Here is a 144,179-nt window from a genome sequence, read left to right on the forward strand (position 1 = left end):
TTGGTACCTCCTGCTGAGAAGTAAGCTACGGCTATGGTAATATTAGGTAACTAGATAGGACTTCACCAAAGTAGAGAAGGCACCTGCAGTGTGTACTCTTGCTGAAACCAATCTTGCTATCCCAAATACTATGCCTGTTTGCAATGCATAAAGCTGCAGAAATGAGGTTGGCAGATATGGTATATATACTGCTGTACAGAAATCTTGATCCAGTTACTGGAATGGGAGAACATTAACTTTGCATTTAATTCTTGGTTCTGCCACAGACTTCTCTGAATGAGTCACATTGTCTACCCTACTGATTAATTCCAACTTATATGAAATAGAACTAATACTTCTATAACTCACTGGAATGTTTTAAGTGTAAGGCAACACTGTGTAGAGATATATCAATTAATTCCAAGAAAACTTTTATGTTGTGTCTATCCATAACAATATAACACTATGTACAGATACTAGATTGAAGCCAAGATGTATAATTAACCCCTGAGGAGCACTCTGGAGCACTATATTGATGTTACAAGTCTTGTTGCAGGCTGACAGCTAGATTAGACTATGCCAGGTTAGGGATCTCTGCATATCATACGTGGTAACTTGCCTTAAGATTTTAACTTTTTATGTAAATAGATACAAATAAAAAAAATTGCCAGTCTCAGCTCTACTGGGATATGTTGACAATATGACTCTCTAAAATAATTCCATATCCTTTACGCATGAAGCTTCAGAAATAACAAAAAATCACCCATGATTCAAAATAAGCTCTACCTATCTGAGGGGCTTAGGAACAGATTCTTTCAGCTAAACATTAGGCACTGATTCAGGCCATAGGTGGACTAGTTGTCTCAGAGGTGCTTCTCTCTTCTACCATCGGTGACTATATAATTATTTTGAATACCAAAATTTAAGAAGAATAAATACATAAATGAATGAATTAATATATAACATACATACTTGGACTCCATTTTGGACCACTTGTCTAGAGCAGAATTAACACTTCTTCACTCCCTTTCTAGCTTAGACTCATTATTCTATTCTCAGAAGTAACTCCACTGAAAGCAATAGACCCATGTAACTAAAAGGCAAATATGGCCAAAATAGGTCACTGGAAATATATCTCCATAAATAAAGCTTTGTTTTGTTTTGTATGCATATTGTGCACCCTTCTGCACAGGAAGCCTCCTACACTTCCTGAAAGAAAATCTAGAAATAGTGAAGAACATTAAAGCAGTTAGCATAAGGCAAGGGTCATAATAGTACCATCAACGGGAAAAGCTACAAAAGCTGATGTGAGCCTGTCTTTAGTATGACTCTGTTTTCAAATCTAGCTCATCAAAAATTCAACTTGCTGTTTTGAGTTAGCAGCTAACTGAACCTATCTCTAGCAAAAATTCCTCTCTCTGACTAATTTGCTCACTATTTATGGCATTTGATGCCTCAACTCCAAGGTTGCTGGAGGGCTTATAGACTTAAAGAGATTTTTCTTTTAAGATAATGGAATACAATAGTGATGATGAGGCTTTTGTATATACATAAAAGGCACTGAGATATGGTTACAAACATCCCATGAAGTGCTAGATGAAGAGATAAAGAAAAGACAGATGAACAGATAACTAGTTTAGATCAGCTATCATCTGTATTTTACCATATGTGTATCAAGCGAGAGGCACAGGGAAATGTCTTTGAGCCATAACCTCAGCAGAAAATGTCTGAATCCATCCCTGCTATTACTTCTCAAAAGCTACAGCTTTCAAAAGAAAACCTCAGTGCCAGAATTACCAGGCAGCACATGCTTCACTGGAAACTGCATACCAGCTACTCATATTAGATTGCCTTGTGACTAAAGGAGACAAGCTGGGAGAATTCATAACAGGTTCATTAAGAACCTTCATTTTGCTCACAAGTCTCTTTTTATCACCTCTCTATCTCTCTGTTGTTTGTCTGCTTTACCATGCTAGTGTTATTCAGTTCTGATAAGACCAAACTCTCTTCAGCCACAGCACATTATAAGTTCATAACAACAATACTGAATACAAGTATGTCATCCAACCTGTATGTCCTTTATGAGGTCTTGAAGCTAGAGAAATTACACAATAGCACAAGGATTTATATTAATCTTGGTGGGAGGCAACTCTGAGGAGGGCACACACATGTGCTTCTTCAACAGCCACCCCTGTCTAATTTTTATGGGCCAAAATACCAGCAGCATTTGCTCATAACAGTCATAGTGACAACAACTAGATTAGACTCAAATCAGTGTGCTGGAATTAAAATGGAAGTTAAGGGCATCATTTATCAGCTATTTTAATTATAGGTCAGTACAGCTAAAGGATGCTGTAATTTTCCACTGTTTTCTACGAGGAAAGGAATTACTTTTTCCTCAATACAGCCCTGCATCACTCTGTGATCCTGTGAGCATAATCCCTTGGCACTAAAGCCTCTTATTGACAATGCAGTAAACCTGTTCCATAAGCATCAGAAAAGTGAAATAAAAGATGTTCCAAATTTATGTTTGGCAGAATGCAGTACTGAAATCAATTAGATGTTTCCAGACCAGTTGGGGTTTCAGTCAATGACCCTCCTGTCAGAACAATGTCTAGCAGACCTGCTGACAGCATTCTAAATCTCCTGATTTTAAATCATTGTTGGGGTTATTATTAAAGCTGTTATTTCATTCCCATCTCTTTGCTGCAACTTGTAGACATCATTTGTAGAGGCAGACAGAAGGTCTTGACTGAAAATTTTGGCTGTTGCATGTGAAACTTAATTACAAGGTCAGAAACAAGAACTTGTTTGTTGGGGATTTGCAGGAGAAAAATTAAAGCTTTTGAGATTTTACTTCAGAACACAGATGATGTTAGGCATGCAATCTCCTCTTGCATTTGGGGGCAGCGTCATTCCTGAAGTTCAGGGCCTGAATTCCATCTTTGTGTAATTAATCCAAACACAAATATTGCTGAAAATATTGGCAGAATTTGGGGAGCTTCTCTGCAGGCTTAGCCAAGTAATTCTAGCAACAGGTCAGCCTGTTGTCTACAGCTTATATCCTGAAGTCTAGATTCAGCGAGCTAAGTAACCAGATATTCCTTCATTTAGTATTGAATTCATGGCTGAATTGAAGTTGAGGAGCTATCTGAAAATCTAATTCCTCAAAGATGGAGGCACAAAATTACACCCACAAATCTTGCTCTGCCAGTGAGTACCAGGACAGATACAGAGAGGTTCACATCCTCCCAGAGAGTTAAATTATCAGATGGGCTGTTGAAGCCTTTGGCCTTCCTAATGGGCAAGAGGGAGAAGCTTTGTTGTGGCTAGTAAATGCTATCAGATGGGACTAACAACTACCCCAGATGAAGAAACCCTTCAAATGATGTGAATCCTCCAGAGAGATGAATTTCCACAGGCCAGCGACTGCTGAAGATGCTTCAAAATGCACAGGCCGACAGGCCTGTACTAGTGATGCATGTGCTCATTCTGTTAGATAAATTGAACCACATTCCTACAGGCTTTAAATTGCGCATGGCCTGATCTCTGTACCAGTGGCATCCTATGGTCACTCATACCTACCTTGCACTGCTAAACCTGTGTGCTACGTCTGCTCTGCCATTGTGCTCCGGTTGCCGGTGGTTCCAATAGAGCCTGTATCTTTCTTAGGTTTCTTGTTAGGTTTTTCACAGAACCTAACAGTTCAGAGCTCTGGCCTTGACCGCAGCATGATGAATACCTGGTGCTACTTCTACATGAAACGCTGTTATTTGACGGTCATGTTTTACAGGACATTTATAACGTTAGGTTACTAATCAGGTCTCTTCTTGCCAGTAATGAGCAGTTCCTAGGTTTTGTGAGTTGGTTAAATTCTGTGAGTACAAAACCATGCACATGCCACTTAGAAATACAATCTAAGAATCTCAGAATGGAGGTACGGGGTCAGACCCCAGATCCATGTACCTCAGTTTGGTGTTTTCAGCCCCAACTACCAGTGGACCCCTAGGGGCAAGAAGAGGTAAGGGTTCAGTGATTTGTCTCTAAAACACTCTCCTGGCCCCCAGGAATTTGTGATTTGGGAATCTCTCAAGTCAGACATGCTGCCTTTGTAGTCAATAGCCCTCAACACTTCTTTTTCCTAATAATTTGTCCAGTCATTCTTGAATCCATTCAAACTTTTGGCATCCAGAAATCTTGTAGCAAGGAGTTCTGTAACTTAAATACTCCTGGTGTGCAAACTCTTTCTTTCTATTTTTTTTTAACTTCCAATCCTTTTTCTTTTAATTCATTTTACTTTCCAAAATAAATAATTTACATGTTCAAGGCTCTTTATTTGTCACAATTTTAAGACTGAGGGAGGAGTGTAGTATAATAGTGAGAAACACTATAGTAATTCTTCGATTCTTCTGTTGTATTTACTTCTTAGCAGCCCACTCCTAACTGTCAGTAGTAGCAGTACTATACAAATTCTTGATGCAAATCCTCAAAATGTCTTGAAAATTTCAAAAGGTGAAATGATGCCTTTCTAGAAGACTGATGCTCTTCTGGAAGGCTGTGCTCTTGGAGTAATGGGATCCATTGGCACTTTTTGCTCACTTGTGCTCTCCCTTTTCAACCGTAAGGTTTTTGCTGCCTTAGAGAAAAGTTTGAAAACACAACCTAAAGGCACTCAGGCTTTTAAAACAAAGCAAGGACTTCCGAGAGCTCCACTTACGACTTTGCAACGCTCCGTGCATTATAAACAATAATAATTCGTCCTTCGGGAGGAATTCCCCTCCTTTCGCCTTAAAAAGCGTTCGCGAAGTGTAGAGCGCGTCGACGGGACGGACGATGAGCGATATCCTGAGAAAGAGGAAGGGCGCTGGCGGGGGGGCCCGCGGCCAGCCCCGCTCCTGCTCCCGCTCCTGCCCCGCAGGCAGCGGCCGCCGAGGGCAGCGGCGGAGCGCGGCGGGGCGCGGCGGGAGCGGAGCCCTGCGGGCGGCGGGCGGGCCGCGCCGTCGGGCCGCGCCGCCGGGCCGCTGCGCGCCTCCTTCCCGGGCGGAAGGCGCTGGGTGCCAGGTCGGAGCGGGGCGCCGGTCCCACCCCGGCGCTATCCGGCCGCCAGGGAAGCCGCGCCGGGCGCCGCGCCGGGGCAGAGCCGCCCCGTCGGCAGCACGCAGGGACGGCAGCCGACTGCCCCCGCCTCGGGGCGTTTTGGCACTGAGCCTCGGCGGGAGTGAAGGACCCCCCCCCCCTCGACCCCCCTTCCCCGTGCAAGGCCACTCGCGCCGCCGTGTCGCGTCCCCTTCTCCGTGGGGAAGAGGTATCCGCTGCCGGCAGGTCAATTAGGGCCGGACCGCCCTCTCGCCCTCCCTTCCCCCTCCCCCCACCGCCGTTGCCGGGTGTGTGTGTATGTGTGTGTGTGTGTGTGTGTGTGTAACAAACTCCCGCTGATTACAGTAATTTTCTGGGCGATGTTGCAATGGGGCAGAGTGTGCGGGGCGGCCCGTGCTGAACTTTATAACGCTCCCGCATGTAAATCGCCCTCGATACTGCGCTCATAAACGGGGCAGCCGGGACGGCAGCTGGACTCTCCTCACTCACCGCCTCCCTCCAGCCTCCGGGCCGGCCAGGAAGGGGAGTTATTCGGGATTATAGCAACGGCCGGGAGCCCAGTCACTGCTTCAGCGCACGGTTCAGTGCTGCCGCGTTTGGGATCTTAGCAGGGAGCGCGATGAGAGGAAAAGAGGAGAAATCTTCGCTGAAAGGTGGGTTCGCCTCCATGACACCGGCGCTGCCGGCGGGACACCCTCCCCGGGCAGGGCAGCGCCTGAGAGGGTTTTTAATCTCTCGCTGCCGATGGGGGAAGGACAGACATCCAGCACCGCTTCCCCTGCCCCTCCGCCGTGAGCTAGCGCTGGGCGAGGAGGGGGCGCAGCGGGGCACGGGGAGGCAGGGGGTGCGCGGCCGCGGGTGGGGGTGGTAGGGCCAGGACAGTGTTTAGCACAGAAACGGGGAGAACGGACCGGGAGATTTGGCAACAGCAGCGGAGCTGTTGCAAAAGGCGGCGGCAGACGCGGTGGTGCAAGCGGCAGGGGAGGGCAGCCCGACGGGCAAGTGGAAGGGGAAGGCGCCGGCGGCGGACGGGGCTGCGGGGCATCTGCAGGCGGCGGGCTCCGGCCCGGAGAGGGGGTCTGAGGCCTGGTGCGGCCTGCGGCAGGTTGCCCCAAGGGCCGGGGGAGGCTGTACCGGAGCTCGTCGGCGGTCTGAGAGACCCTTGCCCCTCCGCACGGTTGGCATGAGGATTTTTAAGCCAGCGCCGCCGGCCCAGGGTTTGCAGAGCGCCACGTTGCTGTTTAGCCAGGAGGGAGATGTCAGGGGAGCAGCGAGCAGGAAAAAGCACTGGAAGGACTGAAACTCTGGGTACACGGAAAACTGTGGGGCTCGAGTATTTGACAGCAGCACCTTGAAAGCGGAGAGGCAGGGAAGGGGGGGAGAGGAGAAAAAACTAGCTGCGCCTATTCCTATCTGCTAGGCTTTTCTTTCTTTTATTTTCATCCGCTGCTATTAATGAGTGATAGTTTTTGCAACAAAGAGAGGGAAGTAACAAGTGGGAGAAGCCAGCTACAGCCAGCCTGGCCGAGCTTCTCCAGGCCTTTTCCTTGGGCGCCCGTTGCTTTGCTCTCGGCCGCCTGGGGCCGAAGGGCAGGTGCCCCTCGGCTCGGGGAAGGACATGGGCATTCCCCGAGAGGAGCGGAGCCCGCAAATTCCCTTTTTACTCTCTCGCTCTGAAGTCTTTTAAGCGGCGCTTTTTAAAAGCTTGCGCCCACCTCGCTGGGGCATCTTTCCACTCGTCGTCATCTCTGTTCGCCGCCGTGCTGAGGGTGAGCTGCAGCCTTTGATGATTGCTATGCTCGGGTGCTTTTCCAGTGTGTGCGTCCCAGAGAAGACGGTGCAGACAGCTGCCAAGCTGTGCCGCCCAGCGGCCGGCTGGGGCTGCGGGGGCAGGCAGCAGCAGCGGTGCGAGGAGAGAGAATAAAAAGAAAGAAAACGGGGGGCTCCAGGCACGCCTGGGGCCACCAGCCCGGCTGCGAGGGCTGGGAGCGGGGACGGGCGCGACGCGGGCAGCGCTGGTGCCCCCCGAGGCCGCCCCATCGCGGCGGCATCGCTGCCTCTGGCGCTGTGCGCGGGCCCCGGCGCGCCCCGCGGGTCCGCGCCCGCAAGGAAGCGGGTTAGTAATTAAGTGCTGGGTACATGGTGTACCCGTGAGCGTGTAAAGTGGAAACAAAAATTGCGGAAAGTTTTTTTTTTTGTTTTTTTCCATTGTGCACTTGTGCAGTCCTGGGTCCGCTTCTCACCTTTTCTAGAAGCAGGACTCTCCTCTTCCCCCGCCCCCCTCCAAGTCAAGAGGACTGCATTTTTTATCTCTTGTTTCCCTTTTCGGCATTAAAAAGTTTTTTTTTATTATTATTATTCCAATTTTTTACTTTTTCCCCTTTTCCCTTTCTGCAATGTCCCAGCCGGAATCAAGGCAGCGCACTGAAGGGACATTTGTTTATGGTCATTATTGAAAACCGGGCAGGAAATCTTGTTCTCCTGAGTCACTGAGGCTCCCTCGAGGCAACGTCAGCGGCCCTTATCGCGGCTCACCGGGACGGCGGCCCCGCCAGCGGACGCGGCCTGGCCGGGCTGCTGGGGCGCTTTAGGAAGAGGTGCTCGTCCAGACCGCAGCAAGAAAGAACTTTATATAACCGCATCTTGAGGCCGGAAAAAAAGAAGCGGGGAGGGCGAAGGGAGAGAGCCGAGGCCGCAGGAGTTTGCTGTGCCAAAGAGGGGGGGCTGATGCTTCTCGCTGTGCTTGGTAAGAAACTCTAGGCAGCTGTTGGTTTTGGTGCTTTGCCCTCCCGCTTGCGCCGCTGCCGGGGGGTGAGGGGCGGTGGAAGGGGCCGGCGACCCCCGCTTGTGCCCCAGGGCGCAGAGGTTCCCTTTGAAGCTGCGGGCTTTGAGCGGCCGAGCGCCGGCATTTGCAAGCAATTAGCGGGGGCCGCGGGCTGGTCATTCCTTTGCCTCCCGCTATTGAAATGCACCGAGCCGCGGGCCAGCGAGCGGCGGCAGAGAGTGGGGGGCACTCTTAGCCCGGGGGGGCGGGAGGGGGGCCGTCGCCGCGGGGACCCGCCGGCGCCGGCAGCCGTCTCCGGGGCCGGCGCAGCCGCGCTGCTCGGTGCAAGCCGGGCTGGCGGGGCCGAGGGCGGGGGCCCCTCCGTCGCCGTCCGGTGGCTGCGCACCGCCGCGGGCGGGCGGCCGAGGGGGCGGGCAGCGCCGGGCGGCCGCCCCCGAGCGCGACGGGGGCGCGGCGCAGCCCCGGCCCGCCCCGTGCCGCCGCCACTTAAGCGGCGCCGGGCGCGGCGCGGGGCACTGCGGCGCCGGCAGCCGAGCAGCACCGAGCACCGCCGCCCTCCGCCCTCCGCGATGACGGTGAAGGCCGCGGCCGCGGGCCCCGCGCTGAGCTACGCGAAGATGAGGGGCATGGTGGCCATACTCATCGGTGAGCGGCGCGCAGCGGCCGGCCGGCCGGCCTCCGCGCACCGGCTTGTCGGGGGATGCTGGGGTTTCCCTCAAGCGGGATTTGGGTTTTTGTGTCTATTCATTTTTATTTTTTAACAGCGCAGCCTGACTCGGGTTGCTCTTAACGCTTACCGGTGGCTTAACGAGTTTTTTCCTCTCATGTCTTTATTTTTAGCTTTTATGAAGCAGAGAAGAATGGGGCTGAACGACTTCATTCAGAAGATAGCCACCAACTCGTATGCATGCAAGCAGTAAGTATCAAAATTTCGGCTGGATTTCACTCACAGTTATCTCTCTATATCGTGAGATCTAGCAACATAATGTTCGTTACTGTAATGGCTCCAGCGTGACTATTGCAGAAGAGATAATTACTCTTCTTAAGGTATTACTCAGTTCATAACAAATCTTCACGGATTGGGTTTGGGACAAATCAGTTGGACTGGACTTCTAGAGCTTGGTCCCTAATCTGAGCTGTACTTACTATACTATATATATATATATTTATATATATATATATATATATATATATATATATAAGCTGTAGAGTGGAATTTACCATATCCGGATTCACTTTACTGCTCAAGTCGAATGGATCGTTTCAGTTGCCTTCTGTAATACTCCAAGCTGAAAGTCATTTTTTTTTTTTTGCAACTGAAATTCACTTTTTGCCAGTGCGATGCTTGCTCGCCCTCTAGTGGAAAGATCTGCGTGTCTGAAGCTTACAGCAGCCGTTCTAATAATGGGTGCTCTTATCCTTGCAGCCCTGAAGTTCAGTCTATCTTGAAAATCTCCCCGCCTCAAGAGCCTGAACTTATGAATGCTAATCCTTCTCCACCGGTAAGTAGCTTTTACTGTAAAAGCATTTTTAGAATGAACCAGTAGTAGAAGCACAGTTAAGTTGGCATCACGAGGGTTACTTCAGTTTACCTCATAGTGCACAAATATTAAAAAAGAAGAGAGGAAAAAAAAAAAAGAAACTAAGTAATCAAGTTAGGAGTAAGTAATTTTCCCCCATTCTGAAAATAATGTTTTAAAAAAGTTTAGTTATAACATTCATTATGGAATGTGACTTAAGAGCTCAACAAGAATTTTAAAATAAATTTTTTTTAAATCGATTGCTGTTACATTCCTCTCAGGTAGTACAGAACAACTTAATGCAACTGACAGAGGTCTAGATTACATTTTTAGTGGTATAGAGAGTTCTCATCCTTACTTTCAAGATCACTTGATTTAATGTTTTAAAAAAAGACCTATGGTCAAGACTCTAGTTACCAAGCTGTTCAGTAAACGTAGTGGTTCTTGTCCGTTTGCTTTTCCAGCCCAGTCCTTCACAGCAGATCAATCTTGGTCCATCATCCAACCCTCATGCCAAACCATCGGACTTTCATTTCTTAAAAGTGATTGGAAAAGGCAGCTTTGGGAAGGTAAACCCATTTAATCTTCCTGTAATTTAATTACTCTTAAGCCCTTGTATGTAATGCTTGAGGGTTGGGTTTGTACTGGCTTTGGTAATTGAAATTTCAAGTATTTAAAACGGAGCTGAAGCATGCTCTACTCCCCAGCACCAGGCTTCCTTTGTAGCAGTGACATGTTTGCCCTGGGGTGGTCAGCAGAGCAGGGTGCCCATTTAAGGAACCTGATCACAAAAGAGCAAGGGAGTGTGAAGGCAGTGGTGCTTAATCAGGTTGGAAGAATATGTTCTCCTTTGGAAGAGAAGGAAACAAGGCAGATAAACCTCCTGCTAGGTCCATATGCAAAGATGGCAAAAGCGTCAAGTATTTCCAGCAAAATGTTTGCACATTCAACCGGAGGGGCCCTGCTGGGGCTCAGCAGTTAACATCAAGGATTGTTTCCAGTTGTGTTTACACAGTGTTGTTCAGTTGTGGGCTTTTAACCTCTTCCAGGTTCTCCTTGCACGGCATAAGGCAGAAGAACAATTCTATGCTGTTAAAGTCCTGCAGAAAAAAGCAATCCTGAAAAAGAAGGAGGTAAGCTGTTTCTGAGTGATGCTGTTGTGATGTCTATGAAGTACTACTTTTTTTTAATTGCTGTTGGTAAGCAAATATTGTCACTAAGCATTAATTTCTTACATCTTCAGGAGAAACACATCATGTCAGAGCGCAATGTCCTGCTGAAGAATGTGAAACACCCCTTTCTGGTTGGGCTTCACTTTTCCTTCCAAACGGCAGACAAGTTATATTTTGTCCTAGACTACATCAATGGTGGAGAGGTAAGCATCAAAAAACTGAGGTAGTACTTCCTATAATATGCACATGATGGTAGTGTAGACTTTTTTTTTTTTTTTTTTTTTCTCCCTGCCTTTTTAAATAAAGAGTTCCAAGGGGAGAAGTCATGGAGGAAAAGTTATTAGAGCTGCTGTCTCCAGCCAGCCAAGTTTTGAACTACCAAAGGATCATTAGGCCACTTCCTGCTATTGTTCTCTTTAGCTATATATGTTGAGTCTAATTAAATGCATTGTTAACAGGCTTTGGCGCCGCTTACAGGACTTTGTTCTTTCTGTCTCCTGTAGTTGTTCTACCATCTCCAGAGGGAACGTTGCTTCCTGGAACCGAGAGCCCGTTTTTATGCTGCTGAAATAGCCAGTGCACTGGGCTACCTGCACTCCCTGAACATAGTTTATCGGTAAGCAATGTCATTCAGTTTGTCAAAATAAAAACTCACATACTGTTTAATGTGCATTACAAAGTTGGTCTTACTTAAAAGCTATTCTGAGCTAAAATTATTCTTTACAACTTAATGAAGTTATGGGAACAATGACACCTAAAATAGCCTCACTGTAGCTCTTCTAATATTTGTGTTCTTTCCTCTGTTGCCACAGTGACTTGAAGCCAGAGAATATCCTGCTTGACTCTCAGGGGCACATTGTCTTGACTGACTTTGGACTCTGCAAGGAGAATATAGAGCACAATGGCACGACCTCCACCTTCTGTGGCACGCCGGAGGTATGCTCAGCTCTCAGCAGTAATGGGCCTTGCCCTCCCTTGCCCTCGTTACCGAAAATTGTCATTTTCAGTGAAGATTTACAGCGGGTTAGACCGGGGGAGGTATTATGGGTCTCTGTCAGACTGTTAGTGAAGAATGTAGGACACATACAGAACAGGCAGAGTGGGAGAGAACAACTTTTAAGCTGTCTTCCTGCTTATGAAGAACGTAAAACTTGCCCGAAGCTTAGATACCACTCTTGTCCAGTTAGTGTTTCCTTTAGTTCAAGAACATATGGGCTTTCCTAGTTGTAAAGATCCTTTTGGCTAACAGGGCTCTCTTCCTCCTCTTACACAGTATCTTGCTCCTGAAGTTCTTCACAAGCAGCCCTATGACAGGACCGTTGACTGGTGGTGCCTTGGAGCAGTCTTATATGAGATGCTTTATGGCCTGGTAAGTAATGAATAGCCCTGGTGGCAGATGCTTACTTGCTTACTGTGCAGTCAGGAAATGTGTGCCCGCATGTCAGCCTTATTAACTTCGGTCTCTCCTCTGCCTTTCCCACAGCCGCCTTTCTACAGCAGGAACACAGCAGAAATGTATGATAACATCTTGAACAAACCATTGCAGTTGAAGCCAAATATTACTAACTCTGCTAGGCATCTCCTGGAAGGCCTTTTGCAAAAGGATAGGACGAAGAGGCTGGGTGCCAAGGAGGACTTTGTAAGTATACTGTCTAGTTCCTGTATGCAGCACAGGAAGATGAAATATTAATTATATATTAATATATATGACATTAAAGTGCTTTGTTCTGAATTAATCTATTTTCTGTCTATAACAGATGGAGATTAAGAATCACATCTTCTTCTCACCAATTAACTGGGATGATCTTATTAATAAGAAGATTACACCCCCTTTTAACCCAAATGTGGTATGTATCACTTCTAATTGTGGAATGTATAAAGAGTAGGATTTTTTTTTGGTTGTTTTTTTTTTTTTTTCCCTCTCATCTTGTCTTTGTGGGATGCCCAGCAGCCGAATGGAACTGGCCGAATTGCTGTGTTTAGGGAATAGTTTCTCCTTTCCTTGTTGCTGACCAGACAGGATTAAAATAAGCAGTAGCTGACTCTTTGTTGATGGATAGTCTAAATTTAGCTGTTCTTTTGGCCTCACACAAATGCTTCATTTGCATGGCTATTTTAAAATAATTCCTGCCACCCCCATTTTATCAAAGAGGGGGAAGATAAGGTGTGGCAACTAAGTAGCTTCCCAAGTGGAGAGTTAGATTTGACAAGCCAAATGTAACATGCAAGAACAGGGATCTGTTACAGAGGTTGCCCTTCTACTTTCTGAGCATTTTTTGAACTACGTACAACAACTTGCCCAGAGATCAAAGTCGTCCCCTGTAAACTGCTGCATGGGAGAGTGGTGTGTTTGCATTTGGCTTTTGTTGCATGAGCTTAGTTGGAAGGTGGAGTATTAAATTGAATCAACTTGTTTTTAGTGAGACAATATGCAGCAAGATTTCCCCCCCCACACACACACACACAAAAGAAAAGTCAAAACTAACTGGCAAAGGCTGTTACCACCTCAGGCTCACTGTTTAACACTGAGTCTTTACACATGGGGTTTTTGTCCCATTTTTGAATTGAACTGTGAAGTCATTCAAGTTTGGCAGATTTGGTCTAAACACTTTCTTTCCTTTTCTGCTCATTCCACAGAGTGGCCCCAGTGACCTGCGACACTTCGATCCTGAGTTTACAGATGAGCCAGTCCCCAACTCCATTGGCCAGTCTCCAGACAGCATCCTCATTACTGCCAGTGTCAAAGAAGCTGCTGAGGCTTTTTTAGGCTTCTCATATGCCCCGCCCATGGACTCTTTCTTGTGAACACTTTGTGTTTTTCTTTTTTAAATAATAATAACTATTATTTTTTATTTTTATTTGACCTTCTGGTTGAACTGCCAGTTGGCCAGTCATCTTGAAACAGAATTTGCACATTTCTACCATGGCAGCTTTGCAGCCTTAATTTCAACAACACTGTTTGCCGGAAGCTTTTTTGAAGAGGACATCACTCTCTAAATGAGCTTCACAGGCTTTTCATTTCCATTTGTTCTTCCCCCAAAGTGGTGCTGTCTCCTTGGGAAAGAAAAACAAACAGAAGTGACTGCTGCCATAGACTGCTATGGCAGACTGTAGGAATAAGAACAAGCTGTTTTGAAATCATGTTCTGAAAAGCCTTGCCTGAAGATCTATCTGAATGTGATAAGGATTTATGAAATGTGCCTTTTTCTGATGAGATCTTGTTAGCTCCAAAGCTTTCCCCGTTGCAGAGTGTTTCTCAGTTCATTTATGTGGGTTTACTATGTGAACAAATGGTATGTGTGTGTGGTTTGCGTACTACAGATGGACGTAGTTTAAAGCATCAATGTGACACTTGCAGGATACCACAATGTGGGGCATTGTTTGTTTCTTCCATATTTGGAAGATAAATTAAGTGTAATTTTGAATTTTTTTTTTGTAAATCTATACAGTCAACTAAAATTATTGAACTGGGCTCACAATTACTTGTATCCAAATGCTTGAAGAAAGCATTGCTGCTATGAAAAAAGACTTCTATTTTTTAGAAAGGGGTTTTTATGGACCAAAATGCCCCAGCTGCAGTTGGTCAAAGCTGTTGGTCTTTCTTCCTTTTTTTTTTTTAATTAAGTTTAAAAAATGTCATCTGTAAAATGAGTATTATTTATGGTTTTGGGGGTTTTCCATTCCTGATTGTATGTATTGTAAAAAATATATATATGTACATTCAGTTGTAACTCTAGATGTATATTTAAACTTACAGACTTACTTGTAATGTATATCATCATTGTAATGTAATATAATTAACATGGTTATATGTATCATATTTTTGTGACCAAACCCATTGGTTTGCAGTAAAATCTTGAAAAATATTTCCATAAACTGTGTCATTCTTAATTTTAAAATTATTTTTTATTTAGCTTTTTTCCACAAAAAGCTTCAGCCAGTCTTTCCAGGAAAAAATGCCTGCGTGACTTTACTTTGGTGATAGTTACTGTATCAAGGGCTGAACCGGATCTACCTTGCCAAAATAATTGGTTTTCCGGATGTGAACTGCTATTCACATCATTTAGTGCGAGTTCATGGTGTTCTATACCTTAGATAGTGTTCCCTCTCCCTTAAAGTGGGTTTATCTATGTCTAACGAAACAATAGTACTGCTCTCTGGTGTAGACAGAACATAATTACAGTTGCAGAATCAAGTCCTTAAGTCAGCTGTCGTATAACAGACTTGAACAATTTTACTGTTTTGCTGCAGGCATATGATAAAAGCAAGTCTTTCATAAAGCTGATGGAAAATGCTTGCTCCTGTCCTTCCTGGAGCACAGGCCACTGCTCTAGCTGTTGCAGCAAGGTAGCATGCTGCATCCTAAATTTCTAGTAACAAAACTTGTATCAGGAAGATAGATTTCACTAATGATAGTATACTTTCTTGGACATGCCTGTCTAAAACTGAGCTGTTAAACCTTAAGTGCTTATTTAAGAATGCTGCTGAGTGGTCTGTAAGAGGGACTGGGGATCAACTTTGCAACGCGTGCCGTTGCAAAGAGTGCAAGTCAAGTTCTCATACGGACTGTCTTTCTGTTCACAGTATTTCTGAGATACGAGCATGTAGTAATTTCTTTTATTACCTGTTGGTGATATGAACAAAAAGAACTGTATGCTTCAGGTATAAACCATGTTTCTGGAAGACTACATTTTTAGCTGAAAATGCTAACCTATAGCAGTTGAGAAACTCCTCTGCATTTGGATTATGTTAGTATATCAAAGAGATGTAGCCACCTCATCCTAAAACTCCAACAGCGCTAAATTCATTCTTTCTTTTACTACTGTACTGACAAACCCTGCAAAGTCTTTCAGTGTTACAATGTGCCTGAAACATCTTTTGTCATGATTTATAGCCCAGAGATGTTAAAATGCATAGTACTCATCTGCACCTACAGAAAATGAAACTGCACTTGCTTAGTAACTAAATTTTGTGCTATGCGTTATCTTTGCCTTACAGCATTTCCCAGGCATTAGCAAGGTGCTGTGTAGATAAGCAGACGACAAATTGCCACACCAACGTAAAAAAAAAAAATTAATACTGTCTAACATTTTTTAAGAAAAAAAGAAACATGGAAGGCATTAATGTTATGGAGGTATGGAACTTCAGTGACTCGGAGATTGACTTTGCTGAATTTTATCTGTGCCAACTAAATGGTGTAATTTTAATGAATTACTTTTAAAAGCAAACACTTCCTTTACAATTTTAACTGTTTTCCCATGCCTTCTTAGCTAATTGTGTGGTTGCTGTTTTGTGCACAAGTCTGCAACCATTATCAGTGAATTTTCAGCACATGACACCACCATGTTTCAGTGTGCTCAAAGGAAGGTGAATAATCGGTCAACATTTTTTGAGTCTAACATAGTACAGTCACATAGGAAGGGAATCATGGAGTTTATGGTAGTCTGCCGTTTGTTGTTGTTGTTGGTGTGTGTGTGTGTGTGTGTGTGTGTGTGTGTGTGTGTGTGTGTGTGTGTGTGTGTGTGTGTGTGTGTGTGGCAGCAGGCCTTATGGAAGGTCTAGATTGCCTTCGGAGAAGAGTCTCTGGACTGAGAAGCAAAGGTCCAGGATTCTTGACACCATAGCTGTCAAAGGCTTTATGTTTTTTTTTGACTAAAAGTGTTGCAGCTGAGGTTGCACCCATTTGGGAGATGGAAGTAATGATTCAGTGGCAGTGTTGTAACAGAGCTTGCGTAGGTTTAGTCAGCAGAACAGCTGACCCAACAAAACTTGAACTAACATTATACTGTGTGTTGTATGGTGAAGGACCTTGGGCCCTCATATACACCTTTGATGAAGTATATTGACGCACACAAACATTTAAATGCACAAATTCAGGCATTTCATGTGGTTTAGTCTGTACTACTTATCTCTATGCACCACAAGTCACATTCATCTCATGATCTTTAGGAAGTTAAGTGAGGCTTTTAAGTGAGGACTACATTTTTCACACATTCCCTCTAAAATCAACAGAGCGGCAGGTATTTCTGGAAGGCAATTTGGATCTTAAGCAGGAGCAAGTGTGAAGGGCCTGTTTCTCTCCCTAAAGGCTTTCAAAATTTAGTCTGTGCCCTTCTTCTGTACACTTCTCATAAGAAGCCTGTTGAAATAATAAAAGCAAGACTCTTGCACAGCTTTGCACCTCCAGTGAAAACTATCTAAAATGAAGGACATTACTCAGAAAAGAGCTTTGAATGATGATCCTAATTAAACATTTTACCTGAAGTAACTAAAATTAGGTGAGCTGAATCTTGGCCCGTGGCCCATCTGCATTCAGCTAAATGGTGAACTGAAATATTCCACTGCATTACTCTCCCATTTTCCTGGAGCACCCGCTCCACAGATATTTATGTGATACCACATGGTTATAGTTATCTCTTGCAGAGCTAGTAGGATGGCTTAAAGATGGTTCCTGACACACCCCATATTTACAGTTTCTAATACCAAGACCAACATATAAAGACTGGGATAAAATTTTCCAGGCTGGCTGGAACTGTCTGTGGAAAGTTTCTGCAAAATGCTTCCAAAATGAGAGTAGACAAAAGGAAAAAAAGTTGCCATTTGAAAAAGAGAACTTTAAACAGTGAGAAGATGCATTGCCTTTATGTTTGGATTCAGAGACAATTCAGCCAGAGGATTGCTTTATTGTCATGTAAGGCACCAGATGACAGCTTTCTGTCATCTGTAACCAAATTTTAATAGTTTGTGGCTTTTCTGTAAAGTTATGGGTACTACAGTAATGTTACATAATCACTGCATATTTCCATTTGGTAATCTGCAGTTTTGTGAAATAACCTTTCCAACTTTTGCTATTTACAAGTCCAGAAGAGACCAGGGGTCTCTTGTTTATTCAGGAGTTTCCTTCTGCTCCCATGCGGCCAAATAAAATAAAATTGGGGGGGGGGAAGCAGACTTCTCTGCTTGCCTGCAGGATAGGTACAGTACACACAGCCTGCATGCAAAGCTTGCCTTTCACTACCTTGCTAGAGGGCCTTTGCTCTGCTCTCAAAGGGCTGCAGCAAGGGATGAAGAAGGTAATCAGCATCCATGTCCTTTCAGTCTCTGGTCTCTAGTCTGTGGTACCATTGCCCAAGAGTTGTGGTGGTGGCATTTTTCTGTGTGATGGTTCGCCTGGAACTGAACAGGAAATCCCTTTGAGCTCTCACTGATAATGACAATATTTTACAGTTACTGATTTTCAAACTATAGCTATCTACAAGTGAAAGACTCCCTTTTGCTCTACTGCCCAATTCAGAGTCCTCTGATCACCAGGGTTTATTCCCATTGGAGGCATCCAGGGATCCAGTGCAAGGAGGTGGGGGGCGAGCTCATGAAATCCAATTTAGACCAAGAGTGACATCATGTGGCCACAGCAGCGTTCAGATTCTTTCTGGAGGAAGAAGACAGAGTGATCGAGTACTTGATGACATGAAAGTCTGGTAGCTCATACATCTGGGAAATGATGCCCTTCTGCATCTGGAATATGGATTACTTTAAGCTGCTATTAATTAAGAGGCAGCAATGATCTCATAACTCCAATTCCTCCACTCAGACTTCACCTCCCAGAGAGTGAGAGTTTTCTTTCTTGAAGCAGTGCAGACCTTCACTAACCTTTCATCAACCCATCAAGAGTTCATCAATCCTTCCTTCCATCAGATGCACTCTCCTCTGTAACATCTCTCACTGGATCCACTGACTTTTCAGATGCACCCAGCTAACAAACAGGACAGTTTCCAGTAATTTATGATAGTATTGTTTATTCACTGCAGAGATTGCTCAGTTACTGCCAAAACACTGTTTACCTGTGGTCTCCCTCTAGCAAGTGGGGATAACCATCTCAGAGATGCACCAGATGAGCACCAATAGGCAAGAACAGCATGTACCCTTCCTCCCATTCATGGCTTCCTTCAATGTTTCCATACCTGGGAAAGTCTATTTAGTAGGCTATAGCCTTGATCATTTTTTTCATTAATGATCTGTTCACTGGGAGGATCTGAGATACTCAGTATGCAACGAATGGTCTCTCACACATTTACAAAGAGAAGATATCCCAACAAACAAACCACTCCTTATGAATGTAATAAACGAAGCACACAATTAAGTGGTTTATAGGGTAAATCCTAAGCCTTCTTAGACTTCATCCTTCCTTTTCAGCACTTGTAAACATCCTTCCTTCTGCTCTTTAGAGTCTATACTTGCGACTGTTTTCCAGTGGTTTGATACTCTGAGATTTTCTATACTGGTCTTCTTTAGGCAAGAAAGCATAATATTCATTGTAATGTATTTAAATAGATACATTATCAGTCATACAGTGTTTAAAAATACATGGCAACTCAGTTACCATTTTTGCTCTTCCTAGGGAAACTAACTCATTAGTTCAGATAAATGTACACACAATTCTGAAGACAGCTCTGCAGCTCTCTCTCTCCCCTGTTAAAATGTATATGCTATATAGAGAGGTCTCCTTCTGAGACTGGTGCTGTATCTGTTTAGCTAAACATGCTAAAATAGCCTTTGTGTAGATTTACACAGAGGTAACTGGAGCTAATGACTGACTGTGCTGAACTACACTGAAATAAGAAATGGAAATGATATGTGGATATAGCTGCTTTTTCTGAAAGGACAGAATAACCCATTTGCTTCTTTTAAGTGATGGCCACCCACAAGCTAAGGGATATTCTTCATTGACTAATGGTAAAAAGAGTCTCAGATGTAACTTGTTTCCAGATATGGCTCTGAAGATTCTTAGTGCTCCAGAACTACTCAGCTTCAGGGGTCTGGCCTGGGTGAGAGGCCATTCTTAAATTCAAGAACTGGAGGTTGGTTCTCTGGGTACCAGCAATTGTATCCATAAAGCACAGCTGATAGGTTGGTTATTTGCAGATGTATTTTTAAAATGAATTTGTAGACTTGGGTTAAACCTTGTAAGAACTATTTCTGCACAATAAATGATTATCCAGCCACTATTATACTCAACTCTGAATATAGGGTGTCATCTCACTGAGACACATCAAGCCACACTTCAGCCAACAGTCTATGGTTAAGTTAATTAAATCATATCGCTTTCTAAATAGGGATCAGACATGGGTTAGTCACCCAGTCTCCCTTTTTAGTTAATAGAAATAAACAGGTACCCCGGAGGGCGCTTGATCTCACCTCCGTTAAACAGAAGCGATGCATCCTCTAAAGGGAATGGTTTCTTCCCGTTGACTATAAAAGGAATTTTAACCAGCTAGTAAATGCTGAAGTTGAAGCAGACCCATCCCTTCTAAGTGATCACTTACCAGTTTGCTCAATATAAATGTATATTTAGCAGGTTACATCACAGGCACATGGAACTGATATCAAAGGATGCAGAACCAATTGAAACTCACACAGCTAACTAGATAGTTGAAGTATTTAACTTTTGCAGATGCTCATAAGCCTTGTAAGAAATTAAAAAAATCAGCAAAGAAAAAAAAACATTTGTTTAAAACATCACTGCAAGTCAGTCAAAGGCTTATCAGATATGACTATTAACGTATTTTCAAAGCATAGATTTTTAAATTATGGTTTACAGATGACTAGTGATATATTGTTCCTTATTTTGTGGTCACTGAAATGAAATATTTCAATAACTGAGAGCAAGGAGAGAAGAAGAACAAGCAGCCTATAGAATGAAAAGTGCTAGAGACAAGATATATAGAAAGCAAAAGAAAAAAAAGGTATTTATAAAGCACCTATCACCTTGGCTGTCTGCCCTGAAATATAGACAATATATTAAAAATGATTATCATGACATTGTATCTTTTGGCATGTTACTATCATGCAAAATACTGTGACAGATAATGTCAGAGTGCTGGAAATAGATAAGATTTTGGAACACTCCATTAGATAATTATTTGCAGAACTTTTAATGGAGGAGTAGTTCTTATGTGAAATAATGCCAAAATCTACAGAGAGTTATATTAAATCATGTAAACCTCTTCCTGGCTCTTTTCATACAACATGAAAGCATAGTCAGTGGAGCTATTCAGCTAACATGAGTCAAGCCAAACATTTGATGAGGGTATGTTGCCATCTGGGTCAAAAATAATCCACCAATTGTTCATACTATAATACATTTGTATTCATTTTAAGCCAGGTTATAGAAATTTCCAGTATGTTTGTGGGCATGCATTCACTCCAGTTCTCCCTTTGCTTTCACCTTGATGAGTTCCTGCCCATGAGCAGAGTAGCACTAACGAACTGGATGCATGCCACGTATCCTTGCAAGGGCTACAAAGTAAAGCTTTCAGCTTTGAGCTACCTCTGTGGAGGTTTGCTCCACAGCTGGACCGGGCCAATAGTGATGATGTATTTTCAGAGGCAGCTGAGCCCACATAGCAGTTCATTTAACCAAAATGGGAGGCTGTACCCCTTCTGCCCCTTTCTATCCTGCCTTGGGATTGGCACCGATCAAGTAGCCAGTAGGGAGCTGAAGAAGGGAAGCTGTGAGGGAGGAAGAACTCCACTGTTTGGGCAAAAATGAGATTTCAATTCAGCTCACTGTATCTTATAGATCTGGCAGAGCCACTGAGGGTCACTCACCTTGACTACTGTAAATTGATCATTTTGAGTCATATGACCATAACTGGAGATTACAGATGGTAACTAGAAGATGCATGTGGGCTGCTAGCTGTGGGCAATGGGACCTTTCTTGTTATTTTGCCTGTACATAACCCTTCACGTCAAGGCCCAGGACTATGGACGATGACAGCAATGTTCCAGCACATGTTTGTGATTTTCATGGACTGTGCAACATTTTTGAAGGGGTTGTGTGTTTGAGCCAGTGTGTTCACACAGAAGTTCTGAAAGAAACAGAGTTTAACCCCCCAAATAAGCCTAAACAGAATACAGGTAATCATACATTTTTTTTCCCCTTCTTCCCATTATATAGTCAGGTCTCACTTAAGTTCTCACTTAAGAAACCTGGGAATTCTCAAATTAAAATGCCTGAATGTCGGTCATGCATTTTAATTTGAAAAATTTTATTTGATAAAATTATTTTGGAAAGATCACTGATTGTGAAGTAAGAAAAGAAAAAACAGAGTGAGCTGATTCTCACCAATTTCTGACAGTTCGGTTTGAGCGCAGCAGGTCTGACTCTACTAAAATTAGTCTGGGCTTCTGCTTTTTAATTAAAAGAAAATTAGGCCCACAATAGTTTTAAAGTTACATACAGGTTGTTATAGTGAAGAATAATTTTTGCTGATATGTATATAATTTTTACTCCTGAGGGACTGTTTTAGAGGACAGGTAACAGTCATAACTAGGACAAATCCTAAATATTTATGAAGTGTGAGGAAGCACAAACAGGCTACATGCATCTATCTCCTAGCATTTTATGAGTGCGTATGAATCAAGCAGTGGATATTTTTCCCATGTGTTGCCTAGTATATAATTTCTACTCAGTGCTTCCATTTCAGTTAAGCTCTTTTGTCTGTTGCAGCAAGTACATGTTTATATTATCATATCATACTGTAAGTTCTCTTCAATTAAAAAAATAGAAAGTCTGCCTAGGTATCAGAGTTGCCTATCTGAAGAGACCATTTAAAAATAGAGATCAATATACTTCCCTGGATGAGAATTCAGGAACTCAATTTGCAGTGCTCTTGTACTCTTGACAAAGTGCTGATGGATGACACTTACATATACCGTGTTAGTCATACATGCACATGGAGTACCCAAGCCCATTAGACATAGAGATAAAATGTACACTGCTTATCATTTAACACCCAGTACTTATCAGTGTAACTGCGTATTAAAAATAGGATTTATTATACTTCTCTATTTATCCATCACTGAGTAGCAAACTGTAATTTTATCTCAGTTCCACAAAGATGACAATTGAAAACCTGTCAACTCAGCTGTCCAGGACTCTCTCTGTTTGTCTGCCCTTTGTCACATCCCTATCTTTGTGCAGATTCAGAACAGGGTATTTTCTCTGTAGGCAGGAAATCTAATGCCTTTTCTTTTCCTTAGTTTCCTATACAAGATACTAAAGCATATGAAGCATAATAAAGCATGCAGCTTTCTTTGTGAATCTTCTGATTCAAGTCCTATACTGATCATGGCATAGCAGGCCCCAACAGCCTGACCTCTCTAATAATATGCTATCAGATGGAAAAAAAAAAAAAAAAAAAAAAAAAAAAGGGACTCATACATCTCCATAGTATGTCATGCCTTTTCTGCATCGATCACCAACTTTTTATTTAACGGAAAGTTTTTAAGCTATCTGAAATCTTGAAATTGCAGAATCATTAATTCATTAGGTTACACATTAGTCCCAGATGCTCTAAACTCTGTCTCTTATTATTCCTATTTGAAAGATCACAAACTTTGTTTCAGCCCTTTTAACTCTGGCCAGTTTTCAAAAAGAGATGGAAAATACAAAAGATCAGGCCAAATCTGCTCTTGCTTATGTCAACAAAAATTACTGTAATGCTAATGAGTCATCAGAGCTCACCTGGGTTTACATAGGTAAAACTGAAAGCAAGATTTGGACATCGTGTTTATCACTAGAAGAGCCCTGCTAAAGAACCAGATAGCCTGACACTAATCTGTTCCTCCAGTGCTATCTGCTTTCATTTTTAGCTCTAAGTACAACGCTTTTCATTATCCTTCCTAAATTTAGAGTGTCTGTCTTTACAGGGTTAGATTCTCCACTTACGTTCTCTATAAATCTGAAGTCTTTTGCAACAGTCCTAAATAAGGTGAGTCAGTAATACTAAATTACTCTGTGGCTAAGGATAAAGAATACACTGATTACATGATCAGGATATAAAAAGGATGCAAAGAATCTTGTGAGTGCCAATCTGGTGTTTCCAGGAAGCTTAATTCTCCATAGAATGCCTTCTTTTTTATTTATTATTGAAATCCACACTCTGAAAAAGCAGCTGGAAAAGCACATTTACTAAAATGAAGATTACTTCAGAAGCTAGTTCTTTACATCAAATGCAAATCTTACTCCCCTCTCTCTCTTTTGAATATAGTACCAGCTTGTCAATATATTTTAGAGCTATGATTATAGATCTTTCATGCTATAAATTCTTCACAAATTTTAATTCCATTTGTTTTAAGTGTTCTGCACTGATTTCTTCAAATTAAGCCAATTAATGATAGCTTCTTAATGACTGGAACGACAAGTTCATTTACACTCTAAGCATAACAGAAATGAATCTATAGACACACAAAGCCAAACAGTGATAGCGGATACATCTTGAAATTTGCAGGCATATATCCTCATATTTTCTCCTTCTTAGTATGTTGCTCCTATCTTCAGCCTCTGCTGCATTCAGAGCTCTATACGATGAGTCTTCCTTACTTTAGGTAACTGAGATAATATATTCTTCCCTTTCAGATTCACCCAAAATTAAATGACTAAACCATCATTTTTCCATTTAGGAGGAGGCGCAGTATTGGGTCTTGGAGGTAATTAGTCCTGTTCCTAAACCATACTCATATCTGACTCTGGGCATGTCTACACCCTGCAATCAGCCTGCGACTGCACAAATGTACAGGTAGCCTCAGACGAGATATAAAGTTTCTGCCAACTGCTCTCACTGACAGACCTCATGTGGACCTCCCACGTCCTATGCTGGGGACTGCTGGCAGGGCAGTTACCTGGTTAAATGCTTATTCTGCTTCTTAGGGGATGGCAGCCTGCGTTAAATTCTGCTGCAGGAGCGCTGCCAGCTTGATCATTGCTTGGCCTAGTTAGCTCTGACAGCGACAGCAAACAAGACGTGGCAGCCCGGCTCTCAGGCCAGCAGGCTCTGCAAACTTGCAGGGAATACAAGGCAGCTACTTCAGCAGCGAGCTAATGCAGAAACCACATGTGCCGTGCTCTTTACTGCTCCAACATTCATGATAGCATTAAGTTTAGTCCAGGTGTATTTCCCTGTCCTGTCATCTCACCTTTTGCCGGCAGCAGGCTTCTCCCCTTCTTTTCTGGTATGTAAGAAAAAATGGTGTCAAGTCATACGTCACAGGTCATGGCTAGCCTGTAAGTTCCTGTCATCGGAGGACAGCAGTGGTGTCTGACTGTGCCAACAACTATTTCTTCTCCCAGATCTCTCATTTCTCTCTCCTCTCCTTAATGTCCTAGCATTATTAATGTATTACAGGGAACAGTGAACTATCAGTCCTCTCCATGCTACTTGTGATTTTTGTACAGGAAGCTAGAGGTAAGCAAAAGCAAATTATCAAACAGGTGAAAATCTGGAATTTCAAGAAAGTTCCTCCTAGCATCTTACTTAAGCCATGCTCATTGTTTTTGTCTCTGAACAGCAAAAGGAGAAAAAGGATGCTGGCAATACCAGAGAGAAGAACTGGAGGACACTGTGCTCTTTGGCAGGTTCTCCCGTAATATATAAACTTACTTGCAAACGACAATGCTGCCGAAAGGTGCTAGCTGCCATGGATCAAAGGTAATTGATTCCTGCCAAGTGCTGTGAAGAATAAAATTATTCACACGTATAGTGGTTCAGCTGTTCCTTTTAAAAACATGGTGCACCTGGAGCCAGCGGAAGAGATCAGCTGTAATTCCTGCTTCAGCCATTCCAGACATTAGTGATCCTGCTAAACAGGTGTGGGATTTCACTGTATCTGACATCACTGCAATGCAATTTGCTTCCAGAAACATTTGAAAGTTTTGTAGCCACCTTCTCTAGCTCTTTGCCAGGCAGGTATCCCTTGCAGCTGACCATTGCAAGGAGTGATATTTGTTACATCTTGGCAAACACTCCATGTACCCATGCAACATATTCAACACACTTGGTGCTTTGTCACACGATCTCTTGTTGCCTGACACATCCTGCACTCTGGCAGGCAGAAGACAAATTGCACCATAGCTGGTAGGGACTGTGGTGGCACCCAGTTTCAGGCAGGAGCAGATGGCCCCTTACCTCCGAATGTGCTTTGGTAGAGCATAGCAATCATGGCACAGATAGAGAGGGTGCTGTTAGGGAGGTGGGTAGACTGAAAAATGAAAAATGGACTGAAGAACCAGATAACTGGGGGAGGGTGCTGTGAGGACCTGGGGACAGAACATGGAAGAGGGAAATATCTGCAAAGATGCATATGAACTCATTAAACAGTTTATGTAAGATACTACTCATGGAGCTGTACAGTGTTTGGCAGCTCCCTTTGCCTTTGATATCAGGTGACTCATGAGCGATGCATGACTTTCTGGGAAAAGGCTCATTTTGTTTCCCATTCACTGGCCCCTGACCTGACCTGGTATTAAAGGTCCGTTCCCTGTCATGTGCGAGGGACTGTGCACCGCCGGCTCTGTGCTATTGTTGTGTGCCCTTATCTCATGGAGCAGCAGGATGTGCGATGGCCCTACTCCCCTCTGGAAAAGCACACCAAAGCCTGAAATTTCATTATTCGTGGAAAAATACAACCTTCTAGCAACTGAACCAACATACATAGCCTGTAGTTCTGCACTACGAGCCAATCCTTTTATAGAACGAGATGTCAAGGCAAGGCCATGGAAAGACCTATGGTTAATGGATTAGAGTTTGACATAGAGCAATAACTGCATGGAGCAGCTCTGAGATGAAAAATGGGCTGCAACATTGCTGCGGGGAAATGTGAAGGGGAGCTGTGAGGAGGCCTCAGATTGCTGCCAGTGAAAGGCAGATGAGGTACTGCCTTTAGGATACTTCCGTCACTAGAGATGGTGGAGAGATTGGGCCAATTTAATCACTGCTGCTGCCACTCCTGTCTCTGAACATCTGTATGTTACAACGTATATTACAGTGAATTTGATATTAGTCAGCTGAGGTACCACTGGCAATGGGGATGTGAAGACAAATAGCTGAGCTTCCAAAAGCCCCTGAAGAAGCAGGTAACAGAGAGCGCAGCACTACAGCAAAAGTGAGGCCCAGCTGTGTTTGTCCCTGATGAGTTGAAGTTGCTGCTGTGATGACAGGCTAGATATCCACACTGCAGTGAGGATGACAGTGGAAGTGCCTGGAGACAGAGGTATCCAGCCAGGGTACTATGAAGTGTTACAGTGAGTCCAATCTTGTTCAACTTACTCATCAATGGCCTGGATGAATGCACCCTCAGCAAGTTTGCTGATGATACAAAGCTGGAAGGAATAGTGGATACACAAGAGGGCTGCACTGCCATTTAGAGGCACCTCGACAGGCTGGAGAGATGGGCAGAGAGGAACCTCATGAGGTTCAATAAAGGGAAGTACAGAGTCCTGCACTGAGAGAGGAATAATCCCATGCAGGCCAGGGGCTGACCTGCTGGAAAGCTGACCATGAGCCAGCAATGTGCCCTTGTGGCCAAGAAGGCCAAGGGTATCTTGGGCTGCATTAGAGAGTGTTGCCAGCAGGCTGAGAGAGGTGATCCTGTCCCTCTGCTCAGCCCTACCGAGGCTGCATCTGAAGGACTGTGTCCTGTTCTGGGCTCTGAAACAGAAGAGATACACAGAGCTTCTGGAGAAAGTCCAGCAAAGGGCTACAAAGATGGTGAAAGGCCTGAAGCATGTTCTCTATGAGAAAAGGTTGTGTGAGCTGGGCCTGTTCAGCCTGGAGAAGACAAGATTGAGGGGGGATCTTATCAATGTGTGTATCTGAAGGGAAGGTGTAAAGAGGACGGGGCCAGACTCTTCTTAGTGTTGCCCAGCAATAGGACAAGAGGGAACTGTCATTAACTGAAAAATAGGAAGTTCTGTCTGAATATGAGGAAAAAATTATTTACTGTGAGGTTAACTGAGCACTGGAGCAGGTTGCTCAGAGGCTGTGGAGCCTCCATTCTTAGAGATATTCAAAAGCTGTCTGGACAGGGTCCTGTGCAACATGCTTTAGGTGATCCTGTTCGGGCAGAGGGATTGGAGTAGATGATCTTCAGAGGTCTCTTCCAACCTCAGTCATTCTTTGATTCTGTGATAACCTTCAAAATAGCCAGGGGGCTTGTTCCACACCCGGGTTAATGCACTCTGTCACAAAACACCCTTTCTGGTCCCTGTTTATTGTGCTAATAGCAGGAAAGAATGAGCACAGAATCTACATCCAAATCCTCATTTTTAACACTCTCTCTTATTAGTGAATATTTCAATTTTTTAATTGTGGCCTAGCTACTCCAAAATAACTGCGCAGTGTACTTATTTTGGCATGATTTATCTTTTCTAAATTATTTCTTATCGTGAGAAAGCTTTATTCTAGAATTAAAGGGATTTTTTTTCTAAAGAATACTCAGCTTCCAAAGCAGAAATCCATGTGAGAAGTTTCTCTGAAATAGCTCTCAATAAAAAGTTGTTCCAGAATGACTCATTTCCAGATTCACCAAAAATAATGTGCTGGTGACATCTAGTGGAATACAAAGACAAATTTTATTCTTTATTCAAGGCACTTGCAAAAATGGGTCAAAAATCCTAATTGAAAGCAATAGAATTTTGTTCCAATTGTGCTAATCAGAACCACCATAAGATGGAAACTTATTCTGCTTCTCTGTTCTTAAGAACCCCGAAACAACAACACGAAACCCGAGTCTCTGAGTTTACAGTTCTGATGTATTTATGTTATCATTAAGATTATCATAGAATCATAGAATCATGGAATCATAGAATCAATAAGGTTGGAAGGGACCTCTGGAGATCATCTAGTCCAACCACCCTGCTCGGGAGGGTCACCTAGAGCATGGTAGACAGGGTTGCATCCAGGCAAGCCTTGAAGATCTCCAGAGAAGGAGACTCCACATCCTCTCTGGGCAACCTGTTCCCGTGCTCTGTCACTCTCACAGTGAAGAAATTCTCCCTCGTGTTCAGGCAGAACTTCCTATGGTTCAGTTTCTGCCCATTGCCTCTTGTCCTGTCACATGGGACAACTGAAAAGAGTTTGTTGGTCCCCATTCCCTTGACACCTAGCTCCAGCCCTCTGATCATCTTTGTAGCTCTACGCTGGACTCTCGCCAGTAGCTCCATGTCTCTCTTGTCCTGGGGAGCCCAGGACTGGACACAGGACTCGAGATGAGGCCTCATCAGGGCTGAGTAGAGAGGCAGGATCACCTCCCTTGACCTGCTGGCAACACTCTTCCTAATGCATCCCAGGAGACCAGTGGCTTTCTTGGCCACAAGGGCACATTGCTGGCTCATGGTCAACTTGTCATCCACCAGCACTCCCAGGTCCTTCTCTGCAGAGCTGCTCTCCAGAAGGTCAGCCCCCAGCTTGTACTGGTGCCTCGGGTTATTTCTCCCTAGGTGCAGGGCTCTGCACTTGCCCTTGTTGAACCTCATGAGGTTCCTCTCTGCCCAGCTCTCCAGCCTGTCCAGGTCTCTCTGAATGGCAGCACAGCCCTCAGGTGTGTCAGCCACTCCTCCCAGCTTGGGATCATCAGCAAACTTGCTGAGGAGGCACTCTGTCCCCTCATCCAGGTCATTGATGAAGAAGTAGAACAGGATGGAACCCAGGACTGAGCCCTAGCCACAGGCCTCCAGCTAGACTCCACGCCACTGATGATGACCCTCTGAGCTCTGCCTTTCAGCCAGTTCTCAATCCACCTCACTGTCCACTCATCTAACCCACACTTCCTGAGCTTCTCTAGGAGGATGTTATAGGAGACAGTGTCAAAAGCCTTGCTGAAGTCAAGGTACATAACGTCCACTGCTTTCCCCTCATCTACCCAGCCAGTCACTCCATCAGAGAAGGCTATCAGATTGGTTAAGCAGGATTTCCCCTTGGTGAATCCATGCTGGCTACTCCTGATCACCTTCTTTTCCTCCCTATGTCTGGAGATGACATCCAGAATGAGCTGTTCCATCACCTTTCCAGGGATGGAGGTGAGGCTGACTGGCCTATAGTCGCCTGGGTCCTCCTTCTTGCCCTTCTTGAAGACTGGAGTGACACTGGCTTTCTTCCAGTCCTCAGACACCTCTCCAGTTCTCCATAACTTTTCAAAGATGATAGAGAGCGGCCTGGCAACAACACCCACCAGCTCCCTCAGTACCCATGGGTGCATCCCATCCGGGCCCATAGATCTGTGGATGTCTAGTCTGCCCACACTATGATATCATTAGTAACATAAAGAAGGTATGTATTATTTATATAATAAATCTAACCATGGACTCTAAGGAAAAGGAAAGAAAAATATGCACAAAGCCTATTTTGAATCCTACTGCTTGCTGCTGTTCTGCAATCTGACCATAGGGTGGAGATCTTAAGGACAGTTTGTCTCTCAAGGAGACACTCTGAATTGGTACACAATAAACAGCAGTACATATTAATAAAGTTGTCCAGTGCTTTATGTTGGGTACCTTATTTCTGACTTCTTGTAGTCTTAGCAAACTTCATTAGTTTCTGTCAAAATGAAAAAAAACAAAAAATGTAAAAACGTCTTGTCCTGAAGTGAATTGTCAATACTTGCTTTGAGGACTCATGCTGCAGCTGGCTACAGGCTTTTGATTACTAAATGCATAATAACCTATTGACTGACTCATATAAATAAGCTTAATGAAGGATTTAGGGATTGACTATTTTTTCCCCATTCATAAGTATATGAGGCAATCCCAAGAGTTGCCCTCAGCTATAACAAATACTATTTAGCTGTAATTGAACTACTACCTTGCTTTAAAGACCCTTTGAGCATTGACTTCTTGCTCCTGCCATCCTTCCCTCTTTCCAACCATCCTATCCTGGACTCTCTGGTTTCCTGTCCTGGCTTTTTAATGTTTTCAGTGTACATCATCAGCCCCATACAACACATGAACACTCCAGTCCCTGACCTCGGTTTGCCCTGGCTTTGAAAACCCTGCTCCAGCCATAGCCACTGGGATCAGCAGGTGCACTACATTTAAGATCTGCTTGCAGCAAATGTCAGTCTGAACAGTGCTCTTTGCACAAACAATGCTGAAAAAATCTATTTTTGCCAATGCTAAAAAATACACTGACTTTCAAAAACATTACGTCTGTGTTCTCCTCCCCCAATCTGCCTCATACCAATTGCTTGAAATTAATCAAGGGTAATCTCTGTGGCAAGAATGTATGTTTTCCTGTTCTTTTAAAAACCTGTCTAGATTTGACTAAATCAGGAGTTAAGGCATGTAGAGGCATGCTAGAGCTTAAAAGCTGAAGCTCCTAATGGTGCTACCCTCAGCAAATGTGGTCCTTCCCTTGCCAGCGCCTGGTGTCGACCTGGCTGCACCTTGCTGTTCTCCCTCCTCAGGGGCAGAGAGCTTCCTCCAGCCAAAGGCCCCTGGAGGCAGTGAACTGAAGGAAGTGACATAAATCATCATGGAGGTGCATGAAAGCCAGGGTACAACCCCAATGCATGACACAGAGCTGCTGCACAATTCTGGGCAAGCTAATTAAGCCAGAGTCTCCACAAGAGCTTGTACATTTGCATGTACCTCATTTCTTAGATGTGTGAAAAATAATTATAGTAGACAATCTACTTAAAGAATTACAATTCGTTGACAAAATGGAAGAAAATATTCTGTCACTTCCACAGTGATCTGTCCCAGGGCTGCTTCTCTTCCACATGTTCAGTTCCATCATGCATTAATGTATATGTGTATCAAATTCATATGGGACATCACAGTAACACCTGGCTGGGAGGGGAACTGCAGGCATGCAGGAGGGCAGAAGTCTAACAATCTTGTGTAGTAACCTGAAAAAAAGCAAGAAATAATTCAACTGGGAAGACCATCAAGGTCGATATTGAAGTAATCAACTACAAAATTGCAAAATGGGGCCTGGCATGCCACATAACAGTTCTGTAGGTAAGGAGCTGGAGTTATAACAGACCCCAAGTTAATTATGAGCAACAACGCTCTGAAAAAAATGTGAGTATCACATCCGGGACAAACAAGCAGAAAAGTAACACATAAGAAACATGAGGAAATTTTCCTTCCTCACTCAGCACCCCTGAGGCTTCAGCTGGAATATTGTGTCCGACTCTGGACACAAGTCCCTAAAGACATGTGCAAGCCAGCCAGGGAGTCCAGGGGAAAGCAGCATATATTCATATGTCTTCAAAACAAGGTCTTTTAGAAAAGACTGAGGGAATTCAGAATACTTCTGTATTAGGGAATATGTCTGTATTAGTGAGAAAGTTTTAGAAAAGAGAAGACTTTGGTAAGACATAAAAGTGGTCATCATATATAGTAACAGTAGGAAAAGGACTATACAATTCACCACATCCACTGTTGACAGAGCAAGAACAGATAGACTAGTTGTAGCACTACTAGTTGTAGTCAAAACTATAAGTTTTGTCTAAACATAAGTTTAACAATGAATATAATGAGGTAGTGGAACAGATTTGACTCAGAGGACAGTGAAATCTCTATTTTTAGAGATTTTAAAAAACAGTTGGTCAGGCATGATTTAGCTGTGGAGATATCCAGAGGAGACTGATAAAACTGACTGTTTTTTAGGGTAGGCAGATGGACTAGGTGGCCTACAGAGGATGCTGTCAGACCTATTTTTTCTCTTTGCATGATCTAAGATCCTAAAGTTTTATTTTCAGGTGTGTTGGAGACAAACAAAAAAACAAAGTCAATGGAAACTGCCTTTGAATTCATTAGGACTGGTATATTGCTAAATGACAAGGATAAATCCTAGGTTTCTGAGGTTGGGCACCTGAAATTAGGGATGTTTTCTGCATATAAAACTACACATATCTCCATTTCCCAACCTCAGTGTGGAGCTAATGCTATCCACTCATCTTACTAGCATGTTGTGCAGATAAATTAATTGAGGTTTGTGAAACTTCTATATACTACAGTACTATCTAGCATTTTATAAGGAAAATGTTAATCATATCTCCAGGGCAGATTATGTCCACTTCCAAACTTAGCACCACATATTCGAACAAAACAAAACCAAAATACTGAGTAAGACTGTGGGTTAAAAGGGCAGCAGTGATTGCTGTAGTTTTGCAATCTGAGCTATAACATTACACAGATCATCAGATGATTATTAACTAAACATTCTCTGTTCTGTGTACTGATCAAGGTGAGAGCGTGCGAGAAAGACCGTATGCAATACTGATATTAAACAATGTATTCTGCATATGCGCAAAAGGGCTGTCTTACAGAGATATGAATAACCTTTATTTCTGGGATTTCCCAACTTCTGCGTAATTGGTTGTATAATAGTCTTTCTAGGCATCTTTGTGCATGAAATAAATCCATGCAGTACTCAAACAGTATCTGTTAAATTTGTTGAGAGAAACCTGTCTTCTCATTAAGACACTCAGCCTAAACAAGAAAAGTTGTTTGCTTCCTTTTCCTGTTCTGTTTAAAGGGGCCAAAGTGGGGGGAGCTATACAAGTTGTTGCTGAGACAACTACGAGGTTGCTCTCCAAGTTTGTCTTTTCCCATGGCTGCAGCCCAGTTGTGTAGCAGTGGCGTAGCCAGGTGGGTGTCACGCGCATGCAGAGGCAGTGGTGGCCCCTGGGACCAACGGGAGTGTGCTGCTCAGCCCGGGAGGCCTGAGACCACCCAGTGATCTCTCCTCTCTGAAACTCACCGCAACCAGAAACTCAGTGATTTGACCCACCAGTCTCTCAGGAATGAAGTCGGAGGGCGCATGAGGTATCTGAAAGCAGCCAGTTCAAATCTAAAACTAAAATACCATCATTTTGCTGTAATTGTACCCTGTGTAGGCATAATATGCTCTAGATTCTTATCTGCAAGCTACGCGCTGCACCTAGCAATCTGCGGAGCTACTGCGCAGTGCAACACAGTGCACTATAGCTCAGCTACTTTTTCTCTGCGTTCCCCTCCATATGCCACCTGCTCCATATCACCCCCTTTCTAGGAGGAAGCAGGATTTGACAAAGGTGCTCAAACCGTCATGAGGAAATTAGCCCCCCCCCTTGCCCTTGGCTCCCCAGGTGTCCCAGCAGCACAAGAGTGCTGGGAACAGGAGACCAGCTCCAAGAGAGGCCAGCATACACCTGGGGCTCACTGCTGCCACTGTGTGCTCCAGCCCTTGCTGCTTGGCTTGCTGCCACTGCAGGTGGAGAGGATTTCAGCTGGGTGAAGTGTTTTCTGGCTATTCTCAGGCTCTCCTTCTCACAGTAAATAGACTGTCAGGGACGCTGCAAAGGCAGCACACACCTGAGCACTGTCCCTAGGGTGCACGCCTAGCTCTGGCCCGTCCATACCAGTGGGTCAGGGGCTGAACTGTCCAAACTATCCTGCTGTTGCCAGCGGCCAGTCTGAAACATGAACTAAATCTCTTTATGAGCTTGCTTCTCCTCAATTTTAAAGTCACATATGTTCAAGCTGAAGGTGAAATGTTAAACATTTAACCTATGTATCTTTCTGAGCAACTACATGGTCAGAATTATGGAGACCTTTACAAAAAGTGACTCTTTTTTTTAATCAATCCACATGCCACCTGCAGCCAGCCTTCCAGGTTCAGAAATCATGAGCCAGGGCCCTCAAAATCAGAAGACTGGCTTAGAAAATGGGACGTTCAAAAATTAAGTAATGCAAAGTTCTTTAGATTCACATATTTGAGTTTTTATGAATGAGGCTCAACTAACTCAAGCTTTCCAGTTTTTACAATTGTCAGAGGGCTGGTAGTATAGATGTAATAATCACAAAGCCCCAGTAGTTTGGGGCTTTAACATGTTGCCTCTGATTTCAGTGGCATGTGTCCAACAGTTCGAGAGCTGGCTGAAGTGTGTTCACACTTAGAATTTGCAAGGGAGCCAGACACTGTAATGTTTACGACAGATATGCACGTCTAAATATGTAGTTAGTCACAGAGAACCCTAAACTATGGGGAAAGCCATTTAAATGTCAGATGTCTTCCAGCCATAAGAGACTTTCTTTAGAAGGAAACAGAAGGTGTGAGTTTCCCTTCTTACTGCTGTAGCTGCTCTGCTCTTACATGAGCTGGAGGAAAATTGTCAGAGAACTAGGAGTAAAAAAGTGTGAGTGAAGTTGGGTGTATGTGTGTGAGGGTGTGTTCAATGCAGCACAATGAAAATAAATTTCAGAGCTGTACATCACGAGAGGACAGAGACCTATTTCAGTAAGATAACGAGGTGCAATCTCAGGAGAGTCACAAACACAAAAAAAGATTTTTTTTTGTTTGAGTGGTGGGATTCATAATGTTCATTATCTAGGAAAGAGTAAGATTTAGAGAAGAAGGTGGAGGATGAGGAAAATGTTTGAAGTTCCCTGTCTAGCAGGGAGAGTTTGAGGGGAGTGCCAAAACTCCCGAGTGACTTCTCAAAAAATCAGTGAGATTGGTATCAGTGAGAAGGAAAATGGGTCTTTCACTTTCCCGGAGAAGGCAGGAAGAGGCTAGCAAGTTCCCTTACACTCATAAAGGCAGCTGCAAGTCAGCAGCTGTTCTAATGCTGCCCTGGAGTTTCTTGTTTATTTTTGTGGTAAGAAAATAACCATCCGTTCAGTTAGACAACTCCTGCCTATAGACTCCACCTGCATTTAAGTTTTCTCATGTGTTACGTCCATGGCAGGAAGGTTTGCAAGGGCTAAGCTTTTTGATCGGTAACTCCAAATCTGTGCTTTGCTCATGTTTCTTTGAAAAGTTTTGCTGAAGCGAGAAGCTATATTGGAAGGCGAAAGCACTGTATGTACCCTTTTCACTCTGAATCTGATCTCAGACCGCACTGCTTGGGGAAAAAGAGCAAGGTATGGCTACTCACAGACCGTATTGTGGCTCTTCAAGGCACCTCGTGTCTCCTGCAGAGCGTGCAGTGTACCGTTGACAGTACATAGGCCTTTGCCAATGCGTATTTCTTCAACAATTACTTAAACAATAAATGCTTCAGTGGTTAACCTGAAATAGGGAGCTTTAAGCCAAGTTTAGCAGCACAGAGTTTGAATTCAAACAAGAAGGGAGGAAGACGGGTGTATTTTGAATGAAGTTGCTCACAGGGCTGGAAGGCCAAGCCAGAGAGAAGCCAAATGAGCACACCAGGACTTTTGTAATGTTAGGAGAGGACCGAGCCCCGATTTCTTGTTCCACAGAAATAACGCAGCCGAGCAGCTGTGCTCAGCAAGCAGTGAGCATGGTGCTGGGCGGCAGCTGCTCTGTCGTGGGGTGCAGACCGTTTGCTACGTCTGCCTGTGCTAATAAAGGGGAGAGAGAGGCAGCTTCAGCTTCCAGACCAGCACCCTCAGTGGCTCAGGGAAATCACTTGTAAAAATCATGCTATTAAACTAAATAGAAAATAACAGTAATATTCCCTGAGGAGAGTTTGCTTCTTCCCTGAAGATCACTAAATCAACTTTGCCAGAGGTGATAAGAACCTTGGGCTTTTAGAAAGGCAAATAAAAATGCAAACTGCATGTCAGCTCTTGAACTGCAGCAGACTGTGAGCAGCACCAAGTGTTTTCAGAGGGTGCATGGTGGTTCTGGTGCGACACCGTGGTGCTGCCAAAGCTTTTTCCCTGAGTGTCCCACGGGCACACACCCAACAAATTCACGTCGAATAACAAAGCAGATGCTACCGATAAACATAACCTGCCTTCAGGAACTAAGTCAGAAAAGGAACTGCTCTTAATGGAAATCTCTAGCTGCCAAATGGCCCTTCTCATAGTTACTGAGAGAAAACTTCTTGTTTAAATTGGGAAGTGAGAAGCCATTTCCCAGCTCCTCCCCTTGCCTCTCTGCCAGTAAAGTGCATGGGGCTAGTGTGGTCAGAAAAGGAAACCTCTCTGGGACCTCATGTGAGATTGCTGCCAGCGTATTATTTTCCTTATTTGTATTTAAAGTGGTAAGATTTCAGTGAGACTTAGTAATTCTGGGGCAGAAACCCTCTGTTTCTTCTAAGCTCCCTCCCATACGCTGTGCTGGGAAGCCTCGGACACAGCGCTCCAACTCGTGAGCTCTCAGTTTCTCCTACTGTAAAATGGGAATAATAACATCAAGCTCCTTCATAGCCTGCTTTGACAAATATGGATGAATAAGAGCTGCTTTCTGTTTCCTTTTGGTGAGGAAGATGCTTCTAGCTCTTGCCTCCCTGAGGTTAACCAGTAACTGGCCTGGCCCCAGCTAGGACTGGCACTACCAGCTCCTGCAGAGCCTGGGCAGAGAGGTGTGGAGGGAGAGGGGACTTCTCAAAACTGTGGCTGTAAATGGTCAGAGGTGGCTAGTGATTTCAGGCAACTAAGTTTCTGAGTGCCCAACTCGGGACCTTGGAGGGGACTGAATTTCCCTTGAGAAACACTGAGCGTATCAGTCCTCTTGGAGACTATCTTTGCTATCTACGAACAAGCCAAGGCAAGAAGTATTCCGGAAAATGGATGATTTAAAATGCCCATTGCACAACATGATTGCACACTACTTATTTTTTCACACACACTGAATGACCTGTGCATTTGAAGCTGGTTTCATTTCCTGTTTGCCTGTAATGATTTGAAAATTTGATGGATTTTGGAAACCTTTATCCAGATACTTGATATTAATGAATGTATGTAGAATTCCTTTCAGGTTGCCAATTGTGGTCAAAAAACAAGAAGTTGAAATACCACATTAATGACATGTAATTGTTTATTTTTACAACAACAAGATTGTCAGGAGAAAACAAAACACTTTCTCAGTAGAAATAATTAAAACCATGAAAATGACTTCATTTCCTGTGTCACTGACATATTCCATGCAGCAGTAATGTGTCCCAACAACAAAAAATACATTATAGCACTTACATTTTTCTTAGGAATATACATATATCAGAGTACACTTAGCTTTGCAAGGAACCGAAGAAAAAAATCATGACCATGTGCTCACTGTTCCTCCCCTACTAGCTCTCTGAGATGCTTACTCTCTGAGCTCAGGCTCGAGTATCAACTTCTACCAGTGAAATAGCTGGCTGAAATTTATCTGATCGCATAAGGCAGTATATTAGCTAATAGTAAAGATATTTGAAATATGACTGATAACACCTCTTTTTTTTTGTACTGATCACTGTTCACTGACACTGGAAGGTGGTATCAAAGGCAAGCAAGAGAAGAATCAAGCCCATAATAATTTCGATCTGAAGAGAGAACCTATTTTGCTATTTTTAATCAAGATTAATTGGATAAAAAAAATTGGACAGGAAAAAATTTGATGAGGCATTTTCGCTAATCTTCTTGTCATTCAGTTATCACTGGCTTCTGCTTCTATTTCAGATGGAGAACTTTCTTTTAAATGTATGGAGCTGCTGTTTCTATGGTTTATTAAAAAAAGATAAATGTAAAATATCTGAAGCAAATAGGAAAGAACAGTGTGTGTTGGAAAACAAGAGCATGTTATTCAGTAACTATGATACGTGGCACTTCAGATTACCCAAAAGCTGGACAATCTTTCCTTTGACTTGATGGAAATGCTACACTGCCATGAAAAGTAAAAATATGAAGTAAATTTCAGGGTTTATTTCCTTTTCTCAGCTCAATTCTTTGTGTATTATACTTTCCACTCTCCCCATTCTTCTTTTTGATTTTATGATTTTTCTAAAATATAATTCTTAAATTTACTGAATCTGACCATATTGTACTTTTAAAAAGTACTTGTAAAGAGGGTGCTAACAGAAGAGCAGCAGGAAAAAGTAGTCATGAGACAAGTCAGTAGGTGTTTTTCAGGCACTGGAGGGAATTGTGAAGTGTGATGAACTCCGGATTGTGTCTGTTATTTGTTTGTTCTATTGAAAGAGGTCAAGAACTTTTCTAAAAGAGTTTTTTTACAGTCAGATAAAAATACCTCGGTATAACTCACTGTGCCTCGAAAAGAGCCAAACACAAAGAACATGACTTAGTAAGTAAACCACAGGGCTCAGAATGAAGAAACTTGTGTTCTCAGCTGTGACATGAGTCCACTCCATGACATCAGACTGTTTTATATTTATTTGCCTAGTAGTATCATTTATTTATGAATTTAGAGTTATTTGTTTGTAAAATGAAGAAAATGATATGGCCTAAATATTGGGTTTATGAAATTTATCTTAAAGTTTTAAAAGCTTCTTTGCAAAGCTGACTCCAGAATTAAAATCAGTTAACTATCTAAGAGCAATAACAACTATCTTCTCTATATTCGTGGTTTCTGAAGGATGGACTACTTCGTTTTCTTGAGACACTTCTCTCTGTCTTTTTAATATATTTTTCATTTCTCTGCAGTTGGATTTTGGCACATTTTCCCTGTTGTGTGTGGGTGTTAATACGTCAGCATTAATGGGAAAGACTACTCGTACTTTTTGAGATTGGTACTTGTTTTCTGGAATAGAAGATATGTTTTTCTTTATTTTGTTGCTCCGTTTCTTTCTTTTCTCTCCTTGTCTTTTTCTTTCTTTCTTCCTCTCAGCTTTTCTCACGTTGTCCTGTGTGAGGTATGAACCTCGCTTGCAAACAGAAAACAGTTAGTTTTGAGAGCAAAGATGAGCAATCACATGTGCAGGAAACAACTTCAGCTGGTATGTCAAGAATATACCCTCCATAGTTTTGCTTGAAAAGTTTGTTTCCATATTTTAGAAGAAACAAATTGTGTGAGTTTTATTATCTTCTTTCCATGAGTCACAAAATCTACTGTCTTGGAAACAAGACAACCTTTTTTATTCTACCTTTTATAAAAATGTCCTAAGAAAACTAATTCAGAAAGCTTTTCGGCTCTTGATACATTTCTGCTGGGTTAACACTAACTTTCCTGTCTCTCCACAGTCTCAAATATGAGTTACTCAGCTGCTGGAAATGCAGACAAACACAAATCAGGATTGGAGAATTTAGAAAAGATACTGGCCACAGTCTCACAGATTCTCCAGGCGGATTATTCAACAATTAATATGAATACTTTATCTTCTTTTTCCAGCTTAATCATACTTCTAATTATAAACCATTTAGTCAGTTTTGAAAGCAATGAATTGAAAAAAATATGAGAAAAGGTGATTTCTTGCCAGCTGTACTCGAATATAACAAACCGGAATCTCATGATACTGTTGCACTCATACTGTTGGCTTCTCTTCTGACCATCTCCTTTTTATTGGCTTTTTTTTTTTTTTAATCTTTTCCAGTCTTCTTTTTCCTGAATTCCATGAGCTTCTGCTCAGCCTTAAATTGCATAGTTGTGCAACTAGCACTTCTCCTGATACTGTCTGGAGTGTCATTAAGCTGCTTGTCTATCCTGGTGCTGGACTTTCTGGTTTTTTTGGAACATCCCTCCCAGATTTCAGCGGGATCCTTTTCCCAGGCAGCAGTGAGAGAGGCAGAGCGTCTCCCATCTCCCCTTGACTCCTGTTTCAGTCCTCCTGCAGTACAAGTACTCCTCATTTACCTGTCCCAGCAGTCTTAATTCTCACACCACACAGCTCCTCCCAATCCCCCCTTGTTTTCCCGCCTGTATTTAGTGCCTGACGTTTCTCGACCTGCAGCCCATGCAATGCCACTGCTGCTTCCTTGGCCCTTGGCACCCTGCCGGTGCCACCGTGCAGCTCACCCGGGCACCGGAGCCCGTCCTCCCCGGCCCGCCCTGCACGCAGTCTCCTTGGGCTACGCTTACCTAATCTGTTCCGAGTCTTTGCTCTCTCTCAGATCATGGATTGGAGAGCAGATATCTCAAGGCTGTAGGCCTCCAACTTATTTTTATGAGGGAGACATATCTTAATATCTCATAAATATCAAGACATACTTAGGTATGTCTTAGGTACGGTCCTCTTTTTCTCTACAATAACTGACACCCTCTCTTCTCCAGTTCGTGACTGGGCAACATGAGCCACACAAATACTTTAACAGCACGCGCGGGCAAAGCAGTATCAGGGAAATAATAGCAGATAACTAAAAATGAGTGAAGCACATCCCCTGCTTTTCCTCCTTATCTCTTTTTATGTCTAGTCTGCTGTATTTTTTTGTTTGTTTGTTTTGCTTGTTTGCTTGTTTGTTTCTGCTTTAAATAAGGAGGAGGATACAGGGTGCTGTATCTAGGACCCAGTGGGCAACCAACCAGTGTGTCCCAGTTGCTCTGTTCCATAAGATCCCTTTATGATCACCCTGGCACAAAATATTTTGCTTTTCCTCCCTCTGGTTGCTTTTATTGACTAGGATCGGCCTTTTTCCAGCTCCTTCTTGTTCCAGGATGCCAGTTAACACAAATAATATTGATGCCTCAGCTTTTCAGCCACAACTGTGAAAACAGATTCTCCCAACTGCTGAGCTGTGGCTTTTCTCTATTAGCTGACTAATAGAGATGACTCCACAAAAAAAACCCACATATCAATTCCATGCCAAGCAGCAGATCTCGAGGTAAAATATTTCACATTTCCACTTACTTAATTTTTCTTTCCCAAGATTTGATGGAGAGTAATATTCATCATTCAGATACAGTGTTCTTGGGGTGGAGTGCAATTTAGGGAGCAAGTCAAAGCTCTCTGGTACCTTCACAGGCACTGTCGCTCAGTATCAGAAACATGCACTACTTTCTGGCCAGTCCAAACTCAGGCTGCTCACAGAGTCCTCTACCTTTTCAGCACCACAGAACTCCTCTAATGAAGGCTCTGTTTGCCCAGGATGGCTCACAACACGCTTATGATAGCCTTCTTGCCTATATCATGATACTGCTATGGCACCTATGACACCTGGTACCTGCATGAGAGGATCAGCTGAGCAGTGTACCTGATCCACCTGTGTTTCAGCTAAGTCACACTTAGGTCTGATAGAAAGTCTTATTGTGTGCTTGAGGTTTACAATGTCCTGGAGCAAGTCTAAAGCCTGTGATTGCATGTGGCACTGCAGCTAGTCAGCATGGATGTAATATGAGGTGGAGTTTGACTAAGGACATGGACCACTATCTGACATGCTATGTCCTTTAAGGGCCTTAAGGGTTTCTGCAGACCCACGACATTTAGCCAGGTTAGTCCCTAACCTACTGCATCAGCCAGTCTTTCTAACTAAATAACACAATGATGTCCTCTAGAAATGATGAGGCATTAGCAAAAGGAATATTCAGAAGCAAAACAGCCAGAATAATGATGTTTTCCTTCATCTTTGAATGGCCTTTAGGGTTAGTACTGTGTACTGGCTGTTTTACCATGTATGGTACTTACCATGAAAGGTAAGTATCTCATGAAATTACCACAGGAGGCAAAGTTAAGCAACTACATATTGCAGCTGGCATATCTATCATGAAACAAAAGTAGTGCTAGGGAGAAAAATGGGGATATAGGCTTGATTTTCAGGAGATTAGCCTGCTGGATTTCTGAGTAAACATGTAGGTAAACAATTCTGTATCAGTCTAGGCTCTAGTTTCTAAGGGGAATGTTGACAGCACTCAACTTCAGGTATAAAGGCAGTTGAAATAAATCCCACTGTTTGTCTAAAACATATTTTCTTTACTGTAAAAAAAATAGAATGGAATTCACTGTTGTGTTTATCACCTAAAATCTGTTCATCATGAGATTCTGAAACTTGTTGAAAAACAACTTTATCTATTTATTACTACTCCTGGAAGTAGAATGCTTCTTGTTCAAGGGAAGAATCCAGTTCCTAGGAGGTTTTTAATTTCTCCCATATATATATATAGGTGCCAGCAGCTATGCATAACCAGTATATTTAGCTGGAGGACTATATTTAGATGTGAGGTTATGAGTGGAAAAGGGCGCAGTCACATTGCACCTCTCACTTCTGGTCAAAATTAAATAATATACTGTCACTGATGAATCTGAATCAATTCAAAGTGGAAGAAGGGCTCTCTGCAAATGTGACAGGAGTGGAAGCACCTGCCCAGGCTGTCTTCATAAAGATCTGCAGAACCCGTTTGGGTGGAACTGGGGGAGTGAGGAGGAAAAAGTAAGGTTATAGAAGTTCTTCACAGTTGTGGAAAGGGGTAATATTCATCACCCCTTTTTACTTTTAGTCCTACCTATGCAGTGCTATAAACTAGATAATTTCACATAGCAGTCTCTATTTTCAGTAAAGTGGCATCCCATCAGTTGGATAGTATATACTAATCTTAAAATAAAATTAACTAGTCAATTCTTGCATATCCAGTTGCCCAGGGATGGGATATTCCTTCTTTCTGTGACACTTCACTGAGGGCCTCAAAAGACTCTCATCAGTTCTTTGTGATGCTGAACCTGTTGTTAAACTGAATCTCTTTTCCTCTTGACTCCTCAGCAGCCAGTGGGAATCACTAACTCGTGAGGTTCAGGAAAGGGTCTGCCCTTTCCAAATACTAGCTCTGTGCAGGAGAAGCGAATCACCAAGCTCCCTTCAAAGACAAATGTCTGGGAGGAGTACTTAGCTCCCCAACAAGATGACACAGGAACCAAGAAAATTCTCTGACCTCTCCAGGACCATTAAATATAAAGACATTTGGGAGCTGGGAACAAGTGTGCAGACATGGAATTAGAACTGAAACAGTATGAGTTTCCAGGGAGCTCGCACTTCAGCTGAGCTGTGAGCTGTACAAGGTGTGTGCAATTAGAGTAGGTTGGTTACAACAGAGGAACCTTGTCACAGTTAAGTTTAATCTTTGAAAGAATTTCCTCTCCTTCTCCAGTAAAAACAGCCTCTCATTTTTTTTCCCAAACATCAGAAAAATTTCTTTAAAAGCTGACATTATTTGTTTGCATGTATCCCATGAGAAAACAGCATATCTCTGTAAATGGCAAGAAATTGGTAAGAGCCCTTACCATTTGGTTAGCTAACGTCCTGTACTATCTGGCAGGTAGACATTTTACATGGAAAATGTATTATACATGAGTGAAGAGTCAGTCTGACTCCCTTAACTCCCTGCCAAATGTACTGCCAAAAACAAATTCCCTGCTGGAGTCTCTACTCATGTGGTGCCCGAACTGCTTCAGCTCCTGCAGCTGACAGTGATGTACCTGTCAGATGGGGCAGTTACTGTGTCTTTTGTCAAATTTTCTTGTCAAGCAAACACTGATAAAGGGTGTGTCTTGTCTGCCCTAATTTAGGAAAAAAATGTTTAGGAATTCTCCTTCCTAGAAATATTGCAGAAGCCACCAGCTTTCCACCTCTGCCTTTCCTCCCACGCTATCTGCAGACATTAATGTATTCAAACTAAAACAGCCGAGGCAAAACAGCAAGTACCAAGAGGAGGAAGGAGAACAAACAAGAAGTCTGCAGCAACGCCAGATGAAACAACACTGATTCCCGCTGGGGATAACTTGGACAACGTGCCTCACTGAGGTCAGTGGGTCTGTGCAGAGTGCTCAGCTCTTCCCTCCCTGCAAGTGGGACTGTGCAAGCCGGCCCGTGTCAGTGGCTCATCTCTGCCTGGCGCAGCTTTTCCCTCCTACCTCCACCCTCTGCCTGCTGCTTCTCCTGAAGCTGGTAGGGACTGTGTGACTCCTAACAGCTCTCAAAAAAATCGAGTCCTTCTTGATTCAACACAGCCGAAACTCAGTTTTCCCACAAATAATTGTCATGAGAGAGGGTGGGTTGCCTTTTTATTCGCTTGTAAAATAGCATGTGCATCTATGTCATGAAAAAATATATTGTCACAACTCCTTCCTTTCCCAACCAACAAAGGATGGACATTGCTTTTTTCTCCTCTCTGCTATTTCTCACCACAACTTATTCACAATTTAAAAGAATGAAGTGATATCGTGTCTGCATCCGAACTTCAGCTGATACAGCACACACTTTAAATCCTCCCCTTCCATGTTTCTTTTCTGTTAAAACCTATGTGTATGAACACAAGAAAGCTAATGGGTAAAGAACGTGCACTGAGCTCTGCGTGAATGTCTGATGCCTCCAACTATTTGTTAACAGGCAAAAGCAATACTTCCGACAGACGGCCCTCCCCTCGCCTGCAATAGGCTCCCAAGAATAGCAACAGCCTGTGTCACTGCAAAGGGCAAAGCCTGCTGAAATAGCAGCAAAGTTGTTCACAAACCACTTTGCGGTTTGCACTCAGTTTCAGCCAGCTACACTAACTTGTTGCCATGAGGAAAATAACCTGGACGCCCCTTGCCAGGTGTGGAAGCACCACTGCCCGGTGAAGTGCTCCGTGGCCAAGGTGCAACGGGAGCGCTGGAGTGGCAATGGCACCTGGGCAGAGCAGGGAGGACCTCGGCCAGCAGCGCCAGGCAATGAAAGCAGGGGAGGATGAGGATGACAGCAGAGGCGGCCACCGCGGCAGCAGCAGCAGCAACCTCCGCAAGCTTTCTGCTCCGCCAGGTAAAGCGGCAGGACCTGGACGCTGGCTGTCAGTGAGTGTAGCTGCTGTTCGGGTTCAAAGGATGGCAAAGCTAAGGGAGCATCAGTGCGTGCTGGCTCAATTTCTAGAAGTGCCAGAGAGGGAAAATGTGAATAAAGAAGGAGATACCAGCTTTGCTATGAATGAAGGTGTATGTGATACTTTTCCCCAAAGGCCTTGGTCCTACTGTTCATGCATGCATTGTCTATTGTGTAAATCTTTTTTCTTTATGAAGATTAGTCACCTGAAAATCAGACAACCCACTGCCATCTAAGATGACAATGCTGCTCCAGCCTTTGCACGCTTTGGACCAGTTCAGCCCTTTAAACTGAAATTCAGGGAGGCCACAGAGTCCAAAGAGCATCATCGCACCTGCTCATGCAGGGGGAAGTTTTGCGGGGGGGGGGGGAAGAGGGGGGTACTTGCTCCTGTCTTTTTTCCCCTAGTATTTCATAAAGAAATAGGGTTTCCGTGGTTACATGCTGAAAAATCAACTGTAGAATTTCTCCTGAAAAATGTTTTTGAGTGCTGAAGCCAAATTTCTTAGCTCTTCACCTTTGCTGCTCTTCACACAGCCATTTTTCTGAGTTGTAGCATGTTTTTGCATCTCGAGTCTCTTTTACTGATGATAAGATCAAGGGCAAATGACCTACAATTGTGACATTTCTCACCCAGAAGACAGCTGTGCCCAAACAGGAGAGCACTGTTGGAAGCCAGAAATGACTGTGTCCTGAGTGAGTTTTGTTCACCTAAAATGAATGAACTGACTAAGCCATGTAGCTTCAGATACCATCGGCACAAATGCTTTGTTGGAGTATAATAATGATCAGTCCAGCAACATCTACTGATACCTGGCAGCAGAGGAAGCAGAGGTTAATCAGAACAGAAAGCGAGTTGGTACGCAGATGTATTTAACATTAGCTTAGGATATGAGGGGAGTAACCCACATCGTTACAGGATGGTGTTATCAAAGGGAAACAAAGCAGTTAAACAGCAAAATTATTGCAGCACAGGGGCTACACTTAGAAGAAAAAATGCAAATTACACAGCTGTCCTTACGCTCAGAAACTAAGGCAGTAATCCAAGAAATTTCTGATTGTCTGCTTAGGAATTAAAGAACTTGTTGATTCCTGCTGGAAAAAACAAAGTCCAGAATCTCATTTAATGTAATGAAGGGCCAAGCTGCCTGTGTACATAGGGAAAATACATGGGAGAGCACTAAGAGAGGTGGACTAGCTGGGTCTGCCCAGGGCCTACATTACTCTGTCTTTCCGTCAGTTCCAGGATGCTTTTGTCCATGAAATCTGAATATTACTCACACAACACATTCATCTAGTTCACAGTGTACAAAGTACACAATTCTCACTATCCAGTTCCCACTATCACAGAAATTCAGATGTGTGAAAACGTGTGATACATGAGCTTCCTTGTGCCTTTTTTTTTTAGTTCAATTTACAGCCTTTCACACTTGGGTGGGAGGAGGCAAATTTAACAGTCAAGACACCACCTGGCCCTGACACCATTTTGGGGTAAGCCTAATATTTTCTGAGATTTTTCAGCTCTGCTTGCAGCATAATTTTGTTCCAATCCAGCAATTTGTTTCATCCTCTAGGATCTTATTGGATAACTGTTTTGGACTCCAGGCCAAACTTCTAGATAAATAAAGTTAGTTCAGATTTAACCTAGCTAATAAAAAATGCACCTGTTGATCAGCTAGATCTAGAGAAATCTTGGACATTAGAATATAGCAATAAGGTGGTTCCCTAACATTTATCTCTCTGCACCACATAACTGGAATTCACAGAAAATGATTATGACAGCATGGCAAAGGCCATAATGGGGTGAAAATGGGATAATCACCTTTCATACAAGAAGCAAAATCATGATTTAATTATGCAGCAATATCCAACACAAACCATTACATATTTATCCTATGAAACCATGTGACTCACTTGGTATTTACGTCTTAGTAAAATGCTGTTCTAGGAACAATTTGGGAAATCTTACGCACTATTTCCCTGTAAAGGCAAACTTTTTGTATGTCAGTCAGCATACAAATGAGAGGCACCATGTTTATTCCCCTCCTATTAAAATAGATCATATTTATATGGGTCATACAGATATCTCCCCCACCAGACCCAGAGTCCCACCAGAGCTTTGTGTTTATGCACTACATGTTCTTTTGGGAGAAAGAGGGGGGAAAAAAAACAGATTGCTTTCTGCACCAAAAAACCCTCTTTACCTGGGCTAAAGTGATGTCTGAGGCTGCCATGGTGAGTGGGAAAGGGCTCCAGGCACCTTTCCCCATAACTCCTACACATGAAGGGAGGGAAGTGAGCCCTTTCCCAGCTCAGACTCCTTGTAAAACTTCCCTGGCAAGGACCATTTATCCATAATGCTCATAAAATACATGCAGAGGCAGATATTTTGCCTTTGGAAGGATTGTATTTTCCCAAAATATGTACTTGAAAATAAGTAGAAAGGGGCACACCCCTACTAATCTTTGCTTCCAACGTCCAGTCTCGCAAGCAGAACACGGTGCTATACTGTGACTGCAGTTGGTCTCCTTTTCAGGCACAAAGCATAAACATTTCCAGCAAATGTTCTTAAAGATAAGTTTGTTTGCCAAGTGGTGCTGCTTTTAACCTGAGTAACAGTTGTGAGAAACCATTTTGTTTACATGGGGAAATTAATGAATAGACTTTCCAATCACTTGTCACATACCAGCCATACACCCGTTAACCATGCTGTTTATTGCAGGCAAAAGGAGAAATTTTTCTGGAAGCCATCATTAAAATATTTTTTTTCCCTTGGGCTGCACACTGCCATGTATTTTTCAGACATCTCATAAAAATAAGTGGAACATACATTTTAAGAAACTTTTTTTTTTTTAAAGGAATGCCTAAAAACTGCCAGAAATATCATTAAAAATGACACTTAAAAGGATTGTGAGTACAAGTACTGCAACGCATTTTATCTTGAAATGTTAAAGCGAAACACATGCTGAAGTCAAAGGGAATTTTGTCTGGAGAAAGACCACGATGGAAAACTGAGCAGAGATTTCGGGGTTTAAGTTACTGGGCAATTCTGAGCAGGCAAGTCTCAGGTATAGTGAAAGAGATTAGTCCTGGTTGTGGTAAAACCTCATAGTGGTATAAGGTTGAAAACTATATGGCCTTGGGTGCCTCACTAGCAACTTCCTAGGTTTCTAAGCTGCATCTCCAGCTTGTACAATCTCTCCAGTTAAAGACTAATTATCACCACTGTAGCACTGATCTGATCTGAGGACTACAGGCTAAGGAGAGGGCCATCTAGGTTGTAAAGAACAGTGCTGATGACAGACTCCTTTAAGATAATCAGCTTGTCATTGTATTTTTGACTAAGAAACTAGAAGAACCATACAAAACTGATATGTTGCACATTAAAAGAATTAAAACCCATGTCGGATACAGATCTCACACGGTAAACAGGCTACATACCCTATGCTGCTGTTTTTCTGCTGGAGATTCTTAAGCACAGGTTTTGTCTCTCTGTTAATTGAGATATTTATCATTTGCTTGGAAGAAGGTAATCATGGATAATAATATTCACAGATGATAAAGGTGATAGGTAACCAATAAATGATATACGTCACTGGTTGAATGAAATTTGAATGGCTTGATCTGCTGACCACAACTGAATATGATGTCTGGGGTTCTTCTTGGCTAACTTTAGACATCTGCATCTGAGGAAACCATATGGATTCCTTTTATAGTAAATGGAGAAAGATAAGCATCTGACCTAATTTAAACATCTAGAAGTGCCTATTTTTTAGAAGTGTAGTCATGTTGTAGATCTCTTATGGTTAGGTAAGTTGAACCCCTCCTTCCTATGTGTTTTAATACAGCAAAATGTGGACTAATTTGCATTCCTAACTAGGATACAAGAATACAGGCCTTATTTAATGGAAAGGCAGTGTCTTGGAAAGAACTCAGTCAGAAAAGAAACTGGTTGTCCAGAAGGGTGATCATCTGCAAATGAGCTCCTATACATTGCTATGAGAATCCATAGACAAGTATGTAGGCAAATTTGTACCAGAATTGAGACAAATATGGAAACTTTGTATTTGACACTGTGCAGCCACTGCAGGAATACTGGGTCCAGTTCACAATTTATTAGAGAATCTGATAGTCTGGAGAGAGTTCAGAGAAGAGGGCTCTGGATGCTTAGCAGACTGGTAAACTTGTAAAGACTCAAAAACCAAGGAGACATCTGTGGGATGATTTGGTAATAGGCAATAATTTTGTACTTAAAAACAAAGATAAGTGCAGGAAAATGGAGATTGGGATCTGATGGCTGGAAGCTGAAGCTGCAGAAATTAAGTCTAGAAATACTTTAAAGATATTTTACAGTGAAAACAATTAACCACTGGAAAATCTTACAACTTAATGACATTGATTTTCATTCACTACCAATATTTTAATCAAAACTGAATATTTTAAATAGCCTACTTGAATAAAAAGTCATGTAGATGTGTCCAAAGTGTTGTACAGGGCTGTTCAGAAGTGTCAGACTAGATAATGTCAATAGTCTCTCTTGGCTTCTTAATTTATAAATCAAAGCAAAATCTGAGGTTAAATCTATATAGTTCAGTGAAGTGAAATACAAGGATATTCAAGCAAGCACAAGTATCAGCCCTGAGCAGCACTGTGGTTTATTCTGGATGGAGCATTGAGATAGAACTAACAATATGCTTCCGATATGCTCATTCATTAAGCACAACACTGTATTGTATCAGACCAGATTTGCAGGCAGGATTCATTGGAAGAGTCCAATGAGTCTTCCAGATCTAGTAATACATAGCGAGCAGGAAAAGCAGAATGGCAAAAAGGAGTAGAGGAAAAGGTAGTTTCTGCAATGATAAAATGCGTATTGAGTGCATGTATTGGAGAATGGAGCAAGGCTAATCCCAAGAACCTTAACTGAAGTCAGCAGTTCTTCTAACAAAGGTCTGGCTCACAGTGAAACCTCATACTAAACTCAGTTTGAAAAGAAGGAAAAGCTTTAGGCATAATACAGCCGTGAACTACAACAGTAAAGAAGGTTGTTCCATCACTACTGTCTTGCAAATTTGCTTCTCACAAATTTGTCTCCTGTATTTCTTACAACCTATCCCAGCTCTATCACAATAAATCTATCCTCCACCCTCAGTCTTCTGAAAGACTTCCCGCAATACTTCTGTATCTGCCATGGTTTTGTGGCCCATCACAACAAAATCCTCTGTTTGAGCTGTATCTCGTTTGTCAGCAACCAGAGCACAGAGGAGGGGAGCGCCCTGGCCAGCCAGGAGCAACGTGTGCACTCATTAGTTGGAGGCTGCTGCCTCTTTACATCTGGTTGGCTCTCAAGGAATAAACTGAGAGGCAGGTAGGAGAGCCAATAGGCTGTATCTATCTTAATAGAATTAATGGGCTTACACGTATTCCCTGACCATGGAGGCATAGCTTACTCTACACAACTAAACTCCAAAATAACATGACCTCACAGGGGTTGCCTGCAGGGAGGGATCCTAGGCTCATGCTGTTAGCCAAGCGGTGTCTGGGAATTGTTAGAAGAGTGCTAGGTGGCATGGAGCAAAGTGATGCCAGGACCACGCTAACAGTTTCACAGGACTGATGGCCCTGTTCCAGGGTCCAGGCATGCACTGGTTTGATAGTACAGACATATCCCAAGGGTCCCTCCCTTCCTCTACTACTTATTTTCTTTAGAAATGTAATATCCCCTCTCAAGTGGGACTGATTCTTACCAATGTGCTCAAAAGTTATTGGCGAGGAGCATCAGGCAGTCAGCATGATCAAAGAGCCTTAATGCTTTAGAAAAACAAACTAAAAATAAACAAAGCCTAGCATTATAAGCTAGACCTTATACCACTTTCCAGCTAAGGAAGTGCTTGTTCCAGGAGAATTAAATGAAATATGGACTATGTTATGCTGCAAAAGTCACCTCTCCTCAGACACATGCTGTCTCTCCAACTAACCACAAAATTAGAAGTCAGCTTATTCCTTTCCTAGTTGTGTGGCAGCCAGCTTCATGGTGAGAGGAAAATCATGCTGAGAGAAAGAACAAACCCAACAATAACAAACTGAAATATTCCTCAAAGTTTAGGGTGCAAAGGCTTCACAGTTAGCAGAGTATGATCCGTTAAATCTATCTTGCAATAATAAACAATGATTGTAGTTGTATAAAATAAGTTTATTTTAAAGTGGACATTCAAAGGCATATAATTTCCACTTGGTTTATATTTTCACCATCTGTTTTTTATTCCTGACATTATGGCCATTGTAAACTATGTAGGATATCTGATTTTCATATTCCAAAGAATCTGAGATTAGTGATGAGCAAAGTCATGAGTCATTCAAAGAGTTCATGAATTTGTACCTCAAAGACTGATTTCCCTAGAACATCCAGGCTATCTTGATCAGCCTGAAGGTCAGTGGATGGCACAGGTTTCTGTATGGCAAAGACACACCACTGGCACCAGCAGCCTTCATGGTATCCTCAGGGGAAGCAAAGGAGATGATAAATCATGAGGGAAAATTACATTATTACTTAATCAAGTCAGAGTTGAAGCAATTTGGCTGGAAAATTAATGCTTTCCTTGCCAATGGTATACTAGTTGGGTGAACAAGAGCTGGTGGCCTGGACAGTTTACTCTTTTCCATGACCCCTCAGTTCAGCACATGAAAAATACTGAAAATGTCCCAAGGCAAAAATTGCTTTCTTACCAAAAAGGTTGCATTGTCAATGATGCCTGCAAGGACATTTTTGAGGCAGAAGATTTACTTGATTAGGGACTGATCAAAATCATATTGACTACTGTTAGATCAGGAGCCTAGAAGCATTACAGTTAATGAGGAAATTATAAGAATTACAAATTATATATATATATTTACTTTCAAAATTTTTTTATGTGGCCACTTCTTATGAGTTCATAGGCAATTATCTGCTTTTCTTAGAAGTTAAAATAAGCTTTTTAGGGCTCATATATCAAATAAACTTCATATTAATTACCAGAATGTTGCAAAAACCACAGTTTTGATTGTTTTTTTTTTCTCTCTTTCTCTGTTTTCAGGCTGTGGAACATTTACTTTTCTGTCATCTGTGATTGCTGCTATAAGTGGACTTCTGATGGGTTATGAGTTGGGACTTATCTCTGGAGCTCTTCTTCAGATGAGCAGCATGTTAGCTCTCTCTTGCAAACAACAAGAAGTAATTGTAAGTTCCCTTCTTTTTGGGGCCTTATTTGCATCCCTCACTGGTGGATTCCTGATAGACCGATTTGGAAGGAGATTTGCTATTATTATTGCATCTTCTTTACTTGTTTTGGGTAGTCTGATCTTACTGCCCTATGAATCGTATGGAATACTTATTGTGGGACGGATTGCCATAGGTATTTCCATATCATTATCATCAATTGCTACATGTGTATATATTGCTGAGATCGCCCCACAGCACAGAAGAGGCCTCCTTGTTTCTTTAAATGAACTCATGATTGTGATAGGCATTCTTTTTGCCTATATTTCAAACTATGCATTTGCCAGTGTATCTCATGGCTGGAAGTATATGTTTGGCCTTGTGATTCCATTAGGTGCCTTGCAAGCTATTGCCATGTATTTCCTTCCTCCAAGTCCTCGATTTCTGGTTATGAAAAATAATGATGAAGCTGCAAGAAAAGTACTGGAGAGGCTGCGGGAAACTTCAGATGCTAACAAAGAACTTACTGTGATCAAGTCTTCCTTGAAAGATGAACATCAGTATAGTTTCCTGGACCTTTTTCGCTCAAAAAACAACATGAGGGCACGAATGTTGGTAGGACTTATGCTAGTGTTTTTTGTGCAAACAACAGGACAACCCAACATTTTATTTTATGCATCTACTATTTTGAAGTCAGTTGGGTTCCAAAGCAATGAAGCTGCTAGCTTGGCTTCTACAGGAGTTGGAGTGGTTAAAGTGGTTAGCACAGTCCCACCCATAGTTTTTGTTGATCAGGTTGGAAGTAAAACATTTCTATGCATTGGTTCTTCTGTTATGGCAGTATCATTGGTCACCATGGGGTTAGTGAACCGTAATATAAACGTGAATTTCACCAATGTCTGTAAAAGCCAGTCTCTGGAGGATTCCTTTCTTCGTAGACCAGCAAACCTGAGCAATCTTACCAATGAGAGTCTCAAGGGCCTCTTTGCTAGTATGGCTTCACGGGAAAGAATATCATTCAATATGCAGAAAAAAATTGGCATCGCTGAGACAGGAGAACAGAACAGAACTGCTCTGACAGGGAGCAAAAGCACTACAGGATCTCACATGGAAAGCGAAGAAGTTCCTGTTGTCCTGAAATGGCTCTCACTGGCCAGCTTGCTTGCTTATGTTGCTGCATTTTCCATAGGTCTTGGACCAAGTAAGTGTTTCTTTTTTCCTTCATGATTTAGTAACTCTTTGTAACAATTTATTTACAAGTGAATTACAGGCTGACATGAGATGTCCCACTTGGTATTGGTAATTCTCTATCCAGGCAAAGCAGTGTTTTCCACTAATATCACAGCATCACAGAATGGTTATGATTGGAAGGGACCTCTGGAGATCATCTAGTCCAACTTCCCTGCTCAAGCACGGAAGCATGTTAGGAAGGATCACGTCCAGGTGGGTTCTGAATATCTCCAGAGAAAAAGATGCCACAGCCTCTCTGGGCAACTTGTTCCAGCTCTGTCACTCTCACAGTAAAGAAGTTATTTCTTACATTCAAGTGGAACCTCCTGTGTTTCACTTTGTGCCCGTTGCCTCTCATCCTATCACTTGTTACCACTGAAAGGAGTCTGGCTCTATCCCCTTGACATCCTTCCTTAAGGTATTTGTAGACATTGACGTTGATAACATCTCTTCTCCAGGCTAAACAGGCCCTGGTCTTGTTACAGAAAGGCCTGATATGTACTGTTTAGGAAGAGGTCCTGCCCATTGAGGTCAATGTCCTCATTCCCCTTGAAAACTTTCACCTTCAGTGAAATTAAGAATCAGTGTGAGCTTTGTACAGCAAAATTATGTGACCTCAGGCTCTCTTTCCTCTTCATATTCTATTGTGGCCTTACATTAGAAAGGTTAAGATATATATGCATTTGCTGTTGCTAGCTCATAAACCCAAGGTAATGATGAGTTCTAGACCTCTCTATGGTATAGCACCCTCAACTCCATGAAATGTCAGCATGTCTGAGTTCAGTTGAGGATCCAGCCTTCTGACCATATAATAGTCTTCAGATATAGCTAAGAAATTCAAGGCATCATAGTTCATGAGCAAACTTTAGTATCATTGTTACTACTGATAATGAATAGTACAAATGGCAGAATACAAATGGAGTCACTGTACAATCAATAAGGTGCTATCCCAGCTACCGTCCTTCTTCAGGATCCCCAGTCTCTCCAGAGGAGAATATTTCTGACATTCACAGGCAGTAGGAATCAATTTTTTTCCCCTTCCTTTCTGCTTGTTCTGTTTTTTTTTTTTTTAATAGTACTTGTATATTTTTTCACCTTCAAAAGATTGATTTTTAAGTCACACGGCAAAAGACACATATATAGAGTCCATCACTTATTAACAGACTTTATATGCTTTTATGCCCTGGCTCAAACTTGCCTTGCAAACACAATGTACTCCTGCTGCTGTATAATGACAAAAAGCTTGTCACAAGAATAAAACCTAACAATTGCACTAGCAGTAACTCCCCAGCAGTATTTATTTATTTTAAACATTACTCACTAGGAGAGCTGTGTGAGATAAACATGCATTGCCAGGGCAGCAAATCTGATAACGTTATTGCAGCATTATTCCCTTCCTTGCAAATCTTCCTGGGGCTGGATTCTGCTCTCAGTGACATAGCTGCAAAAGCAAGGGTGCATCCCTGAAAAGAATATATTACTTGAGCTTTCCTGTGTGTTCCAAGGGCACGTGTTCAGGTTTGGACTCTTGTTGAAAGCTGCTTTCCTGTGAAGTGGCTATAAATAGGTTCCTTGTCATCTGGGGTGGCATGATATAATGCTAATGATAATGATGTTCACTTTGTTGTAGGCTGCAGGAAATGTGGTGCCTTTGCCATGTTAATCTGACAAGTCTTAGACTCCCATGCCTACTTTCTGACCTCTTTCTTGACAGAGAGCACAGAGGTTCTAGATGAGCAAACGGGAGGGAACAGGCACCATCTCAGCTCCAGCATGCTGGAATCACTGATGACACAGACACAGTGAGGGAGGAAAGTGGATTTAAACTGAAGGATGCATCTGTGTAGCAAGTTAAGAACAGGTTTTACAAGAGAGAAACAGATGACTCGAAGTGCAAATAAGCATTTGCAGGATACTTCTGTACCTTTAAAAATTCAGTGTTCAGTTAAAACTGACAGTGTGTAGAAAATGCAAAGATAAGAGAGTCAAGGAATTACTGGAATCTGCAAATGATCTAATGTAATTACATAGCCTGTTTGGAACGGGAGGTTATGGTTTGTGTTTCATATCTAACCTTCAACATTTTCTGCTTGAAGTCCAAAGCCTTGAATATATATTAAAAGCCTAGATTTCTTATCCTTTGTGGGCCTTTCTTATTGTAAAGAATAAATCAAACACTTTCAGTTATATGAAATAAGTAGTCTGTAGATATTTATTTTATTCACCTTCTAAAGCTGGTCTGAGGTCTGGAGCAGACCACTGGCCACTAGCTATTCTACAAAGGGAACAAGGCATCAAGGCTGCAGCATAAACTCCAGCACAGGCTGGCTGGTTCAGCCAGACGATGCCCCGGGTAGCCCAGGTGCAGATGCACAACAATCCCACAACACCACTATATTTTCAATGCAAAAGCCTCAGACTCTGCAGTATGTCGTCCTGCTCTGCTGGCTGAGGTGAAGGAGGTGCTGGGGGCACGTCTGTTCATAATCTATAGACCAAAGCAGGCTCTTTTAGACACAGAGCAGAAAGTTTCCTGCTCTTTCCCTCACCTTGCTAGGCCATTTCTGTAAAAAATTCAATGTAGCTTTATTTTGAATCCATGCTACATGACATTAGGTGGGGATAAAGGAGAACATATGTAAGCACCAAATGGCACACTCTTCATAGGGCAGATCATAAAACCTAGGCTGTATCATCTTTTTTACATACTTTTTTCATGTATTTTCCTTCCTTTTCTGAGATAGTTGAAGAGCTAGTTGCAGGCCAGACTTGCATAGCAGACTTTTGTAAATGTCAGAGTTTTTCATGGCTTCTCCTTTGTTCTCAAATTATTTGAAATAACTGGATTTTTTAATGAATTGAACATACACTAAATATATTTATTGTCATCTAATTTATCAAAGCACTCAGGCAGCACAGTGATGAGCCCTTGATAAAAATAGGCAGTGAAAGATAAAAGCCATTTTTGCATTATAAAAGAATTCACAGACTAGCAAGCATCTGCTTAATCTCTTTCTTTGATTCTAGAGTGTTCTGTTTTTATATCACCAACCCTTAGGCAAGATAAGAGGAGTGTGTCTGCTGCTCTGTTTTGGATTAATTATGTTCGATGAAATGCAATCCAACTGTTTGTTCACACTCAGTTGCACACAATTACTAGGATGTTTTATAGGTGCAACAAGTCGGTGTTGCATCACACCTCAGAACAGCACAGACTGTCTCCCTAGGGGTGTTTACAAAGGTGTTTCAACGCAGTTATTACTCGGCACTTGTCTTTGTCTTGAGTTACCCTTGTCTGTATATCAGAAAGGTCAAATGAGGATGAACTGCTCTCAGCAGGGAAAAGATACTTGCAAAGCCTGTAAGAAATATCGATCTGGCTGTACTGTGAAAAGTGCAAGGGGGACTCTTGATTGATTTCAGAGAATGTCTGCAAGGAAATGCAGTCCCCTGTGGTCAGGCATACGAACCAGCTAAGTGCAGAAAGGGGGATATGGGAAATCTGAGCCTCACAGGAATGATGTTACACCTTGCACAGGGTGCACTGACCACAGATTAATAACATGAGTGCAGTGCAGAGGTAGATCACCAACTCATCAACAAAGCTAAAAGCTAAGTGTGACCCTGGAAATGAATTAAATATGAAGAAAACACAGAAATTCTTCTAGTCACAGCAGGTCTAGATATGACTACTTATTAAATGACACAGAATTCACTGAAATAGTTGCAGAGCAGCTCATTTGTGAGATGTTATGTTTAAATCATTTGGGGAGGCAAAATATAGAGGTCCTTTCTTACAAAGAACTATCTTCTCCATCACTGGTCATCACTGTTTGGTGCAACATATAGAGATTTAGGAAATATAGGAAAGCCAGACTTCTGGAGTATCAGACTTATTTTCCAAAACAAGGCTGCAAATTTGGAATTCTTTGAGCTGGATGTAGCATGTGCAAGACAGTTCTCCAGGTAAAAAGCTGTAGGGCAACTTCAGCCTGCCTGAAACAGCACGAGTGCCCAAAACCCTGGTGCTTTTCTCACCCACTTGACAAACAAAATTCATTTAAGGTATAGGATGGCACTTGTTTACTAAAGACCTGATTCTCTGCCCTGATCTGCTCCATATGCACCATTTAAATCTAAATTACACATAGTTTTGAGCACCTTTCCTGCATATTTTTCTATACACAGCCTGAATGAGGAGGTCTTTGAAAACGTAACCTCATGCCTTTGACACAGGGTTATCTCAGCAATGGGTCAATGAAAGAGAGACTGTAGAACCATGAATAACAGTACAGAAATGCACTGTGGTCTGGAGTCAATCTTCTCCATCTGATAAAGTCAGAGTGGCTCCAAGTCCTGGGCAGAGAAGCAAGTTGTTTTAGCTCAGTGCAGACCCAATGGAGACCTTGTTTCCCAGATCTGAATTTGTTATAACAGGTATAAGGAACTGAGGCAAACAGGACTTAGGCATTACCTGGGGAGTTCTGCACGCAGATCGGGGAAGGAGCGGATCCATGCATATCACAGGGATGTTTTGTTGTGGAGTGGGGAATGCTTTTGTGGAGAGGTAGATGCTGACTGTCTGCATTTGGGTTGTGCGTATGGCACTGATGCCTTGCTCAGAAGAGCTCCTCCTGCTGTGTCAGTTCTTAACAGGTTTCTCTGTAATTGCAAAAGCTTTTAAGTAGGTGACCGTATATTGGGGACAGTAGAGAAGATGGAAGAAGGATCATGTTCAAAATGAAAATTCAAAGGTTCTCATGAAAAGTGAAAACTATGAACATAGTGAGGGAGATAAGTCCCTCATTTAATTCAACAATCTTCTTCTTATGAAATCTCATGTCATCTGCACATGTATATATTTAAGTATTTTATTGGATTATGCAAGCCTAAATGCTGACTTCTAACATTCTCCTAAAGTCCATAGAATTACACTGGAGACAAATGTAGTCCACTGGACTTTGTTTCTGTGACTCCCATACTATATGACTACCTGAGTTAAAGCATGACTCATTAGCATGGATAAATGGACAAGTCTTTCTGTGCATTTTGAGGTCCTCAGTACTCTCCTCAGTCATTAAATGCACCTGTAACAAAAAACAGAAGAACCGGTTTCACATATGACACTGAAAAGCCCAGGGATCACAGAGGTCCTACCTCATGCTACACTTATGATCCAGATTACACACAACTATTTTTTTCTCTGCAACAAACTGCTTTTGCATGTAATCTTGGCCACCAAATGCCCTACTAGAAACAAGAAAATACTGTGGAAAAGAGAACTGTTAAGATGGAAATTCTATTTCAGAAAATGCCAATAACTCTCAGCAGATTTAGTTGGTTGTTCCTGTGTTTTTAGAATATTGTAAACCATATAGACTTGTACTAACCTGGAAAACACTGGTAGAAGATAGGAGCATTTAGAATTCACATCAATATCTTTGGCATTGGAGCTATATTTCAGAGCATTCACATCAATATCTTTGACATTAGAGCAATACTTCAGGCTTTTACAAATCTTGTGGTTATTGGGTTAATTTATAGTGCATATACATTTGATATTAACAGGCATTCATGGTCAGCATTGACTTCTATGATATTTGTTTGCAATATTTTATTTTTGAGCTTCTACATTTTGCAGAGTGGTTGTACTATGGCCTTAAATTTTACAGAAATGAGCAGCATCAATTTTACATTGTTTTGTGGTTTCCTTTGAATAAGATAGCGTGTGGGGGGATTAAATCAAGTGATGAAAAAGAAACAAATATTTAAATGTATTATTGGATCTGATCCAGAATAATAAACCTGGAAAATATGTGTCTTTCACTAAGGATCAGTACAGAAAGTCCTATTGTAAAAAAATTTTAAATGATCTTGGATTCTGTATTTTAAGACAAGTTTTCTAGAATGGTTCATTTGTCCTGAATCATCTCTTAATGCGTGCATACATGTAGTTTGAATATGATACTCCCAGTGTTTATCATCTAGTTCATTATTCACGTGCTATTCAAACAGTGCCTCATATGGCCTTTATTTCACATTGTGTCCATACCAAGCTGTGGTAGAAAGAAAAGACATGCCAAAATGAAAATTAAAGCTTAGACCTTGAATTGATCACTCTTTCTAATGCCTTGCCCCAGGCAATATTTATCTGAAGGCCCTTGTTAACACATAAGTATACAAGCAATCAGTTTACCTTTTCACACAATGATTGACAGAAGTTAAGTAAAAGCCTGTTTAAGATATTTTTGGACAGTTGAATGCTGAATTATAGGTTCTTCAAATTACCAGCAAGATAGGTTAATCTTACCTAACCTGATAGAACCTACAAGTTGGGAGGATTTTTTAAATGTGAAAAATGTCATAAAGAGGAAAAAATATTCCTCAGTACTGAGACAGGTCAATGTCATTAAGAGTTTCTACATAATTAGTTTAGGGCTCTATTTTGCAAGCAGCAGAGTAGCCTTATTCAACCCAAAGACTGTGTGTACTGAAGCGCACAATGAAATCTGGGAAGTTTTCCACTGACTTCTGTGTTCCTAAAATACTTTTAAGTACAAGAGTGATGAAATGACTTGGTAGTTCAGGCCAAGTGCTTTATCTTTTTAAAGGCAGAGCCCTCAGTACCATGAAAAGAGGGAGTGTGTAGCGAGAGGCACCTCTGTGGCCCGCACTGTACTGCTACGTCACCCTGGTGCCAGCAGTTCTGCCAGCGGTTGCTGAGCACAAAACTTGGCCCTGAGAGAACACACTTGAAACGATAGAAGATTGACTGCCTTTTGGCATACTACCCTAGACTAAAAGAGTGATTTAATTCAATATTTTGATCTTGGTGCTCTGAATTATATAAATAAGTCTCTCCTAATGTTTGTATTTTAATGAACATATTGACACAAACATACTGTTTGACTTAAGAGGAATGACTCCTGTGCTTAAATTTAGACACAGCTTTAAAGCAGTTGGTTCATTCTGGTTAGTTAATAGCTGCTGGCCAAAGTGAAGCATTTTAACTCCAGATCCACTTTATAAAAAATTTACATAATGAACATTGCTGTGATACTAATTAGTAATTGAATCTAATTTGTTTTTGTTCCACAAGGACATTATCTTTAGTAAAGTTGTGCACTGTCAAGTGAATCAAGCATATCATCTTGTATGTACCATCTGGTTGTCGTTCATCAACTATATTTGCCCTTCTTACATTGTAGGCCAAGTGTTACATTTAAGTATTCGGTAAATAATAGTGTCCTTTGATAATCATATCAAAGATAAAGAAAGATTTTACACTGGTTTCCCTTGACCACGTTCTTGCAGAAGAGATCATCACTGTGACACTGAAATCTGTTTATAGGGTACATGTCAAGGATATAAGTTTATAGCATATATGTCAAACATCATAAAATCCAGTTTTCTTAGGGAGCAAGGGAGGAAATCCTTTAGAGGCAGTTTGCTCTTGGGTCAGCTTTGTGAAAAAGCTAGAACTCTTTAGTAGGACCTCAAATGCAAAGCCAGTGTTTTATTTCTCTTGTAAAGAACATCAAGCCAAAACACATTATTTTGTTAAAAGAGAGAGAGAGGGAGAGAGAGAGGGAGAGAGAGGGAGGGAGGGAGGGAGATACCTGCGTGGTAAACATGTGAAATCATGTAAACTTACTGGCACTACGGAGGAAGATGGAAACTGGCAGCCTGAGCAGACAGGATGGTGTAACAGATAAACCACTGCGTTAGAATTAGGAGACTTCTTTTTCCCTAGGCCACGGAGTTTCTGTGTCACAAATCTGTATTTTGCAAGAGGAAAGGCTTAAATTGACCCTGGTTGTTGTGTCCCAACAGCACACCTTTCTGTTGCACAGCTCCCTCAGGGCCTGACATTGCCCCTTGGATACTGGAAGAGCAGGTTCGTTTACCTCACCCAGCCGCGTAATTTCTCCTCTCCATACTTTCAGGAGTGAAATAAGTGGTAAACTGAACAAGTTCAAGAGCAACTTCCTTAAGAATTAGAGCCCCTGGTTTCTGCAGCCATTCCTCTACAAATGCCTTAGAGGATTATCCTGGATTCAATATTTGAAACAAACGAACACCTACAAATAGGAATATACATTTCAGGTTTTAATTAGAACAGCCTTTTTTGGATGACAGTATGTGATTCGTTATAATCAGGTACATTTTCCCTCGAAAGCTTGTTTTCATTTTTCTTTCCTTTTCTTCTTTTTCCTTTTGCTTGCCATGCAAACTGTTCTGTGTTGATGAGACACTATGAGTGTCTATATAACAAAGGATGAGAGAGAGAGTGCCTGTGAAATCAAGTTGCGAACAGAATTGTCATTTCATATATCAGTGTAAAGCAATTTCTGTTATGGGATTCAAAAAGAGATGCAGATTATTACATATCTGCCTATTGTAAAGCTTTGATGCATCCTACTGGTATCTTTGCTGCTGAGAACACTGAAGGCATTGGGAAAAATGGGTCTGAAATTGGATTAACTAACACAATCTTATCATTACTAGATCCTTATAGATCAACCAGTTTTTGCCCAGTGATCATTCAGATGGGAACCACAGTTTATAAGAATATGTTGAACTGCTTACATGAGACAGGAAAATCCATACTAGGCGTTACAGTTTTTTTCAGGCTCATGGAGACAAAAGTTAGAATATTAAATAAAAACACAAGTTAAAATGTAGGTTTAAATGCAGGGTCACTGTGGTGAGAATGAGCTTAGAAGAGGAAGGATGGCTAGGGAAAAACAGAGGTGAAGTATATCTCACCACACTCCTCCTCAAGTGGCCCAGAAGACAAGTGGCCCACCACCAAGCTGGTGGGCTGGTCCCATAGTCCATTCCCCCAACCCCCCCTATTGTTTTAATGTGAAGGGGAGGAGATGCTAGAGAACTGAAAATTCCACATTCCACTAAAAAAGGTTCCTTAAAAAAGGTATATGTGAGTGTTCAGCCTGTCTTTTGGATAGCAATGCAAATAATTTGAACACTAGGCAGCTATTTTTATCTACTACAATACAGCTTCAGAGAGAAAAGAACGATATCCCACTTGTTTTACATGTGTAATTTCAATGGTTCATCCTAAAAGACTAATCATTAGAAATATAAATATAGTATACCAGAACGGGAGAAGAAAAAAGAATTTCGGATTAGCTTTGCCAGATCACCACTCTTTGGTTCATCAGTCCTGATATCTTATAACCAGTAGTCATCAAAGCTACTCAGTCAGAGAGAAGCTGCAATCAAACCTTTTTCAAACATCTAGAAAGCTTTAGAAAACACACTGTTTTCACCTGCAGAAATCAGAATATAGCCAGAGGCATAAGATTAGCTGAGACCTCTCTTGACTTCCTTATCTGTTAGCAGTAAAATTGTTCCACTCCCTTTCATGTGCCCATGGAGGGTTGGACTTAGCTTTTGACAGACAAACAGTCTGCTGGCCAGTTACGTGCTCTCCAAAGTAATGCATCCTTTCATTGCCTCCTTATTTGCCAGCAAATTTTAGTCCGTTATTCTTGCATCACGCCTCTATTACCTGATCTGGAATAGGACAAACTCCTTCCAGCTCTTGTCTTCTTTCCAGTCTAAACATTCCTCAGTTTTGCAAGCCCCAGAAAACCTCCAACCGTCTTTGCTGTGCTTCATCAAAGCTGCTGCAAAAGCATTTGCAGAGGTCATGTTCTGTGGGTGGCTACACTGCCAAAACACCATCGGGAGAGATGTTAAACTCCCTGTACAGCCTGCAGGGATGTTTGTCCACAAAATATTTTCTCTTTCCTTCTGAGAAGAGTTATAAAAATCGTTGCCTGCAGGAACTGAAGAAAATAAAGAAAGACTAGGTACTGATAGAAATAATCCATGTTAATATGAGGCAGTAGCTCCTTGATTCTGCTTTGGAGCTGAGTTGTGGGAAGGAGCCCTATCTTCCACCCTGCAAAAGCAATTTACATCATAGCGGGAAAAGGCACTTCTTCCAGCGTGAGGCTCCCTCCCTCCAGTGGCCCCTGGAGGAGCTGGGCCCAGCTTGGGCTCTCTTTGCTGTTTACCATCTGCCCAGATTTCATGGACCCTGACCTGCTGACTCCGCTGCTTGGGTGATTCCCTAATCCAGTTCAATCACAGTGAGCTACCTTAAAAAATTTTCACAGTTTGCTCATTTGGATCATTTTGACTGAAATAGGGCAGGGAGTGATCACAGACCCCCTCCTCCAGTAGATAAAGAAAGGTGGGAAACTCAGCAGCAAGGCCGAGGTGAGTGACGGGATGTGGTGTCAGGGCAGCAGCCTCTTTATGTGGTGCAATGTCATCCCAGTATCCGACTGTCCATGCTGGGAGCAGTGTGGGGCAGTGCTGGTGTGTTACAGCAGAAAATTCTCGTTCAGTTCCAGCACCGTGTGCACTCACAGGCAGGAATCTCATCCCTGTGCACACTGCAAGGGCTTGGGCCAATGACCTCTACGAGAACACTGGTTAAAATCTGCACTGCAAGGCAAACTACATCTGAAGCTAGCCTTCTTGGAGAAGCAGTTGGTCATCTAGCTATTTGTGTTAATACTCAGTAGAGCCAGAAAACAGATAAATAAAAGACCTATTGGCTTTCATAAGCCTGGAAAAAAGTTTGCTTTCAGCAAACCTAGTCATTGGCCATGTCCTTTCACTTCCTTCCTCCCTCAGCAGCTTGCCTGCATCCTTTCTTGACTTTGTTAATTTGCTACATGTTCTTAGATGTTCTGCCTGCATTACTTGTGGGATAATCCCTTCCCTATCTTCGGTCAGGTTTCTCGTTGCTAACAACTCAGTCTGCTCCTTTCAAAGTCTTACATACTTGTGCCTACTTCTGTCCTAAGCTGTAAGTACACTTAATCTCTTTCTACAGCTTATACCTCAGAAACTCTGAATTCTTTCAAATGTTCCAATTGCTACTCCCTAAATCTCACCATAAAGAACTTGATCTCACACAATACAGGTATAGGAAAGGAAAAAATGCTAAGCAGCAAATGCATACCAAAGGAATCTAATATTTCATTAATGAGAGCTGCTGTGCAGCTTCCAATTTACTTTTGCCTCCTGGCAGGAATAAGGTCAAAACAAAGACATTCTTCATTCATGTACGTTGCTTCAATGTTGAGTTCACAGTATTTCTCAGATGTTCCCATTTTCTGCTTCTCTGATCTAAGTCTGTATCTTTTTTTTTTCTTTTTCTTTTTAACTGCATAGTTGAATAAAGGAAGAAGTCACACAAGGTTCTGAGGCATCTCTTTGCTAACAGCCTGAATATAAAGCTCCTTAAAATTTCCACATTGGCTCATACAGAAGGGCCACACAATCAATCTATTACCTTGTTGCCAAGAACAGTCAATAGCAGATCCTCAATACATAAGAAAAGGCACATGCAGAATGCACAATATGTCCTTCTGGCTATCTGTGGTTTAGGGACTTCAAAAAAAACATTAGGGGTTTATCTCTGCTATTGTATTTAATAGCCCTTGATGGATCTTCTTCCATGTATATAGAGAAATAATATTTCAACATCCAGCACTTAATCATTTTTAACTGGCTAACATTTTCCACATCTGAAGCATCTTGTGAAAGCGAGCTCCATAATTAAAGTATGCGTTCCCTGACAAAGCACATCCTCCTGCTTCCCCTGAAGTTAGCTGTGCCTGGTAACTTTAGTTGAATTCTTTTTGTTTGTATCCTACAAAAAGCAATGAAAAAACCTGCTCTATTCACTGTCACAATGTTATAGGCTTCAACTCTTGTTTTCCCTAGCCATATATTTTCTAAGCTCAAGAGCCCTAATTCGTTTAATTGCTCCATGCAGAGAACCCCTTCCATACCTTCCTTCATCCAGTTCTGAGAGGGGACCAACCTACAGTCATGGGGGAGTGATGTGCACACATAGGGTGTAGGAACACTTTCTGTCTTCCTTGGTGCTCCTTTCCCAATAATTACCAAGCCTCTGTTTGCTCCACGACCATTGCCTTGCATGAGCTGATCTGTCTCTGAACTGTCCACAAAGGAGTCATCCCCTGAGTCATGATGGCATTCGGGTGCGGGGGCTGAGGGTCGGTTTTCCCCATATGTGGTACTTAGCCTTTATTAATAATGAATTTTGTGTGTCATCTTATCGAAGTACTCCGAGATTCTTTTGCAACTCTTTGCGATCCTTTTTCATTGTTATTACCTTGAATAATTTAATATCATCAGTAAATTTTGTATCTCCATTCACCTCCCTTTCCTGAATCATCTGGCAGTATTCTGAGCAAATGTAGTTATCCTTCCCCTGTGAAAACTGGCCTTATACTTTTGTTTCCTTATAATGCAGTTAGAAATAGTCTGTCAGGATTTGTCTCCCATAAACACAGGCTCTTTTGGAAAACGCTTAAACTCTTTCAGAGTGAACATTGAGGTAAATAGCATACCCATATTTTTCTCCTACAGCCTGCATTACTGAAGTACTGCCCCACACACAGGCTGGTAGAAGCTCCTGCTTCTGGCATGTTATGTTTTTAGCATAAGAGAATTTTCAAAATAATTGCCTTCCTGGTTATGATTTAACAAAAAACTTTTCAGGATTTATCCTGTATTTTCTTTGTTTGGACACAGCACACAGCTTTTTTGGAATGGATTTTTCTGTTTATAATAGCTTGTTATTATAATTAATTGTTTAACTTAATTGTTTAACTGTGCTGAGCTTTTTCTATTTATTTGGTTGTATATATATTTTAAGTCTCCAATCAGGTAAGTTACACATTCTCCATATCCTTTCTAGAACATTTTCCCTTATAACAAGCATCCTTATTTTAATGTTCTCCTTTTGAAGCTATATGTTACTATGGTAGAACCTTAGCACTTCCATTTCTACAAGAATATTGAGTTTGAAATGTTATAACCAATATAACAGAGTGTCTTTGTGTATTTTGGTCAAGTGAATGACTGTGTATCCGAACCCTCTGTTCTTCCTATTTGGGTAAAGAATTTTGGCACATCGGCTGAAGTGAGTACCACACAAAGGGACTGTGGTACTTACTGAAGCATTTAAGTATTCTTATCCAATGTGATATTTCATTTGAATTAAATTCTACATCTGTATATGCAGTGGGTGTCTTTTTCTCTAGATTTTACCATAATAAAATATTCAACTGTACATTCATTCTTAACCATGGTCTACATACTACTCACTACATGTCAGCAAAAGTGAGGCTCTTTTAGCCTCATTTCTTTTGATACGGGGTAGAACCCCGTTACTGGCTTTCCAAGAGAAAGCCACATCTCCTCTGAGCCTACAGCAGCTGCTGCTTTTTGGCAAAGATACAGATAGTAAAAACAATCCCAGAGAGCTGCTAAAAGCAAAGAATTGATCATTATCACTGCTTCAGCTCAGGGAAAGGGATAAACTGCAGTAAGTGTCATATTTCTGCAACTGCTATTTCTCCATGGGGGAGAGGCGGGAGAACAAAATTATCCACTGCTTTCCAATGAAGTAGAGGTCAAGGGTATATCAAAGGAAGCAGCTACCACTAGCAAATACGAAGAACAGATCTGGTACATTGGATGGATCTTTCTGAACTAAAATAATTGGTTGAAATAATAGCAATTAAGCACTACTGTGGCTGATGCAGATGCTCAAGTACTTTGGTTTCTGAACAGAAAAACAGAATGTCTTATACTTCCAAACAAATTGTATTTAGCCTAAAAGAGCCTATCTGTCCTCATAAAAGTGCATGGTACTGGAGCTGCTGCAGTATCACTCATGTTACCTGTGGCATAAGCAGTCTCCCAGTGCTCATAATACTAACCTGGCTCAAGGCTTGCCCAGTACATCAGAGCTGCCATGTCGGTGAACAGGACATGATCCATCTAGTTCAATGCCTCCATGAGCAGCCACTGACAATTGCTTGAATGTAAGAAAAATCTCAGCTAAGCAAATGCAGAACAAAGTGCCCAGAGAGAAAGTGCACTCCTAATCCTGTCATCACAGGTTGGTTTATGCCATGCAAAAGCGGGTTTGAATTCTTTCAAACTTTATTTTAATCCTATCTAATGTGTCTATAAATATTCTCTTTGCCGATCTTCACATACAATCATTTTCCAGTCCTGCTCAGCTTCTGACTGTAATGCCATCCTATGAGGATGTATTCCATAGGCAGTTTAGGGACTGCTAAGAAGAGTTTCTTTGTGTCTCACTCACTTCTCTTGCTTCGCATTTTTGGCTAGCGCTTCCTGTTGTGACATGTTATATCATCTATGACTAACAATATGTATTTCAACAGGCCTGATGCTGAAGAGGGACAAAATACAATAATAAGATTCCCATGCATTGCCAAGGCCTGGTTTCACTCAGGAGCAACACTAGCTGGCCTGATGTTGAAAAATATCTGCTTTAAAAGCCAGTAATCTTTTATTTTCTTTTTTTTCCCATGTGTAGAGAGCTCAGGGAACATGTCTGAAGCGTTTATTTAGAACAAAGTTTGTCTTGTCAGCAGTGGATATATTAAACTTTGTTGTGATCCAGGTCAGCAAAAAAAGGTGTCTCTACAGCTGTTGTTAGATATGCTTGTTGTATTATAACTGTGTGCCATTTGACTATGTGTAACTGTATTATGCTGTTATGCGTTATGGTCTTGATTGTTTTTCCTACTTCTGGAATAAGGTCACCACTTTACTAGGTCACTCACAGTGTGGAAGTAAGGCTCGGTATATTTTTTTTAATTAAAAAAGAGGCAGCGGAGGGGGGGAGGGAATATCTGTGTCAGCTCCAAAATATCACTAAATTTGAATCTGTGGTACTTGCTTGAGTCTTCTCTGTTAACACAAGATTCAGTTGATTTTTCCTTTTTTCAGTTAGTCCTTTATACTCTCCTTCCACACAGCATTTTTTTCTTTTACATCTTTGCTAGTACCGTGTTAAACAGGAGCCTTAAAAATGTCTGAAGTGTGTGATACACACTCAGACTCACAGTATTCTATTTTTAAAATGTAACTTTATGACTGTACAATGCAAATGTCCTGAGAAAACTCCTATCTGTTATTTTGCAGAAACTACATCACATAGGATCAACCTTAGTATGGGCATGTCCAAGGATTTGAAGACACACTTCATCCACATGTAACAATTGTGTTGGTCTTTCGCTAACTCATGACCTCTCCATAAGTTAGAGCAACCTTGCACTAATGCCTAACAAAAGGAATTTTTTTAACATCAAGGAATTGCCATAGCCCAGGAATGTAGAGTCTTTTATTTGCTTTTACTGTTAAGGTGGTAACCCCACCAGGTCTACATGACTGAATTTTTTATTGTGAACTAGAAACAACAGCCTTTAGATCACTTGTACTGTGGTGTGGTATGAAGCAGCCAAAGATCAGGACCTCTGTCTTCATTTATACTTCAGCAATCTAATTGTCTGTAGCAGAGAGCTGGAAAGGCAAACCTGCTTCAGTCTGGCAGGCTGATTTATAAGGTGGCATAAACACATAGAGCTGCTCTGAAACTAAAGATTACTTTGGTTTGCTGCCTCAGTTCCATTAGTGTTATGTCACTTGAGAGTTATTTAGTCAGAGCTCCCTTTCATACACAGATGTGCTGTCAAAGCTCACTTCCCTGTGGCCTTTCATATTTCTACGGTTACGTGTGCACTGCAAGACCCAGCTCGTGGCTCTGCTCTGCAGTGCCACCCACGCTCTCACCAGCGGAGCAGCTAGCCAGAACAGGACATCCCAGTCTGCTGCCCGCTGCAGCACACAGCTATAGGATAGCACAGGTTATCCTCCCAGGCTTGGGACTACAGGTACTTCACATCCCTGAAAAACACTTTATTCTTTCAAATTGCTTCCTCTGAATTTATGGATTTATGGCAAGGAAAGCTGTGCTGTCAAAGATAACATCTTTTATTTTTTTTCTTCCATTTCAGTGTCTTGGCTAGTATTGAGTGAAATTTTCCCTGGTGGGATCAGAGGACGGGCCATGGCTTTGACCTCTAGCATGAACTGGGGTATTAATCTTCTCATCTCCTTGACATTTTTGACTGTAACTGGTAAGCCTTCTCTGTGACACTCCAAGTTGATGTTCTCCTAGTGGGCATAACAAATCTTTCAACAGAAATACTATTGCTAGAACTTCGTGCATCATGCCCCAGGAGCTAAATTCAGAGGTCTGTTTAGGTGCTGTTTGGTTTTGTAACTTTAATGTATCCTCTGGATCCTTCTTATGCTAGTAATTTTGACTGTCCTGTGGGCCCTACAACAACACATCTGTAAACAGCACACAGTAAGCGTAGCAGAGGAGACTGAGGATGTGGGCTTATCATCATTTTATATGAAGTGCCCTGCTGTTTAAGGTAGCAGCTCCACTTTCCCTGCACCACTGGCTGGGAATCTCTTCTCCCTTTTTGAATGGACATGGTGTTGTCAGCCAGATTAGGGAACGGCTCTGGCTGAAAACTACTCTGTGTACAACTTTTTTGTTCAGCTCACCATGCAACTGTGTAAGTGCTAATACTGGCACCACAGAAAAAGAAGAGAGTGTGCGTAGCTGCATGTGGGACACTTTTCGGTGGCAGCCCACAAAGACACCGGCTGAAGCTAGTTGTGCAGCTACAGCATCACAGCATTGCTCTATCAGAACAGCTGGTAGATCAGCTCTGTAGGCTGTGAATCTGCCTTTCAAAAATACTGTTTTTTTAATGAGTTATAAATGCATAGTATTTAGGCTTTAGTCTCCCTCTGAAGTCAGTGAAGTTCTGCTTTAGATCAGATGGCAGCTTTTCTGATCATTTTTTACCTAAGAAAAATAACATCACATTAAAATCATTCAATTGAATAGGAAGGTCCCGACTTTGAGAAACTTTGATTTAGAAAAACATGAATTTGCAATGTAAAAATTTTTCATGTTTTAATATCACAAAGTAGATTACCACATAACTAATTGTAATGCAATGATAAACAAGGGAAGAGACTAATTATCAACATTGAAATGCATTGATTGGAAATAAGTTTTTCTAATTTTATTTCACAAGAAGCTTTGCAAATTTTAATTTTTAGTATTATTTGGAAGAAAATATGCACTGTTGATCAAAATCTAAGGAGGAACAGAATTTCCAGGTTTCCCTTAACTCTACATTACTCTCCAACAGAGGCAGAGACAGGCAAGCGATTGAAAGCAGACCCACAAAGAGTTCAGAGGTGGATTTCATCCTGTTAGATGTATTTTGAGATGGGTTATTTAAAATGAAGGTGACCTATGACTAAAATGTTTCACACTGGCATTTCCCCCTTTTTTCTTTTTCTTTTTTCTTTCTTTTTCTTCTTGCTTTTTCTTCTTGCTTTTGCTTCTTTTTCTTTTTTTCTTTCTCTATTTCTCTTTTCCTTCTTTAAGAAGAAACATTGATTAAATATTGATTAAAAGGAAGAGAAGGGTATCAAGCCAAATCCTTTGTGTCTACACTAGCACTTTAATTAGATCAAGCCTCCTCTTCAGAAACAAGTCTTCCAGTTGTCCTGACTTACTGCACCTGGGTTTGCATCATAGAGCAGTTCCAAACTGCACAAACGTTTGGACAAAACCAATCATCCTCCCTGTGCACAGTGAATACTCCCCAGCTGCGAAAATTTGTTCAAGTCCTTGAACTAGAATAGAACTTGTCCTAAGGAAATACCCCCTGAAGCAGACAGTGTGGACATCAGGCTTTTAGCATCAACTGTTTCAGCTTGTAGATCCTCTCCTAACGTGCAGTATTGCTTGTTAATGCATGTATATCCATTATTTTCTTCTTGGCTACAATAAATCTAAATCCACAGTAACTCTGTTGGTTTAGCTGGATCTAATCTGGATTTATGCAAGTGTAACTACAAGCAAATATGAGTTCCTAGTCTTCAGCAGAAAGGCTTAATTTGAAATTCTGTCTTCAAATAAGTATATGCTGATCTCACTGAAGCCAGTACGACCTGTACTTAGGTATCTGATGTAGAAGATCCTGGCTGAAATAGCAGCTTCAGCTGCAATTTTTAGCTCATGACACAATTGGCAAATGTCTCAACTGGCTGGTTCAGATTTAGCAAAGAAGGCTATAGGATTGCAGTAGCCTGTCAGTTTTGTGCATAACCCATCCTCAGACACATGCTGTGGCTGTAGTGTGTCTCCCTTCAGCCTGGGGACATCATCTGTCCCTGGACTGCAGTATCAAAAGAAAAATAATTATTGGATGGACCCCTTAGGACTTAACTCTTAAATCCTTTTCTTGGACAGAACCCCTGGCTTGCCGTGGAAATGCTGGGAACTGACAGGCTGAAAGGATTAACTGGAGACAACTAGAACAATGTAAAAAAAAATGCTTTTTTTCCCTCTCTGTATGAAAGAATTTGCAACAAAACCAGACACGGGTGGAATTTTGAGGAGCTTGTGGCTCCCTGTGCCTTTGCATAAACCTGTAACAATGGTTACTCACTGTTTTCATCCAAAGTGACACCAAACATAATACATCAATAGGCTTATGCTAAACAGGCCAAAATGGACTCCTCAGTTTTCTTTCATAAGGACTACTAGAAAAAGCAAAAGCACCCTTCTTTTTCAAATTATAGCTAGGCACAAATAAGAGAGCTGAGAATAATAGCCTAACTAACTTCTCTCTGATTGCTCCTGTGCACTAGAGACTGTACTTATAAAATATACCAACATAAAAATTATTGTAATGCTTGAAAATAATAAATATGTTTTCTTCTTTTGTAGACCTTATTGGCTTGTCCTGGATGTGTTTCATTTACACAATAATGAGTCTAGCATCCCTGGCTTTTGTTATTGTGTTTATACCAGAGACAAAAGGCTGCTCTTTGGAGCAAATATCCATGGAACTAGCTAAACAGTAAGTACTGAACATGACTGCATCCCAGTGGTGCCAGAGGTGCAAAACCTTTTAATGCCATATACAAAGAAATGTCTTTCTTTTTCCTGAAAGAATGAGACTCTCTTAAGGCTTCAGCCTGCAAGTGCGGATGTTGGCGGCCAAGCAAACATTAAGCTGGTACGATAGTGGTTTTCTTCCATCAGCTTTACTGTGATGAGTATCAGTAGCCAGACCTGGCTGCCCATGCACTTGGCTGATTTGAGTTCCTGGAGAGGAGGCAGAGCACACAAGTGACCTGAGCTTGCATGTCTAGGGCCCTGTCTGCATTGGCCAGCATGCAGGAAGAGGGCGAAAGAGATCTGTCTCAAATGTTTCAAGGTTTTATGCAAATTTTTCTAATTCTTTTAGACTGGGATTTCTAGTAGGTTTCCTGAGTCTTGTGTGGCTCTGTAGGAGATCATATCCAAAAAAGGTTCTTCCAGTATATGTTTTGTATCTACATCACATTCAATAAATAGAGTGTAACAGCAGTGAGAGAGACAGATATATATGCTGGTGATGGGAATGGCTCCAACCTTTTTTCCTTTAATATGACTCATTCTGACTGTTCTTGTGTGACTTGACTCCATCTGTCTTTTCCGCACCCTCAGAAGCAGGGCGGTCCTTGGAATTACATATCTTCAATAGAAGTAGAACATCAGTTTGGAGAATAAAATTAAACAGTTCTCTGGTACATGCCATGTACTCACAACCTCCAAATGCAGGTGTCATTGCCATAAATTAACTGGTAATTTTTATTAACAATGTGCTACTGCCTCCTTCCTTTTCAGTTGTTTCTGGCCATAAAAATACAGAAAAGACTGTACTCTACCGAAAGTAGGCCTGGTGTGTAAAACATGGGACTCTTCTGATATGTGCAAGGAGCACACTGCACCAGCTTTTTGCTCTCTTGAATTGCTCTCAGAAGTGTTTAGCATAATGAATAAAAAGGAAGAAGAAACCACAGAGAGAATAATCCAGTGACCAAATTTTCCTGGGGCTCAAGGGCGACAGCAGGGCTACACTGCCGTAAGTGGGCATGCTGCTGGCAGCTGCTGCTCAGCAGCATCCCGTGATTATTCAGCAAATCCTAACTTCAGCAGGCAAATGCAGCCTCTTTCACTCCGTCCCTACCTGGCAACAAGACAAATTGCACCTGGTGAAGCAGCCTTGAAGATGCAGGGAGAAATACTCGGACTGAAAAATAAGACACACATTTTTTGATAGTGAAGCTAATTAGCTTGAAACAGCCTACTGTGATGGGTCACTGTGTATTTGGAATTTTTAGATTATTATAGAAGATTTTTCTAAAGGGTGTGCTACAACTCTGCCAGCCTTGAAGGAGTTTGTTTATGAGGTAGGAAAAAGTAATTTTTTCCACTGCAGAAAGCCTGCAGTTAATTCTGCTGCAGGAACAGATGATTGCTGCACTTTCTGCCCTGGAGGTCTCCGATCTCCCTGGCAGCACAACGGGGTGATTACTGCTTAATAGGCTGAGAAATGTGGATTTCTGATGAAGCCTAAAGCTGGCTCTTCCTTTCCTTCCTCATCTTGAAAAAATAAAAGCAATGTACAAAGCCAAAGCATGGTTGCAGTGAGCTAAAGAATCTGAAACCAGGACAGTGCCATGGACGGGGAAAGCTGTGGGCAAATCTGCCATCTCGTGGGGAAAGGGGGAAGAAGGATGCAGGCAGGGGCAGGCATGCACCTCGAGCCACCCTGGGAACAGGCTGGTTTTAGTCTTCACTTCTCCAAACTGTGCAACTGTACTGCCAGCTCTGTATCTAGTGGGAAAAACACTCCACCCAGTGTATTAAACGGTGATCGTTTTCTTCTCCTTCAGGAAATATGTGAAGACCTCCTTGTGCTGGGTGAACCAGCGCAGAGAGAAATTGGTGCCAGTGGAACCTCCCCAGAAGGAGAAAGACCAGTTCTACTAAAGCCAAGGGCGGTCAAGGCAGCCTTCGCCAATGGACTGATACAAAAAAAGCGTACAACGATGCTCACACTATGATGGGACACTCACTACCTTTATTATACACAAGATATTCCCCCTATCATTCTTTAGTAGAACTTCTTTAAGGGACAGTTTATGGCCAACATTAAACATTGTTGTAGTTTATAACTTATTAGAACAGTAGGCTCAGTCTGTTTTTAGCCAGAATCTCTCAGCGCCTCTGAATTTACTCACCTCTTAAAACAGGAGGTGAATGGAAACTGGAATTTTTTGCAGAATTCTAGTTACCCATATTCAAGACAAGAGTTCTTACTAGGACAGGTGCAAAAAACTACTGGGATGCCAAGGAGAATGAAAAGCCTGTCTCTTATCAGGAAAAGAGGTTTGTTTCACCTAGCAGAAAAGGGGCTGAAGGGATTAACAGCTCTCTGTTAAGATATTAGGGAAATAAAGATCATAAAGAAAAAACAGACAACTACGGAAGATACAGGTTGATGTTAGTTCAGAACAACTGGATATGAACTGTTTAGGAACGAATTTAGGCTTGAGCTTAACAAGACTTTGACATAGTCTTATTAGAACTTGAATAGTTATAACACAGAGCACATTCAGTTTATAAAAACAGATTTTACATGTGGTTTCCTGAGATGGCACGGGCCAGTGACCTAGATTATACTCCTAAGATATCGGTCAAATTTTTTAATGTGGGAACAGTCATATCATCAACTATTTTAGACTGAGGGGAGCCCTACAGAAGAGGAGATAAGATTTCTTCTGCTTCCCAGTCCAGCAAAGTTGGAAGCTGGAGCAACCAGAGTTGACTCCAAAATCATTTTATTTTTCAACATACGCACATTAGACTTTGACCTCTTGGATTCAGAAAGAATTGTGTGATACAAGACAGCACAAAGGAATTTCTGAAGCAGTAATCACTGCAAGTCATAACCTATGTAACTCTAAGTGACTCTGGTTATTGCTTAGCAAATGCATCCCAAATACTTAACAAACCCCTGTAAAGGGTTATCTATACCATTCCCTAAAAAGTACTTAGTCTGTTTTTTCTAAAAGATGAATACCTTTTGGTAATAGTGTTCAACAGATAAATATTTTCTAGATGATAAATGACCAAAGAACCTACAAAACTCTTTAAAAGCTTGCTGACAGTCTCAGCAGCCAAACAACAGTAATTGTTCCAGCATTTAATTGAGAAAGCAAGAATGACGCTCTCAGCTAGCATGCAGATACTACTTTGAACAAGACACATGATCCTACTTTATTTGCTGTCTTGAAGCATTAAAACCACCTGTGTCCAGGACTAAAGGAAGAGGAACTTACTCAAAGTTTTCACTAAATCAGATCAGTCCTGATCAAATCCTAAAACTGTCACACTTCTAGATGCTGACATTGTAAAATTTGAAAGAGAACATTATTCATAAGATGAGTTTATGTTCAAAATCTGAGAACTTAGTGAGGCTAAGGACATGATTTACCAGAAGTCACTGGAAATTTAGCTACCTCAGAATCATAAAATCATAGAATCAGTAAGGTTGGAAGGGACCTCTGGAGATCATCTAGTCCAACCACCCTGCTCAGCAGGGTCACCTAGAGCATGGTAGACAGGGTTGCATCCAGGCGGGCCTTGAAAATCTCCAGGGAAGGAGACTCTACCACCTCCTTGGGCAACCTGGTCCAGTGCTCCGTCACTCTCACAGGGAAGAAATTCCCCCTCACGGTCAGGCAGAACTTCCTGTGGTTCAGTTTCTGCCCATTGCCTCTTGCCCTGTCATATGAGACAATGGAAAAGAGTTTGTCCCCGTCCTCTTGACACCCTCCCTTCAGGTACTTGTACACATTGATAAGATCCCCCCCCCCCCCCCCTCAGGCTTCTCTTCCCCAGACTAAACAGGCCCAGCTCTCGCAGACGTTCCTCACAGGGCGGGTGCTCCAGCCCTCTGATCATCTTTGTAGCTCTACACTGGACTCTCGCCAGTAGCTCCATGTCTCTCTTGTACCGGGGAGCCCAGAACTGGACACAGGACTCAAGATGAGGCCTCCCCAGGGCTGAGTAGAGGGGCAGGATCACTTCCCTCGACCTGCTGGCAACACTCTTCCTAATGCACCCCAGGAGACCATTGGCCTTCCTGGCCACAAGGGCACATTGCTGGCTCATGGTCAGCTTGTCATCCACCAGCACTCCCAGGTCCTTCTCTGCACAGCTGCTCTCCAGAAGGTCAGCCCCCAGCTTGTACTGGTGCCTAGAGTTATTTCTCCCTAGGTGCAGGGCTCTGCACTTGCCCTTGTTGAACCTCATGAGCTTCCTCTCTGCCCAACTCTCCAGCCTGTCCAGGTCTCTCTGTATGGCAGCACAGCCCTCAGGTGTGTCAGCCACTCCTCACAGCTTGGGATCATCAGCAAACTTGCTGAGGCAGCACTCTGACCCCTCATCCAGGTCATTGATGAAGAAGTTGAACAGGATGGGACCCAGTCCTGAGCCCTGGGGAATGCCACTAGCCACAGGCCCCCAACTAGACTCCACACCACTGATGACGACCCTCTGAGCACCTTTCAGCCACTGCTCAATCCACCTCACTGTCCACTCGTCTAACCCACACTTCCTGAGCTTCTCTAGGAGGATGTTATGGGAGACAGCATCAAAAGCCTTGCTGAAGTCAAGGTACACAACATCCACTGCCCTCCCCTCATCTACCCAGCCAGTCATTCCATCATAGAAGGCTATCAGATTGGTTAAGCAGGATTTCCCCTTGGTGAATCCATGCTGGCTACTCCTGATCACCTTCTTTTCCTCCCTATGTCTGGAGATGACATCCAGAATGAGCTGTTCCATCACCTTTCCAGGGATGGAGGTGAGGTTGACTGGCCTATAGTCGCCTGGGTCCTCCTTCTTGCCCTTCTTGAAGACTGGAGTGACACTGGCTTTCTTCCAGTCCTCAGGCACCTCTCCAGTTCTCCGTGACTTTTCAAAGATGATAGAGAGCGGCCTGGCAACAACACCCACCAGCTCCCTCAGTACCCATGCGTGCATTCCACTCAGGCCCATGGATTTGTGGATGTCAGGCTTGCCCAGAAGGTTGAGATAATCCTATCCTCCACAACCAAAGGAAAGTCTGCCCTTCTCTGGACTTTCTCCCTCCCATCCAGGCTCTGGGATTCTTGAGGGCTGCCCTTAGCAGTGAAGACTGAAGCAAAGAAGGCATTGAGTAATTCTGCCTTCTCTGTATTCCTTGTCACCAGGGCCCCCGCCCCATTCGTTGTGGGCCCACATTTTCCCTAGTCCTCCTCTTGCTGCTGCAAGATTTGAAGAATATTTGAAGAAGCCCTTCCTGTTGTCCTTGACATCCCTTGCCAGACTCAATTCCAGCTGGACCTTAGCCTTCCTCACAGCATCTCTACATACTCTGACTGCATTCCTGTAATTCTGCCAAGTAGCCTGCTCCCTCTTCCACATTCTGTGTACTTTCTTCTTCTGTCTGAATTTGGCCAGGAGCTCCTTGCTCATCCATGCAGGTCTCCTGCCCCTTTTGCTGCACTTCTTACTCATAGGGATGCATTGCTCTTGAGCTTGGAGGAAGTGATGTTTGAATACTAGCCAGCTCTCTGAGACCCCTCTTCTTTCTAGGGCCTTAACTCATGAGATTTCACTGACTAGGTCTCTGAAGAGCCCAAAGTCCACTCTCCTGAAGTCCAGGGTTGCAATCCTGCTTGTTGCCTTACTTCTTTCCTGCAGGATCCTGAACTCCACCATCTCAAGGATTCTGAACTCCATTATCTCAAAGCTCTTCCAGAGCTTTCCCTATTTTAGATGACACAGGATTTTCATCTTGCACCAAACTGCTAGGCAACTGGCTAGCTGGTTGTTTTATGGCTGCCTTATTTCTTCTGTCCTGATCCTAGTGCTATCAGTCCTCACAATAACCTCATGAGTGCCACAAGGGCATGTGGGCCAGTTTCAGTGTTTATGATGGTATAGGTGAGGCTCAGCACAATAACCTTTTTGGTATCCCACAAAATTGCAAGAATTATGTAAAATCTATACATTTCTCCTCTGACAAGAGTAAAAACAAGCCCTTTCAACACAACATAAGCTGCAATGAGAGACTAAGCACATGCAGGACACAGAGAAGGCAAGGCTGAGCCATCCACCCCTATCTGAACAGTAGGCAACTCCAGCTTGAGGCCTCATCAGAAGCAGAAAACACAACAGTCTTTTGTTCTCATTCCCTGGAGGATTAACCAAGCTGCAGGGAATCTGCTGGATTGTCATCCCAAATTAAAATTCCACTCTGGATCTGAGATGCTTTCACCTTTTCATATTTTTTCCCCCTCAAAGCCTTCTGTTTATTTGGTTTTGATTAATTTGAAATTTTCAATGAAAATTGAAGACATGATATGAATTTTGTTTGAGCTCTACAGGTCTGATACCGACCCCAAAGGATTGAAGATCCCTTTGCCCTAGCAATCCCCAAAAGCATTCCTCTTAGCATGCCCCTGATCTCACCAGAAACAGTTTGGTCAATGCTGCAGCATCAGAAATTGGCAAGGAGTATTCCTATTACTTCTAAAAAAAACACTAGAAAAAAGACAGAAAAAGTAACAGTTCTCAGCCATGGAAAAGCATCATGGCAGTAGAGAAGGGAGAAAGCTGGAGAGCTGGAGGGTTTGGAGCAGTGGGGAAAAAAAGCTATGGATGAGGAAGGCACATGGAAAAATGGGTGGTCTTTTGAAAATGCAACAGGAGGTGAGGTCACAAATTGCCTCTGGTAGTAGGAGGAAAGGGGCAACTGTTTTTAGTATAGATCTTTTATGTAACTAAGGCTGAGTTTTTTAACTGAAATTTTCACATATATTTTGGAGGTGTTAATAATTCAGAAAACAGAAGGTGGCCCAAAACTTACAAGATTTGTGCCACAGTCTTTTTTTTTTTTTTTTTTTAAAAAAAAGAACCTAAAGTATGCCCAAGTGAAGAGTAGTTTTGAAAAATATTAATGCCGTATTCCTAGAGAAAACAACACATTCTATTATTGAAACTAAAAGAATAATAAAATACAGGACACACTATCAGTGCCATGCTTTGCTTGGTATATGTCAAGCCTGCTAAGCATTCGTTTATGAAAAGCAAAGGATTCATTTTTCTCTTCTCAGTCACCAGCAAAGGGCTACATATAAGGCCTGCAAATAACGTAGAGTTTTTCTGATCAACAGATACATTTTCTTTTCAAAATGAACATATTCTCCTGTCAGTTCTAGATAAGTTGTAAAATTTTCTTGTTAAAAAACAAGTTTGAGCCCACCATTTTCTGAGTTTCTGCATATTAGTACTTTTCTCTGTTTTTTAGCATTGATCTCTACAGAAGCCTCTACATCTGCTTCATGTTTATGCTGAAGATGATTATTACAATTTCCAAAACAAATGTCTGTTGTTGAACAGGTAATAAAACCTGTACACGTTCTCACAAAAATAAATTTGACTCAGAAAAATATTACAGAAGTTTTCTCCCAATTTCACAGACTTTGGATTTTATAGAGAACTCTTACAAACTTCCCCCATGACCAAATACTTTGTGCAGAAACAAGTAAGTAAAAATAGCATCTTTCTGAAGAAGGCATTGTTCCAATACTGGCTTAACTACAGACACCCTAATAGGTTTAGTCGCCTCCAAAAGGTGATGATGCTTTAGTAGTGACTTTTTATTTATTTATTTTACTCATTATAGTTTGGACTTAGTCCTAATTCTACTGGCCTTTTACAGCAAAGCCTATACATCTGACGATACAGAGCTGGCACTAACAAACTCCTTGACTATAAAAATACGGGGTGGGGGAAAGGGACACATATGTTTTGCAGATTACATCCCAGGTCTCTGCAGTATTCCACAAAGATTTGTCCCAGAGCTCACGTTATTCAGTACCTTCATTAGTAGACTGGATACCAGAACAGAATATGCTTACTAAACTTGTATACAATACCAAATTAGGAGAAACTAGATTAGAATTCTGAGAGCTTAGAAAATTGGTAACAAGTACCGAAAAAGCAGGATACAATTCTGAAAGGGTAAGTGCAAATTTCTCTGGTTATGCTGCCTAATTATAAGTCAGAGAATGATAAAATGGAGCTAGAAACAGTTCTGCAGGAAAGATCTAGTGGCTGTGACAACTTGCAAGCTAGATATGAGTCATAGTTACCATTCTACTGCAAAAAGGAACCCTTAGTGGGATGTATAAATAGAATTGTTCTCTCTAAAGAATGTGAAGTAAATCTCTCATTACACTGATAGTGCCACAGCCCAGCACTGTGTGCAAAGTTTTGCATGTGACCCAACTGGAGAATCATAGAATGGTAAGGTTGGAAGGGACCTCTGGAAATCCATCTAGTCCAACCCTCAGCATAGCCCATATGAGGATTGAGCCCGCAACCTTGGCATTAGCAGCATCATGCTCTAACCAGCTGCGCTAAACCTGCCCCCGGTCTAGAAATGAACTGAACTCTAGAAACTATGACCAGCGATAGGAAAGGCTGACAGGTCTGGCTTGGTGAGGGGTGTGTGTGTGGGGGGGGGTCATAGGACCACTGCAGAAGCTGGTAGCAGCCTAGGGTGAAGAGCCTTGGTGAAGGAGCCGCAGAGCCCCACAGGAGGGAAAGAAACAACATATCTAGCTTACGAAGATAGGCAGGGGGGAAAGGAATAAGCAGCAGCGGCAGCAAGGGTTATTCCAGATACAAGTAGGGACCTATTGGTCTAGCATAGTGACAAGAAACATACTGATGACACTGAGTATAAGTGTACCTTGCCAAATGATCCTAAAATGACCAGATACTGATTCTGCTGCCATGATCTATCTTCCAGATTAGATCACTGAAAGCAAAGGGAGACTACAGAGGACAGAGGCACTTTCCTATACATTCAGCCACAGGTCTACTCAGATTTTAGGGTTTTTGTTTGTTTACAAGATTTGGTGGCATCATGATACAACAAACAAACAAACAAACAAAACCACATAGAATCGTGTGTGGCAGAAGTGACCATAGTAGACCAACCTCCTGCTCAAAACAGCGTAAACTCTAAATTCAGACTAGGTTGCTCCAGGCTTCATTTCTCCAAGAACAGAAATTTCAGCACCTCTCTGAGCAACTTGTCCCACTGTCTAGTTATGCTCACAGGGAATTTTTTTCTTCTTTATGGGCTAAAAATCAAAAATATCCTTCTATTGAAACTGGCAATCAAATATTGGGATCCAGTACAGAAAGGTATACATCCCTCATCAGAAGTTTTAAAGAACATTTATCACAGCTTGAGGCTCCAGTGGAGCTAGAGGGATAGGTGAGTATTTGTTAAGGAAACTTTTAACTTTCTCAATACTATCTTGTATGCAAGTTTAATTCTGTGTTTTTTGGCTCCTTTAGATTGTTACAAAAGGCCTCAACCAGAACTAAGGCTATCACGGATTTAAGCAGCTCTTCATCAGAAACAGTTCCCACTTTAATAAATTGCAGCTTATTTATTATCTTCCAATTTTGGTCTGCCAGGCAGATTTCATACTAAGTGACAGTGCTAAAAGAAAAACTTTCTCCCTGGATAAATCTAGGGGACGCATATGCTACACAAAAGCTCCACAATTTCACTGGTAGCATTCAAGTAATATGCCATTTGTTCAAAAATAAAAAAGGCAAGCCTAATCTAAGACATCTATTGTAGTTATAATGGCTGTTCATCAGTTTAGGTCTGCACTTTGTTCTTAAAGAGCCCAATACCCAATATTTTTTTTTTTTTAAACTGTGATAACAATACATTCATGTTCCCAAATGCTAGTTTGTCCATTGCTCCCTATGACCTTTCATATAACTCTCATTAGTGTCAAGAGTGCCACAGTTACTTTCTACACAAATTGAAACATTCACCTATACCAGGAATTCCTTTATCAGCTCTTTATCTTGAGTTCTATGACTGTGGAACTCAATCAAGTATTTCACTGTTATAAATCCTCTTTTCCTACCTTTGTTGAACTAAGGACTTTGGAGTTCATCACTTACAGCTCTTGGCAAGTTGTTGCTCTCCGTTCCTTCTTTCATTTGGTTCTGCAAGGTTTGATTGAACGTTTCCCACATCATTCTTTCCTTTTCACAACTTCTGCATGAAGTCACAGGGGATGGCCCCAGCTTCTATATCATCCCCTCCAACATTATGTCATTCATTTCTTTAGAATATTCCACCATTAGTGACTTCCTATATTGTAACAACTCAAGGTTCACTATTTTCACAACCCTGTAAGACAGCATATTACCTGCACCACATAAGAATAGCGTTACATTTCTCTTCAGTCAGATAGGGCAAAAAGACATACATACATTTATACATATTTATTGTATCTTTTTAAAAGTAGCATTTGCAGTTACTTTTAAGCATTCACCTCTTCTTCTTCAAATGTGCACGTACTGAGAGAAACAGATACTGGCTTCCAAGTCCAAGATTAATACCAATACATGCCAGAATTAAGCGTCTTTGCTTGTTGGCAGTTCCTGTCAAAATAATATTATACAGTAACAATAGTGTAGAAAAGAACTGTGTTAATTCTTCAGCAATAGGCTGGGGTTGGATTAGCATGACCAAACCATCTTCTCAGAGTTGAAGTACAACAACACTCTCCTGAATACTGAAGCTCACATTTTTTTTTTTCCTTTTGCATCCAGTAGGTGGACAGGACAGTTGATTTTTCTACAGTAGCTTCTTTAGTTGATAAGAAATTTCCCATCATCTACAGGAAAATACTTGTTGCACACTTTATACTTAGAAATGTCTTCTCTTCATGTAACAGCAAAAAAATGCTCGAAACCTGGCACATAGTTAAGAGAACAGGAACAAACCAAATTTCATCCTCAGATAAGCATATGTAACTACTATAGAATTCAATCTAACCCACGCACAAAATTTTACACATACTACAAATAGAAACAGAAGGTATCAGCAAACGACTATTCTTACATTGTTTCAAATTAATTTGCAGCTATACAATTTTAACTGTAATAGAAAAAGGGAAAGGAATATAACAGAACAGGTATGAAGAGAAATATTTTCCAAACTTTTATTTGTGCACATTCATCAGGTGAAAAAGGTAACTTTTACAGCTTCTTTGGTGCCCAATATTCAACATACAAAAATGTAAAAGACCACTCACAAATAAAACACAAGCTCAAACTAAAAGAAAAAAAGTTTTGAAGGTAGTGCACATCGTGACAGCTTTGCTTATGAATACACAGAAATTACTGCAAAAATAAATAGAATGTCTTTTTAAAAGCAGCAATTTCATATCTTGTAAACTTCTGTTTTTACAATACAGCACTGTTAAAAATAAAATCCAAGAGGACTGGAGTTTATACTGTGGCCATGAACAAGTAAAAGAGTCTGTATTCCTCTGCTATAGTTGGTCCAGTTTTCCTTTTTGCTTTTAGTCCAATGTGCAGCAGTCTTTAAAGGTGCTTGGTTAGGGAACCTAACCATTAAGTGGTGAATTATAAAATTTATTTCCTGCTTTCAAACACGAATGGGTAAATCTGTTCCACAGCACTGGCAACAGCCTTTACGTTTGGCCCTGAGATATATTAAGGAAAAAGAAAAAAAAAAGTAGGAAGAGAAAATCAGGGCATCAGTAAGTAAAACAGTAACAGTATCTTTAAAATCAATATATTATTTTTGGCTACGATAACTTTATAGTGTAGACAAAAATAATTCCTCCCACATTTCTCCCAATTCAGGGAAGTCTTCCTCTGATCACTTTTCTTACCTATAATAAAGAGACTGGCAGAAAATGTAATATATTCTAAATAGGTCAATGGCTGAACTACAAATAAATAATACTAGTATTTCACTTTATAACAACTTGCATTCTTTTTGATTTACTGACTTAAAAGAGTTAGCCCAGACAAGAAAGCAGAGATTGATTGACTGAGGTAAGGAAATACTTTTACTTCTGCTGTTCTTTTAGGACTTTGTATTATTCAAAGCCTAGTCACCTCTAGCTCATCTTTTACACAACTGAAAAAGGAAACTATTGTTAAATGATGATGGATTTAATCTAAATATGTTTCAGCAAAATAATATGTTTGAAAATGATAGCTATTACTTTGTAGTCTAGATTTTGGAAATAATTCTGCTGCCTGTAATCCAGGGAATGGTTACTGTCTCAGGAAGAAGCATCTGAAGGTTGCCTAACATCATCTATGAACGTTTGGGGAAAAAAGAGAAGAATGAACAAGCAGTGTTTTCTAATACTACTAGACCATTTTCTGTAATGAACAATTAAGGCTTCAAATGACTGAGCAATAACAGGTCAGAAGAAATTCATCCTGGATACAAGTTGAGTGATGCAGATAAATTAAAATAGCAACTACTCATGTGTTTTAATGCCTGTAAAGTCAGTTTCTTTTTACTTCACTTTAGACTTCAAAAGTTTCTTTCAATTATAGAGATACATTCAAAAACGGCTTCCAAAAATCATAAATAATCTACTTACTGGCTATGTTTCATTTACGTGTATAGTTTGGGAAATGTTGTTTTAGTCAGAATGCTTAGTCAGAAAAACAAAACGGAATGGAATAGAATCCTTCCTGTATTTTCAGACTTTGCAAGTGTAAAGCACTTAAACAAGCCCTGTGAAAGATACTCTGCCTAGAAATGTTTTCTGCCTTCTAGGTAGGCACTGCCTCTTCCTTCAATTTGTCTGCTATTGTAGAAATACAAAGTTCTAGAATAAGACTTCAGAAAGCAGCAGTATGAATAGGCTAGCAAGTTTTGTGAAAATAATGCTGCTCCCTCCCTGCAAGGTTGAAGAGATGTCAAAACTGGAACATTACGGCAAGGAGTGCAAGAGAAGAGACATTTAAAAACAAAACAAAACAAAACAAAAAACCCTCATTGGTTATTTTGAAGGAAGAGAAATTAACATTACTGATACTTCTCCTAACTTCTTCCTATTATACATCAGTTCTTTCTATTTTCTTTTCTCAGTAAAACAAACTTGCTTTTAACCTGTCCCATTAAAAAAAATATATATAGTTTCTTGTATTTATTTAGCATTTCTAGCCCTATATTTCAAGGAGAATTCTTTTAAGTTAGTTATATAAAATGTACTAGTATCTTCGAAATACAAATATTCAAAAGAAACTTCACATGAACATATTTGACAGTATTTCACATTTGGGAGTACAGTCCGGTTGAGGACATGATTAAAAATAAATTTTAAGTAAGAAATTTAAGGCTGGATATTTACTTTCTTAGAAGAAAGGCCTAGGCCAAACAAACTTCAAAAACCAAGAGATCCGAGATATTTAAAATTCATTAGAACAAGTGAACCAAAAGGAAGTAAATCTTTTGTGTTTGCCTTATTTCCCTTAATATCAAAAAGGATGATTTTGGAAACGTGAAAGGGATTTTTGTCCCGTTGGTGTAGTAACAAGAATCTGACTGAAAAGCTAAAGGATCATTAGGAGGTTGATAGGACATGCTGAGAGTCTCAAGCTACAGCAGAAATCCTCAAGCTTCTCATTTATTTTAAATTTAGTTTCTCATTTTGGCTAGACCAGTTGTTCTGTTCAGAACAGATACCACAATCTCCAAACACCTTTTACTCCTATGATTCAGCTTTGCAAATTTTTGGGAGTTTGTCTTCTTAAAAAAAAAATCTTGTGATAACTGTGAGAAATGATCTCCGTTAAGCCTAATTATTTGTTAAGAAATTAAGATGTGAAAATAAAATGCCTACACATGACTTCTGATACCAATATCTCAGCTCTAAGATAGAATTCCAGTTAACCTGATACTGGCTTGTGCAAGCTTTTGTTTCTGCTTCTTTTTAACAGGTATTTTCCAAAACATCAGACTATTCCTACCTGAAAAATCAAGCTGGACACCTTTTAAGTAAACTTGGCAGAAAATGGAAAATGAAAATTAAGAGCAGGGGGAAAAAATAAGGCATAGTATCTCCATAAATTAGGCTAAGATGCAAGACAATTGGGAAAAATCACTGTGATTCAGGTGATTATTCTCCCACAAGCAACCTCCTGTTAACAGGAGACAGCACTCATCTGAAGAACTGCAAATATTGGCCAGTTTCCGTTGCAACAAAATGCAATTGCTATATTATACATTTCTGTTTATCTCCCATTTAAAAGTATGCATTTATAACAGAGCTGTTGATGCTACATGCAGTGTAGTTTGCAGCATTACACAGATGAAAAACAGGTAGAAAAATCAAATTTACAATATTTAACTAAATAACAAATATCTTGCATTCTCAAGTAAAAAGTCTTACTCCACTCTGTTTTTATAAAAATTGACTATGACCATTCTTATTGAAATATTTTTTTTTTGGGGGGGGGAGGGAGGGAGGAAGAAGGGGGCTACCAGTAATAACATTTTCTCTATACTTTCCCTACAACCATCCAGACACCTTCAAAAACGAATTAGATTCTAGCACTGAGAAACAAAGTATCTCAAAAGCATTTTGACTGTTTTGAAAGCTTTCCTTCCGTAAGATGACTGGCTCCAAAAGTTAAATATTCCCAACAAGTTAAATATTTAATTTTGACATCAAAATACCTGTAACTGTGATACTGCCTGTTGAAAAAATCTGTAAGGTAGCTCTGAGAGTTTTTATCCTGTAACACACTGCAGGATGAAGTTCTGGTTCATAACTAGAAAACAAAATAAAAGGTCAAAGGTAAATCTGTAACTAAAAAGAAAAGCTTAAGAAATATACCAAGACTATAAAAGCTTAAAATCCTACCATACCTCGCATGAGGTCTGTTATTCTTTGTGAATTCTGGCAATCTGATCTCAAAGGGCATGTTGCACACTGCTAAAACATTCACAACTTTAAAATCTGTGAAAATTACCTTTTCAAAAGAGAGAGAGAAAAAGAGACATTAAAAATAGAAAAAGCAAATGTATAGGATGCAAAAAAGCACACATTTGAAGATTTTATTTTGTTGTGATTTCAAAATGAAAACCTTGTAATTGATACATTTCTTATAAGAATCTAAATGGTACTTACTGAGCTCAAACTGTACAACAGAAAGATAAAGTAAAAAACAACTGCTGAATGAGGTATTTCACAGTTACATGGTTACACTACTCTCGCCAGTAGCTCCATGTCTCTCTTGTACTGGGGAGCCCAGAACTGGACACAGGACTCAAGATGAGGCCTCCCCAGGGCTGAGTAGAGGGGCAGGATCACCTCCCTCGACCTGCTGGCAACACTCTTCCCAGTGCATCCCAGGAGACCAGTGGCTTTCCTGGCCACAAGGGCACCTTGCTGGCTCATGGTCAGCTTGTCATCCACCAGCACTCCCAGGTCCTTCTCTGCACAGCTGCTCTCCAGCAGGTCAGCCCCCAGCCTGTACTGGTGCCTAGGGTTATTTTTCCCTAGGTGCAGGGCTCTGCACTTGCCCTTGTTGAACCTCATGAGGTTCCTCTCTGCCCAAGTCTCCAGCCCGTCCAGGTCTCTCTGAATGGCAGCACAGCCCTCAGGTGTGTCAGCCACTCCTCCCAGCTTGGGATCATCAGCAAACTTGCTGAGCAGCCACTCTGTTACAGAATCATAGAATCAGTAAGGTTGGAAGGGACCTCTGGAGATCATCTAGTCCAACCTCCCTGCTCAGCAGGCTCACCTAGCCATGTTAGACAGGGTTGCATCCAGGCGGGCCTTGAAGATCTCCAGAGATGGAGACTCCACAACCTCTCTGGGCAACCTGTTAATTCATACCTCTGTATTAAACACATTTACCTCGAAAATAAAGTAAGTTAAATAGCTCATAGGACATTAATATAAGCACGGAAAGAGCTTAGATTCATTGTTACAAAAATCTTTTGATATAGTTTGGAAAAAAATGTCTTTAATGTCTGGTTGTGATATAGCACTTTTACTACAGGTAAGAATAAGAAAGAAGATGAAAATTGTTTTGTTTCAATTATCCAGTGGTCAGTATGGAGAGCTGGTTTTCACGTCTCTACTTTCTGAAATCAAGCCAATATTATTGGCTTTCAGTTATTCTCTGCCCATAGTCATTTTATATGACAGTAAAATAGCCAACATACAATTCCAAGACAAATCAGTACAATAGTGAGAAGTTAATGTTGCCAACATCACCAAGGAAATTTTTGTTCACTTTCTGAAAATGCCTAACCTTACAACAATCAGTCCTCAACTTTTTAAAAAGTAAACAATGAATGGAAGCAGCTAATCCTTGTAAACTATCAGTAAAGTCCTCAAAGTATGTTCCACCTAAACTGACAACTTTGTTATAAAGCTAGAATTTGGTCCCTCTATTCTGGATGCACTGTTTCACTCACTGTTTGCATCTTCCACTCCAATGGATGTTCACTCCACAATGAGTTTAATGGATACATTTGTAACAAGCGGCTAAGCTCTGCTCTCAGTTTGTTTTAAGGCAAAGGGGGTAGTAAGTCACTCTTACCTTTAAGTACTATAATCAGTAAGTCACTCTTACCTTTAAGTACTATAATCAAAGGTTCCCACTTTCTCTTTGCTTTGTTGCCATTTTGTTTTTTATTTTTCAAAAAGGACAGCCACTGTATCTACTTAATTGTCTGTTGGTAAACTTAAACTGTGTAAACAGCACAATGCGGTACCAAGAAGTTCTAAAATGACACATTTTAGCACTCATTCAAGCTGCTATCTCTCAACTCTCACTATCAACTCCAAGCAAGTTGTGTTTTTGACTAAGCTCATAAACCTAAGCTCATAAAAAGAAGAGTTTCATATCTCTAGTATTTTATTTGACTTATTTCCTGGTGCACAACCTGACAGCACATAAGCATTGTTTCCCACTTAATTAAGAAGCTCAAAGTTGCCCCAAACAAGAGACACATGTATTTGTTATTCCACCAGAAACAGTGAGGAGAAAGTGTGTTCAAATAACAGGTTTTGCTCTCTACTACTTCTTCCAAATAAATCTTCAAAGTAACATAAAAACTCTGTGAGATACATCTGCAAGTGGTTCATTTATGAAATGACTGTTGTTGTTCATTAGCTAGTAAAGAAGCACTACTGTGAACTGCCAAATGAAACTCAAACTCACAAAATAAAATAGCTTCTTCTAACAGTACCTGGAGAATGTATGCTACTGCAAAAGGAGCATCCGAGAAAAAACATGCTGCCTGCTAAATTGTTATGGTACCTCCTCTCTGTTTCTTTCTGTAAAATTGACTAGCAGCATTACTTGAATCATGTGAGTCCTTTTTCATTATGATTACCTGAAAACCTAGTTTCTGTAGACTACGAGCTAATCGTCTGGCACCAAATTTAGCTTCTTCTTCACTATAAAGAAGAAAGACAAAAGTCTGCTGTTATCAGAAGCACAGTATGTATTTGTATGCATATATATGACAATAAACACTCAGACTACCAAATGAAGCATTCAGTTACATAACACATGAACTATGTTCACAGGGATAGCCTTCATTTCATCCTACTGTACATATTACAGTACATTTTCACTGTCTAGATATTTAAATAGCATCCCTTATGTCCAGTTTAAAGAATATCTTAGCACTCACAGCTCCAGCTTAAGTCAGTGGGAGCTGAACTGGGAACTGTATTTTGATCATACATCATACTGAATAAAACACAAATATGATCACAGGGAATCTGAAGTTGGCTATCCTGAACTGGCGGTTATTTTTCAACCTACTCTCTTTTAAAATGGGCTTGTTAACTTCCTCAGAGGATTAGAAAAGAAGGCAATGTTTATGACACATTCATACTAGTAGGAAGCATCAAATAAAGTTTAGAAAAAAAGCTCCCAATGTGTAGTAACCAGTGTACAGGGCCACAGATAAAAAGACAAAAAAAAATGTATCATATAAATGCTAACATTGCTAACCGCCTTCCATTTTAAGGCGGAGATCATATACAGAAAGTATGCAGATTTATCACTCTACCTAGCCTTCATTCCATAGCGTGGACGTATCTTAGGGAATTTAGCTGTTAGAATTTAGCAAGTCTCTGCTGCACATACCTGAACTAAGAGTTTTCTTTGGCTTCTTCCTAGTCCCTCAACAATATATAACTTGATTTAATTCAGATAGATTTTCATGAAATAATAAGACAGACATCACTAAGAATAGATCATCCCTTCCCAAGTTTCAAGTTCTGGCTAAAAATATTGAATTCTTAAATAGTCTTCAAAAGAAAATTCCAGAATCTTCTTCATAAAGTAGTAGTTTTCCAGGAAGGCTGAACTGTTGTTGCTCAAGATTTCAAGTTAGTTCAAGGCAGACACTTAGCACATAAACACTTAGCTTGGCAAGGATCTGTGTGTGACCCAGCATGAGGCAATCTTAATAGTGGCAACTACCGCCTCTTGCTATCTTTTTCATCCACTACATTACATTTTAAAATCCACAAGCTCTTCAGCTAGAGAAAGGCTCTTCATGAACTCACCTTGTGGCTCCTGTGCAAATAACTTTTCCTGAGGACCAAATTGTGGCCGTAATCCTAGGTTTCCTAAGCTTCATTAATACTTTCTAAAAAAAATAAAAATAATAAAAAAATTGAAAATCAGTGTTAGTTCAATTTCATACTGGGAAAAAATCCTGCTATACTAATAATACTTCGTTTAATTTTTGATAGCCTCAAACTGTTCTCTTTCAGTAATTAAAAAAAAGCAATAGCTGTGAAGAGCAAGATAAATCTAGAATACTTTAGCCAGCGATTCAGTGTTCACATAACAGATTAAATGAAGATATTTTCCTCTGAATAAAAAGTTGAAAGCCATGAGCATTGTGCTACTGACTCCTTTCCTGAAATGTTGTTATCTTATTTATAAATAATTCTGATGCAGATCTGCCAAGTAACAAAGGTCAGATGAAATTCATTCAGCTGACTCCTCCTTTACACACCTCTGCTGCTGGATTACTTGTTACAGGTTAAGTCCTGCACAGAACTGCAATCTCATCGCCTGCTCTGTGACCACATCAGACATGCAGGATGAGGGGGTACAACTTCTGGGGACCTACAAAGGCCTCCCAGAAGGCACATGCCACAGCTACAGTCTAGTCCTATGGCTTCCCTCCCTTTGTATGATCTAACACAGCATTATCTCACAAGTTAGGAAAGGAGATAGTTGAGAGATCTGTTGATCCAAATGCTAAAGCTTCCCCATATCTTTAGAGTATGTACCTTCATACTGTTTTCCCTCTTTTCCCCTGTTGCAGGATATTTTCTGTTTGTCACCTTCACTTTTAACTGTAGTTGCTTTACCTCATTCCTTGATCTGTAATAAATTTTTTACCCTTTAGTGGATCTGAAATCTCTCTCTTCCCTCCCACCTTCCTTTTCTTTTTTTTTTCCCTCTAATCTAAGATCAAAATGCATTCTGCTTAGTATTTCCTTGCTTGTCATGTAAAAGATGCTTTCATTTCAACACATTGAATATGACAGGATTAAACAATATCTTTCACAAATCATTTCCCCCCCTGCTAAATTGTGACCGAATTCAGCAGATTCTCATTTTCTCAATTTGTGAGCAGCTACAAACACACCTGCATCTGGCTGTTATTAAAAAAAAATGCAATTTTTGGACATCAGAATGTACTGTCCTGACAAATGCATCAAATTTTGGGAGGCAAGATGGACCTGGAGATGTAACAGGTCTCATCGTATATCCCATAATCACCTCAGGAGTTGCACAAACCTAAACTAATAGCTTCCTGCAGTCTTTTGAGACAATAGTTACCCCTCTGCCCTATTGTCGGCTTAGTATATAATGAAAGATAAAATGTCTAGCAAGACAGAAATACAGAAATAAAACTATTCTGTTCTCTATCCAAAAGCGCAAGAATGTTTAGCTTAAAGACATTTCTAAAAATATGTACTTGAGGTATACTGAATCTCTTACCCCAACATCACGCTTGTATATCACATTTGCTCCTTCTAATGCAATCTTCCTCAAGTTTAAATGACATCTTGTTCTAAAAACACACACTACGTTTGTGATTAAAATGTCCAATGCAACATCACTGTCTGCATCCATTGGGGTGATTTACAACTCAGTTTTCACACCAGCACACCATGAAGATCACATCCTGAGAAGGAAAATGATAAAAATTAAACATACCAGCAGAAAATTGCCTGTTAATATTCTTGTTACATAAATCAGTCCCTTAAATGAGACAAGGAGCAGAAGCGACTACATTCTGACTCATTTAAGTTAACTGGAGCGTGGGGGGTGTCTTGCATCCTGTATGCTAGGAAATGGAAGGTTATCCGTTTAAGCCATGTTGCCAGACTTAGGAGAAATAAAGTGTTTACATATAATAATTAGACTTACTGGTTAAATATGTTATATATCTTATACACTATATTAGGATGCAATAAAGAGGACTAATGCTATTTCTGTAGCTCCAACAGACAATCTTTCCTCAACTTTTTTGAGAATGTTGTTAGGCATATCAAAAAAATGTATTTCTCTCATTGTTTAGGTTGATAATTCTGAACAGCTTGACATTGGTGCTGGAATGGATGAGCCTGCTAAATAACTTTGAAGCTAACACAGGTTACACAAACTGCAGCCTGTAGAAAGCCTGCCAAGAAAGCTTAGCCATGTTCACCCAACACTCTTGGCCCATCCCTCCAAATATGATGCAGGCCATACAAATTGTCCTGATGGCAGCTGTTTTTAAGAATGAGCCTAAGTTATTGTGAAGGTATGGGACTGTTTCCCTGTGCATGCACACTAATCCTAAAGGAAGCCAGCAATCAATCATTCAGCTTGCCTATGCACATTAAATCACAGAATCATAGAATCAGTAAGGTTGGAAGGGACCTCTGGAGATCATCTAGTCCAACCTCCCTGCTCAGCAGGGTCACCTAGAGCATGGTAGACAGGGTTGCGTCCAGGCAGGCCTTGAAGATCTCCAGGGAAGGAGACTCCACAACCTCTCTGGGCAACCTGGTCCAGTGCTCCGTCACTCTCACAGGGAAGAAATTCCCCCCTCACGGTCAGGCAGAACTTCCTGTGCTTCAATTCCTGCCCACTGCCTCTTGTCCTGTCACATGGGACAATGGAAAAGAGTTTGTCCCTGTCCCCTTGACACCCTCCCTTCAGGTACTTGTACACATTGATAAGATCCCCCCTCAGGCTTCTCTTCTCCAGGCTAAACAAGCCCAGCTCTAACAGATGTTCCTCACAGCGCAGGTGCTCCAGCCCTCTGATCATCATCTTTGTAGCTCTACACTGGACTCTCGCCAGTAGCTCCATGTCTCTCTTGTACTGGAAAGCCCAGAAATGGACACAGGACATGAGATGAGGCCTCCCCAGGGCCGAGTAGAGGGGCAGGATCACTTCCCTCGACCTGCTGGCAACACTCTTCCTAATGCATCCCAGGAGACCAGTGGCTTTCCTGGCCACAAGGGCACATTGCTGGCTCATAGTCAGCTTGTCATCCACCAGCACTCCCAGGTCCTTCTCTGCACAGCTGCTCTCCAGAAGGTCAGCCCCCAGCTTGTACTGGTGCCTAGAGTTATTTCTCCCTAGGTGCAGGGCTCTGCACTTGCCCTTGTTGAACCTCATGAGATTCCTCTCTGCCCAGCTCTCCAGCCTGTCCAGGTCTCTCTGAATGGCAGCACAGCCCTCAGGTGTGTCAGCCACTCCTCCCAGCTTGGGATCATCAGCAAACTTGCTGAGCAGCCACTCTGTCCCCTCATCCAGGTCACTGATGAAGAAGTTGAACAGGATGGGACCCAGTCCTGAGCCCTGGGGGACGCCACTAGCCACCGGCCTCCAGCTAGACTCTATGCCACTGATGATGACCCTCTGAGCTCTGCCTTTCAGCCAGTTCTCAGTCCACCTCACTGTCCCCTCGTCTAACCCATGATTCATGAGCTTCTCTAGGAGGATGCTATGGGACACAGTGTCAAAAGCCTTGCTGAAGTCAAGGTACACAATGTCCACTGCTCTCCAGTCATTCCATCATAGAAGGCTATTGGATTGGTTAAGCAAGCACTTCATTCAGTGGAGGACTTGGAGACCAGGAGTTGGGCTACCACTTGCAGCCCATCCTGAGACTGTCAGACATCCATTCTGTAAGCATGTCAAAGACAAGAGAGTTGACATTTCAAATACTTTACCTGAGTTTTATCTAAATAGAGAATAGGAGGGGGGAAAAAAGTGGAAGAATATTGGTATACAGTAAAAAGGACTTATATCAACATATGGCAGTTTATTAAGAAATTTTTCTTCATACAAGGACGTAAAAATCTTAGCTCTATGACAAGAGAATGCTTTTAAACAAAGTTATTTGCTGTCAAATAAGTGCATTTGACAAGCAACTTAAGCAGAGTACAAGCTAGGAAATAGAAACAATAAGGTCTCAGACTGCTCTTCATCCATTCATGTTAAATTTCTGTATTTCATCCAAAATGAACATAACATAAAGAGCAAAATCAAATAAAAAAAAAGTCATATATACAAATTTCTCCATACAGTCATTTCTACAAAAGAAAGGAGACTATGTGTCAAGAATATATGCATTATAGGCTGTTATATATATATGCATATACATACATACATATGTATACATACGTATGTATGTATGTATGTATATATCACTTCGTAAATTTCAGGTAAATAATACAAAGCCAAAATATTCCAAGGTACAAAGTTAACAATATTGTTATAATTGTTTCTGACTATTTTAATACTGACTTCCTATAGATGACGTAGCTTCTAATTAAGAATTCGCTCAAAGTGCATCTTTGACGATGACTGAATGAGAGTTGTAGAAATCATAATACAAAAGTGATAATCCATTGTGCAGATGCGCTTTACGTATGGGATCAGTTGCTGTCAAGTCAACTGCTGTATAGGCTGTCTGTTTTACTCTGTAGTTGGGTCCCTGCCTAAAGAATTATTTCATAGTACTTGGCTTTTCCAGTAAAAGGAAAGAGGAAATGGTGATAACAGAAAAGAGATAAAGAAGAGAAAGGAGAAAAAACCCATGGACATAAAATCAAAGGCCATGTTGTCGTTGTATGGCAGTGATATTAGGTAGGCAGGGAGGCAAAAAAGAATAGAATAAACAGTAGTTAATTAATATTCCAGATTTTTTTTCTTTAAACCAAAGATTGCTTGTATTCTCAAACTTAAAAATTATTTATCCTATCTGGTTGTGATGAACTACTACAGACTGGGTTAGCAATTTATGGCACTGGATCCAAAGATAGCACATGTGCAGATTTTGAACGGCACGCAGGCAGGGCCAGCACTGAGCAAGGAGCTGGAACCCATGGCATCTTGAGACAGGCATTTGTTTTCAGCCCTGGCTCCAACTCTTGTCTCCTGCGGAGTTCACTTACTGGAACACAGGAGCAATTCTCTTACAAGAAGACAAGATATCTCCGATCAGCAGTATCTCCCACTTTTCACTACTTTTCTCCTGGCATACTTAATCTCCAAGAGTACCTATAACACACAATACCCTTGAAAGGCTACTAATCTCTAAGCAAGCTATAATACTGTATCACAATATCCCCATAAAATACTGATATATTGCCTTAAATGGATGCTAGTAGAGAAGTCACATGGTCTTTCATGTCAGAGGAAAAAGTGGTTAAAATAGATGAAAATTACAATGAAAGGATAAGACCTATCATTAAGACCTAAAAGAAAAAATCAGAACACTAATATGCTGTAGAACTGTCAGCCAGGATGTTTTCAAACCTAGCACACCTTGGTTAGAAATACTTTCATAGATTTTAACAGGGGAAAAACTATGATATTACAGTAATGTACCCTCATTTTCCTTAAATGTATTCTGAAAGTTCAAAGGACAAACAGATATTTAGGCAGGAGCTTTTTTATTTAAAATGTAATTTTAGCTAAAAGTAATATACTAGACTATACTTTATGACATTAAATTAAAAAGGGACACAATTTGTTATAGAAGCAGTACTTGAATATAATGTAAAATTCTCTGAAAGCTACCTTTATTCTACTCTGTTACCGATCTAACAGAGGTATTTCATTGTATGATATTTCACCCAAATGTTGAACACTTCAAATATTTGTTACTTTTTCTCATTTGTATTCAGAAAACACTTATTTTACTGCTGAAAATACTATTAGTAACCATTAAGAATCTGAATATGCGTCAAATTTTCAAATACAATATGCACATTCCTATTTTGTAACATAAACATAATGATAACCTCTTTCAACGCACAGTTCAGTAATACTGAGTAAAACAAAATGGTTCTGTATCGAGAGGTGAAAATTTTGACTTAGATACTACTTTCCAAACACTGAGTAAATTTGATCTCCTGCAACTCATACTTTAGTTATTCATTTTAATGTCACAAGCTGTATTGACAACAAAGGAAAGATTCTAGGGAAAAGAAGTGCTGCTGCCTTCCTTTAGGAGGTCTCAAAGAAATACAGATTCATAGGAACCACTTCAGTAGAGGTGCGGAAGTTAACTGATTAAAAAACGAAATAAAACAAACAACAACAAAAAAAACCCACATGCACCCTATAAAAATATCTGAAGAATACATTTATAAAAAAGTGTAACAATTTTGAACATGTTCTTCATTTGTATATACATATACATACATACAAGTAATAGGACCAGCTGGAAAAAAGGAGTCCTAGCCAACATCCTGATATTCCTCTCTTCCAGCATTCCCTTCTCATCTGTGGTTATTGATGCACCCTACTGTTCCCCTGCTGTGTAGCCTTGAATCGATAAGTCATTTCCAAAAATTTGAATTTCTGCACTTCTGTTTCTTGTCTCTAAAATGGGGAAAGGACTGTCCCCATGCTTTTACTAAGTCATTTTGATATCAGGCTATAAGGCTGTTGCTGTATGTATCTGCCTGTAATTATACCATAGTCGAGCAGTTACAGTCATAGAACAGATGTACAGAACAAAAGCTAAACATTAGGTTCTTTGCAGTTCTGGATTTGCCAAATTTCTAAGTTGTTATTATTAATAAGTTATTATTTTTTTGGTTAATTTTGCTCAAAGATTTTCTTATCTGAGTCTTAGAAGTATGGCAGCTTAGATCTCATTTTTAAAAGCATGTTTCCAACTATTAAAAACAGACCAAAATAGAAAGTAAAATCATTTACTTTTCCATATATGGAACATCTATTTTATTTCATTCAGCTTTCTTTGGAGCGAGAAACTAACTAACTTCGATTTCAAGTTCTCTTACATCAGCATAACGTACTCTACCCATACAGAGAAAAGCTTAAATACATAATTTAGAAGTTTCCATTATAAATTTCCTTGGTGAAATAAAATAAAGCTTGTTCTCTATAGAAAACATAGATTTTAGGGATACTGCCAGAGCAGTAGTCCAAGAAAAAGAAAGAAGAAAATAGCTAAACAGGTGAAGTGGAGTAAGGAACATAATAACAAGAGTCAATCTAAAGGATATCTGACTCTGAAAATAATGTATTCTACACTGAAATAGACAATTTCTCAAATCAAAGTAAGAAATACTTTGAAGGTAGAAGTGAAGCATTACTCGTATCTCCCCAGCTAGGCGCAAGGCCATACTATTTTAGATACTACATAAACACACGTGAAGACGCACACCCTGCACTGAAATATTACAATCTAAAAAAAGCCAGCTCTTTCCGTCCCCCCCACCCCCCGAAAAAAAAATCCTAAACCAAACTAACAACACCATCATCATCAAAGGGAGTGGAAAGCCATTTGGGACGGAATACATAAACACAGTATTATTTTAAGCCTTTGGCTACCCTTAATCTGAGTAACTCAGAGGAGTAAAGGTGAACAGAATATCTAGCAATGGTTATGTTCATGTCAGAAGAGTTTAACAAACCCTTCTTTCACACACAGTGTCAACATAAATATCTTCTGCTAGTTATTTTTAACATCACTCCAGTTCACCAACTGACCCCACAAAATGTTCCAACAGCCCAACTAAAGGGATAGCTGTCACTATTACTCAAATAAGCTAGTCAAACTAACAACAGCTTGAAAGTATCTTTGAAGAATTTAACAGAAACCTCTACGTTAGAGCACAGAGCACACAAAAACAGGAAGAAAGAAAGAGTGGATTACACTCTCTTAGTGAAGGTGAATTTCTAAGATTGGTGTTCTGCCCATCAGGAAACAGGTCCCCTCCATGAAACTCTGGAGGTGACAGGCCTCCAGTCTGCTAGTATTCTTGTATCCTATATAGCCACAGTGGTAAGTGGATGACTCCCGAGAACTGAAGGCAACATAGCTATAATCTGTCTAGAAAATCCTGACCCAAACAGCTTTCTACATTACCACCACAGGGCTAGAAGGCTTTTATTTAGTGTCATCTCCAGTGGCAACTTAAATTTTCCCTAAAGCTAAAGACTATTGTGAAGCTAATAGTCTCATCCTTCAAGACTTACACAGTGATATGACTATTTCCTACTTAATGCAAATAGAGTATCTTCTGGAGAAAACTTCCAAATATGCATAAAATACCAAAATAGAGACTTTTACAATTAAACCAGTAAACAGAATGATGATACTAGCTATCCCATGAGCAAGTAGGACACAAATGCCCAATCCTGCTGTCAAATCTCTTGGATAAGCCTGCTGTGTCCCCTACAGAATTGGGGGTTTTCCAACACAAATCTAGTTGCCATACAGAGCCAAACAGCATATTGAACAAGATCAGGAAGCACACTTTTAGATAATAATTTATATCATGTCATCTTCCTCAAATCTATCTCACCAGAAAAAACTGTTCGCATCCTAGGTTAGGATGACTTGCATCCAATTTTGTGCCATCTCTCCCTTTTAACATCAAATAACAACCTAACGCTAGGCACTAGGAAATAATCTTTTGTCTTTATAATACATGGAAAACTACCATACATACGATAAGTCTCATCCAACAGGTTAGGTAGCTATTCCAAACTGATCAAAAACTATTAAAATAAAAGGTCTGTTGTTACAAAATATTTTAATGACAGTTAAGTCTCATCTCACTCTCAATGAAGCATTTACCATTTGAATGTTGCAGCTCAAGAAACAAATATTCTTCCTATTCATACAGCTACAAATCTCAAAGTCCTTTTATTTACTAGCCCAATGTCACATCATTTAGATTTGGATATATATTTTTTTCCCTTCATTTAAATCCCTGCCAAAAACTTCTCAAGAAAATTTAAGAGAAACAAAACACAGCCATAAGGCCTACTCAGCCTGGCAGTTGCCACTTCCCAATTTTGGATTATTTACCCACTTATGTTACCTGGACTAAAGTATATTTTCGTCGCATTTAAAAGGGCTATTAAAAAGCCCTAATCCATCTAATAGATTATTTTGGAGACTTACACAATCACTTTTTTTCGTGAGCAAGTCCTTGCCCTTTTGAGAAGCCTCTACCGGTTGCCAGGAAACGAGTCGTCTCCCGTGGAGGATGCTCGGGTCGTTCTCCTTCCTCCTCTTACCTCTTCCCTTCCCCCGACACGGAAACTCGAGAGCCACGAACCGGTATCACTCCCACGACTACCCCGGCGCGAGGGAGAACGGAAACCGCGCAAGAAACCCGACCCGGCCACGGCGAGGAAGGAGGAGAAAAGGCCACGCGCTGCCTTTTCTCAGCCGCTTCCACCTCAGCCGGGAAACGGCCCTTCGGGAAGGCCGGGGAGGGGGTAGCAGCGGGGCCCAACGGCCGCCCCGGCGGCGCGCGCGGTCCCGCCGCCCCGCGCGGGGGCTGGAGGTCACGGCGCGCCGAGGCGGCGGCGAGGAGCGCGGCGGCGAGGAGCGCGACGGCCCGTCGGCGGGCGCCAGCCGTTACCGTGCGGGCGGTTGGGCGGTCGGCGCGGCGGTTGGCGACTGGCGGTTGGCGGGTGCCCGCGGCAGCGGCGCGCGCGGTTGGGGCTTGGGGGGGGAAGGAGGGCGGTTGCTACGGGCCCCGCCGCTCGCGCCCTTTGTTGTTCCGGGTCCTGGGCCGAGTCCCCGCGACAATAAACATCCCCCAACGCCGCGGGCATAGACTCCGCGACGGCTAGAGCGGCCGCCGGAAGTCTCTGAGGCGGACGGGGAGGAAGCGTGTGGTGGAGGGGGCGCGCTAGCAGCGCGTTTCCGCTTTCGTCTTGAGGCGCTTCGCGCGGGAGCTGGGCGGGGTGGGTGCTGCGCGAGGCGGGGTGCCGCCCCGGGCGGTTAACGGTCGCCGCGGCGGGCGGCGCCCGGCGGCTCCTCCTGCGCCGCGGGCGGGTGCCGTACCGTGTCGCCGCGCGGTTGCGGCCTGGTTATCCGTCGGCGCTGGCCGAGCCCCGGGAGCCCGAGGGCGGCGATGGCCTGTGTTCGGCTGCCCTTGCGCTCTGACCAGACCAGATCGTGAGCGCTGGTCTTGACGCACTTCGGTAACCTTTAGTTAGGATTCACTGCAACAGCACGCTGCCGCTGCAGCCCTAACGTGCATGTAGCACTGCAACAGGATGGCAGTCCGTGCATCTTTTCTTAAATTCTTTAAAGATTCTTCAATTTAAAGCAACATGGTTTAGTATCAGAGGGACCACAGTGATAGGCTGTAGTATAATCCCATGACCTGTGAAGAGGCTGCTGAACCCAAATGAAAAAAAAAAAAAAAAAAAAAAAAAAACTTTGAGCAAGTGGCCAGATATTCCTGAGATCCCCTAAAGGACTATGTGCCCCTCAGCACTTTGCTGTGTTTTTAATGTCAAAATTAAAGTGATGCTTTGCAGTCTACTAGTGGGCAGTCTATTTAATCACTGGGAAGTGGTACGCAGTGCATGCTTTCAGGAGAGGACATGAGGACAGCTGGGATGGCACCGATTCTCTCTGTTCAGGGCCGTCCTCCAAATCTGGCATGGTCTGATCTATGCTGTCTCTAGGGAATGGAGCCTACAACAAACTGTCTTCTTGGCAATGTTTACGTTTTTTTCTTGGAAGAGATGTTTGTTGTGCTTCAGCTGAGAACACCGGAACAAATGAGCGTGGGTGCATTGCTGCATTGTGGCTAACTGGGGACCCCGCACCCAGAACGAAGAATGAAATAAAGTTGCTAGGTTAAACTTTAGGTTTATAAAGACACACCTGTTACTATGTGAAAGGTATGTATATATATATGCCTAAATCTATAAAGCAAAATATTCATTGGCTTGAAAGTTTTCTGAAATTGAGATTCTGTAATTATGTACTTTCCATTTTGATGTGATAGTAGAATAGCTTTAGTTAGGGGAGAACAGCATAAAGCTTAATTTTGAAGGCTCTGTCTTTAGAGTTGGGATGTTTTCTTCTGCTACATTAAATTTAATCCTTGAAACACGTTAATAAGTTCAGGTATCAAGAATAATTATTTTGGATTCCTGTTTCAAATCAGCTAAGAGCACATGAGTGACATTACTTTTTAATGAGGTTTTTACTTTCCTGTTAATAGGCTGGGATCGTACCAATGTGCAGCAAAGCTGCCACCCCGTGGCTAGTCACGGAACAGAACCATTTCCCTTAGGTGAAGAAGCAAACATGAGGCTAGCTTTTGAAAACAGGAATTCTGAATTTAGAGCGATTGTTCCCACAGTTCAGCAGCCCTGCGCAGAATCTTCAGCAATTTTATAAAATATATTAAGACTGTTCTCAGTCTTTATTAGGCATGATCTTCAGCCTAAAGGATCTGAGGCACTGCAGTTTACACTACTACTGTGGGGTAAATTTTTATGACGTCTTCTCCCTGACAGTAGACATGCTAAATAGCTGTATTAAAAGAGATGATGACTTTTGTTCTCAAGAGGAAAGGTTATCTTTTTGTGAATAGCATAGACAAGTTATGAAAAAAAGCTCTGAAAGCTCTTGGTTTTCCTTGAGCTCTGACTGGGCTACTCTTTTTTTTTAGCATGATCATAAATGCATACATAAGTTTGGCACAAAATGTCTCCCAGCAAATATACATCCATTATACATCTCCACAAACTTGCTCTTTCTTTTTCAGGAAATAACTTTTTCTAGCACATGTTCCAGAGAAATGCATAATCATCACTGGACATTAGGAAAATATTTTTTTGATGATGAAGAAGCGAACCCTTACCATTTCAAGCTTTCAGCTGCTTTGTCTACTGAGATTTCCTCATTTGTACTAGGACATGTATCTCCAAATAAATATTTACAAATATGCATACACATGCAAATAATGATCACATTAATTAACAGACATCTTTTCATAGACGACCTTACGTAATAAAAGCCTTGCTACATCCATTCATTGCTCAAATATCTTTAAACCTCATATACTAATATATGTAAATCTCAGCCTAAAACCAATCTATGAGCAGTACTGTAAGTAACATGCAACATTAGAGATAATGTTGCATTAATATGGAATTAATTATGGAGATTAATATGGAATGCAAATAGAATTGTGGGGCAGCTATCTGTTTTTCTTGTGCAAGTTCAATGTTTGTGTGTGCAACTTTATTTCACATCTATACAATTACAAAGCTCATTAACTTTAGATGTCATCATTCCTCTGAAGCTCTGTAAGAGTAATCTCAGGCTGTGTCACCATTACCTGATTGAACTTAATGTTCTCCCCTTCCTGGTCTCCGTCCTACCTTACAGCTCTCCAAGTTGGTTCCAGGGTTTCTCCACCATGCTCCAGGATGTTAGTGCTATCCCATCTGCAGGAACTGTGTCCTCATTTTCCTCTTTCTGTTGCATATTCTAACAGTCTTCTCAGATGCTGCACTGAAATCAGACAGGAAAGGCATGGATACCATGTCTAACTTCATCCCTGCCTTGTTACATGATTTTGAACCATTTCATCCTTTGTTTCAATCTATTGTTTAGAAAATAAAGAGGAGATGGGGGAAGGAACTGCTTATTGTGCTTGAATATTCTGTGGAATCAAATCCTGGGCTGCTTGAGACCTTCAATATTTATGTAGTAAAAGTAAAGATTTAAACTTTAAATAGATTGAATTTTAGGACACTGTTTATATCTTTGTCTTGCAATTCCAGCAATGAGAGTGAATGAAGATGCAATTTCATGATGTGGTTTTCCGATCTAGCTACAGACTTCTGTCAAAAAAAATCAGTCATTTAATTGAAACACATGCTTGATTATCTGGATTTTTTTGTTTTGCACCGTTCATTTTTAATCAGATAAAATTCCATAAAATCTCAAGATCCAGTGTGAGGTAGGCTGTGGGAAGATGTAGGTGTGGAGGAGAGAACTGGACAGCCCTTTGAGACAGCCCGCAGTGAAGGCTGGATTAACAGTATTGTTGAACTGCATTTTATGTACTGTGAGCTCTGTGTAGAAGAGTGATGCATTTTATATTTGAAGGAAGGGTACCTAGGAGCAATCCATATCCTGGAAATTCCATAGAAATGAACTTTTGCAGAATGATCATCAGCAACGTGCATATGATTTTGCAGATTATTTATGAGAAATCTCCTACAAGTTGGCAGCGAGCAGAGAACGAGCTTAAACCTGTGGCAAGAGATCATTCAGGGAGGGAATCCTTTGCTCCAGGGCCTAGTTTATCAGGTGAAATTATAAACCTAAGTGAGTCTTCTCACATTTCTCTCATGATGTGGCATATGTTCAGTATGATAACTCTGCTAGCAGTGTACTGTATTACATTATTACCTCTCTGGCATTAGTAGCACTAAAACCATATCCACAGTATTCAGACTTTGAGCAAGTTTCTTTTTAATTTTATAATATATTTGATATATATATGATATTTTATAATATCATAATATTTATGATAAAAGCATGTGAAGAAAATGTCAGCAAAGTACCATCCAAAGAAAAGGCAGATGATCAAGATGAGGTTTTTCTTTAGTAAACTTTACAGTAATTTAATACGTATTCATAGTTTCAGCTTCTAAAACTGAATGGTACTTACGGACTCTGCATACCAACCTATATTGGCAATAATAAACATGGAGAAAATGGTAGAATTGGAAGGCAGCACACTACTGCTCAGGGTTATGTACTGTGATACTCTAGATGCCTCTTAGGAGATACAGTGTGCCCCCCATCAACTATTGGAGGAGTATACCCTATCCTATGGGCTTTTACACATGGAGTTTTTTCTGGTATTCCTCAGCACATATATTTCTGATGTTGATTTATGAGGATCTTGAAGAGCAATGAATTTTCTTTGAAAGGAAATGGCAACTCCACAGAAAACACAAAAATGTTGTCTGGAGTATGATTGCACTTCTGTGAGCGTTAATAATCATAGAATCATAGAACCAGTAAGTTTGAAAGGGACCTCTGGAGATCATCTAGTCCAACCCCCCTGCTCAGCAGGGTCACCTAGAGCATGGTAGACAGGGTTGCATCCAGGAAGGCCTTGAAGATCTCCAGGGAAGGAGACTCCACAACCTCTCTGGGCAACCTGGTCCAGTGCTCCGTCACTCTCACAGGGAAGAAATTCCCCCTCACGGTCAGGCAGAACTTCCTGTGCTTCAATTCTTGCCTGTTGCCTCTTGTCCTGTCACACAGGACAACGGAAAAGAGTTTGTCCCCGTCCCCTTGACACCCTCCCTTCAGGTACTTGTACACATTGATAAGATCCCCCCTCAGTCTTCTCTTCTCCAGGCTAAACAGGCCCAGCTCTAACAGATGTTCCTCATAGGGCAGATGCTGCAGCCCTCTGATCATCTTTGTAGCCCTACGCTGGACTCTCGCCAGTAGCTCCATGTCTCTCTTGTCCTGGTGAGCCCAGGAATGGACACAGGACTCGAGATGAGGCCTCCCCAGGGCCGAGTAGAGGGGCAGGATCACTTCCCTTGACCTGCTGGCAACACTCTTCCTAATGCACCCCAGGAGACCAGTGGCTTTCTCGGCTACAAGGGCACCTTGCTGGCTCATGGTCAACTTGTCATCCACCAGCACTCCCAGGTCCTTCTCTGCACAGCTGCTCTCCAGCAGGACAGCCCCCAGCTTGTACTGGTGCCTAGGGTTATTTCTCCCTAGGAGCAGGGCTCTGCACTTGCCCCTGTTGAACCTCATAAGGTTCCTCTCTGCCCTACTCCCCAGCCTGTCCAGGTCTCTCTGGCACCACAGCCCTCTGGTGTATCAGCTACCCAGAAGCCCAAATACAGAAGGCTTTTGGGTGTTTCTGACCTAACTTAGAGCATTATTTTGTATATAGGTAGTGCTTAAAGCACCTTCCTGATCCCTTGGTTGGTATGTTGATTACCAAATCAGGTTGATATGTTGATTACTAAAATGTCCTTAAGCTGCAGAGACAAAATGGGGTGAGGAGACTGGGGTAACCAAAGTACTACAGATGTTGATGAGCAGGCAGAAGACCATGGAGAAGAGTTTACAGAAAGATATTAACTTTGGCTTCTCAACAGTATCACTACCTCCACTATGTGCAGCTATATCCAAAGCAGTCTGGGAGTATCAACCTTAGCAAACCCTGCTGCCCTCCTGCAGCAGAGACATATTAAACATGCTCAGAGAATACCTAATGGCTGTCTCAAGCCATTCTGTGGACTTAAGGAAGGGAATATCTAAATTCTAGAATTTGGTCAGGCTTTAACATGAGATAAGAATGGAGCTGCCTGACAATGTCAAGAAAGAGATACTTCGAGGGCTTGTGTCAAACTTTGGCAGGGGACTCACGACTTGAATGAAGTACTGCAGAACTTAGTAGACTTTAGAGTTGAGCAACAAATGAACCATGATTTTCAAGGTCATAATTTTGGACACAGTAGCTTAAATTTTGTTTAAATCTCCTGTTTCATCTTTTCTTGAATTTGGCGTCTTGTCTCTAGAGACCTCTAAATAAATACATTATGTACTAGATACAAATAGCAAAGAGAGTCCTCACTAACAATTTCTGGCCCATAAAAGAAGACAGCAGGTTGATCTAGGAAAATAAAGTGAAAAGAACATGAGGCTGTGGTGAAACACCAGGTACCTTTATCACTTTAGCTTCTAAGGCTACAACTACATTGGTAAATAAACAAGGCCAGGGCATGTGGCCTATTTTTTATACTGTTCAATTGTTATAGGATGGTCCTTGGCATGCTTTTGGCCTATACTAACTAATTTTCTCCCAGACAGTGTCCAAGCATGATTTGGGTAGTGTATTTGCCAAGGACACTTCTCACTCTGTGTTAAGAGAATAAGAAAATTTAGGTATGTGTGGATACGAGCCCTGCCACACCACCGGACTTCATGACCAGAGAATGGTCCATAGCCTGATTTACTTGCTGGTATACATACAGTCTGAGAGAGAGGATCCTTTCACAAGCCTTCCTCATTCCTCTCTTTATCTTGATTTCAAAGAGCAGAAGTACCTTGTGATTTCAAAGTGCCTAGGGGAACATCTTACAAGTTTCTGCACCGGAAGAGCTGGCCTCTATTCCTAAGTCTTTACTAAGCCTACATGTGACCGTGAGACAATTACTTGTGTTCTCAATACCTCATTTTTTCCCATCTGTAAAATGATAGTGACCTCCTATAGAACAACATTTGGTCGTGAGGTGATGGCACATATTCCAAGTTAGCTGCCATCTCCTGTTTAATTCCTGCACTGACTGCTGCCAGCAGTATAAAAGGCCCTATGTAAGAACAAAACAGCATGCTATCTGTGAAGAAAGACTGTTCCCTCTCTGGTCAACTTGGCCATCAAAAAGCATCACAAGAAACAGGATGCTGGAACAAGAGGCCAACTGTCACTTGGATTGCTTGTCACACACGATGGTCTTTGCCTCATATCTGACAGGGGAGGGATATGCAGTTGCAGTGATCTGGGAAACCATCCAGTGGAACAGTTATCTGTTTAAGTGCATCCCTGGGAACATTCGCTGCCTATGCCCGCGCTTCCTCCTCTGCTGCTGCAGGACAGGATTTCGCAGATGTTCCTCCCAGAGAAGGCAGCTGCAGTTCTCAGACTCCCTCCTTCCTTCTCCCCGGTGGTCTAACTCCACTCGGCTATAACAGAGCTGCTGATAGTTCCTCCCATCCCTGTTCCTTCTTCTTAGAAGGACTGAGCAGTAGTAACCAGAGGAAGAGAGATTATTCTATGCCTTCTCTTTCCCCCTTCGTCTTTTCTCTTGTCTGTGTAGCTGTATAGATGTTCTTCATGGAGCAAATTTGAGTTCTCTCTCCCTTTTATTTTTTCCCTCCCTTTTGTTTTTTCCCGAGTGTTTCTGAGCCCTGTTTCTTAAACAGCATGTAAACAAAACTGAGAGAAAATACTTGAGTGTATAGATAATCCATATTTACAGTTGGATATGGTCTTAGATAGAGTTTACATAGCAGCGTGGGATGTAAATAAGGATTGTTTTTTTTTCTCTCTCTCTCTCTTTGCTTAGGGAAAAATTGCCTGTTAGATTATAAAGCGAGGGAAGGATTTGCATTGTTTTTTATTCTCCTGCTTTTGTTGTGACTTTTTTTTTTCTTTGCAAAGAGGTTTGGATCTTTCCACTCCTCATTTGAGGATCATACAGCTTTACACACGCATGCGCTTAGGCTTGAAAATGCATTTAATCTGTTTACAAGTTAAGAGTTTAAGGGCAAAACTCTAAGGCAACAGAATGCGTCATCTCAGGACTGCTGTGACCCTAGGGTATGTCCACGCCACAGTCTGGAAATGCAGTGACTGCATGCCTAGATCTATTCAAAGTCTCTTCTTTGTAGGTAGGCCAGTTACACTAGTATCTCAAATGAAGTTAAAAAAAAATCAGTTACTTACTTACAGAACTTTGCTGGTCTTGGAGTCTGCCAGCAGCAGTCCTTGCAAAGCAATGAGCCACAAGCAAAGAATGTTTGTTTCCTACCCCTTCTGGAGCATAAGTTTTATGTCAGACCTGTGACATCCTCTCAACGGTGACAGAAATTCACCAAGCCATTACACATGCTACAGCTTTGTAGCACTAGGGACAGGGATGTCATTATTAACAGTTGGGTCACTTCTCCATAACGCGTTCTGGATTACAGAGCATAGAGCAATGCACAGATGAGTAGTGAGCGTAAGGCTGTGTTTACTGTGTGGTTCTTGATTAGGCAGAATAGCAGAATAGCCTTAATTTGGAAGTAGTCAGTGCTGTACGTACTAGTAACTGGGACAATTTGAATCACTGGATGCTAGGACAGATTCTGTATTTAGATTTTTCTCTGCACATATATACATAGAAATTACAGGATGTTCTGTGATTTTCTGCCACAAATATATTTCTCTTTTTTCCCCTTTCTTCATCGACATTTCATTTGTAAACCTGTCTCTTTTGTGGGGCTATGAATGATAATCTACATTCATCAATGCACACAGAAATTAGAAATTCCATGCACTTTTATCAGCTCATACCCTCAGATATATGAGTTTTGTTGTCATGTAGACTGCAATTATTTGCAATTAGCTATTGTCTTTTGCATTATTTTTACTACAAATAGAATGAATAATAATGATACTGGGGTCTGAGGAAAGATTCGTTTTGGAAAATGCATGTGATTCATTTACAGGGAAATGTATTTTTCTGGGCAGACACAATTGTGGGCTTACCAATACAAATGCTTCAAATAAACCTGTATTTGTATTCATGTCATTATATCCAGGATTCAAAGCAGTTCTCCTACAGAAGGAAACACACAGATACTGTATGACTTCTAACAACCACAATGTGTTGACAATTTCAACCTAAATATAAGGAGGCACCTAAAAGAATAAGCTACCTAGTGTATGTACTCCTTCTGCACCTTACAGCCTAGGGAGAATGAACATCATCTCAGCTTAGCTGCTCCAGTCAATGCTGGCAGCAAGGGACTGTGCAGATGTCTGCAAAGTGGCTTTCTTGCCGCTGCAGTGTTTCAGACTGGCAGATTTCCATCACACCAAAGGGATAGGATAAGCCTAGAAGTTACTTGCTTTAAGTAGTGAGAAAAAAATCTTGCTCTTGAAGATTTCATGAACTGTGAAAAACTCTGCTATTCAATATATTGAGAGCTGCAGATCTAGGAGCTGAAGTACTGAATGGGTGAATAAGTGATTTTTCTGGTCACTAGCTGAACCAAAAAGTGGGTGTGAAGAATTAGTGGAACTGGTTTTCCTGCCAAAACAAAATAAATAATAATAATAATAATAATAATAATAATAATAATAATAATAATAATGAAAAATCGTGAAGGACTAAACTATTTTTTAAAGTTCTTATCTTAAAATACATAGGTCCAGAAGTAGTACTGTCTGATTTTCTGTGAAATTCTGTCTTGTGACGGAAGTGATGTTTGAAGCTTTGCCTACAATGGGCACTTTCTGTTGTGGATTCTCTGTTATCTAGTAAGGATTGAGTTCATGCTGCAGTGTTTCCTTTAGCTGGAGAATTTAAAAGATTTTTCTCTTCTCTACTTGACTGCCTGTTTTCAAAAAATTGTAGCAATTTAGTTATCTTTGAGACCTCTGTCAAATTCAACTGAAATCAGGCAATGACTTCAAACATTATTAGAAGGGCATATGCAAACACTCAAACAGCTGCACATGCCTTCAGGTAGGTGCAGAAATCTAAATCAAGTCATCTTTGTTTCTACATGGAAAAAGGCTATCAGTAATTATATTTCAGTAAATATTAAAATGTATCACTTGGTACAACAAAGCAAGCAAGCAAAATGTTTTATTTAAAAAACATTGACATCAATATTTAAACTTGTTCCCCTTCCCCCCATAACACATTTGTGAGTTCCTTTGAAAATCATCAATTGCTACAGTCAAACTAAGCATGCATTTTTTTCTTTGCAATTACTTTTGTGTAAAATTCACTTAGCACCTTGGAAGAATGATTTAACTCATTATTCTCTTCAGATACTGAGTAGGACTCTTAATTAATCTAAAAAACTTAAGCCCTTGAAGCCAACTACCAAAACACTAGGACATGCCCTTAAACGAATTTTAGTGAAAGTTAGTGGGCTTAGTATACACAAACCACATAAATGCCTTTCAGAAATATGTTTATGGTCTTCAAAAATGGATTTAAAGCCGTTAATTGTTTTGTAGTCTGAGTAAGCCATTGTTTACCTTTTCGTTTATTGCTTGTTGTTTTTTTGTTTGTTGATATTTGCTTTTTTGTTTGTTGCTGAACTGGTTTTCAGAGGAAATCAAGGTGAAGGATGCTTGAGGAACTATTTCTAAAAAGGCTGGCAATGGTAGAAAAAGTAAATAGAGTAGGAGAAATAGTTGTGTCTACAGCCACTTCGTAGCTTTCCGTTTACATTGCAGTTTTTTGTACATGTTTACAGCTGTATTCCTCACATTTCGTGAGGGACAATTGCATTTCTCCCTTTTCTTTCTCCTTGCTGCCTTTTGGGGGGCAAATGAACAGTGAATATGGCTGGATTAAAAGGGTGGGAAGGAATGCTGCATGCAGTTAATAAGTATTACAAAGAAGCAAGTGTGAGAAAAATTAGAGTTTAACCCTTAGTCTTATGCAAATCCCAAATTCCCATCAGCTTCTGCTTTCTAGGAGGCCAACAGTACCTTTGGATGTCAGACAGGCATTAGTTAGTATGGATTTAAGTGGGGATTTTGAATGGTTAAATTCAATGGTTAATTTCAGTTCAATGGTAAAGTTCAGTAGTTTAAACATTATGCATATATTCTCTGTATCTGTCATTTGCGCTGGGTTCAATGTCAAAGAGCTCTACTCTGCCTCCCTTTAAAAGAACAGAAATTCTCACTGGATTTGCTAATTCCTATAGCACAGAGATCAGCTCTCCGCACTGTGCTTAGCAAGGCAGAGTTGCTCATCTTTTCAGCAAGAGCTATGGATGTTCAAGGAGTGCCTAACTGATGTATTCGGTAGTAAAAATCCTTGTGTGCTTGTGTCTGTGTGTGTAGCTGCGTGTATCCTTTGGCGCAGCCCACTCAAGATGGTGAAATTGCACATGGCTACACCAGGCAAGGAGGTCTGCTTTTAGCTGTGCGGGATGAGATAAAGCTGTGAAAAAAAAACGTGAAATTAAACAGTTCTCCCATTCAAACCCATCAAGACGGTACAACAGGCCCTAGCCCTTTGCATAACGAGGTCCGTGATGTTTGCACAACTCTCAGCTCACAGTCAGTAGCTTTAATTAAACCTAGCCTGTGTGTGACCCGCGTGGTGAACTTGGGTTGCCTGGAGGACGAACTCTCTCTCCCAAATAACATGCGGGGGGGGGGGGGTGCTGTGATGGGGGGGGCGGGGGGATGCTATGGAAAGAAATACAATGCAGCCCTCACTGATGTCCGGGGCGGTTCAGCGCCCGCCTGTGCCGGACGCCCGCGGGGCTGCAGCTCCCAGGAACGGTCCTTGACCCGCGTCGTGCCGGGCGAGGTTGCGCCCTGTTCCTGCGGCAGCATCCCGGCTCCCCGACCCGCGGCACCTCGGCCGGGGGCGCAGGACCTGCCCCGGGCGCCGGGCGCGCTCCGCCGCAGCCGCGCTGCCGCCCCGGCGCGGCTCCCGGCGCCGCCGCCACCTCGTCCCGGCCTGCCGGTGCCCGGCGGCCCCGCGCGCTTCCCCTTCTCGCGGGGCAGAGATCCCCGCGCTGCCTGTTTGCCGGCAGAGAGTACCCAGGTATCCAACGGAACCGAGGGATGATACTGAAAGAGCAAGTGAAGCGGAAATTTAAAGCCCCTCTGCTAATAATAACAGTATAAATAACCGAAGACATCTTGTAAACAGTGCGGTCATAACCCTGAAACATTAAACAGCTCGGTGGGATCTGGCGCATCAGCTGCCTACGGCCTCTGCCGGTGCAGGGAAAGAGCCCCGCACTCCTGTTTATCTCAGCCTAATCTCCCACAGACGCTCTGATCGATAGAGGGGAGATGTTTAAATTAAAAATTCTCGGCACCGTGCACCGGGGCCAGAGGGGGATCCTCCGTCTGACTGCACTTCATCAATAAGTAGCTCGCTGGGAGCCGGCCGCCCGGCGGGACGGGGCCTCCCCGCGGCCCAGTGCGGGCTCCGGTCCCGCTCCCTGCGGCACCGGGCGGCTCCGGGCCGGGCGGGCTCGGCGCGGCCGCCGCTGCCGCCGGGCGCCCGCGCCGCCCTTCGCGCCCCGCAGCAAAGCGCAGGCTGCGCCCGCCGGGCACTCGGTTTCGCACCGCGCTGGAAACCTTACAGTCCGCGACTTTGCACTTCTGGGGTTATTTTCCGTCTGAATAACGAAAAAAAGGACCCAGCGTCATAGCCCGCGCGCTGGTCGGTATTTTTCCTAAGGCCCCTCTCCTGTGGTTACTCGCCCCTTTCCACCCTACTCTGACCCCCGAAACTCCCTCCAGGAATTTGGTCCAAATCTTCTACGGTAAGAAAATAACCTCCCCCGCGGCTCAGGCTCCAAGCGGTGAGTTTGCCCCGCATCGCTCTACGCTACCACGGTCGCTTGCGGAGAGCCGGAGGCGCGGTCCTTCCCCCACTGAAATGAGAGTTGGAAACGAAAATTACACCGCTCTGTGTTCAATGGAAAGGAAGGTTTATTCACAGAAATAGAACAAAACCTGTTCGAAGAAAATATATCTATATATCTTTAGGTGAATTACTTCATAGAAATGACTGTCAAAGTCAGTTATTCTAGGCATCTACATATTTCACAGGTCTCAGACAAAAGATACACGAGTGGTAGGTTTTGTTTGAACTCTGTCTTTTCTCTATTAGCACTTGAACCAGCAAGGCTGTTGTTGCAGGACACTCGACTGTACATACATTTAATAAAGTTAAATATAGTCGGGATCTCTCGGGGTGGAGTCTTTGCTAATGTACATTTGGTCTCCTCTTTGCCGGGCGAGGGGCTCTCCCCGTCGCTCTGCCCGGGGCCCGGGGGCAGAAGCGGGGCCGGTGCGTCTCTCCGCCCGCGCCCGCCGCCCACCCTCACCGGCCACGCGGGGACGGTGGTCTCGGGTGCCGCCGTGGGCTCAGGATGCTGTCGGGCCGCACAAGCGGTTTGTGTTCACCACTTCTTTCAGGTCACTCTCGGGTTTGCCGGCTACCATAAAAGGCCAAGTCTGTAGCCAGGAAAAGACACGGGTGGGAAGGGGGTTAAAAATATGTAAAAATGCACATTGCAACGGTTATTTCGCTTGAGGGTCCCTCTCGGATGTGCCCCGGGGAGGTCAGCCCGGCATGCGCGGGCTTAGCACGTCTGTGGCAGCGCTACAAGGGACTTGGGCCGGGGGAGTTACCGCTGCGTCCCGCGACGGCCCTTTTGTCTCCCGGCCTCGCCGCCCAGCCGCCTCCAGCTCTGCCCCGGTGGTTACACGAGTCCGCGGAGCGAGGAATCCTATTTTACTCGTTCCACGAGCAGGGCAGCGCCGGGTATTTTAAGCAAACGCCAGCGTCTCGCCCCGCGCACGGCGAGCAGAGAGCCGCCCCACCGGCGGCGCACCGGCGCTGCCCTGCGGCCCGCGGAAGCGCGGCGCAGCGCAGCGCCCCGCCGCGCACTCCCCGCGGCTTCTGCCCTTACTGGTGCTGGGGAGCTTTTTACATTTCGTTTCCTTCCAACGGGAGCCGTGTCATCCCCTGCCGAGGGCCCCGGCGCCGGGGGGCTGCCCGAGCCACGCAGCCGCCCGGCCCGCGGCGCCGGAGCGCAGCGCTTGCTCGCTGCGGGCCGCCCGGCACCCCAGCACCCGGAGCAGCCTCCCCCCCGTCCAGCCTCCCACGGCTTGAGAGGCAAGATTTTGTGTGCCTGTGTGTGGAAGGGGGAGCATTTGGTTTGGGGATGTTGTTGTTGTTGTTCTGAGGATTTTGGTTTTAGCCAAAGAAATCTCCCAAGCCAGATGACACAGCGGGTAATATACTTCCTCCGCCCCCCCCCCCAACCCCCCCGGAGTCCAGAGCGCTTGAAAAGCAGCTCAAAAGGCAGATCTGGATCGCAGTGAAACTTCCCCAAATCTCTGCAATCCGTTTATCAGGTGTGGTCCGCACGTGGGGTCAATGTAAACGCTATATGTTTAAGAACAGCCCAGGCGGATCTCACCCGGCTGCAGTTTTCATCAGTTGCACGTAGTTTTAGAGCTGGAAACTTGGATGTTTCTGGCGGCCGGGGCAGCAGGGGGGGACCCTGGGCTGTTCCGGAGAACTTTCTATGGCTGGTCGCAGCTGAAGGAGTGACTGCCACGCAGCCCTGGGAGGCTTTGCAGAGCATGCCCGGGGCAGATACCCACTTTTTAGAAGTCCAGATCATTGTTTATTTCTCCTCTGCAATTTTACATGTGTAGGAGAAACATCCTGGACACAGTTAATCAGAGCAAATAAGAGCAGAGCCCCAAGAGCTCTGTTTCTAAAAATCTGGGGCTTGTGGATTATTATGGTGGGACAATAAGATACAGAGGAGAGGTGGAAAACAAATCCCTTAGTTTGATTCCTTCCTAAAACACAACTTTATCTACCTCAATTCCCATACCTACCCACTCGAAGGTAGAAATTTCCCTCTGAGCCATCAACCTGCTGAGGTTTCTGAGGTATTTCTGGCACAGTACAGCCCATCCCTGAGTATCTATGGCCCGCAGGGCCCCTGCACCCCTGTCCTGGAAAGAACTGCAAGGAGTAGCAAATGGGGCCAGGGATGCTCAGCTCAAGGGACACAGGGAGGAAGGGCAGCTGGAAGTCTGTCCCCTCGCAGAGTAACTCTTTGCCACCCCACAGGACAGCACCAGACTCGCTGTGAGAAGTACAGTGAAGGCTTGTCTCCCCACACACACGCCAAGGCAGCTCCTCGCCCTACTCTCTCTCCCCATATACACATGCACACACCAAGTGCCTGTCCCCGGCGGGCCTCGACTTACCAGGTTAACAGGGTGGATGTAGCCATTCTCATACTTGTCATTGGCCAGGATCTGTCTCAGGTGAGCAATGTAGCTGGAGGCCAACCTCAAGGTGTCCAGTTTGGAAAGCTTGGTGTCTGGGGGCACCCAGGGCAAGGTGGTCTTAAGCCTGGAGAAGGCTTTGCTAAGGACCCTCATCCTCGCCCTCTCCCTGGCGTTGGCAGCGTTTCTCTGGACCTGCTTTCCCTCCTGGCTCACTCCATTTAAAGGGCTCTTCTTGGGGGGAGCTTTTTTCCTCTTGCCCGAGGCCCCTCTCCCCTTCTGAGGGGAGCCATTCTCGCCATTGGATCCCTCCTCGTTGCTCTCGTTGGAAGCCCCAAACTCTTTGTTAGTATCCATTTTCAGGCCATCGCACTCCAGCATCTCCACCTCCTGCAGATCTTCCACATCACTGAGGGACCCAGTGGACATGGTCTGGAAGATGCCAAAGGACCAGTGGGAAAGGGGGAGGGGTGGGGGAAAGAAGGGTAGCTCCTCAAACACGCTTCAAGGCGGTGGAGGAGAGAAGGGGCGCCAGTATTTTCCTCCCCTTCCCTCCCCCCTTTAGCACTAAGGCACAATACCAGTCCAGAGAGGATCCCCGCCCTCCCGCCCCTCAACCCCGCTTTGCCCGTGTTTGAGGGAGGGAGTGTGTGTGTGTGTGTGAGAGAGAGAGAGAGAGAGAGGGAGAGAGAGAGAGAGAGAGGGAGAGGGAGAAGGAAAGGGAGAGAAAGCTGAGGAATTTAGTGAGGACACTAGTAATTTATCTGGGGGATAAGAGAGGCGGATCCAGCCCAGGGGAGGGGCCCTGCCCGCTGAGCACACCACATCCCCAATCACAGACCTTTGCACAGGACAGGGAACGAGGTATCCCAGCAAATGTTTGCAGAGAGCTCAAAACTGGGATTCAAATCTCCACAACTAGAGCAAAGCAACTCTCTCTCCCTCCCTCCCTCCTGTCTTGCTATACCCCCCATTCCTCCTCCTCCTCCTCCTCCTCTTCTCCTTCCCCACTTCCCTTTCCAGCGCAGGGTTGCTCTCCCCCTCCCTGCCTCCTAGATGACCCAGGCAGCTGGTGTCATGATTCTTGATGAAAGCCAAAATGGGTCATGAGCAAAGAGAGCAGCAGATCCACCAGCAAAGCCTTCCAGGGAGCTCTGTAATGCATGCCGTCTAAACGCTGCCCTGTAACCTAATCTGAGAGAGATTTGTGGATGATTATATTTGAGAGTGCATCCTGTCCAGCTACTAGTGTATTCCAGGAAGAGCGAGCTCTGAGGCTCAGCAGCATGGACTTCAGAGCTAAAGCACAGACTCTGGAGGCAGGAGGAGCTGACTTGTTCCAGGCTTCCTGTGAGACCTTTGAGAAGTCCCAGTCACCTCTCTCACTGTTTGAGTTCCCCCATCTGTAGACAGCAAAAAGACTGCCCTAATCCACAGGTGTGTGGTGCACCCGAATTCCCTGCTCTCCGCAGAGCCCCACGGCGTGGAGCGGCTCCAGAGGAAGGGCTGTGGAGGGTTATCGTGGCTGTGGACAAGGAGCACTCTGACATGAAGAAAAAGAAGGGGAGGAAGTTTATTGGATGATAGACATCACATAGGAAAACCACCTTTTCTGGGAGTTTTACTGCAGGGCAGACTTCAGAATTTTACTCCATTGTACTGGAGCTGTTTTCTGTCTGCTCTTTACTGCATTTTCAAAAGTGAGGGAGTTTTGCCTAAATATGCAGCCAAGATAAGGCCCTTTCTGTGGGAAAGTGAACCCTACTCAGCTACCAGTGAAGTCAAACAGGAATTTTACCACTAGTATGAATGAGCATACTACTGAGTATTTGAATAAATAGATGTATACTGCAGTTATGACCCTTATGTACCTATGTATTCAGTGTCTACAGAGCAGAGTTTTAAAAATATTTAGCCTTAGTCTAGCTCTTCTTTCTCTCTGTGTGACTCTCTAAACCCACATGTGGAGTCCAAAGAGGCCAGTGAAGCACAAACTTTCTCCCACACCTCCTGAACCTTCACAGATGCCTCAGTAGCCTGGACTTCGAACACTGGGGAGTAAGAGCTGAGCTAGACTTCCAAGTGGCATCTTTCTGACACAAATCCACAATGACTGGTCTGACGGTGGGAGAAAACCCAGTTTTTCAGCAGCAAACATGAGGATTCACATAGCTCTGGGCAAAATGTACAGCCTGAGATGCCACTGTGGGATGCAGGAGCTCCAGAGTTATTTCCAAGGTCCTTGAAGCCACAGAAAAATCTCTCACTGACTTGCGTGAACATCACATTAGGTTGTCTACATCCACTAAACAAAAGAACAACAAACCAAATAAAGATTGTGGAGGGCCAAACCACTATGTTTGCCAAGTGCTATGTGCTGCCCTCAGATTAAAGTTTCAATAGGAGACAGTGTCATTATTTCAGTAATTAGCAAAGAAGTCTTTAGTATCTCTTTATCTATCTTGGTTCCTTGGCTTGCATGAACCAGAGGAAAAAGGACAAACTAGCTTCTTAACGTTTGGCTGGAAGTTAACACCTTCCCACTCACGATAGGATAAGTACATTAAGGTATCGCATCTCCAAGCCCAGGGCTCTTGGGAATTCACTAACCTCTAACATCATGTTATGTTAACTGTGCCCTGTTTGTGTTTTTGCTGTGCTACAAACTAAACAGATTGTCAGTATATCAGTCCTAATTAATGAATTAGCTTTTCCTTTTATTTTTATTTTCTTTTTTTTTATAACATCCTTGTTGCAGATCCAAAATATTACTAATCACCAGATTTATGAGCCTCCTTATTTTCTAAGGTTGATTGTTGTTTGTGCAGGTGGAGATTTAAATGGCTATATGTACTGCAGAGATTTATAGTCCCAATGATTGATATTAGAAATGAGCTAAAGGACTCCTACTGGAGCAAGGATGACAGAAAATCAAGTTGAAGTTGCTTGTGTCTCTAAGCACAAATGACCAAAGAGTGAAAGGCACAAAATACCTCTAAATTCCCAACATCAGATGCCCCCAGAAGAACAAAATAAACCAGTATATATAATGATATCCTTTTCAAACACTTATTTTTAACTTTATTTCAGGCATTTCTTAAATTTATAAAAGCAGAAAAATTAATAAAAGCAGGAAGAATGATCTAGCTTCTTGAAATGGCTTTAGTATGCTGTTACATACATTCTGAAAATAAATTTATGCATATAGATGCATTATGAGCCTTTAGAAGTGCTACACATTTGTAACTTTTATTGACTTATATACATTTTTGAGTCCTTGGAGCTGGTGAAAATTGATCTCTAATACAGAACATATTTTTGGGGTGACATAGGACATATTTTTTGCATTTGTTTTGTGGAGATTATTATGTGTGTGGTATATACAGATATACGTGTAATATATTATACTTTGATGCCTCTATGCATAGAGATTATTATACAGTCTTTTAATGACAAAATTATCTTCTTTTCCCCTCCACAGGGGCCCACATGAACAGGCCTCAAAAGAGCATTATATCCTCTAATCTCTTGGTAACAACTATTTCCTCATTTGTTTTTACATGAATTCAACCTCTCCTTTCTCAACCTTCCTGCTCCTTATCTTCCCTGCTCCCAGAGCTTGTACCCCTAATCCAGCTCCCGGTTTTAATAGCTTTCCCCTCAGCTTTGTTGCCTTGCCAAGTCCTCCTGACTCTCACGCTGAGGCCCACCTCCAGTTTCTTGACCAGCTCAGTCCTGTGTGAAGGGTAAAGCTGGGATGGGTGCCACCATTGTAGGGATGATGTGGCCACTAAGGAGGTTTCCTTAGATGACTGGGACCACTGACTAACCTATTAATAGCTGGCTGGGAGAGACAGACTGAGCTAAAGTCCTTTTGGCCTTTGTAATACATTCACTTCTTCATTTATGTTTAAAAAAAGAGGTTGACGTGCAGGTGTAGGAAAAATCAGTACAGCATTTACTCTATAACTGACTTTCATCTCTACACTGCTCTAGCTGCACTGTTTGTATCTTGCTTTTACTTCTAATTGGGACCCTGAGGGAAAGTAGTGTTCAGTGACGAGTTATAGAGCTGTACACCACAGAGTACCAAGCCATAACACCATTTAGCACATGTCAGCCTGGCTGGGGGCAGAGGACTGGGATGCTGGGTCTGCAAGGTCTCAGACAGGGATGTGTCCCACACAGGCGTACACTGGTCTATGCCATGTTACGGACATTCCCCTGGAAAATAAGGTCCACTTTTTATGCCTCTAATCTTCCCTCTTCTGAGTTGGAATAATACAGTAATTTGAGACTGCTTTGGAACTTGAGGCCAAGATTTCTCTAAGTGTCTAATGATTTTGTGTGGCGTGGCTCTTTTTTTTTTTTTTTTTTTTTTTTTTGATATGCTGTATCATTTATCAAAGCACCATATCTTTGTTGTGCATTGAACATTCACCCAAGGAAAACCTCAAGTCTAAGATGTGGTCAACCACAGCTGAGGAAATCATAATCACTAGCTGGTTTTAAAACTTTTGGCCCAGGTATAATACAGATGTTTTCCTGTATTTGGAGAATAACCAAGGAAGTCACCCGCAGGCAGCCAGTTGATCGTAAGTCATGTTCAGCTAGATTTGCGAATGGTCAGGAAGCAAACTGCAACCAGATCACTATTTTCATATTGTATTTTTTACAGAAAATGTAATTGTACTGAGATTTCTCCTGCCCACTTCTGGTCTCACCTAGAAACTCAGTTAAGTTATAGAGGGGCTTCAGAAGCATATTGTTACATACCTTAAGTGAAATAAAGCTAATCATAACAATATGAACATATAAAAATTAAAGAAAAAATAATGCTGAAGTTGCAACTGTAAATCATGAATAACCAGGTTTAAGGTCACCTTTATGTGTATCTCTTTTAAGATACAATTTTTATTACACAGTCCTGTGATGCTTCTTTCTATAGGACTCAGTCTTATTCACTGCAGAAGACTGACACTGTTGGGAAATGAATCAAAGGTGTTTGTGAAAATGGGATAGCTTTATCAGAAGGGCCAGGGAGTTGGAAGCCTCCCACTGCTCTTTTCCAGTGCAGTGTATCTGGTTCTGATAATAGTTTTGGTTTAAAAGTTAAAAGATTTTTTGATAAATAGGCTAGGGCAATAGAGAAATAAAGAAAAAAAAAGAGAAATAAAAATATCACATTTAAGACAGTAAAAAGGTTATTTTGGTGTATTGGCATAAAAGGCATATCTGTATCTGAGACTTGTGTGACTAACCACCTCCTCTAAGAAATTTCAGCTTCTTGCTGCAAAGCCTGGGGAAGTCAGAGCTTTCTGAGAGAATGTTTTTCAGAATCATGGAAAAAAACTACAAATATTTCCTACTATTGTCATTTAGAAATGCTTGAAAGTTTTAGTGATACCTTGAATGGAAAATCACAGCTTGACAGATTACAGGTTAGAAAATTTAAAAGCAAATAAACTATATTTCTATTTCATGTGTTTTTTTAAAAAAATTCTGAAATTATGCAACAACAAAAACATTGAAACTTTGGTAAATAGAATTCCAAAATTGTTTTTTAATGCTCTATAAATATTGAAAAAGTATGTAATAATTACATGATTTCTTCTACCATAACTTATGCCATGTAGTATCTTTTCCTTTGAGTAGCTTCATTAAAATCAGCAGGGTTTCTCACAGAGTAATACAATCTGTATGAAGAAGAATAGCAAAGCTGCCTCAATAGAATTAAATTCACCATTAAATATTATAACATGTTAAGAGAGATGATGGCAAGTCTATCGTCCTAACTATGAAGGATACATCAAATGAGTGTGCGCCTCACTTCCTCCTTCTAGGTCAAGTCATTGGTGAGGATTCTGGTACCGTTGCTGTGTTAAGCGCTATAAAGGATCTGTCAGCTAAAAGTTGAGTAGCACAGAAACAAGAAGCACGTAAGCTATGGAAGTTATCAAAGCAGAAGCAAGATAGCTAGCTAATCCTTCGCATGAGTACTGAGCTCAGCAAAATTTCAGTTAACTTATCACATACATGCAAGTGAATCTCCTTTGTCTGGATGCTTGCAGAAAGCAAACACAAGTGGCTGAGCGTATTTGTTTTTCAATGCACATATATTGATATACAGAGGAGAACTCACAGATGATGAGGAGAGGTATCATCTCCTGTCTCTGCAGTATCCATCTCCTATAGGATGCATCTCAGAAATTACTAGACAGTTGATGTTATAGGTTGCAGACTGTTTTGTGAAGTGGTCACAAGAAAAGAGAAATATGCAAAAAAGCCAATATATCCTATGCAAAATTATCTCTGAAGAACTGAAGTGCAGACGTAAGTGTATTATTTTGAATATCTCTTTCCATGATGTTTCTTTGTTGGCCAATCCATTGCATTTTTGTGGTTTTAAAACATGATGAAACTTGTCGATAAGAAATAAGTTCCATTTTTGCCTTCCAATAATTAGCACACTGGATAAGGTTTTGGAAAATAAATGGTTGTTGTTTCAGAGGAAAATTTGGAAAAGAAGAACATTTTGTAGGGGAGTGGCAGGAAGAATGTCAGCTATTCTGGTGAGCTTTTATTACTTGTATAATTTGTGGCATAATATGTATTCATGTAGACACTGATTTTCTGAAACTCCTGTTGACTTAAAACACTTGCAGCTTCTGAAAGTCAGGTTCCCACAGCATTCGTTATTAAATGCAGCAGGTTGGCCTATATCCTCCATTTCCATCCAAATGATGGGACCCAGATTCGTTGTGGGCTGCTTTACACTCTTTCAGATTGAGCTGGCCACAGTTTGCCCTGTTGAACTCCCACACTCTATTTGCCATAGGGGCTTTGTATTTTACCATCTCTGATAGGGGGCCAAATTAAACCTTTAAAAATACATGTCTAACTGCAGTGACATCAGAAAGAGCAGCCGCACATACCTGGCAAAACATTCGGACCAGAACTATTGATATAATAAAACGGCAAACTAGCTATATTCACTTACCCACATGTGTGACTGCACACAGGGATTCACCCAACACAGTAGTTAGCTCAAGAAAGTAAGTGCTGCGGATGAGTCTTAACCGGGAACAATTAGCAGACCAGGCAAAGGAGAGAGCAGTTTATCCATCCTATTCAAGTGACATAGAAAGACCACAGTAACTGTGCATTTCTTTCGACTCTGACAAACCTTATACATGCCTCACAAACTGTGATTCTCAAAGCTCCTGGAACATCCCCAAAGTGGGGTCATGGCACTTTGCCACAATGCAGTCCTTGGTTTTATGATGCGTATCATAGATGAAGAGCTATAATACATATAGAAAACAGCGTAGCTGTAGAAAGTGGTATTGCAAAAGCACATAATAAAAGTCTATTTAAGTAATTTGAAGGAAATAAATAGCTCTGAAAATGAACAAGGGGAAGAGCAGAAAAAGAATACCATAAATATGTGTGTTGAGTTCCATGAGACCGAGAAAGGATTGAAGAACTAAAATTACATCAGACAGGAGAGAAAGAGTCCCAAGTAAGGACTGTGAAGGCAATCTGTCTCTCTTTTCCCTCCCTACTCTACTCTTTTCCTTTGTATGTACAGATTCAGGTTGATATTCATATTGTCTAATTCTTAAATAAGGGTTTTGACTAACACAGAAGGTAAAGTGAATGGAGATGAGCCATAAGACTTCCTGCTAGCTGGGACAAGCAGGCTCTGGATGCTTGTGCAGTTCAACAAGGGGAAATAGAAAACAGTGCCTAAAAGCTGCTCAAAGTACTCTAGAGAGGATACAAGAAGAAAGGCCAAGTTTTTCAAAACTGCTGACAGGATAAAGTCTCTGTTCTAAGGGACCAACCATTAAAAAAGCTTCTTTTTAGATGGAACGGTATGGGATCCAGATATGTGTCTACTTATGTTTTAAGGTTAGATGGAAGGTGACCGAGGGCAGTACAAATAGCCTGCTCTCCAGAACCTCCTAATCTAAAATAGTGATGAAAGCTCTTGTGGCTAGCTGAAGGATTTCTGTTGTCTCATTTTAATTTCTATACCATTTCCATTTCTTCTGCCTTCTAGAACAGATCTTACATTAGCCAATTTTTTCCAATAATAATATATCATGACAAGGGATGAGCAGGTTGCACCAAAATAAACTAGATCTTTCTTTGTTATGCCAGCCATTTGGATTACATAGCAAATTTGTATCAAAGTTTGATGAGGGAAATGTCTTGATCCATACTCTGGAGGACAAAACAAAGGTGTGCATGCAATCAGTATGAGCTATATTAACTGAAATTTCCATAAAGAGGAAAAGATGGCATATATATGTGGCATAGTATCTGCAAGTTTTGTCTCAACACTGCAGATGAATTCCTCAGAAAGGTTTTACGCATATGCAAAATCCCCATTGATTTGCTGCTCTGATGATCTGTTTGAGCAGAGAGGTTTCAAGGGGAGTCAGGATACCAACTTCCATAGGTTGTTAATGCACACTGGGCATCCAGAGCCTGCCTGGCCTTCCCAGGATGAGATGTGTCCTTGAGAGCAAGCGCCTCAGGTAATGCCTCTGTGAACTGCCTGATCCATAGGAATGCACCCCATTGCCTGTCTTTTTCCTCTTTCCTGATGTTCTGGCTCTCTCTACTCTTTTACCTCTCTTGGACAGCTTGTAGCTAGGGTCATTTTTTGAGATGCCCTGGGAAACTTCTGTGTTTCTTAGTGTCAATCAAATTGTTCATCCAAGCAAAGGTCTAGTGATATCTGTAACTCAGCCTTGCTTCTATAATTTACAGTGCAAATAAATGAAATGCAAACTAAGCTAATTTTAAAGAGAAAGACTCTTCTTGATTAAGGAGCAAGCCAGAGACTTGGGGCCCTGGGCTGATCACCTGCTGTTACATGCCCTCTGGTTGCCCACGACAGGGGAATCCTTTGTGTTCCAGCTCCCCACTAGTAAAAATGGGGTAAGAACACTTCCTTGCCTCCCAGAAACATTATGAGGGGTTAGACACTATAGTAATGGATACCAAGGGTAGCTAAGATAAATAACCTGATAGTTACAGGAAAATGATTGATGTTAGAATGCAGCAAATATGCTGAAAGCTTAAAATATCTTTGTGATGTCTCCTTGTTTCTTGAAATGCCAATTAACATTTTTCACTCAGATACCTGATGTTTACATTGGCACATTTTTATGCCCACATGTCTTACAAAATGGATACTTGCCTGACTTTGATTTTAGATGAAAGCACACATCCTTCAACCAAGTAGTAATTCTAAAAGATAGAAAAGTTGCTTTTATAGGAACAAAACCAATGAATTTTGATCATATTAGTGGTGAGTGACAAGCTGAAAGTTTAATAAACAGACCAAGAGTACCATAATTGGTAATGCTATAGCACAAGTAGCAAATCACCATTGACTAAATTATTCTGAAGTCCCCAAGCTCTCCATGAAGGAAAATAAAGCGTTACTTCAGTTTCCTGTAATCCTTCCTCACTGAAAACACAGGATTCCCTTAAGAGAGTTAAAATCCATTACTAGGTTTCTTTGTGCCTTAAAAAAAAAAAAATTTGTCTCTTCTATAAGGGATCTTGAAAAACAGCTAATGCGGATTCTTGGGGGTGAAATGAGGGTCCAAAGAAGTCAGCTTGAAGGCCTGTCTCATTTCGGTATCTTGTTTCTGAAGGTCCCCATTCCACCTCACTGATTTCTGAAGACTCTTTCAGTCCTTACTTATGTGGTAGGTTCATACAAAATAACCTGCTCTGAAGCACCACTTCACATGGGTACGCAGGGAAGCTGAGGAGGCTCAGGACCATGGGGGCCTTCTTTGGACCCCAAGCAGCCCACACTGAGCACACAGAAAGAAGAGTAGACTTTTAGTTGCTTCACAGCAGAGGTGTTAATGCACTGTAGACTCAGCTCATCAGAAGCACCAGAAATCAGAAGTAACAGAATCAGAAAGCTGTTACTTTTTATTCCGACTACTTCTTTTTCCTGTGAACATATATCCCAGCTACTTTCATTTTCCATCTTTGTATACTACTCCTCTCCTTTTCAGTGTGCTTGTCTCTTAGCAAATTTGTAATTTTTTAATATTAAACCCACAGGAGACGTCCTGTGGGTTTCTCAGTGGCTTAAATAACTGATTTAACTCAAGTTCCCAGAGGAAATTCTCAAATACTATCCTCCATTTTCCATGACTTAATGATAAAAGCATAGATTTGTAGGCTGTGTCTGAGTTGAGTTTGAGCTCCTTGGTACACAACATTGAATGCAAATTTTCATGACTAGGCAAATGTATTTATAAGCACAATTATAGAGGAAGAGCTAAAAGAGGAGTTCCTTTAATATTAAACTTACTCTAATACTGGCATGTGCTGATACATGTGTTTAACATAGTGACTGTAACAACAACCAAGACATTTCTTTATTGATCTGTCCCCTCCAATTTTTGAACTATCTTTATTACAGGCAAGCTGTAAAATACATATCTGGCTACTTTAAACTCTTTGTTTTCCTTTTAAGAAGTTCATACGGAAAGCTAAGCAGCTCCAGGATATACAGCCCTACACAAGGTGTTAGAGAGGGGGAAGGGTGGTTCAGTGATGAATGGCCAGTCGTTCAATTGTTTTCTTTCTTGCAGAAATCAGAGACAGAGTACAGTTTATCTTACCCTGACTTTTAGCAAGACAGATTGCCAGGCAAAACTCCCAGGTTGCAGTCATCCAACCACCAACACCATTGCTGTGGCCCCTCCTGGTCTCACCCCACCCCCTCCGAGAGCCTTTTAAAAGTCTTTGGCGTTTCTTTCAGTGGTTCCAAAGCTGTAACATGAACTTTAGCTTTTTTTCACACTGTTTTTGTGCTGAACACAATCTGAAATGATTCATTCAGGGCCAGAATCCTGCCATGTTGCACAGGCTGAGACCAGCTCATCCCCATGGATCCCTTATGGACAAATAATCATTGCAGGAGAATTCTCCTTTGTACTTTACTTTATTCCCCCTCATACTTTATCTCAGCTTCTGCTGAACTTGGTCTCCTCTAGTTTGAACGTTTCAAATCTGTGCTACTATAATGATATCAACCAAACCTTTTTCATCATATGGGTGTAAATGTGAAGGAGATTGGAGTGCCAGGAAGGTAAAATCCTTACAAAACAGCAAGATATTCCAAGGTGTATTGTAACTCTCCTAGGTTTTTCCTACCTTTAATTTTAGCTGTATATTTTTTCTTGCGTCTGTTCCAGTCATTTGGAAAAATGCTTCTGGACATGACATCTTGAATTCATGCTATCTAAATTTCAGAGGCAATGCAGATTTTAAATAGTCTTAGTCATGCTCTGAAGGTGCCTATGACAACTGTAAATGCATAAATCAGCTGCAATGAATCTGGGCCAAAGAGCACATTATTAAAGAGTTTGATAAAATTCAGAGGAACACAAAAGGCAGGACAGCCTTAAAGAGCTAGAAGGGAAGATGGATGCAGTTGCAATATCTGTTACTTAGAAGTGACCATAATGTGTTTATATAACTCTCAGCCAGGCCAGTGGATAATTAAAGAGAAGAACTGACACTAGACGCTACATCACCTTATACACTATAGCATGGGGAAAGACCCATACACATATGAGTGGTGTAGTACGAAAATAGCGGCAGAGTCCTTCCTCCTCTTTTTGCCATGCTCAGTCACTTTTCTTTTGCAGTCTGAGGGATGCATAACTATTTCGCGTTGCTGGCTGTGAATTAAAATATACTCATAAAGTTAAGATCCAAAATGATCCTACATGTTGCAGTCAAGTATTTTATAAATTCTGGCAGTAGCTGGATAAATGCTTTTGTCAGGCTCCAGTTAAGCAGGACATAGCATAACCAGCATAAATCTATCCAAAGAGCTCTTCAATATCTGCCTATTCCTATAGTTAGAGCATATATTTTCATCTCATACTTCTCTTTCAGTGAGATCAAGCACGGATTTATGTGCTTGGCTAAGTCAGCGATGATCAGCTTCTGGGTGGGTAGAGAAGTCTCGGCAATGATGTGGTTTCTGTGCATGTTTTTGATCAAGGGGAGTGATTACCTGTTCTCTGGCCATGTGAAGGGTCAGAGAAGACCGTCCTCCCTCTGGATTGCCCAGACCATTCAGCCAATTTGTCAAGAATCTCATAGGATAAATAGCTGTCTCCAGAGACCTTTATAGTGACAAATCCAAATAAATCAGAGTCACTTTTACTGAGCACTTCAGCAGACAGCTCAGGTTTAATGAATCAGCCTTCAGACCGCCAAGGAAGATTTTGCTTCCCAAGCCCAGGAGGAACAAACTTGTGCCAAAATTTGCTTTCAGGGTAAAACTTTACCAACCCAGTCTATGATACTTTGTGGCTGCAGTTACTAATACCACTAAAGAGCACTGGGAATGCAGTAAAAAGCTCTCAGGATGAAGCTGCACGATCGGTTTGCCCAGTGCAGACACTATCTGCTGTGGATCAGTTGATTTTCAGTGGCTGGGGATGGACCTTGCATTCATTTATTAGTGCCCTTCTGTACTTTCAGCTTGTACTCTCCACCAATGCAAAAAAAAAAAAAAAAAAAAAAAAAAAAAAAAAAAAAAAAAAAGTAAGAAAATAGCTCTAAAACTCCTTGCCACTGATGGAAGTCATCACATGGACAAAACCTTGCAGGGTAGTTATCATGGGTCATTCAAACAGTTTTAAGGCTTAACAACTTGATCTCTAAAACTTCCATTTCCATTTCCTTCTCCCCTTTGGGATCCACTCAGATGCCTACTCAAATACCTGCTGGCGCCAGAGGAAATTCTTCTGTAACAGATACCCTGTGATGTAAAACCAATATTTTGTTTCCAGGGTCATCCCTCTCACACCCCCACAGATCCGCTTGCCTCACCAACCTGCCTCTTGGTCAAGCCAAAACATGAGAAATTGTGAATCGGAGGGGTGAGAATTTGGAGTAGTTTAATAGGCTTGGTGATTGCTAACCCACACATTTCAGCTTCCTCCTCCCTTGGTAGTAGCCTTGTCCAATAATTTATGTCAAGTTAACAGGCTGCTGGGCAGATACTTCTGTTCACCGTTCAGTAAAGAGAGAGAAAGACAGCAGTTTTGGACCAAAATTGTTTGTGAGGCCTGGATACCTTTTCAAATAGCCTAATACTCTCTATAAAGGCCTAACACAGTTAAGAAGCCTCTTTAGTGTTGTAAGGTGTGAGTGGGTGGATCAGGATGCATTCCCAGGTAAAATCTTAAAAAGCAGTGTTCAGTATCATTCATATGCAAACAAAAAGGCAAAAAAAAAGTCATTCATGATGGTTTCTCATAGCTTTTTTTAGGGAATCACATGTTCACAGTAAGAAGTGAATCAGTGTTTGGAATTCTGTTAAGAACTCTCTGGTTTTGTACTTTATCCCACTCCACGTGTGTGTGTGTAATAAAATGGGCTTTGTTACTTGCCAAACAGGAAGACTGAAAATGTTAGCTTTTTAAAGTGACATTTTAGGTGTTCTTTTCTTCATTTTGCCTCACAGTACATAATAGAGGCAAAATGTCAAGGCTGGTAATTGAAGAGAACAGGTCAAGATTATTCACTTATTTAAAATAGATAATCCTACCTTCTATATATATTTAATGAAGCTAAGAGAAAGGAAAAATTAGAAGGACTCCTTTCAGGCACCCACCATTAGACTACAACTGAATTTTATTTAAGAGGCTTTGTCTTTTTATATTTGCTAATGAAGGAAAAAAAAAAGAATAACTGACCTTTTTTCTTCTTTCAAACTTAATTAATATACCAAGAAAATTGAGCAACAAATATTATTTTGTCAAGATCTAAGGAAAAAAAGAACCCATAAAAGAAATTTTTACAAAATGGCTAAAAGTCAGACTGTGCTATAGGGTGGGCAATTTATTGTACTAGGCGTTCGTCATCCAAAATCCTGTAGGATATGCCAGAACTCTTGTTCGCTTCTGAATAAAGTTTCTTCCATTCTGACATAATATATTGCATAAAGTGCAGGAGAACAAGAGTAAAAATGTGGGTTTTTTAATGATTAAGGGCTGATCTTGTTCCCACTGAGTCAATGGCAAAACTCCATGGACTTGAGCTGAATATATGGGTATAGATAAGATGTTGTTTACTGTGCTCTTGCTTTTTCTGAGAGTAAAATAGAAATGAAATATATTCCTTGCACAAATTAGATTATCCTAAGTCCTTTGTTGACTTCTGCAGGGATGTCTCCATGCTATTCAGGAACTACATGCCTTTACATCCATGCAGCCTTAAAGACACTGCTGCCATTGTGTGAACTGGCTGTTGTGCAAAAGAAGGAATCAACACTCTCATGGAACAAGTGTCCGTGAGATTTTTCTTGAATATGTAAATGGCAGTAATGTTAGTAAGCTTCCCTAGCCATCCCACAGCTGCAGTCACATTTTTTTTTAAAAAAGCCACAAGTGTCTTTGAGCAGAGTCTTGCCCAGTTCTAACACCTAAACAAGAGGAGAGCAAAGTTGTCCTGGCCACATATGAACTGGGAAATGAGCAGCAGGAACATGGGCTACATATTGCATTGTGCAGCTCAACCCTCAACAAGTGCATAGGCACCAGATAAAAAAAGAGAAAGGAAATAAGTAGGCTTGGGTGGATCCACCAGTGCATCAGCCAGATAAGGCAATGGTAGAGACGGATCAGGATTCTGCCAGGTGGTGGAAATTATTTCTTCCAAGGAATAAAACAGGAGCAAAAAGAGCTCTTTGTCTCTGACTTTCCTGTAACTTCCCTTCGGGAGATCAAACTCCCAATCTGCCATATCTTAGAACTGAGACTCAACTAGCCCCTTAAAAGGTGAAAAAGAAGAATTTGCCGATACGTTTGTCATTTTTCTTAACAAAACATTTGGATGACAAACAAACCATCTGAAAAACTCCACTTAATTGCTTCGGTGGCATAAAACATTAGTCAGCTTGTATAATGCCTTACCAGCAGGCATGGAGTTGCATGAGAAAAATAATTGCCTCTGAAATAAGAGGTTGTGAACAGTGTTGTAACTGCTGTGTAGTAACATTATTAGGAAGCGTGAAGGAGTAGAAGGGAGTTGTTTACGATAACCTGAGCAAATGATTCCTAAATTGCTGGCCATACAATTCATCAGCCCATCAGGTAAAACATGCAAGGCAAAGTGAATCAATACCATCACCCCCTTCTCTCTCTGGCATAATCTGGTGGGTGATAGAGCATAACAGTGTTGTTTTTGACATTATTAGGTTATCCTGAAAATAAATCACTTTTGAAAAGGTGAATAATTGGACAGAGCTTAGTGCTGACAAGCAAAAGGTTGAAGGTGGGGGTGTGGGGGGAGGAAAGTGGGACAATAATGGGGGGAAAAGGGAAGGGGGGCTGTGGTGTTGGAGAAGAAAATCTATTCCGGGAGGCCACCGGCATGTGAAGACCTGTAAGTCTCATTTTGGTTTGCACTTTGGCAAATGAGTACAGTTGTTGGTCTGATAAATATCAAACTACATTTATGCTTTCTAAAACTATTTTTGATCCAGCAGAGAACTCAGACATACCTTGTCATGTAATTTAAACTGTGAAAGGTATACCCCTGCCCAATAAAATTAGAAGGTAGTAAATTTTGGCCCTGTAAAAGGAAATCCCCACTTTTCCCAGCATTTACCTAATCTGTAGAGTTCACTGCTGTAAACGGTCATGAAGATAATATATTGTGGCTGGACTTTTAAAAGAGCTGGATAATTTTATGACCATCAGCAACATCTGTAAGTATGCAAACGAAGATCATGATAATGGTAATCTAACCTCATATTTTACAGCATAGAATAAGCCTCCTTCAGGGTACAGGAAAGAATTTCTAGCACTGAATAATTGACCAGTTAGCTAATGGATGTTTTTACTCCTTCCTCTGGCACCTAAGAGACAGGGCATCATTAGACACACAGTACAGGACTGTTTTCTTGTACCTACTCCCACCAAAGAACATGGCAATATTCCAAGCATTTGATATGAACCTGAGCTTCGTGTAGAGCTCTCCAATGGTTTGATGCCAATAGTGGGTTGTAATTTGTCATTTTTTTGTGATGAAAATATAACAAAGTCAATCTACCATTCCTGGAAAGTTTCCTGAGTGTAAGTGCTGTGCTTATGGCACTGGCTGGGCACTTAAGGAATATAGGTTCAAATCCTAATGCCTACACATATGCAATGTGATCATGTGTAAATCATTCACACCTGCCTTGCACATTAGCTTGTCATCTCAAATGAATGGGAGAATATTGTTTTCTTTCATTTAACTTCTTTCTCTCTGGTCTATTCTATTTAGCTTATCTAGATGAGCAATCTCAAAATATTTTTATACGATATCTGACACAAAGACAGAGCTTGGATCCTGAATTTATTTGAGGTTTACTTGGGCAAAATTTTCCATTGCAATCAGTGGCTTTGATTTTAGTCTTTACAGGACTTTCAGAGGCAGGCCCAATCTGTTAGATTGTGACCCCAGTCTGCCTAATATCTCTCCTGCCCAAGGAAGACACTGGATCTGGGGAGTAAAACAATGAAAAAGATCCTCAAAATGTAGTTCTGAGTAGTGTAGTATTCTATCTGCTCCATTTTTCTCCTTCTTATTTCCTTAGTAGGTACTTAAGGGATATGCATAAATCTGTCTTCCAAGGGTTCCCCTCACAAACACCCACAAAAAGGTTACATGAGGCCTATGAGAAAAAGCAGAACACAGAGTAGAGATTTGAAGCATAACTGCATCTACAGGGGTGCTATCGTTTCTCAGGCTGGCCTCCAAAGAGATGCAGGACATTCCCCTGCTTCTGGAGCAGCCAGGATCAGAGGGATGTAAAAGTGACATTAAGCTACTTTCTGTAAATTTCTTGCTATGCATGCTGGTAGTGTGGAGATGGGAACATAAGGGATAGAATAATGCGGGTTATCAGGGAGCTTGATGGAATATTCATGTTTTCTCCTGGTGTTTTTAAAGCTTCTGAGCAAACACTTCTTCAAAAAAGGCATGGCAGGGAACTTAAGGCAGGAAAATGCCAACAAATAAAACAGGTCATAAGTCATCGGGTTCCACAGAAGTCCAAAATGAACCTTCCTTTGAAGGAATATACTTTGCAAACCAGGATGTGGTTTCATGTGACAAATCTTGTGGTGGCAGACCCACTTGAAGAGATTCCCACTACCTTCTTCATCTTTGCAGCTCCTTCCCATCCTCCTACCCACAGCTCTAGAGTTTACTGTCTGCTCTGTTAGGATGATTCAACTGTTCGTTTGGCTGTGCTCTGAATCAGAGTTGTCGTACTATCCACTTCCAAAACAACCGACAAAGATTTCTCTTTTTGTGCATTTTGAAAAATCAGATCATTCCCAGCTCTGCTTTGGAGTTCAGCCATTGAAGCTGCTGAATTAACATGACTGTGGAGGAGGTGACCCCTGTCAGGCAAGCAGGGAATCCCTTAACACTTCTCTGCCTCTGAAGAATTCATGCCCTGGAAAAACACTCTCCTATTAGATAAGAGGCAACCCGTAAGAGCCACCATCCGTGAAAAGAAGAGGGATATTTCAGGCACACATTTCAAATAGATCCTATTCAAATTCATTATCACTGCATGATACAATCACTTCTATATATTTATCAGGATTTGTGGCTGTTTTCTTTTTCTGCCACTGACAAATAGGCCAAAGTAAACCAGATCACTGATAAGACAGGCCCCTGGGAAGAGGTTCTGCCACATTTGATGCATGGACAGGGCTTTTTGTTCATCACTTAGATGATTTTGTCTTGCAGTATCTGTTTATTTTTCCTCTTCTTTCATTGCCCAAGTTTGAAAGCAGCCTGAAATAGAATAGGATTTATGCTACAATCTGCAAACCCTGAACTTTCTATTTGGGAGATTCAAAGACTATAAAGCAAGAGAGACCTTTGGTATCATCTTGTCTGACCTCTGCTACAACCCAGGCCATTAACTTTCTCTAACTTAATTCTTGTTTGGTCTATCTACTGGAAAAACATCCAGTCTTGATTTAAGAATTGCCAGTGGCTGAGAGAATTCATCACAACTCTCCATGAACTGTTCTTATGGTCAGTTACCCCGTCTGTTAGAAAATTTCCATCATATTTTAGTTTAGATTTGCTGAGCTTCAGTTCCCAGCCATTGGCTCTTTTCTTTGTTGAGCTTTTGTAACCCTAGATTTCTATCAAGAGTCAGATCAGAGAATGAGGCTGTAATTAGGCACATATACATCACTTAGAGATACTTTCAGGCAGCTTGCCTCTTGAGCAAAAATGAGGTCTGAACAGAGTTGTGTAAAGGTTTTTTTGAGAAATGAATATTATAATTTCAAATACAGTTATTTGCATTTGTTGCCCTTTGAATTATAGGGATATGATTTTCCAATATCTGTTGAAACGTGACTCCCCCTAGGTGCTTCTTAGGCTCTTTGGGTCATTTTTTTAATAAGAACTGACCTGTTATTTAGAAGTGCTGAGGATCCACATTTTCCACTGATGTCAGCTGAATTAGAACCTTAAGCTTTTATTTGCGAAGAGTATTCAGCAAGTATTAGAGGCCAAATATGCAGTAAAATATCATAGTTCTGGTGAATGCTATTGATTTATGAATTACAGTTGATAAAGAGATGGCATCTGTTTCTGAAGGGTGCTTTATGATATTATGTTTCTTTGATATGATGATGTCTTTCCAACAGATGCTCTATTGAAGACTCTATCCAGACCCAGAAGGCAGGTAAAGAAGGAGTGCTAGGTTAGGATGGTAAAGCACAACCAAGTACCCCAAATCTGTTTTATTTTTTCTTTTTGGTGTTTTCTCTCTGACAGTGTAACTTTACAGAAACTAACTTTACCCTTTCTAGGAGACCATCCACCAGCATAACGCATATTCACTTCAGATCATATTTTCTGTTTCATCTGAGTGTATATAATATTTTCATTACCTAGTCATCCTTATGGTCCATGGCCTTTGCTCTTTCCCTAGTGATCTGGCTACTGCCAGCATCTTGTACATCCATAACTTCTCTCCTAAGCCTTTGTCCCGTTTGATCATAAAATACTCTGTCCTTTTTCTTCTGTAAAGTAGGATTCATCTAGCCCTCTGCTGCTTGGTGACTGAGTTGGCTAATGTCCTTTACAGGATAGTACCTTTCCTTCTATCCTCAGCTCAAGTGAAAAGAGGACCAGAAGGTTTTGAGCCTAGAGGGTATCATAGCTATAACAGAAACTCAGTTTGTACTGAGAAGAGTTTCCTGAGTTTTTCTTGAGACTTAGTACTTTGGGAGACTTTGGATGAGAAGATCCTGACTGAAGAAGGAGAGAATCAAAGACCTGAAGAGAGGACTAAGGAACCAGAATTTCAAAGCTCGTGTGCTTGAACCCTGAATTAGTTGCTGCTGTAGGCGCTGGTGCTGTCTCCTCTGAGAGAGGTGGAGTCAGAAAACCAAGACATATATTCCAAAAGACAGTGGAAAAGCAGCAAAAGTGAGGATATTTAGGCAGTGACAAATACAATTCCATTATTTTTTATGGCACCACTTCTTCTAAAATATGAAAATAGGTTCTCATCCGGGTCTGGCTGTTAGACTTCTAGAAACCTAATGTGCACTACAGCAGCGGTGGAGTAGTTAAAATATTTCATAACAAACAGGCATTCAGGCTTCTTCATATACATGCATAACTTTCCCTAGGCAAGAAGAGCTGCTTTCTACATTGCTCTCCTGTGTTGTTTAATCCTGCTAGCCCATGGACCCAGACTGTGAGTTAGGTCAGTGAAGTTTTTCCGGGTAGATTATACCACATGCCAGCGAGGAGCTGGCAAGGCATGAGAAAATGCCATATGCCACTGTGTCCTCTCCCACACAGAGCAAGACGGAGTAGTTGGTCTAGGAGTTAGCTATGCTGGGTTGACGCCAGCTAGGAGTTTTTCTCTGCAAATGATGAATTCTCAGTAGCTATTTAAGATCAGCCCAGACAGGGAGGGGGGAAACCTGGCCCGGAGGTGGATCATCCTGACATTTCCATGAAGATAACCTCGCTACACTGAAGCCAATTCCACCAGCATAACTGAGCTGACAGCTTGGTGAGAAGGACTGTATCCTCAACCAAATGAAGACAGGAGTAAGAGGCCTGTTGCTGCCTTTGGGACTGAAATATATCCCTACTACTCTGAGCACTAGCACAGTTTTTTCTTTCACAGCTACTTGACAAAAAAATGGTGCAGGGAATGGAGAACATTTAAATAAAAAGCATGTTTAAATTCAGCTAGTTTGCAATGAAACTCTCTAGAAGTCCTAACTAATGCTGCTAGATCATTCATTGAGAAATGATCTACTGCCATCCGTGTGATGGTAATGTTATGACAACTTATTTTTCAAAGTTAAAATGGAGTGGTTTATTTATTTTTTTCAGTCAAGTTGATCCAGTAGGACTTAATACTGTATGTGAATGAACAATAATAATAATAATAATGCTCTGCAGTTAGAAGTTCCAATGTTTTTTGTTTACTTAATCATTTTCTGGAATATTTCACAGACGTTGGCTCCCATTGTCCAAATATTTCATTTAGATTCAATTTTATAGCTGTCCTGAAATGTAACTGGTCATCTGGCCGAAACCAGAAGGCAGCCAATTATATTCACAGGAAAACATTAATCTGAGCTGAAGAATTCACAGCACATGTGTGCAATCATTCCTCCTTGTACATATCCTTTCTGTTCTGCCCCTGCTCCTGCTCCCCCACCTTACATCCCCCCCACTCCTTGTTTTACTGGTCGAAGGAGAGCATGCCAACTCTAACAGCACTGTCCAAGGGAAAGGAAAATTAACACCAGCTTTTCTTGTGTGCATTCAGGACTTGGTCCAAGAAGGCCACTAGACTGAATGCGAGTTTTTCTTTTGCTTTTACCAGGCCTGGGATATGGCCCAAGTTTTGTATTGCTCGCACATATCAGTGCAGGGTGTGAGGATGGAGGAGGCAGGAGGCAGGGTGTGGGTGGCGATCAGTGAGCACAGGGCAATGGGCTGGAAGGGGAGAATGAAACACGGAAGGAGGAACAGGGTGAGGAGGAGAGGAGAAGGTGGAAAGCTAGGGACGGGAGCTGTGAGCTAGGACCACTAGAAAATATTCTCTTGAGCCAAACCTGGAATTGAAGCTAGTCTCCTTATTCCTCTCCTGTCAGTAAACAGCTGTGAAAATCCACAGGAAATGTACGTGTCTTGTCTCACTGTTGGTTCATTCCACAAAAAGCCTCTCAGCTCCACTGAGAACTTCAGCTGAGGAGAGGTGTGCTGTGGCTACAGGGAGGTCACACTCTTCTAGAGGTTCAAGCTCGAACCTCTTCATGGCATTTCAAGACATAAAGGGAGGTGGTATTTTTACAAGTAGGGAAATGCATCAGAAAACAAACAGGATTATATTAAAAAGGTGACAAAGTTAAGCATTTACCAACTAGGAAATGCTAGAAAGGATATTGCTTGCATTCTCAGGTTGAACAGTAGTTCAACCTGCAACAGTCTACAGGACTGCTGCCTTAGCTGTAGCAGAAGGTGGTGAGTGAGTGGTAAATAAGGTGGAGAAAGATTAGGAATAATTTAAAGTGCCTAGTTACTACTTATGGCAAAAAGGGTTCCACCTATGTCTGTGCCACCAATCTCCTAGGTAATGCTGGGTCCTTGGTTTCCAAAATCAAGAATCCAACAGTTAGTTACATAGTTGAATACTCCCCATAACCTGGGGCTCCACACCAAGATTCCTCGGCTGGACTTGCATGAATGTACACCTCTCAGCAGAAGTTTTGGCATGTTTTGAGCTTAAGAGGTATTGTAAAAATGCTCAGTATATTGGAGAATCAGTTCGTGGGTGTTTCAAGGCATGCAACTTTGTGGGCATTCGATTTCTCATCTTTAACTGTGAATAGCTACATTGCAGTTTTATAGGTGATAAGTTTCATGGTATGGCATGTCACTCAGGGTTATAAATGATCTGCATATGCTTAGGCTTATTCAATATAATATAAGCATATGCTTATATTATATTGAATATAATAAAGAACATGGATTATATATACATTATATATATATGTATATATGTACACACACACACATATACATGGTATACATTATGTATGTATACTGGATGAAAGATAACAGAAAAGCTAGACTATCTCATGTATAGGCATCTGTGCAAAACTTGGCACATTTTAGCACCCTTACTGATGGACACAAGGAAATGAGATCAAACTGGGAAATATATTATCATCTCAACACAAGAGGGAGCCTATCAGGGATATCACCAGCTAACCGTGAAAGGCACTGTGCATTATTCTGAATATATACTCCAAATATTTCTATGTGTCTTTGTCGTGTTTGTGAGTGTGTGCACACACACACACTGAGGATATATCATATCACCACAGATCCACACCACTTAAACATATGTGTGTGTGTGCGCGCTTTTTTATATAACTACAGTTGTGTCATGTGGTGTTCTTTATACTTCTTGTTTTGATTTTGTTATTTAATTCATAATTCAGCTGAGATCTGAGATACAAATGCTAAGTAGTTTTTTGGCTTGATGTCATACGAAGTTTTAACACAATGCTTTTGCTTATGGCCTTCAGCCAATGTGTATGCCTTGCACGTCATTTGTGGATGCTCTCAGAAAAGAATGTGCAGAATTGCATTTATTTTTTGGCATTATGGGTTGTATGAAAGCTACTTTAATGCTTATTCTAGGCCAGCTATTCAAAAAAATGTAATACTACTTGAATTTAATAAACAAGAGTTTCAACAGGGCTGTTTTATGTTATTGTTACTTACTCTCTACAGTGAAGAGGCAACATACTGACCATTAAAAGTCAAACCCAAGTTTTGTTTTCTAGCAAATATATAAGTTATAGCTATGTTGAAAGCTTTTTCTGATTGTTGAGCTCAATCCTTTCTGACAGAAAGCACACAACAAGGTAACATACGGTTTTGACCAATATGCAGCTCTAATTTAGTTAGATGTATCGCCACTGATTTCAAAGGAAGCAGGATGAAGTACAAATGTGAAGGACTATGCATAGTGCAAAATCTACCGAGGCTATAAGCATCTGGGGGCATGAACTACATTTTCACTATACAGATGTGAAGTGCCTGTAAGGAAAAGCTTTCTGATCGTTGCTGCATGCACTATCACATGAAAAATTAGGTTTTAGCAACACTCTTTTCTACATAAAAAATAATTTTAAAACTTTGATTAAAATAAAAAAATAATAAAAAAAATGATTATTCTAACAGTTCACAAGGAAGATGACAAGATGACAGGAGGGTAAGTGCCTTGGCTGCATGGAGTGTAAACAAAGGTTGATCCGTATTCAGTATATGACAACAAGTGTTTAAGAGTTTGGATGCAGATCTCAGTCTGGGCACGCAGTCTTAATTTTAGAAGTTTCCATCAAATTTCATGGGAGTAGGTGATCTATACCTACAGTATTAGCTCCTGTCATAACTGCTGACACCACAAGAGCAATCTTTTCTGAGAAACATCACAGTAGATGCTAGATATGGTTTGAATCTGGAGATAAGTCTGATAACAGAAATCAATCAGCCACTGCTCACCAGCTCTGTCCTGAAAGTCTCTTCTCTAAAAAGAGGAGAGATAAAATAAATGCCCAGGATTTTTAGGTTAAAGCTCTGTGTTGCACCTCTGTTAGCAATTGCAGTGGAGTAGCACCTTCTCGTCTTGAAGTTCTGGCTCACTCAAAGGAACGTTTTTGTAAAATATAACAGACAGAGGCTGCTAATTTACAGCTGTCTATGAACTTCTTAGCAACCTGAAAGCAGGCAAAATGTCTAGCTTTCCCATATGTATTTCTTTCTCCTTCTAATCTGACCTTTAGTAGAAACTAAGGCTTAAAGGAAAGAGATGGAAAGGCAAGGTTGTCTGAGGTTATTCTGTTCAGAGTTGGTTCATTCCTCCGTGCATGGCCTAGAGAGCCCACAGCAGAAGGAAAAGCTGATAGAGGTATGGATTGGTCTGGTGACTTTTTGCTATAATAAATATATAAATAACTGCAGTAAATATTGAGATCTGAGAAATACAATGGTGGTATGTGAAACAAAGCGTTCTTTGAACATGGTGGGTGATGAAAAACATTGCAATAGTATGGACCATTTTGCTTATCTATGAACCATAAAATTTAGGAATAGCTTCAAAATTTTCATCTCTTCCACTGATTTTGAAATGACTTTTAAGTGTGATTAGATCTATCAGAAAAGAGACTGAGATAAGCGAACGTTTTGCGTTCAGTACAGCCTTCAGTGACTATAGCACCAGATGTGCTTACTCAAGGTTATTGATTTAGCTACAAATACTGATTTCTTCAGATTTTCCTGTGAACAGATGAGATACTCTGCTGGAATAACTTCATATATACATAAAGCCAAAGGACAATATATTAGATTATATCAGTTGAAGAAATTACTGGAATATTTTTGCATAATATGAAAATGATCCAGAACTCAGTATTTATCTTAACACATTCCTTTATCTAGAAATTATAGTTTTGATTGCTTCAGGTGAATATTCTTGATTGCAGCTGAAAGATGAAGATCTATGCTAAAGGAAATCTTATGGGCATGCTTGTTATTATCTGATCTCCTAACTACCTTTTATTCAAAGAAGTTGAGAGTCAAATTAACACTCAGACATTTGGATGTTTCCTCTTAATTTCCAGCCTGGATCTGTCTAACATTTTAAAGAACCTTATTACTTTGCTTTTTTACTGTTTTACAATTTTCTAGCTTCCTCTCCTCCAGCTGTAAGCAACAATTGCTGATTTCTGTCCAGCCCCACACTAGCTTCTTTGAGTAAAGATTTTGAAATCTCTCTCTTGCATATGATGCTAGATTGATCCAAATACTTTGCAGTCTCTTTCAAAAGGGGGGAAATGCCATCAAAAGGAGATTGGGGAATCTTCATAACAGAAGGTTTTTAAGGATCAAGCATTGAATGAGCATGTGTTAGTAACATAGACATAATTAAACATGTTCTTAGGCAGGAGAACTCACTTGAGATCCGTTTGATTCTTGAAATACTTTCTATTATTCTAAAATATTAACAAAGAATTACATTCCATAAGTACATTTTTTTAAAGTATCATTGTTCCTAGAATTTGGTAGGATAACTAAAAATATGTTTGGAAGTTAGTATTCTATTATTTTTTTTTCTTTTTTTTTTAATAACTTCACCGGAGAAAACTTTTTCCTGGATGTTTTTGTGTAATTGTTGTCGTTGTTGTTGCCACCCCTGTTAAATCATCTGTCACATTTCTGAAAGACTAATTATTGGTAACCAAATACAAAACAGCATAGGTTTTGTTTTTGTTCAGATTTTGCTGTTTTTTACCAGGTACTTGCAAGATGAAGAGTACAGGAACACCATTTGAGAAGTTCTGAAACCTTCTCAATTACAGACACAAAAATAGTGAATAAATACAACTTTACAGATGGTAATGTGCCATAATAACACATAGAAAGCCTCCAAGACCTTTTACATGAGACCTTAAGTCACACCAAATCAGAGCAGGCCAGTGAGAGAGGATGCATTGGCCATTAGCAAAAGGGAGTTAACAAGTGATGAAGTCAGGAATGTGCTGATGTCTTCAGACCGAATGAGGGGGATAAAGTGTGGGAAGCCACAGCTTCATAGAAATGAAGCCACTGTTGGGTTAATTAATTGGGGTGGGATATCTGCTCATGAAGAGGAAGAAGGGAACAAGAAGCTTCATTTGGTATGTGTCTAAGTTTCAAGTAGTAGTTGCATAGGATTCTGGAGCCACAGGAAGCATAGAAGAAGTTTTGGGTACAGCTCAAACTGCTAGGGAGCCAAAGAAACATGTCAGGTATTTGTGAATATAGGCTGCAGCTGCTAATACCAAGAGCACTTAACTGTATAAGCCTGGTGCTAGGCCTGAGCTAGACCCTGCACCAACCATCCCCACAATTTCTGATAAAGCTCTGTCTGCCACAAGTCCTGTTTCACATATGGGATCTGATCACATTAAATGACAGGCAGTGGGCTTCCTGCAGCGTAGGGTCTTCCCTGACCTCAGAATGTCAAGTGTAGAGGTTCAGTTAAATGTCTTTTGAGCACAAACCCTACCTGCTCGTTCTGTGAGTGCTTGCAGAACTAGGATATGTGTCTTCTTGCTGACCTTTGGCCCTGCAGCAGCAACCAAGTAAGCTGCTTCCCATTAATGGCAAAGTAAAAGAGTTAACTTTATCATAAGCTATGAGCCCTGATATCAGGGAGAAGGAGTAGAGTTGGTATTTTGTTTGACTAAGAAGCAGTGGCCATTGCTTTACATTCAAACTCAGTAAAAAGGCTAACTTGGATATTCTTCTTTAAGTCTCATATTCTTTCTCCTTCCTCATCTTCCTTTTCCCCTCATAAACCTCTGAATCTTTTACACAGATAAACTGATAAATTGAGAACTTAATTGTCCTTCAAAGTTTGGGGAAAACAAGAGAGCATTTCAAAAACAATTTCTCTGAAAATATGACTATCAAGATATTTTTCAAAATTAATCTGTCCATAGAATTGTTTAGCTTAACAATCCTAAATGTGCTTTGTATCATCTACCTCTGGGGACTGTGTTTTAATGTTTAGCATGAAAGGGTAATTTGGGGAGAGAGGATAAGAAGTTATCAAGATTTATTTTCGTGTGTTCTGCTTTCAAAATAATATCAGTAAGGAAAAGACTTACAGATGACGTTACTTTGACTTTTAACAATTTTATATTGTAATATTTATAACTACTTGTCTTTCAACTATTTATGTCCATTTTTTTCATTTGTAGGTGCTTTAAGCTGGAAATATTATTCTGGGGAAGTTCCAACATGTTGTTGATATAAACACCAGTAAGGCACAGGTTTTAACCTTACTTCTCTCAAAGATGTCTACTAATTTTTGAGAGGAGGAAGAAAGGACGGAAGGGCATTAGGTTGCTTTTGTTGTCCTCCCACCTCCAGATAAATATACCCAAAGGTATCAAGGATAAAGCAATGACAGATCTTCTAGAAGTTTAAGTATCTGGCTGCAACATTGATTTTTATAAGTCTGTAGATAGCTTGGAGATGGCTCTGCCAATCTGAATGTTTTCTGTCTCTCAGTCACCCCTCAGGGCTGTTTGATAGCTACTCACCCTGTGGAGAAAGAACAAAGTGATTTTCAGGTAAAGAGGAATCCTTTTTTCCTGCTAAAAATATATAAAGCAAGAAAGAAGTCAGAGGAAAGGTTGAACTTCACTGTCTTTCAGTGGTCATATGTTGCAGCTATTTATGAACATATTATAATACCCTCAAAATATGCCAAGAACTTTACAGACTCCAAAGATGAGTCCTGGCATTGGAGCTCAGCTGGGATATATCAGGATACTTGATCTACACAGGCTGAAGGTCTGTAGCTTTGGAAGAGACTCAGATGTTTCACCTCAACCCTGTATCTGGCCCTGAGAGCTCCTCTGTACATTTTTAAGTTTATCTAAACATGACTAATGACATTTCCATATGCCTATCATTGAACATGTTCCTTGTCTCTTTTAAACTTACTCAAGGTGGAGGAGGGGAAAATAAAGAAAGACTGCCTGCCTTTTCTGTCTAGTAGAGAGACATAGCCAGAAGAATGTGGCTAGAGCTCTTCTGCCCAACATCAGAATGGGACATTTGGGTGCAGAAACATAAGAAGGTGAAGAACTTTTAATTTTTTTTTAACGTCTAGTCTCCTTGTAGCCCTGAACTGAAGGACTGATACTTTTATCTCTATTTTCCCTCCCCTCCATCATGCAAAGAGTTATTCCAAAATCACTTGGCAGCGGTAAGACAAGCTATTTCCTAACCCTCAAAATAACTCTTGTTTTGAATAGTTACCAACTACTTAAAAATGTATCCACATATACATAGTTTTTGCATGGGAAAATAAAGAAGCTTATAGAAGGGATAAATACTCATGGATAATGCTAAAATCATATCACAATCATTACTATTGATGTTGAACTGTTTTTATGTGTAGAGTCCTAGGCATTGATCAATATACATTTGTGAAATACGCTGTGCAAGTACCAAAGGAATGAGCAATCCCAGTCCAAAGTTTCTGCCACCTAAACAAGAATGGTGTCTTACAGCTCGAGTCCAAGTAGGGAGCAGAACTATTTTCCTTGCTGAAGTCTGAAAAGGACTTTCAAATAGCTCAGGCTGATGGCCACATGAGCAGAAACCCCAGTACTGACCTGTATAACGCAAAACAAAGTAATGGTGCCCAGTTTTGCTTGACAGCCTTGCTTTACTAACTAACCGAGAGGCAGTGTGTGCTGTTATGCACTTCTGGAGGTATTGGTTGGTACTCTTGATCTGCTCCTGGACTACTCTAGCACAGATTTGCAGGAGATTTGTTCCTTGTACTGCTTGACATTAAGTTTGGTACCTTACATTGTGCCCACTTTATGCCACTCTCAGGAAAATAGAGACAACTTACCTTGGCATTCATCTCTGAAAACTCACTAGTGGCATTGTGATGGAAGAAATAATTCCAGTAATATACAGATCTTTGAAGAGGAATGATATTTATACTTGGGTGCAAATCCAGCTTTTTGAATCCATACGTAGGGTTTCTTTTCCTTTCCAATAATAGTAATAGATAGCTCTACCTGCACTTGCATAATGGAGAATGTCTCCCTTCTTCAGGATAATGAGGGAAGGGGAGAGATTCATTGATGGGCAGTGATGACATGATAAAAACATGCCAGGATTACACATTCTCAACCAGTTGGCATCAACCTAACTCCTACCTGAAGATAGCTTGCGTGCTCCAAGCTTTCTCTCCTCTTAGAACCAGACCTATGGAAAGCCTGTGTTGCTCTCCTGTTTCATCTGGACTTGTTACTGCCTGAATCTTATCACCCTCTTCCCTTATGTAAATCCTGAAGAGACTGAAAACTCCATACTGCCCAAGCAAAGAGAGGCTTCCACTGGCTGTTCTTCAAAAGCAAATTTAAAAATTAGCCATACTACTGATTTCAGTAGAGCTTCAACCTATGATGATTCATTTCTAATTAGCTGCTTCCAATCCACTGATAAAAAGTGCTTGTCTTATGCAAATAATTGCTAATGATCTGCTAAGACTCATTGAAACTAAAGATACAATGAAAGGTAGAGCTAAGTAAATGAAATAAAAGGCCAGGAAAAGCAATAAACAATAAGCAGGTGTTTTACCTGTGATGCGTTAGTGGAGTGGAGAAGT

At 41.6% G+C, this 144,179-nt stretch overlaps 4 protein-coding genes across 8 annotated transcripts; 2 read left to right on the forward strand and 2 right to left on the reverse strand.

The window, feature by feature from the left end:
- Positions 1-5,283: 5,283 nt before the first annotated feature.
- On the forward strand, positions 5,284-14,419 carry SGK1 (serum/glucocorticoid regulated kinase 1). Of its 3 annotated transcripts, XM_062572524.1 has the most exons (13): positions 5,285-5,729; positions 7,482-7,822; positions 8,702-8,777; positions 9,288-9,363; positions 9,846-9,950; positions 10,431-10,514; positions 10,625-10,756; positions 11,057-11,169; positions 11,366-11,489; positions 11,827-11,922; positions 12,037-12,192; positions 12,311-12,400; positions 13,191-14,419. In XM_062572524.1, exons 2-13 carry the CDS (start codon positions 7,804-7,806, stop codon positions 13,356-13,358), a joined length of 1,239 nt encoding a protein of 412 aa, XP_062428508.1. In that variant the 5' UTR covers positions 5,285-5,729; positions 7,482-7,803; the 3' UTR covers positions 13,359-14,419. The 3 variants fall into 3 exon arrangements, with proteins under 3 accessions (XP_062428507.1, XP_062428508.1, XP_062428506.1); XM_062572523.1 differs by lacking the exon at positions 7,482-7,822 and having other exon boundaries at positions 5,284-5,729; XM_062572522.1 differs by lacking the exons at positions 5,285-5,729; positions 7,482-7,822 and adding an exon at positions 8,376-8,506.
- Positions 14,420-44,431: 30,012 nt separating this feature from the next.
- On the forward strand, positions 44,432-74,210 carry SLC2A12 (solute carrier family 2 member 12). 2 transcript variants are annotated; one of them, XM_062570888.1, is made up of 5 exons: positions 44,432-44,718; positions 51,849-53,171; positions 69,115-69,237; positions 71,928-72,060; positions 73,925-74,210. In XM_062570888.1, the coding sequence occupies exons 1-5, from the start codon at positions 44,583-44,585 to the stop codon at positions 74,019-74,021; spliced, it is 1,812 nt and encodes a 603-aa protein (XP_062426872.1). In that variant the 5' UTR covers positions 44,432-44,582; the 3' UTR covers positions 74,022-74,210. The 2 variants fall into 2 exon arrangements, with proteins under 2 accessions (XP_062426872.1, XP_062426873.1); XM_062570889.1 differs by having other exon boundaries at positions 69,115-69,195.
- Positions 74,211-82,397: 8,187 nt separating this feature from the next.
- On the reverse strand, positions 82,398-100,137 carry TBPL1 (TATA-box binding protein like 1). Of its 2 annotated transcripts, none has more exons than XM_062572525.1 (7): positions 99,887-100,137; positions 91,968-92,154; positions 90,512-90,594; positions 89,323-89,386; positions 86,839-86,942; positions 86,647-86,741; positions 82,398-83,641 (listed from the first exon to the last, which is right to left on the reverse strand). In XM_062572525.1, the coding sequence occupies exons 2-7, from the start codon at positions 92,100-92,102 to the stop codon at positions 83,571-83,573; spliced, it is 552 nt and encodes a 183-aa protein (XP_062428509.1). In that variant the 5' UTR covers positions 92,103-92,154; positions 99,887-100,137; the 3' UTR covers positions 82,398-83,570. The 2 variants fall into 2 exon arrangements, with proteins under 2 accessions (XP_062428509.1, XP_062428510.1); XM_062572526.1 differs by lacking the exon at positions 99,887-100,137 and adding an exon at positions 99,421-99,754.
- A 12,370-nt stretch (positions 100,138-112,507) lies between these two features.
- On the reverse strand, positions 112,508-115,670 carry TCF21 (transcription factor 21). The gene is made up of 2 exons (XM_062570890.1): positions 114,833-115,670; positions 112,508-113,053 (listed from the first exon to the last, which is right to left on the reverse strand). Exons 1-2 carry the CDS (start codon positions 115,280-115,282, stop codon positions 112,964-112,966), a joined length of 540 nt encoding a protein of 179 aa, XP_062426874.1. The 5' UTR covers positions 115,283-115,670; the 3' UTR covers positions 112,508-112,963.
- Positions 115,671-144,179: the final 28,509 nt, after the last annotated feature.

Source organism: Rhea pennata, chromosome 3, assembly GCF_028389875.1.
Source record: "Rhea pennata isolate bPtePen1 chromosome 3, bPtePen1.pri, whole genome shotgun sequence".
Classification (NCBI taxonomy): domain Eukaryota; kingdom Metazoa; phylum Chordata; class Aves; order Rheiformes; family Rheidae; genus Rhea; species Rhea pennata.

Excerpts from the sequence above, each read along its gene's own strand:
- SLC2A12 (XM_062570888.1), top strand. The coding sequence starts at position 44,583 with ATGGCACCTGGGCAGAGCAGGGAGGACCTCGGCCAGCAGCGCCAGGCA. Across the intron at positions 44,719-51,848 it reads CAAGCTTTCTGCTCCGCCAG|GCTGTGGAACATTTACTTTT; the intron begins GTAAAGCGGCAG and ends CTCTGTTTTCAG. Across the intron at positions 53,172-69,114 it reads TTCCATAGGTCTTGGACCAA|TGTCTTGGCTAGTATTGAGT; the intron begins GTAAGTGTTTCT and ends CTTCCATTTCAG.
- SGK1 (XM_062572522.1), top strand. The coding sequence starts at position 8,431 with ATGACGGTGAAGGCCGCGGCCGCGGGCCCCGCGCTGAGCTACGCGAAG. Across the intron at positions 9,364-9,845 it reads ATGCTAATCCTTCTCCACCG|CCCAGTCCTTCACAGCAGAT; the intron begins GTAAGTAGCTTT and ends TTGCTTTTCCAG. Across the intron at positions 12,193-12,310 it reads TGGGTGCCAAGGAGGACTTT|ATGGAGATTAAGAATCACAT; the intron begins GTAAGTATACTG and ends TGTCTATAACAG.
- TBPL1 (XM_062572525.1), bottom strand. The coding sequence starts at position 92,102 with ATGGATGCAGACAGTGATGTTGCATTGGACATTTTAATCACAAACGTA. Across the intron at positions 86,742-86,838 it reads AATAACAGACCTCATGCGAG|TTATGAACCAGAACTTCATC; the intron begins GTATGGTAGGAT and ends TTTGTTTTCTAG. Across the intron at positions 83,642-86,646 it reads AGGCAGTATCACAGTTACAG|GGCCAAACGTAAAGGCTGTT; the intron begins GTATTTTGATGT and ends AATATATCTCAG.
- TCF21 (XM_062570890.1), bottom strand. The coding sequence starts at position 115,282 with ATGTCCACTGGGTCCCTCAGTGATGTGGAAGATCTGCAGGAGGTGGAG. Across the intron at positions 113,054-114,832 it reads ACATCCACCCTGTTAACCTG|ACTTGGCCTTTTATGGTAGC; the intron begins GTAAGTCGAGGC and ends TCCTGGCTACAG.